This window comes from Equus asinus, chromosome 21, assembly GCF_041296235.1.
Source record: "Equus asinus isolate D_3611 breed Donkey chromosome 21, EquAss-T2T_v2, whole genome shotgun sequence".
NCBI classification, from domain to species: domain Eukaryota; kingdom Metazoa; phylum Chordata; class Mammalia; order Perissodactyla; family Equidae; genus Equus; species Equus asinus.
In genome coordinates this window covers 8,911,276-9,040,849 of record NC_091810.1, presented here as the reverse complement: position 1 = coordinate 9,040,849, position 129,574 = coordinate 8,911,276, and the positions used below count along the sequence as shown (strand labels likewise).

At 46.2% G+C, this 129,574-nt stretch overlaps 2 protein-coding genes and 1 long non-coding RNA gene across 3 annotated transcripts; all 3 read right to left on the bottom strand.

Moving 5' to 3' along the window:
* Nucleotides 1-8,677: 8,677 nt before the first annotated feature.
* LOC123284046 (rho GTPase-activating protein 20-like) lies at nt 8,678-57,130 on the bottom strand (the record flags this gene model as incomplete). Its single annotated transcript, XM_070493508.1, has 22 exons — nt 8,678-9,124; nt 12,729-12,890; nt 15,683-15,771; nt 16,304-16,376; nt 19,280-19,364; nt 20,271-20,376; nt 20,800-21,414; nt 22,279-22,400; nt 24,520-24,720; nt 26,346-27,787; nt 28,685-29,402; nt 30,612-30,801; nt 32,177-32,286; nt 35,055-35,216; nt 36,591-36,760; nt 39,488-39,643; nt 42,069-42,135; nt 44,388-44,465; nt 48,447-48,531; nt 49,160-49,201; nt 50,183-50,332; nt 56,934-57,130. Coding segments are annotated over 13 exons (2,274 nt in total), but the record flags the coding sequence as incomplete, so codon positions are not given.
* Nucleotides 57,131-63,445: 6,315 nt separating this feature from the next.
* Nucleotides 63,446-116,238, bottom strand: LOC123281305 (uncharacterized). Its single transcript, XM_070493506.1, has 7 exons — nt 116,106-116,238; nt 113,042-113,432; nt 105,991-106,465; nt 90,603-90,795; nt 83,584-83,859; nt 72,387-72,503; nt 63,446-72,263 (listed from the first exon to the last, which is right to left on the bottom strand). Exons 1-7 carry the CDS (start codon nt 116,236-116,238, stop codon nt 72,175-72,177), a joined length of 1,674 nt encoding a protein of 557 aa, XP_070349607.1. The 3' UTR covers nt 63,446-72,174.
* A 2,740-nt stretch (nt 116,239-118,978) lies between these two features.
* Nucleotides 118,979-121,599, bottom strand: LOC139041324 (uncharacterized). The gene is made up of 3 exons (XR_011496251.1): nt 121,481-121,599; nt 121,004-121,089; nt 118,979-119,359 (listed from the first exon to the last, which is right to left on the bottom strand). It is a non-coding gene; the product is annotated as an uncharacterized lncRNA (long non-coding RNA).
* Nucleotides 121,600-129,574: the final 7,975 nt, after the last annotated feature.

Sequence of the window (129,574 nt, the reverse complement as noted above, 5' to 3'; positions counted from 1 at the left end):
CTGGAACCACATGCCGGGCACGCTGGAACCACATGTCAGATATGCCAGAACCAGGTGCCAGACGTGCAGAAACCACCTTCAGGATAGACCTGAACCACCTTTTGCACATGCCTGAACAACCTAGTGGGACACACCGCAATCATCTGCTTGACTTGCCAGAACAACCTGCTGGACACGCCAAAATCACCTGCCAGATACGCCGGAACCTGGCCTCTTTTACGCCAGAACAACCCAACAGACATGCCAGAACTACCCACCCGACACACTGGAACCACCACTCAGACATCCAGAACCACCCTCCAGACATGCCGGTACCAACTGCCAGACACTCTGGATGCACCCACTGGACATCCCAGAACCACCTTACAGACGTACCAGAATCACATGCCAGAAACACCTGAACCACCTGCCTGACACACCGGAACCACCTGTTGGATATGCCGGAACGAGGTGCCAAATACACTGAAACCACCTGCCGAAATCACCAGAATCAGGTGCCAGACATGGCAGAAACACCTGCCAGACACGTCCAAATCACCTGTCAGATACACCAAAACCATGTGCAGGACATGCCAGAACCACCTGCTGGATACACCAGAAACAGGTCCAGCACAGGCCAGGACCAGGTGCCAGACAAGCCTGCAGCTGCTGCATGACTAGCCTCAACCATCTGCTAGACCACCCTGAACCACTTTACGGACATTCTGGAACCACATGCTGGGCAAGGTGGAACCAGCTGCCTGACATGCCAGAGCCACCTGCTGGACACGCTTGAATCACCTGCCAGACTTGCATGAACCAACTGCTGGTCACACCAGAATCACCTGCCAGAAATGCCAGAAACAGGAGTCACGCACGCTGGAACCAGGTGCTGGACACGACTGAACCAACTGCCGAACAAGCCTGAAGCACTTGCTGGACAGGACTGAAATACCTATTGGACATGCCGGAATGACCTTCAGGACACGCTGGGACCATGTGGTGGACATGCAGGAACCACCTACTGAAAAGCCAGGTGCTGGACACACTGGAATCGCCCGCTGGACGTCCCAGAACCAAACTCCAGACATTCTAGAAAGAAACACTGGACATGCCGGAATCAATGCTGGACACACCTGGACTGCCTGCCAGATACCACCAAAGCACCTCCTGGACAGTCCTGAATCAGATGCTGGACATGCCCAAACCACCTTTTGGACACGTCAGAACGACGTTTCAGAAATGCCTGGACCACGGGATGGCCATGCCAGGACAATGTCCCAAATGCAGCTGAACCTGCTGACAGACATGCCTGAACAACCTGCTGGACACACCTGAACTACCTGCTGGACATACCGGAACCATCCCCTGGAAACGCCTGAACCACCTGCCTGACATGCTGGAACCAACTGCTGGACACATCGGAGCCACAACCCGGACACTCTGGAACCATGCACTGGAGACGCCAGAATCAGGTCTTGGGCATGTTATAAGCCCCTGCCTCACACGCTGGAACTACCTGAATGACACGCCAGTACCCCTGGCAGGACATGCTGGAACCACCTGCCAGAAAAGACTGAAACACCTGCTGGATATGCCTGAAACACTTGATGGACAATCTGGAATCACATGCTGGGCACGCTGGAACGACATGTCAGATATGCCAGAACCAGGTGCTGGATGCGCCGAAACCACCTTCCGAACAGGCCTGAACCACCTACTGGACACACCTGAACCACCTGCCTGACACGCTGCAACCACCTACTTGACTCACTGGAACCATCTGCCAGACACGCCAAAATCACCTGCTGGACACGCAGGAACCACCACCCAAACATACCAAAACCACCACCCAACTTGATGGATTCAGATCCTGGACACGCCATAGCCACCTGCTGGATGTGGTGAAATCACCCTCTGGACATGTGGGAAGCAGCTGCCGGACACCCCAGAAGCACCCACCGGACACATCAGAACCAGCAAACAGACACGATGGAACCACCAGCCACACATGCTGGAACCAACTGCCAGACACACTGGAATCACCCACCAGACACGCCGGAAGCACCTTCCGAATGTAACAGAACCCCTTCCCAGACACACCTGAACCACCTGCTAGACACACCGGAACCACCTGTTGGATATGCTGGAACCAGGGGCCAGATACACTGAAACCACCTGCAGGATATGCCAGAACCAAGTGCTGGACACAGCGGAACCTGGTGCCCTAAGGCCAGAACCGCCTGCTGGACACACCCAAAACACCTGCCAAACTAGCGTGAACCACCTGCTAGACATGCTGGAATCACCTGCCAGATACGCTAGAAAAAGTTGTTGCACACGCCATAACCAGGTGCAGGAGATGACTGAACCACCCACTGGACATGCTGAAGCCACCTGCCAGATATGCCAGAAACAGGTGACACAAATGCTGGAAGCAGGTGCTGGACACGACGGAACCAAGTGACGGACAAGCCTGAACCACCTGCTGGACACGCCATAACCACCTTCAGGATGCACCGGAACCATCTGGTGGACATGCCAGAACCACCTGCCAAGCATGCCGGAGCCAGGTGCCAGACACACTGGATCTGCCTGCTATACAAACCAGAACCCCAGACCACACATACTCGAATGACGTGCCAGACATGCTGAACCACTGGCCGGAAACACCAGGACCACCTGTGGGACACCCCCAAAGCACCTCTCGGAGAGGACTGAATCAGATGCCAGACACGCCCAAACCATCTTTCGGACATGTCAGAACCATGTTTTAGAAATGCCTGGACCACGGGACGGCCATGCCTGGACCATGTGCCAGATGCACCTGGACCAGCTGACAGACACGCCTGAACCACCTGCCAAACATGCCATAACCACCTGCTTGACTCACCAGAACCACCTGCCGAACACGACAGAACCACCTTCTGGACACGCCACAACCACCGCCAGATATGCTGCAACCCACTGCCAGAACGACTGATCCACCTGCTGGACAGCACTGATCCATCTGCAAAACATGGTGGAATCTCTGGTCTGACACCCCGGAACCACCTGCCAGACATGCTGGAACCAACTTTTGCATATGGGGGAACCAGGTGCCGGATACACTGAAACCACCTACCAAATGCGCCAGAACCAGTTGCCAGACATGGAGGAAACACCTGCCGGCCACTTCCAAATCACCTGCTGAGTACACCAAAACCATCTGCCAGACACACCGGAACCACCTCTTAGACACACCGGCACCATCTGCCAGATATACCAGAAACAGGTCCAGGACAGGCCAGAACCAGGTGCCAGACAAGCCTGAAGCAGCTGCCATACTAGTCTGAACCACTGCTGGACCAGCCAGGACCACATTACAGACATTCCCAAATCACATGCTGGGCATGCTGGAACCAGGTGCCCAACATGCCAGAACCACCTGCTGGACACGCCTGAACCAACTGCCAGACTTGAGTGAAAAACCTGCTGGACATGCCAGAAATACCTGCCTGATATGCCAGAAACAGGTGTCGCACGCACAGAAACATGGTGCTGGACACAACTGAAACACCTGCCGGACTCACTGGAGCCACCTGCTGGATATGCTAGAAACAGCTTTCTCACATGCCAGAAGCAGGTGCTGGACACGACTGAACCACCTGCTGAACAAGACTGAACCACCTGCTGGACATGATTGAACCACCTGCCAGATATGCTATAACCACCTTCAGGATGAGCCAGAACCATCTGGTGGACTTGCCAGAACCACCTGCCAAACATGCCAGAACCAGGTGACGGACACGCCAGAACCACTGGCTGGACATGAGGAATTACAGGCCAGACATACTGGAAGGACACGCCGGACATGCTGGAACCACTCGCCAGACACACCCGGACCACTCGCCAGACACCCCCAAAGCACCTCCCAGAAACGCCTGTACCACCTGCCTGACGCGCTGGAACCAACTGCTGGACACCACCACAAGGACACTCTGGAACCACCCACCGGAGATGGCAGAATCAGGTCCCAGCACACCAAAAGCACCTGCCAGACATGCTGGAACCACCTGCAGGAACTGCCAGAATCGGGTTGGTGGTTTCGGAGTGTGCAGGTGGTGGTTTCGGTGTGTCTGGCAGGTTTTTCCAGGACCTGGTTCCGGTGTATGAGGCAGGTGATTTTGGCGTGTCCGGCAGGTTGTTCCAGCATGTCAGGCAGGTGGTTCCGGCTTGTCCAGCAGGTGGGTCTCTCGTGTCTGGCACCTGGTTCTGGCATATCCGACAGGTGGTTTCATCATGTCCAGCACCTGGTTCCGCCGAATCTGACAAGTGGTTCTGGTGTGTCTGGAAGGTGGTTCCTTCGTATCTGGTGGGTGATTCCAGTGGTTCCAGAAGGTGGTTCCAGAGTGTCCGGCAGGAGCTTCCGGTGTGTCCAGGATCTGATTCTAGTGTCTCCAATGGGTGGTTGCAGATTGTCCGGGTGTTGTTTCCAACATTTCCGGCAGTTGGTTCCAACATATCAGGCAGGTGATTCAGGCGTTTCCAGTGGATGGTTCCGGTATGCCTGGCAGGTAGTTCCGGGGTGTCCAGCTGGTTGTTCAGGCATGTCTGTCAGCTGGTCCAGATGCATCCGGCACATGGTCCAGACATGGCCGTCCTGTGGTACAGGCATTTCTGAAACATGGTCCTGAAGTGTCCAAATGGTGGTTTGGGCATGTCCAGCAGCTGATTCAGGCCTCTCCAGGATGTGCTTTGGTGGTGTCCAGCAAGTGGTCCAGGTGTGTGCAGCAATTGGTTCCTGCATGTCCAGCATGTCCTTCCAGTATGTCTGGGCTGTGGTTCCGGGGTTTCCAGCAGGTGGTGCTGGCGTGTCTGGCACGTGGTTCCGGCATGTTAGTCAGGTGGTTCCCGCATGTTATTCAGGTGGTTCCAGCATGTCCACCAGATGGTTCCAGCGCATCCAGAAGGTGGTTGTGGTGTGTCCACCAGGTGGTTCAGGCATGTCCAGTAGGTGGTTGAGGCCTGTACTGCAGGTGGTTCCAGCGTATCTGGCATGTGGTTCTGGAATGTCCGTCAAGTGGTTCAGGCATGTCCAGCAGGTGGCTCAGTCTTTTCTGGCAGGTGGTTCAGTTTTCTCTGGCAGGTGGTTATGGCATGTCTGGCCAATGGTACTGGCATGTCATTCAGGTGGTTCTGGCATGACAGGCAGGGGGTTCCTGTGTGTCTGGCATGAGTTTCTGGTATGTCAGGAAGGTGGTTCCGATGTGTCCGGTGGTTGATTCTAGCATGTCCAGCAGGTTGTTCTAGCATTTTATGGAAATTGGTTCTGGCATATCCAGGAACTCTTTCTGGCATGTCCGGAAGGTGATTTCGGCATGTCCAGCAGTTTGTTCTGGCATGTTAGGCAGGTGGTTCCGGCTTGTCTGGCAGGTGTTTTTGTCGTGTCCGGCTCCTGGTTCTGACTTATTTGGCAGGTGGTTTCAGTGTATCCGGCACCTGGTTCTGGCATATCCAACAGGTGGTTCTGGTGTGTCCGGTATGTGGTTCTGGTACGTTTGGAAGATGGTTCTGGGGTGTCTGGTGGGTGCTTCTGCTGTGTCCGGAAGTTGGTTCGGTGTGTCTGGTTGGTGGTTCCAGCATGTCTGAGTAGTGGTTCCAGTGTGTCCAGTGGGTGGTTCCAGGTGGTTCCGGCGTGTCTGGGGTGTGTTTCTGGCGGGTCTGGTGGGTGGTTCTGATATATCTGTGTGGTGGTTCCACTGTTTCTGGTGGGTGATTCCGGCATGTCTGGCTGGTTGTTCCGGCATATAAGGGGCCTGGTTCTAGGGTATCTGGCAGGTGATTTCAGCATATCTGGCAGGTGGTTCAGGTATGTCTGGAAGGTGGTTCCGGCGTGTCTGGCACCTGGTTCTGGCATACCTGACAGGTGGTTCTGGCGTGCTCGGCATGTGTTTCTGGAGTGTCTGTCAAGTGGTTCAGGGGTATCTGTCAGGTGGTTCAGTCTTGTCTGGCAGGTGGTTCAGTTTGGTCTGGCACGTGGTTCCAGCATGTCCGGCCAGTGGTACCAGTGTGTCATTCAGGTGGTTCCAACATGTCAGGCAGGGGGTTCCTGTTGTCTGGCATGAGTTTCCAGTATGTCCAGAAGGTGGTTCTGACGTGTCCAGTGGGTGCTTCTGGGGTGTCCGGTAGTTGGTTCCCCCATGTCTGGCAGGTGATTCCCGTGTGTCCAGCAGCTGGCTACGACATGTCCAGGACCTGATCCAGTCAAATTGGGGTGGTGGTTTCGGCGTATCTGACTGGTAGTTCCGATGTGACCGGCAGGTTTTTCCGACCTCTCTGGTTGTCGGTTCTGGTGTAACCGGGACCTGGTTCTGGCATATCCGGCAGGTAATTTTGGTGTGTCCAGCAGGCAGTTCTGGTGTGTCCAGCACCTGGCTCCGGCATGTTCGGCTGGTGCTTCTGGCGTGTCCACCAGATGGATCTGGTGTGTCCTGAAGTTGGTGATGGCGTGTCCTGCAAGTGGTTCAGTCACTTCCAGCAGGTGGTTGAGGCTTGTCCGGCAGGTGGTTCAGTCGTGTTCAGCACCTGGTTCCGGGGTGTGCAACACATGTTTTTAGCATATCCAGCAAGTGGCTCCAGCATGTCTGGCAGGTGGTTCAGTCATGTCCGGCACCTGGTTTCGGCATGTGTGACACCTGTTTCTGGTGTATCCGGCAGGTGGTTCCCACGTGTCGGGCAGGTGGTTCAGGAGTGTTCAGCAGGTGGTTCTTACGTGTTGGGCAGCTGGTTACAGCGTGCCTGGCATGTGGTTCCAGAATGTCCGTAAAGTGGTTCAGGATGGTCCAGCAGGTGGTTCAGGCTCATCCAGGAGGTGGTTTAGGCTAGTCCAGCAGCTGCTTCGGGCTTATCTGGCACCTGGTTCCACCCTAGCTGTACCTGTTTCTGGCGTATCTGGCAGATCGTTCTGGCGTGTCCTGGAGGTACTTTTGGTGTGACCAGCACATGGTTTTGGCATATCTGACAGGTGATTTGGACATGTCTGGCAGTTGGTTCCGCCATGTCTGGCACCTGGTTCTGGGGCATTTGGCAGGTGGTTTCAGTGTATGCAGCACCTGGTTCTGGCATATCCAACAGGTGTCCAGCAGGTGGTTCCGGGGAGTCAAGCAGGTGGTTGAAGCATGTCAGTCAGGTGGTTCAGGCATGTCCAGCAGGTGGTTCAGGCCTGTCCTGAAGGTGGTTTCGGCACCTCCGGAACCTGCTTCTGGCATATCGGACATGTGGTTCCGGCATGCTTGGAATGCGGTTCTGGAGTGTCTGTCAAGTGGTTCAGGTGTATCCAGCAGGTGGTTCAGTCTTGTCTGGCAGGTGTTTCAGTTTTGTCTTGCAGCTGGTTTTGGCATGTCCGACCAGTGGTACTGACATGTCATTCAGGTGGTTCCAGCTTGTCAGGCAGGGGGTTCCTGTTGTCTGGCATGAGTTTCCAGTATGTCCAGAAGGTGGTTCTGACATGTGCGGTGGGTGCTTCCGGGGTGTCCAGCAGTTGGTTCCAGCATGTCCAGCGGTTGATTCCAGCGTGTCTGACATGTGGCTACAACATGCCCAGGACATGATCCCGTCATTTCACTTTCGTGGTTTTGGCCACTCTGAGGGGTGGTTCCGGCGTGTCCGGCAGATTTTTCTGGCTTGCCTGGAAGTTGGTTCTGGCGTATCCGGGACCTGGTTCTGGCATATCTGGCAGGTGATTTCAGTGTGTCTGGCAGGCAGATATGGCGTGTCAAGCACCTGGCTCTGGCATGTTCGGCTGGTGCTTCCGGCATGTTCACTTGATGGTTCTGGCGTTTCCTGAAGGTGATGACGGCGTGTCCGGCAAGTGGGTCCCTTGTGTCTAGCAGGTGGTTGAAGCTTGTCCAGCAGGTGGTTCAGGTGTGTCCAGCACCTGGTTCCAGCATGTGCAACAGCTGTTTTTGGCATATCCGGCAGGTGGCTCCAACGTGTCTGGCAGGTGGTTCAGTCATGTTGGGAACCTGGTTTCAGCATGTGCAACACCTGTGTCTGGTGTATCTGGCAGGTGGTTCTGGCATGTCCGGCACCTGGTTCTGGTGTATCCGGCAGGTGGTTTCACAGTGACCGGTTCAGGTGTGCTCAGCAGGGGATTCTGGCGTGTCAGTCACTCGGTTTTAGCGTGCTGGGCATGTGGTTCTGGAATGTCCATAAAGTGATTCAGGCTGGTCCAGCAAGTGGTTCAGGCTAGTCTGGAAGGGGCTTCACGCTTGTCTGGCACCTGGTTCCGTCCTGTGGTTTTCCTGTTTCTGGAGTATCCAGCAGATGTGTCCACGAGGTGGTTCCGGCATGTGTGGCACATGGTTTTGGCGTATCTGACAGGTGATTTGGACGTGTCTGGCAGGTGTTTCCACCATGTCCGGGACCTGATTCTGGCATATTTGGCAGGTGGTTTCAGCGTATCCAGCAGATGTTTCTGGCATATCCAACAGGTGGTTCCGGTGTGTCTAGCAGCGGCCCAAGATGTGTACAGGATAGTGGCAAAGAGTGTGGGCTTTGACTTGAGTTTTAATCTCTACCCTGCCACTGTTTTAAATCCAAATGTTGAAGGCCATATATGGCCTTGGGCAAGAGACGTAATCCTTCATAAACCTCAGTTTGATAACAGTCTCTTCTCCATGGAGTTTTAAGATAAATTATATTACAGTACCTGGCAAATAGTAGATTTTCAATAAATGGTACTTTAAAATACTGATAATGACAACAACAATAATAACAATATCCTTGGATCTACCATTAGAAATTATGAGCATTTTTAGTTAAAGTATTGAGACATCAAGAGCAAGAGGTATTGCTATAAAAAATTAGTAAGAATGACAAAATGTAACATTAGTTGGCCACAAGTATAAACTGTGGAGTCTTTCTAGAAAACAAATATAGAGCTGTTTCCCAATCAGTCTTACATGTTTAGAGGATGAATAGGCTCTCACTTAATCCGGAACACTGTCAGCCATTGCTCTGGATCAGCATTTTCCCCCTTAAGTGTCCATTTGGAGACTTAAAGAAAGTAGAACTCACTCAGACTTTCCTTTCTCATCCACTGATTGCTGCGTTCTTCCAGCAATCAGTAAAAGCTGTTGATGGTTCTTCCCTCAGAAACTGTCTGAGAAAACATAGCAGAAATACAATAAAGATGTTGATTGGCGTTTTTATTACGTAGATGTTTTATATAAGGTGACAAATATTTTTCTTTTATGCTGCTTTAGAACTCATAAAATATGATTAAAAACACTGTTAAAAAATCTCTGTAAAATTTAAGCACACATCTCCAAAATCATCTCTGAAAATGTATAAATACAGAGTTGACAGACTGCAATTATTTACAAGTCACACACACATATTGACAAAGCTGGGAGGAGCTGGGTGATCTGGCAAGATCACATCAACCTTTCTTGTGTTTTCATTTCCTCCAGCATTGTAATAATGGTTTTTATACAAAAAAATAGTTTAAAAATTCCTGCAAATAGCTCAATCTAATTATGTCCCTGATGATCTAATTAAATGTTAAATTTTCAGTTATTAAAAACCACATCTTTCTTTAAAAGAAAATGTTTTAATTAATTGCTGTATATGTTTTATGTTTTACATATGCTATATATTACAAATTAATCACTCCCTTCGTATTAGCTATTTAAGCTATTTCTAATTTTCCTATTATGCGTAATCCTTCAATTAACATCTTTTAAAAGATCAACTTTTGTTCAAGCTTCTCTTTTATGTCTCAACATTAGATTTTTATTTCCCTGGTCTTTACAATGGAAGACAGGAATGGCACTCTTTTAAAAACTGAAAGAAGTAAAGATGCCTGTCAAACAAGGCAAAATTTATACATTTCCACCCCTTTCTGTCCTTCCCCACCACTGCCATCTCCACATAAGTGTGATCCCTTTCAGTGTGTCCAAGTTTCTGATAATTTCTTAGGATACAATCTGAGACAGGGGAGTTACTGAGTAAATTAGAAATTATAGAAACATTAAAGGAAATTATTGGTGGCAAAATAGAAAAATTCAAATCCTATATATATGGAAATAAGAAACATTTACATCAAAGAAAACAAAGATAAAAAGAAAGTCAATGGAATGGGGTAATGCTTGCCATTAGTACGTCAGAGGGAAGTCTGGTATCTAAAATATAGAGAACTGCTGATAAATTTTTTTGGACAGTAACTAGGATCTGGTGGATGAATAAATATTGGCAGAGGAGAAAAATGAGAGCTGGAGGGAAAGGAACTTGCCCACCTTCTGAAGGAAAGTAGACTGTGAAGAGCGTGCTGAGTCTGTGTGCTTGATTGTGCCGTCTTGCACGCTCTCTTATTCAGGGTGATGAGTATTTTGTACACGAAGTTTAGATCTCATGAGTAAACATAAAGTGTGATGTGCACTGATAGAGAATAGATGCAGGAAATGGGATGGAATGGAGCAGGGTGCTGGAATATGTATATACAGTGTGATGTGCACTGATAGAGAATATATATGGGAAATGGGATGGAATGGAGCAGGGTGCTGGAATATATCTTTAAAGTGGTTTTATTGTACCAGAGGACATGATTGTGTTTGCGACTCTGATAAAGAAATATTTTGAATGATTTCTTCTTTTGAAAGACAGCGTGCTCATTACCATTGCCTTGTCACTCTTGCTAATTTTTGCTAGTGTTTCCTTCTAGTCATTTCCCAAGTATTCCTGAGAAATGAAAAATCCACTTTGTGCCGGATTTTTTTTGCATCGCCTGCTGCATCTGACAGGCGAGCTCTGCATGGAGATGGGGGTGAGGTGGGTGGGGATGTGTGCAAACAGCAGGACGGGGGGGCCTCTCTGCAGGGTCGACAGCTGTCAATGCTGCCCAGGGACATGATGCCCCAGGGTCACGTGGCCTGGGAATAAATACTGAGCCCCTGGAGAAAGGAAAATGGACAGGAAGCGGCTCAGGTTAATAGACCGACTTATAAAAATCAGATGCATCAAACGCCACAAGTGTCCACAGCTGCATAAATGGAGGAACAGCACACAGTCCATTGTGGAGGGAATATTACGCAGCCATGAAAAGGAAGGAGATTTGGACATGGGCTCCTTTTTCATGGCTGCATAATATTCCACTGCACAGATGGACCGTATTTTGCCCATTCGTTTTTGGTCTCATTTATTCCTCCTGCAAACAGCAGCTAGATCACCGTCCCAGGATGCAGGCATCTGTTTTTGTGCTTTCGGCACCGAGGATGGAGCGTCGGTTTTTGCACGGGGAAGGAGACAAGCAAATGTGGGGACCGACTGTGCCCTTTTGATGGTGGTTTTGAGGTTGGGAGGCAATGCTGTCTGGGAGTCGGTTTGTGATGGGTGATTTGGGTCAGTCAGGTCCTGCGCTTCTGAAGGACGGTGGTCGGACCTCAGAGGTGGAAGGAGGCAGTGCCCACCATGCCCTGTGACCTCCCCACCACCAGGCTCATCAAAGGGGGAAGCGGCCTCTGACTCAAGACCCGAGTCATCCTTTGAATCAGAGATCAGTTTTTTCTGAGGAAGAGTGGCCCTGAACTCACATCCATGCCCGTTTTCCTGCATTTTGTATGCAAGATGCTGCCTCACATGGTTTGATGAGCAGAAGAGGCAGGAGGGACCCTCCCTGGAGGACCCGACCCCATGACCCTTCACCCCAACCAGCTCCGGGTCCCTCGCAGAGCACCCCCAGCCCCTGCCTGCCTGGGTCAGTGTGCAAATGAGTGTCACCTGCTGCGTGGCCCGCGAGGCCCTTTGATGTGTGGCTGACACCGCGGGACGCTGCCCGGGAAACGACTCAGGAAACGGCAGCCGGCTTAATTGAGGTGAACATGAAAGCCACTGCTGTGTTAATTGGGGCCGCTTGGCCCCCAACCGAGTCAGGACTCACATCTTTCACGCAGCAAGCTGGGCGTTAATCACCCCCGGACACCGAGCGCTCGGCCGGGGAGCCCTGGGGGGGGCCGGGTGTCATCGGCCTGGATATAAAGGAATGGGGTGCTAGCCGAGGGCGTCTGCGTATCAGATGCCGGAGGGAAGATGGGGTTTAGGGGAATCGTTATTGGGGGGCAGTTGCCTCCGGTCCCCCCACCCAGGTCGTTGGCCTGCCCTGTCGGGGCTGCCTGGGCCGCTCGGGGGCTGGGAATCAGGCTGAGGGGTGGCCAAGTCTGCAAAACGGGATTGGATGGGTGAGGCAGAGTGCAGGTCTGGAGAGTTCCAGGTGAAGGGCCGTTCAGGGGCTTGAACCCCAGGGATCCGTCCTACCCCATCCTGGAGCGCAGAGTCTGAGGTCAAGGGTTGCAGGGCTGTGCTCCCTCTGGAGGCTCCATGGGAGGGTCCCTCCGGCCTCTTCCAGTGTCTGGGGCTCCAGGGACCCTGGGCTGGTGGCCGCCTCCCTCCCGTCTCTGCCTCCGTCCTCACGGGGCTGCTCCTCTGCATCTGTGTCTCCTCTTCTCATAAGGACCCCAGTCCCGTTGCATCAGGACCTCATTTCACCTCCTTAAAGAGCCATCTCCAAATCCTGACATGTGCCAAGGTCCTGTGGTCAGCGCTCCTGCCCTGTTCCAGCCTGCAGTGCCTGGTCCCCTGGGATGTGGAGGAGATGTCCTAGTTAGGTGTCTCAGGAGAGCTGATGAAAATTCATTTCAAGGGCATTGTGGTTTAGAGCGAGTCCCATGAGCAACAGACATTTTCAATATCTCATAGTAGCAATAACTTACTTTGGTTTACCACTTTCAAAGGGGAAATCTGCCTGTCTTTCTTCCTTTCCCCAGATATTCTCCAGCTTTGTAATGCAAACAATGGCTCCCCTGTTGTTCTTACTGAAGCGCGGGTTACAGTGGAAGGCGACATCATGCCCTCTCTTGAAATCTCAAGCAAGCCTGTTTTAAACCAAAGACCAGAGTTAGTAAAATGATTCAAGCTGTGCATTTGCATCAAGTGAAGAACATGCAATTTTCTAAAGAGCAAATCATTGTATAAATACCTGACAATTTTCTAAACAGAAATCACACTGACGGTACACTGGGCCAAGGACTGGATGTAATACATGAGCATCTGATAGGAAGCAAGACAACGTGCTGAGTTTTTTGCCTCGTTGTCTTGGTCACATCATTCTAGTCAGCTGTCATTCCCTCTTTACCACCTCTACCCATGAAAGGTCTTCAAGGTTTTCTCACAGAGGTTTTCGGGCCACTTTGAGGGCACTTTATGCTTTACTTTGCAGAGAATAACGGTTACCTCCTTCCTGCCCTGCCAGCCTGCTTTTAATCCCTATTAATGGCAAATAAGAGCTTTCAAATACTCGGCTTCCTCATAGTTAACCAAAAGCCAAGTCCTGACACAGCAAGAGCTAGACAACATCGTTAAAGTTCAGTATTCCGATGCTAAGTTGTAAAGTCGTGACAATAAATGTGGTAAACATTCCATGATGTCAAGTGGAACTAATGAAAGTGCTGCTTGGCTTTTTTTTTTTCTTCTTCAAAGATTTTATTTTTTCCTTTTTCTCCCCAAAGCCCCCCAGTACATAGCTGTATACTCTTAGCCGTGGGTCCCTCCAGTTGTGGCATGTGGGACACTGCCCCAGCGTGGCTCGATGAGCAGTGCCATGTCCGCGCCCAGAACTCGCTCCAACGAAACACTGGGCCGCATGCAGCGGAGTGCGAGAACCTAACCCCTCGGCCACGGGGCCAACCCCACGAAAGTGCTGCTTGGCTTTTTGACCCCAGTTCCTGCACTTGGATGTCAAGGCAAACACAAGTCCTGGCTGTCGAATCACTAACTCTTTCCCTCAGTGTCTCAGCGAACCCCATAGAGCACTGACAGAATCAGCATGTGCTCTGGTTTTAAAGCAACGTCTGCACTCTAGACCTTTTAACAATGATTCTCTGTATGTTTTGATTCACCCAGTAATGAACACATACACCACACTGTGTCTTCCAATGATTAAATTCACAGGGAAAAGACCAAGATAGCCAATGGCAATAGAATTTGTATTTGACTGAAAATCCAATGCCTATATTTCCTCTGCAGTGAAAAGCAAGATACTGTCATCTCTACTGCCTTCAGTGTTCTTTTTTTCTTGTAATTCCTCACATAGAATTTGCAGGACCAAGCAATAATTTTTTCAGTTTAGACCACCTTAACCACTTCAACCAGAATTAGTTCTGAGTGGCCGCAGTGTCAGTCTGCATCTCTAGTGTTCCTGGAGCTAAAATTTCCAATGCAATAACCCTAAATAAAGCAAAGATATGTATATCAGTGTGGTCCTGCATGAGAGGGGTCATACAGGGAGGAGAGCAGATATTAACAAATCATGAGTGCTGTGTGCACAGGGTAAGGTGTGCTGGGTCCTACCTTATGTTGGGAGGAAAGATGGACGGGGACATAGGCAGAGGGTATATATGTTTTGTACTTTGCTGTGAGGCAAGCTTTATTGTGCAGGGAAGAACTGTGCCATCAGAAGCTGTACAGGCTGTGTGGAAGTAGCAGTTGGCTTAGGGTGGTGACCTTCATGCGGAACCAGAGGAAGCTGGCTGGAGGTTGGAGTGAGTGGGCCATTTGGATGTAAAATGATCAGATCAGAGCTGAGTCTATCTCCTGCTAACAGAGGAGGTGGCTCCCTTTGATTCACCAGGAAAAAGGTGACAGACACTCATGGAGTCTGTTTGCAAATTATTGAATAAACCTGTGTGCATAGCTTGACTTTGTGCCTTTTGTGTCCTGGTCATAAGACCCAGAAACACAGATGAATTAATGGCTGCAGTAGCTTTAGTGGCACCACTGACCTCAGGGATGGGCGTACTGGACAGCTTCAGGATATCCTTAGCCTTCTTGTTTTACACGTAGGTATAACCAGTGGTGATCACCAGGCCCAGGCATCCCAGGGCAGCCATGGATCAGCACGGATTTACCTGTTAGCTCCAATCTTACCCCATCCTAGCTCACCTCAGTCAAACCAGTTCCAATGGCAAAGGTTGATTTATTTTGAGGAAGTCTTGTAACTTGAGGGATCTGTTCAAATCTTCTAAGTATATAGAGTCTGCTCAGAAAACTGGGGTTCTCCATCCTGCCACTTGTCAGCTGTAGACCAGGCTAACACCATAGGAATCTGTGACCCTGCTGTTGCCCCCACTATGAAGATAGAAATGGCAGCTGAGCTCGCAAGGTCCGAGACTGCACTGTGACCTGCACAACTGCGGGGAGGTTTGTATGCACATCAGGACAGAGCGGCATCACTTTCAAGCGCTCAGACCAACTCGGAACAATGTCCAGTGGGGTCTTTTTGTTTTCACACCTTGTTTTTGATGGACATGTAGACATAATGTGCATGCTTGGTTTTTTACACAATGTATGGCTCAGAGGTGGAGAGACGGCCAGGCATCACATTACAAAAGCTCCACGTTTCCTTGAGCTCTAAGGCTTTCACTGCCAGGAAACACCAACAGAATGGGTTTCCTGCTCTTCCTCTTTGTCCTCAGAAAGTAGGACTCTGTTTTATTCTTGATTCTTCTGGTTTAAGATTCAGTGAGGGAAACGTTGTCCCCGTATTGGGAATACATATTGATTTATGGGATAATCCCGTACTGTGGTATAGCCAAGATTCTAAATGTGTAGTTTTAAAAATTCTAAACCAATCAGCAAATACGACAGACTTGCTAATCTTGCTGTTCACCTGTTTGCATTGCGCTTCACTGTGCCCAGAATTGTTATCAGCATGCAAGGTGTGACTCCTCCAGGCAAAGGCAGGTCACAAAGCACAGTCTAGGAATAAAAAAATATATATGTGGTAAATATTCCATTTGCACTTTTGGTATCCTCTTAATATGTTGCCTCTATGAATCATTACTGTGTTGTTTTGGTAGCAAATTTTCATTATGTAAAAAAAAATTTAATTTATGTTTTTATTTTTTATCATTTTAGTTGCAGTAACATTGGATTATAACATTATATAGCTTTCAGATGTACATCATGATATATTTCAAATTCTGTGTAGACTGCATCATGTTCAACACACAAAAATGAATTATAGTCCACCCCCTCACATGTGAACCTAATCACTCCTTTTGCCCTGCTCCAGCCCCGATTCCCCTCTGGGAACCACCAATCCAATCTCTGTTGCTAGGTATTTGTTTGTCGTTATTTTTATCTTCTGAGTGATTTCATACGGTATTTGACTTTCTCCCTCCGACTAATTTCACTCAGCATAATACCCTCAAGGACCACCCATGTTGTCACAAATGGCCGGATTTCATCATTTCTTATGGCTGAGTAGTATTCCATTGTGTATACATACCACATCTTCTTTATCCATTTGTCCCTTGATGGGCACCTAGGTTGCTTCCATGTCTTGGCTATTGTGTATAATGCTGCAATGAACATAGCAGTGCATGTATCTTTATGCCGTTGTGCTTTCAAGTTCTTTGGATAAATACCCAGCAGTGGGATAGTTGGATCATATGGTAGATCTATGCTTAATTTTTGCAAGAGGCAGAGGAAATTCCAGGCCTCAAATGCAAGGGAAATGCATGCATTTCCCACACCAAGGGCCCCCCAACCTGTGCAGGGCTGGCTGCATCCCCAGATCCCTCCCCACGTTCCCTGCTTCTGGAGGACTCTTCCCAGAGAATGGGGGCCATGAACAGCAGCCAAAGCCTGATCAAGTCAGCGGGGACTGAAGGACAGTCTGGCAGCAGAAAAGCCATGCTGGCTTCCAGGAGAGGGGCTGGGTGGATGATGGGAGGAAGCCTGGTCTCTAGGGAAAGTTGCTTCTCTTCTCCAAAGCAGGTATGTGGAAAGTAAGATGCCTCACAGGTCAGGCCAGGGCCACATGGCACTGCTACTGCTCCGCACACTGTCACCACTGTGGCGGAGAGGGATGCTGGAGCTCATGCCGACAGAGACCCTGAGTGCCTGTGCACAAGGAAGGAGTGGAGGCACCAGGTTTTCTATGTCCCTGTGTGGCCAGGACAGCGGCACTGCTCAGGGATGTCAATGCTATAATGAAGTCTGTGCTATTTATCTGGCTACTCAGAAAGGGTTTTCAAAGCAAGAGGAAAGAGGAAATAGGGTAGGAAGGTAGGCCCGGGCCAAGCGGCCTCCATCACCTCCATGGAACCTCTCTGGAAGGGGTTTCATCGACAGCCTTTCTTTCTACTTCCTGGGCACAGAAACTGAGCAGGAACCAAATGAGAAGGAGGGTTCTGGCCTGGAATGGGGTGTAGCAGCTCCCCATTGGTTTGATCTGAAACTCCCAGGCCATGGAGACAGAGGCCAGGTATGGGGTCTTGGGTTCTTGCCTTTACGGGGGCCCCAAAGGCTTTAGACTTCCCCCTCAGCTTCCTCTGGTGCACTAGAAGGACTCCGGCATCAGGCTGAGGAAGGGAGGCTTTCTCAGAGATCAGCAGCTCTCCTCTGGAAAGGCCCCACCTCACCCCATGAGACTGACTCACAGCAGCGTGGCCCTGATGAAAGTTCACAGCTTCCAGAAACCAGCAGCCTCAAGGTGATGCTCTGAGGAGCAAGGGGCAAAGGAAAAGAGACTCTGCCTGGTTGGCTTCTGCTGGGGCTTGGGAGGGGTTGAGTGGAAGAGGCTGGGACCCCAGACTGCCCGGGCTCTAACAGACCCTCAGGGAAGTGGGGGCTCTTCCCACCCTGTGATCACGTGGCTCCTGCTACCAACAGAAAAGGTGAAGCTTGGCCAAGGCCAGCATTATTTGGGGGAGGGGACGTCACAGGGGAGGGAACGGCTAGGGAGCAGGAGCACCATCAAATTCCTTGGTCTGGGCCGAGCGTGTCTTCTGCACGTGTAGTTGCCTTATTTGGAGGCAGGAGGTCTGCTACGGCACTATTTCCAAGGTATTACTATGGAAATGCAGCTTAACCCTGAACTCTGTTATTCTGCCTGGGAGTTTTTTCTCTCAAACCAGCCAGCTTTGGGGGATTTGCATGTGTGTCTGCTGTTCCCCAGCAGGAAGCTGTTCAGTCTCCAGGAACAACTCCCATTTGATTTTGCCAGGGACACTACCTTCCAGAGGATGCTAGCCTAGGACTCCTTGGGGAGGGTAGACAGAGGGCAGACAATGACCATCAGCTGAGAGCAGGCCCAGAGCTGCACTCTACTAGTAGGAGGGTTTGTGCAGCAGCCCAGGGCAGGCAAATCCAGGGGAGACCCGGGGGGCGTAGAGGAGAAGGGGGACCCAGTTCCACCCAGGCTGATCTCTGCCACTCAGTGAAGGAGAGAGCACCAGGAAGGACTGCTGAACCCTGGGGGTAGCCATGTTCTGCTATGCCTGGACCTCTGCCAGGCTCTGGGCCTTGCAAGATGCCCAAGGGACCCCCAATCTCCACTCTGCTCGTTCTCAGGGTTACTGCGAGGCTCGATCAGGCAAGAACACTTGGTAACAGTGAAGCCTGAGCACAGAGGAAAGGAATAACATTTACTGAGCACCCACACTGGGCCCAAGACCTCCTTTCAAGCTCACAAATAATCCTATAACCGGATCAAAACAAGCCCATTTTGCAAATCAGTTCACTGAGGCTCAGAACCTTTCCTGGTGCCCTGAGCCCCTGGACACTGGCTGGGGAAGAGAAGGAAGAGGAGAGGGGTCTTTGGGGAAGGACTGGACCTGGTGGGACCACCCCAGCCACCTCCCACTCTGGTCACATGGGAGTCAGAGCAGGGGCACAAAAATCAAGACCAGCACCAATTTTTTCCATTTATGGTCAAGGCCCCAGAGCAAGAGTGGGGTCCCCGAATTGCCCTTCACTTGGCTCCCCTTTCTCAGCCTGCTCTCTGCAAGAGCATCTCTGTGTAGAAAGTGGAACCGAGCTGAGTCCTTCCTTGGACTGTGGCGCACGAGGAGTGTGTGCAGCCAGCAACCCCTCCTGGCATGCTCTTTGCTTCCCAGCAGCTGGAAGGACAGCCAGGGGAAGAGACACACGCTCTGCTACTGCTTCTCAGCACCTGCCCCCTGGCTGGAAGCCTCCTGGGGCAGCCCCAGACCACACAAGCAGGCCACCCTATCCCTGTAGTGGGTCCTGCCCTGTGGCTTGAAGAGGAGCATGCAGATTGTAGCCCACAGACCACTGGAAGGATGGAGACAACATGCAGGGCTGGTGACCACCTCAGCCCTGACCTGAATCCTTCCCTCACCCCTGATTTTAGGCTGGGTCCTGAAGCCCTTGAATCTTCTGGGGTACTCTCGCTTTGCCCCAGCTCCTCATCTCTGAAACCACAAAGTGGACACCAACTGGCAAACCCACTGCCTACCTGTGGCGTGGGTGGCTCAACTTTCTGCTTCTTCTTCTGGTTCTGTTTGTTGGTCCTGGGATAGAACATGAGCATCTCCAGCCACCTGGGGAGAGAAGAGAGGACCGAATCAGACCCCTGCTCTCAGGAACTAGGATCATTTCTTTTTGGGTGGTCCAGGCACCAGGCTCAACACTTCCGGACTGGAGGCACCCACCCAGTGGCCAGGCCTTTGGACACCCAAGCAGGGCAGAGCACTGCCCAGATTAGAGCCTGCCACTGCTGGGGCAGGAAGTGCCAGCAGCACAGCCTAGGACAAGCACTGTGCCAGGGTGGAAATGTTCACTCTCTTGATTGTGCTGATGTTTTCAAAGGGGTATAAATTGTCAAAAGGTATCAAATTATGCATTTCAAATATGGACCCTTTATTATATGTCCAGTCCGTATTAATTAGAAGAGCTATAAATAAAACAAATAAGGTGTTGGCTTGACTTCTGGCTTCTGGTCCATGATGTTAGGAGCCTGGAAGTCTCCACTCCATCCCCAAACACTAAACAGCTGAACAAACTGAAAAGGCTCCAGCTGTTCTTAGGTTCATAAGAGCAGTGAGGTCATAGGGCAAATTGCCGCCCCCAGATTGGGGAGACTCACAGGTGAACGCAGAGAATCACAACTGAGCCCCCAAGGGGACCAGTGCTGGGGCAGGGAAGCCTAACCTGTAATGGACAATCTGCAGGAGGCCCAGTGTGGACAAGTGTGGACCCTCAGAGAGTTAAAACTCCAGGAGGACCTGGTCACAGGGGCCCAAACTTTTGTGAGTTTTGCCTCCAGCAGCTGGACCTGCTTCTTACAGTGAATGTCTGAGAAAAAAATATTGTGCTTCTCACAGAGGAAAGAAAAAATGAACAATTTTGAAATATGCTAGAGCATTCTGTTCTTAAAAAGTCTGCTCTAAGGAGAAACTATTTTACTAGAACCTGATGTGCTAAGGTTTGATCAGGGACACACCTACCTGTGGGGACTCCAGCCCACTTCAGCCATCCCGCCCTGCCTACGTGGAGGACGCAGAGCACACGTGACGTTCTCTAAGCACATGGATGTGATCTCTTCTGATGCCTCTGGGAAGGAATTGGGTCCAAAGTTACCAGAAATGAAAGGAGAACGAACATTTATTGAGTATCCACTAAACGTCAAGTAGTTTATTAAAATGTCACCCCGTCAGATCCTCTCAACGCTGCATTTATAAACACTGTACATCTTTTTCAGAGAATACATTTAGTGAGATATTAATTCTTTCAATGTCAAACAATTCTAGTTTTCATTTCTTCGAAATTATCTAATTTTGAAGTTTGATATTTCATGTACTACTCCTTCAGTTATATACTCTAAGCATTTTGTGATCACCAGAAATTGCCCAGTTTTTTTTTTTATTGTGGTAAGAACCCTTACCCTATGGTCGGCCCACTTAACCAAGTCATAAGCGCACACTGCAGTACCAGGAACTCTGGGCACAGGGCTGTGAGCAGCTCTCTAGAACTTACTCATCTTGCACGACTGAAACTTTGTGCCTGTCGGACAGCAGCTCCCTCTTTCCTCTTCCCCCAGCTCCTGGCAATCACCATTCTCCTCTGTTTCTGTGAGTTTGACATTTTTTTCTTCTTTTTTGGTTTGGGGGGGAATTTTTCCAGTTTTAATAGGGCATCACTGCCAAATAAACGTGTTATCTCTTTACAATGACATGATTTGATACATTGCAAAAGGATTCCCCTCATCAGGATAAATAACATATCCGTCACCACACAGGTTTCTCTTTTCTTCTCTTTCTTTTTCTTGCGAGCATATTTAAGTTCTCTCTTCTCAAATTTCAATGACACAATGCAGTGTTGTCAACTATAGTGAGTTGAACCGTTTCAGATAGCTCGCATAAGTGGAATCACACAATATTTGTCCTTCTGTGACTGGCTTATTTCACTCAGCACAATCCAGCGATCCCACTTTGGGGTATATATCCACCAGAATTGACATCAGAATCTCAAAGAGACATCTGCATTCTTGTGTTGACTGCAGCCTTGTTCACAAGAGCCAAGATATGGAAACAGCTTAGTGTCCATCGACAGATGAATAGATAAAGATAATGCCAAGAAATATTACTCAGCCTGAAAAGAGAAGGGTATTTTGCATATGCAACAACATAAAGACATTTATTTGACAAGAGACTGCAGACTTCTGTTTGGGCCAAATGGAGTGAGCCCCATGCAGCCTCTCTCTCTCAGATGACAAATGAAACTCTGGCCAGAGAACAAATAATTGCCATCTGATTTTCTAAATTCACCAAGTGAACAATTCCCAGTAACTTGAATCCTGATACTGACCAGGTCTGAGACAGGTTCTGTTGGGGTTTTTACATAAAACAATATTTATATATTACAAATGCTTTAAAAATATACGCAAAATAAATTTGAAAATATGCACCAAAATACGGGCAAAGCTTAATAAATGGTTATAAGGCAGTCCCCCTATTGACCACCACCAAGGTCATTCCCATCCTCTGTGACATTTGTTCAGTCTTAGTTGTACAGGAGACTGCAAATTAGAACTTCCTGTGTCCCTATGTTACTGTCTGTCTAGGCATTTCATTGTGTGGAGTTCGTCAATGTCTCTGGAATGAATCATGAGAAGAATATTATTTATCGTATTATGTAAAGAATGACACTGAAATGAGTCTGACCTAGTTGGTGTGAACGTTATGCAGCATTTTAAACGCCCTTTTCCCTCAGCAGTGCTATCTGGGGCAGAAGGAACGGGCAGAGCAGCTGAGGGGATTTGGAATTAGAGAGGAGCAGGAGGAAGACAAAACTTCTCCAGTAATCTTTGCAATTTAACCACCACATTGGCATTCTCACAGCGTGAAATCAAATATGATTTTATGTTCATTCCAGGATTGCTAGCACATCGTTTCATAAAATGTGCAGGGTTATTGTTTCCTTTCCCGTCATCTGTATTTGAGAGCCCCAACTCACCTCAGACAAAGGTCCATACTGAATTATTCTGTGTCTTCTATTAAACAAAGGATTCTTTGATACAGTCCAGAAAAATATGTACTTTGATGAGCACGAAATTTGAAGAGAAGGAGCATCTAAAACTTAAGAGGAAAAGGAAGAATTAGAAAAAATAATTGAATTATCTGAAAAACACAAATAATATCAGCTTTCATAAGTCACTGTAAAATATAGAAATAAATGACTAATGACATACTACTTATAAATAGCTACTAAAATTAGGACATTTTTAGAGCTAACGCATTTATTATATATTCCATCACGAATAAGTTGGGAGGCCATAGTAATGAGCCAGGACCCCCGACCTCTGCAGGGAGCCCTCACCCAACCCCAGAAACTGTCTCAGACACTCTCAAGGCATCATGGGTCAGAATCATTCCTTCCTATAGGGAAGGTGTGGAGCCAGTGGTGAATGGAGGGATTGGGAAGCTGGATATGGGAGAAGAACCCGGGGCTCAGGGGCCCTTCACAGAGCAGGAAAGTGCAGGGAGGAGCTCCCCCTGGTGGCTGTTGGGTGATGCTGCTTGACCCAGGTCAGAGCTTTCCCTGGGCTGTGCTGTTTACGTCTGAAGGACCACGCTGATGCACACTGCCCACCATGGGCTAGAGGATCAATGAGTCCCATTTCAGTGGGTCCAGTAACTTCATTTTCCTCTCCCGCAGTGTGTCAAGTCTCCACCGCTAGAAGCTCACAAGCTCTGTCTGCGCTTGGGGCGTCTGGCATGTGGCTCAGTGCGTCTTCATATCTGCTGTCCCCCAATTCTGTGTTCACCATCGCCCAGAGATTTCAGTCATCTAGTCTCAGCCCAGATGCCCCCTGGGGTCAAGGTGAATGTTTCTGCATATAACACGGATGGTACTTGCACCTATGCTCTGCTCAAGTGATACCGTTCCTGATGGTTTGGGTTTCATTATTTTCCTAGAATCGGAAAATGAAATTGCCCTACATCCTCTCTTCTTTTTCTCTCTCTCTATATGTAACATATAATATACAACATATATAAGATGCAACATGTAACACATAATATGTAATATGTAGCATTTCATACATTATAATGCATTTTACATACGAAGTTCTCTCCATATAATACATTACATATATTTATGTTTTTATATGTAATTTTATAATACGCATATTAGTTTAAAATAAATATAAATTCCTTACTTTATATGACTGTTTGATGTAGCTAATATATTTTTAATCAAGTTCTGTAGTTTTACTCAGTGTGAGGGCCGATAGAACAGGAACGTTACTACAATGGAACCTCCTCCCTATGTTAGGGCTCTTCTCCCATTGCTGTACTAAAAACTCTCATAGCCTGTGACTGTAAGGTACTGGGCCCTAATCAAGATTTTTTTAAGAGCTCCATGGAATTATTGAGTGTTAGGTGTCTAGGATCTGAATCCAAAAGAACAGATGTTTATCCAGCACTTTCCCAACCAAGGAACCACAGGGAAGAGCAGGAGACGTTGTGGATTGACCTGAGGGAGGTGAGCACTGAATGAGATGGCATTGAATGTGGAGATCACTGTGGGTGGTATTGATGGATACCTGTGCAGTATTGTCATCCAGTCCGTGAACATGGCTGCCCTTTCACTTATTTAAATTCGTTTTTTTCAGTAATGTTTGTATTTTTCAGTTTACAGCCTTTTCTATTTTATTATTTTTGATGCTTTTGGAAATGGAACTGCTTTCCTAATATCCTCTTAATCTTGTTCTTTGTTGTTAATTAGAAAACCAACTGATTTTTGTAGAGTATTACTACCCTTAAGTCCCGTAGGAGACACCAGATAGAACCCATTAGGGTTATGATAGGAGTTGGTTTTCCTATCTTGAAACAGTAGGATAACAAGTATTGAGGCAGGTGGGAATATGAAAATGAAGCACTGCCATCCATGAGCAGTACAATGAGTAACCCTGGATCCACCTCTAAAGGCATTGAGGAAAAGTAGGGATTTTCCTGAAGGTTTAGTGGAGGCCAGAGAATAGCTATCACAAAGTACACCTGAGAGCAAAGCTTCTTCAAAATCCCCTTCGAGTAGCTCTGTCTTCCTAGATTTCCATTCCTTTTGGCAGCTGCCCCAACTCTCTCTTCTCCCTCTCTGCTCATTTTCCCCAGTCAAGCTCATTTCTCTCTGCATCTTTCTTCTCCAAACCCCCTCAGCTTGCATATCCACCCAGTGATAAATACCAAGCCCCACCTTGTGGTCATCCACTCCTCTGCAGCTTCTCAAGGTTGCCCCAGGACTCTGAAGCACCAGCATTCTTTCCATCTAGCATCACTTTGGAACGTGGTTAGTGACATAACTCATCGGTGAACAACATGGGCTCTAAATTCTGACTTCATCTTCACAAACCGGGTGACCTCAAACGATATCCTTCCTCTGGAGCTGTTTTCCAATCTATAAAATAAGGGTAATATAAGTACGTGGCCAGCATGATTGCCGTGAGTATTAAATGCGATGATGCCTGCAAAATACCAGTCTGTAGTGACTGTGCAGTAACTGTTAGCCATCAGTACTATTATTCATCTGCTGGAAAATTCTATGAGGTCATTAGGGCAGTGGTTCCTGTTTTGATATGAACAAAGCAAGGACCCCAGTGGTGAATTGATTTGCTCAAGGTTGTACAAGACAGGCAGCCAAGCCAGAGGTCAAATCCCATCCCTTGAGTCGAGAGCCTTTGGATTTCTGCCCAATTTCTTGAGGTCAAGACCTGACAAGCAAGTGCTGGTGAATGGGGTCCCCCACAGCTTGGATGCTGTTTAAGAATTCTGAGGAGAGGCGATACCCCTTCCTGGCTTCAGTTTTCAGTGCCAACATTAAATTATGATGATGTATGACATGAGATTGTGTCCCCTGCTGGCCCCTGAAAGTTGCATTTCTTCTGAGGGCGACTACAGAGGATCCATTTTGCTGTTCTCAGTAGGTCTGGAGTGACCTACTCTAGTCCCTCTGCTTGGGACACAAAGCTCATTGCCCTCATGAGCCATTTCTCACAGCAGCCACTCAGGGACTTCCTACATACTTCTAGTTTGCCTGGATGGTGCCCTCCATTGGGGTGTCATCACTTCATTAAAATACAGAATTAAAGTTTGTCACTGGACACCCAGCCAGCTGTCAGGATCCCCCCCTCCTCCTGCCAATGTCACACACTTGGTACTTCCCAGTATAGTGTGGTGTTTATGGAATTCTGGAGTCAGACAGATATGAGTTCAAGGTCTAGGTGTGACACTAAATGTGGACTTGGTTCAATTTTTCAGCCTCTCTGAATCTCCATTTCTTCATCAGTAAAATGGGTATTTGGATAATGAAAAGCAGGCAGTTAATACTTCCTCGGACTCTGGCAGTTCATGAGACTGTGTCAGTGAGCTATGACTACACTAATGTCACATAACAGATAACCATAAACCTTAGGGGCACATGACAATCAGCAATCCACAGAAGAACAAATGTAAGTAGCCAACCCAAATGTGGACAGACTTCCCTGCATTAGTAAACAAAGCATCTCCAATTAAAGAAAACCCAAGATACCATTTTTCATCTATACTTAATGGGAACTCTTTAAAAGATAGACTTTACTTTTTAGAACAGTTTTGAGATTGATAGAAAATTTAAGAAAGACAGCACAGAGAGTTCCCATACACCTCTGTTCTGATTTGCTATTACTAGCATCTTACCTCAATCGGGGATATTGGTTACAACAGATGAAATTATACAGGTTCATTGTTATTAACTAGATGTATGACTGTTGATGTTGACCTTGATCGCCTGGCTAAGGTAGTGCTTGTCCGTTTTCTCCACTGCAAAGTTACTGCCCCCTCTTTCCATACTGTGCACTTTAGGAAGGAATTCCATGCACAGGTCTCTCCCTGGTTGATGCCCCCTCAGCTCTCAGGATCAGGGCAGAAAAAGGAAGATGTGCACAGCTGACTCTCTCCCAGTTCAGGCCTCATCCTGATGCAGTACCACGTGACCTATATAGTGAGGGGTATGTCTTCAATAGCAAATATTTACTGAATACCTACCTGGTGTTGAGTCTGGTGGTTGGCAGTGGAATGCCAGGCTGTGCTAGACAGCCTCATCCCTGCTCAGGGAGCTTGCCCTGAAGTAGGAACATTAGGGTGGGAGGCATACTTGGGGCCATCCTTCCCCAACTTCACCACTGGAGACAGGGAGGCCAGAGAGGACACTGCTGCACTCATGGGTCTGTGATGGGATGAGCGTTGGTGGGATGATAGGAGAGCAGGGAATCAGAGGCAACACGAGAGCTGAGGGCACCTGGGAATGACGTGAAGAGTCCTCGGGTTTAGGCGAAGATGTAGAAAAGTCCATGAAACGATATAAACAGAGGAAGATGGAGATAAACAACATGACCTGGGAGAAGTGAACTACCAGGGAAATGAGATTAGAATTCAGGAATTACGAGACCCTGGCAGGGCAAGTGCCTTAGGAATCCCAGAAGATGTGCTTTGGTTTGTCAGGTGGAGGGGCTTGGTCATCGGTTGAATGTGATCTACTGAGGCTGCTGGAAAGGAAGACAGGGAGAGGCCACATGTCAGCAGGGTGAGAAGTGAAGGGTGGGTGAGAGAGTTGACAGAGGGAGGACAGATTCCCCTCCAGGAAACCTTGCATGGGAAGTGTAAGATGGAGGAGTCCAAATCTGGATGTCCTTCACTGTGTGTCATAAAAATAGAATAATGTTAATTTGTAGATTTTTGTCACAGGAGAAGATAAATTCAAAGCTTATAGATTGATTACCCTTTAAAACATTAACTGTTTATGTCCAACAAAGGAAATTTGCTTCTTTGGCCCCAGCTTGGTCCCATAAAAGTACTATACTCAAAAACATTCTTTACCACCTTACTGGTCTCCTCAGTAAGATGAGTTGAATAACATTTGGACTCAAGTTTAGACTCTAGTGTGTGAGATTCATGTGTTTAACTTTGTGAAAATTGGTCTCTGACACGTTGGGAGCTTATTTCCTGAGATGTCTGAGAGGATCCTTCCATCTAATCTACTGACCCTGTGGTGACTGAGGACTGGAATCTTCAAGCTCAGGAATTACTGTTCTTGAGTCCTGAGGTGATTCCCAGGAGCTACGAAAACTTTCCTTTTCTGACCCTGTATTTTTCTAGAAATTCACCACCCCCACACACTTTTTTGTTACAAGGGGCTGAAAATGATTTCAGGGGCATTAGCTGACTGGTGTCTACGTGATGAGAACATAACGGAGGTAGTAGAATTTTGGAGAAAGCGTTCTTGGTGGGATATTACAGGAAGGAAAGGAAAGGAAAGGGTCGAGTATGATTATGGAGACTCTAATCTTCAGTGACTGAAAGCATTGCAGACAGGGAGCTGGGTGGACCCACGCCACGTGGGGCCTCGGCATCATTCTGCAGTTGTGCCTTTATGTAAGTCACTATCACTCTCACTGGCTTGGATTCAACAGGTTGCTTGGTTGACACTCCTGAAATGAAAAACCAACGATTGTCTTAGTATAAGCATATTCTCAGATACTAGACTCATCTCATTGCGATGAAATGGATTTTCCTAAAGACTTCCTCAGAGCATTGAGGTAAATGTCTGAAACCAAGAAATGTCAAAAATAGGAAGGGGCTCATGATACAGGCCCCCAGGTTCTGAATCTAAACTCTACCTTCTAGAATGGACTCCTGCCCGTTAGCTGTGATTAGCGAGGCGCCAATAATACCAGCTCTAGCATCAGGGGCACTTCTACTAGCCTTCTTAAATACTTTTTCACAAATTTATTTTACATCCATTATCTTACTTAATCTTTACACCACTCCTAAGATTTAAACATTATTACCCCCTACAGTTTAGAGATGAAGAAACTGAAAACAAGCTAGAATAATTGGCCAAAGATCAAACAGCCAGGAAATGGTAGCACAGGAGTCTGCAGTACTCTGAAAGGTTGTCTGACATCAAGTCAGCTCCTTTTTTTCTCAATGATGCTGCTCCTCTTAATCTGTTTCAAAGAGCACTGGAATTCCTCGGTGCTTCAGGGACCACTGAGCAGCAGCGCCTCGGGGCCCTCACTCTGGTTTCAACAAGAGGACATCTATTATACACATAATAGATTTGAAGTTTTGTTTGAAAAATTTCCCAGACACTCTATTATCCCATGATGTCTCCTAAAGCTGTTACGAGCTGCACCAGCAACTTCTTGAAGTCAGAGACCTTGACTTCTTTCTTTGGTCTCACAACAGTGTGCAACCCTGCCTGACCTGTGAGCCAGCCTGTGGAAGGAGGAGCAGATGGGAATCACTGCCCTTGGGATGTGCTCTGGGATCCCCCATCTAGGTATCTCCCATGACCCCTGGCGGCCTCGCTGCCTGTTTCTCACCGAAGTCAGTCGAAGGAGCTGCAGCCTTCTTGCTGCCATCACAATGCATGGAGCTCTCCCCCAGGAGGGAAGCAACGTCTTCTCCGAAGTCAGTCGAAGGATCTGCAGCCTTCTCGCTGCCATCACAATGCATGGAGCTCTCCCCCAGGAGGGAAGCAACGTCTTCTCCGAAGTCAGTCGAAGGATCTGCAGCCTTCTCGCTGCCATCACAATGCATGGAGCTCTCCCCCAGGAGGGAAGCAACGTCTTCTCCGAGGTCAGTCGAAGGATCTGCAGCCTTCTCGCTGCCATCACAATGCATGGAGCTCTCCCCCAGGAGGGAAGCAATGTCTTCTCCGAAGTCAGTTGAAGGATCTGCAGCCTTCTCGCTGCCATCACAATGCATGGAGCTCTCCCCCAGGAGGGAAGCAATGTCTTCTCCGAAGTCAGTTGAAGGATCTGCAGCCTTCTCGCTGCCATCACAATGCATGGAGCTCTCCCCCAGGAGGGAAGCAATGTCTTCTCCGAAGTCAGTCGAAGGATCTGCAGCCTTCTCGCTGCCATCACAATGCATGGAGCTCTCCCCCAGGAGGGAAGCAATGTCTTCTCCGAAGTCAGTCGAAGGATCTGCAGCCTTCTCGCTGCCATCACAATGCATGGAGCTCTCCCCCAGGAGGGAAGCAATGTCTTCTCCAAAGATCTGGAGGCAATTCTCAATCAAAAATTGCACAAGAGAAATCTGCAACACAAAAGGGTAAAAACGGGGTGTTCTTTTCAATATGGCATAGTTATAAATCACATTTCATACATGAATCTTGGCTCTAACAAAAATTTTGGAAGAATACTAAGAAAAATTCAGAGAACCAGTTTTCTCTAAGAAGGAACTGTGATACTTTCGTGAGTACTTTGGGCACAGGTTTTAAAATACTTTTCATCAGTGGACTAAAGGCATAATTTGTGGTCTAGTTTAAAAGCTAACATTTTTATATCAATGGTTACATCTTGAAAACAAAGGCAATTTTCAAATGTAACCCACATAGGATGTTTGGGGGAAGATGTATAGTCTCTTATGAAATTTTATCTATTCATTTTCATTAAACATTTTTTCCAGTTTTGTTGAGATATAATAGACATATCGCATCTTAGGAAAATTTATAAAGCACCCAATAGACATGGATACGTGAAATTCATTTGTAAGTTTAGGTGCTGCTTAAACTTGGGCAGCAGAGATTTCTGTGGGTTTTTGTGAGGGAAGAAAGCAGCTGGAGAGACACCATTCAGTTTGTCTGGCTGCAGCCCCTCCTCTTGCATTGCCTGCCTCACCCTTACTTTCTGGGAAACTCTCTTGGGAAACAGCTATGATCTTATTGGGCATGTTGTAGCTCTGATAGGATATTCTGGAATCTTTTACTAGTTTCCTCACCCTATAGCAGAGGCAAAATAGTAGCCAAGTATTTTTCTGAATGAGCCACAGCTGGCAGAGGAAGGCCAAAGTGTGTGGAGCCATGGGTGCTCATATTGCCCAAGCTGCCTAGGATGTGCCAGTAATGACCTGAGGAGCTGGGTGTTGTCGCCATCGTGTGATGAAGAAACCATGGCTTGGAAACTTTGCCCAGGGTTACACATCCCTCAGTGATTAGGTTGAGAGTTGAAACTTGGCTTGTCACACTCCAAAGCCCAGGTTCTTTTCTGTCATATCTGGCCACTTCTCTCTCTGCTGTTCAGTAGGTCCAGAGTTTAGTCTCATGGACAGGAAGGGAGGAGAGACTCAACTGCTCACAGTTCCCCCTTAACAACCCTCCTTCCCATCCCCACAGAGGAGGATAAATGACTCTGCCACTCAACGGATACACTTTCAAAAACTGGTCTGTCAGAGTTAACACCGTCCATTTTGGGTTCCAAGTGGGGACTCTGACCCCTAGGGCACGCAAATGAGAGCTTTCATTACCTTTCTTGTGATGTCACTTTCTAATTCTGCGCTGCAGGCATTGGGCAAACAAAGAATGCTTGGGGCTATGCAGGTGGCTAAGTTGTAAGCTGTCATCTGATTGACGGACGAATGCTGCTGAATGTTGTGCAGCACTCCAAAAAGATAGCGCAGGAGCTCTGCATTGGCTCTGGGCAGCTCATCCAAAAGCCTAAAGACACAAAAATGGACCTTTAAAGACAGCACGTCATTTTGCTCAGGAAGTTGGAAATACAGAGAAAGGGAGCAGAGGACTTCTTTGTAGAGCAGGCACAAAGCCCAGTGAACATGCACGAGAATGCAGAAATGGCCCTCCCAAACATGCTGCCTGAAACATTTCCCTGAAACGCCTAGAACGTGTTCTCATTCGGGCACATCTTATTAACATCGAATTTAATCTAAATATATTTTAAAACTCTGAAACATTGCAGAAACTCTTCAATTAAAGTTCACAAAAGCTCATTGATTAAATTAAACAGCGATGAAATTTCAAAGGCTCCCTTTGTTTTGAAGGTAGCAATATAGGAACACTGTCTCAGGGTAAGAGCCCAGCAAAGTTCCAGGCAAAAATGTTTCATTGAGTTCAGTTCCTGAACCAGATAAGAACTTCTCTGGCTAGTTAAGTGTTTGACAAAGGTAAGACCATATCCCTGGCAGATTGGTCCTTTAGCATCTCTCTTGGACCAAAGGATTTCATCTGCTCTCAGTTTCATATTGTCAAATAAAAATGGCAAGTAATAGGATATATTGGAATATATGAGGAAGCCATTTTGGTGTAAACCTAATTCGGGCCTGACCTTGTCTTTCCAAAAGGGCCTGACCGAGGCCATTGAGCATGCATTGTATATCTGCTTTAGAGATTCCCTATGGCAAGAGCAAAAGGCCCTTGAGATAAAGGTGCAACTTCCCTCCCCCTGCCAACGTTGGTGTCTCCTTAAGGATTAAGCATCTTTCCTTAGGCTAGAAACTGATTACTGCGCTCACCTGTGACCGCCCAGCTTGAGACAATAGACTTGCCTCCTGCTGCGCCCTTGGAGATAGCAGACCCACTACCTGCTGTGTCCATCAAGTGCTGTGCCGACAGGGCACTCTTGTGGCTATTGTGGGAGGGACATTTCAATCATGTGAAACACCCTCTTTGAGGGTATATAACCACCCTATGTACCCCCACTTCTTTGGAGTGCTCTGTTCCTTTGTGGAAAGACCTCCCGGGTTATAATCCTAAAATTTAAGCTCAGAATAAACTCACCCAAATTTTCATTTATTGATTGGTTATGGATTATTTTCGTCGACAACATATTCAGAAGGTATAAAATGGTCAAGGATTCCTTATTAACAAGACTAGGAGAAGAACGAGAACTCAATAAGAGCAGTAAGGCATGCCACTATTTTTGAACTGGCCTCCGTGGGAGTGGTCAAATCAAACTCTTTGGCATTGGTCATTATTTTAGTGGACAAAGCTGTAAAGTATAAGCTAATATTTTCCTAAGAGTATGTTGATTGTACTTTGGAGGTGTGCCCCAGTAGAGTAATCATGGCATCGTTACCTCTGAGTGGCAGCGATTTTCTCCTCCTCGTTCTCTCCATCAGTTATACTGACCCATTTAGCATAGAGGTCAGATGTAAAGACGCTCCCTGGGATGTTTCGAAGAAAATCCTTACACACATCAAAAGAAGAGTATTATTCTTATGGCAAATACATATTGGACAAATTACAGGGAAAACATGGAGTTGAAAAGTTGAGTTTCTGTCCCCACTTCCTTCTCAGGCTCCCCACACTGTGACCAATGCAGCGCTCAGCTCCACCTCTCCACTGACCTGCACACCCTGAAGTGGGTGCTTGGACTTCTAAAACTTAGAAGCATCAAAGCAGAGTGGGCCACAGTGGGAGCGAAGAGAAAGCCCCCTTCTATCACCTGGAACTTCCTCTTGGTGTCCATTTTAGTAAACTAGTAGAAACTGACAAGGTCCGGTGAGACGTCATCCTCAATCCTGCTAGTTTCTTGAGAAGAAATACCCATCCCCGTTTGAGACACAGTGCTTGCTCTTAACTCAAGCAAGAGAAGTTCTGAAACAAACCAAACGCGCACACCCTTGTGCTCTCGCACACATATTAAGAGAGAACTGAGCCTTCTGACTTGAGGTATGTGTGCTCCTTGGGAGAACACTGCGTCACAATAGCCTCATTCATCCTGGTTTTAACTGTATGAACGTTTGATCCTGCAGACTGGGAAGCAGCAGACATTGGAAATATATTAAAATCCCCATTGGGTAACAATGTGTTACCCCTTACAGTCTGTGAGTGGGACATACAGATCCTTCCAAAAGAAGAAACTTACTAAAAACTTAGATACATCGCAACTTCAGGCCTCTGAGTATCAGGGCTACAGACGCACAAATGTCCACTTCCTAAGTGGAGGCCTGGAACATCTGTCACTTTAGAGGGCTGAGGAACAAGTTTAACATCGTAGAATTGGGCCTATTAAAATTTACAAAGCTTTAATGTTTGTGCAAGACTGAGGGGAAGTTGTCACATTGTCTTGCTAGCTTCCAAGCACACCTAGCTTCCATTGTTCTCACTCAGCAGCACATGCCTTCTCTTAGTGGTGGCTTGCTCGAGAAGTGCCTCAGGGCAACAATCCTAATGAGAATCTAATGATGGTTCACTCATGCTAATCCCTATTGAGCTGCTGTTAGTACCAGGCACTATTGTGAGCACTGGGGACAGAGCAGAGAAGCCAACGGACAGAGTCCCAGTCCTCTCACTTTGACTATGTTGATTGGTGTGTGGTACCCATGGTATTGTAGCTAGCCATGGTAGTTAGTGCTTTTCACCGTGTTTCCTATGGAGTGCTTCCAATATATTTGGAGAGAGGAAGCAGTCCAACTCTGGCCGGCTCTTTGAGTCTGGGAGCATGCAGGAGGGCCCTTGCCTCATGCGTACCACACTACATGCACTCGGAGCATGTGTCTCCTCTCTGTTTCCTGAACCCTGTTCTGTGGGAGCCCATTGGTGAGGCTGAGTGTGGTGAAGCCAGAACATGACCCGAGCAGAATATGCCAAGGGTATTCACTGCTGGACCTCTGTTTTTAGACAGCTCAATGGCAAACTCAATGTGGTCCTGATGATGTACTCATTTCTGGTTTAGGTCAACACCCCAGTTCATTGGGCATGGTATTATCAAAGCCAAGTTGCAAAGTCTGATTCCCCACCAAGATCAGTCAACTTTAGGAATGTCTAAGAACTATACCCACGAGTGGCCACCCCCTTGCTAGTGTGTACTTATAACAGAAAGATAGGCAAGACTCTGCTGATGGGCAACTCTAACTCTTGCTGGAAAATCAGTTCCAGGTGGGCACCTCACAGAAGGCAACACTCAACTTGCTATTTGCATGCCTAGAGTATATTTCTAATCATCCCAGTGTCACAGTGGTCGACTCTAAGCCACTTCTGAACTGTCCCTATTTATCACAGAGCTGAACAATCATAGGGAACAAGGAAAGACCAAATGGAATCTCGATTATAAGAGAATTTTAATAACCTATTGTAGTCATTTCTACTTATGACATTCCTCTTTACAGCTGTTAACAAATACCAAGATGGATTGAGTCAATTCTTTCCCTGTTCTATGATTCCCTTCATAGAAACATAACTGGATATTTGTGATTTAGTGGTATCATTTAAAAACCTTTTTTGTATAAATCTATTGAATTTTCAGAATTCCAAACAAATTTTCATTGCTGCACCTACTTTAAAAGTCAGATTTATAAGAAGAAGCATGTGGTAGGAGCTTGTTACTGTGTGACCATAATCGTGGGTGGTGGGTTAAGCTTAACAAACATTAATAAAGGATGCCAAATTTGGTAAGGGTGAAAGAAGGCAAAAAATAGTGAAGTCACCCCTACAATACTTTTAAATTAAAAGAGACAGGCGAAAGAAGGATGAAGAAGTGAACGGAGCTTTTGGTCACTCATTGAGCATTTTTTGATTCATTGAATGACAAATGTTGGCTTACTGACTACGGTCAACCTCTCTATCTATTTTCAAATGTTTCATACGAATTTTCTTTTGTAAACTTTGCTTTCATTAGGACAATGGTGAAGAAGTCATCAAAAACAGGATGTTTGTTCTGGTAAACGTTCTGTACATCTAAGTGTGTGTTTAGGATTTTTATTATTATTGTTCTGGGATAATGTTCAGGAATGAAGAAGGAGAAGGTAGTGTGTGATGAAAAAGGAAAGTATATCTAACATTTGGGGCTTTTAACACCCAAACCAACGCCCTTAAATTTGGACTTCGTGAAGTGTTTTTCAGTTTCTCAATCTATTATGCCTATTATGGTTCCTGGGCAATCACGGTGAAGGAAATTGATCATGTACCTTCAGAGTTACGCTGTGTGTGGATAATGCTAGAAGTTTCCCTACCTTTAAGACACATGCGACCACAAGAACAGATTCACAGTCCAGGTTCACTTTGTCCCCAGCATTTAATGTCTCCTTTAGGGCTCTGCATAATTTCATATTGGCCGATTTTCTGAATATGCCCTCTGTGAGCGGCCCTTTTTGCTTAAGAAAGCAAAGCATATCCTATAGGGAAGAAGAGAAAGAAAAAATCAATGGTACCTCATATCCAGGAGCCAAGAGCACCAGCTCCCCCCTTGTCTGAGCTGGGGTAAGCGAGGTGCAGTGCTGGGGGGGGGGGGCATGCAAGCAAACGTAGAAGTTTTTTTCTCAGTGTCTCTATTTTCTACCCAACCATCCCTTCTACATTCATATGCTGAAACATTTCAAACAGTTTTTAAGTCAGATTTTCCTTTTCAGTGAACTGACACTTTTGAATCAAACTTCCCTGCTTCCAGGCCTTTATGGAATCACCCGCTCCTACTCCACCAATCTTTCCTCATCGTGCCCTAATATAGCTGCTCTTCCCCAGCTATGGAAATCTTCGTGCCATACCCGTGTCCCATTGTTCATTCCCCGTTAAGGGGCTGCGTACCCTATTTCTACTTCCTGGATTGCTTTCCCTCTTTTAAAATCGGGGTCTCCAAACCCCTCTCCTCCTCCTCTAATTACATCCCCTTCTCATCACTCTTTCCTTTCCTTTTGCTGCATCTTCATGTCCTCTGCTTGTGGTGCAGAAAGGCTCTAGGTATTGGAGTCAGGTAATCCAAGGGACCCGAATCCTATAATGCTACATCTTGGCTGTGTGGCCTTGGGCACAGTGTACACTTTAGTGAGGTTACTTTTTTTCTCGTTTGTGAAGTGGGAATGATGATAATCATAGCTACCCCCTAAATTTGCTGTGAAACTTGCAAGGACTGAGGTAGTAGGAGCATGGGACTGGCATGACACATTTCTTCGTCGTTAGCCTAAAGTTCCCTAGATCTGGTAGAGTGCTTGGAGAGATACTGAACACTCAATAAATGTTGACACTGACAATTCCATACACCAATTTGAGTTAACACAGGCCAAATTCTGTGGCTGTCACTTGACACATTCTATTTGGATGAAAGGATCCACATATGCCAGAGGCTGAGTCTGTATGCTTCAGCACTGGAAATACAGGTCAAAGTCACCTGAGAGATTCTGAGGAGTGAGATTGAGTAGACTCAGCTGAAGGAGGCTGAAGACTACTGTGGAGTTCAGAGAAGATGAGACGGGGTGGACTCTCAGAGACTCATCCACATAGAGCCCATTTGCATTGATCTGAGCAGGCATATGTGGGTCTTTGCTTAAACCTATGGAATGGACATGGGTATCTTTTTTTTGTAGTGTTTGCTTTATGACTCAGCAGTACCTAAATCAGATTTTATTCTTTGACGTAATATTAGCAAAGCTTTTCCCCCAAAGCCAGCGGCTGTCTAAAGATTTCTCCATTTAGGGATAGATTTAAACGAGACACTTGACCTCTCAGAGTTCTCCCTCCTCAGGAAAGCCACAGAAGACCAAAATGAGACCCACCAGAAGAGAAGGGGGCAGGCTGTCGCGTTCACACACATCCCCGAGGCTGATGCCAAAGAGCTGCCCTGGCTTTGGGGATGGTGGCGTCACGTGCAGAAGGTCCTGGCAGGTGCTGGAGCCACGCCGGAGGGCCCAGTTGCCCATAAAATTAATTCTCACTGACTTCTTTCCTGAATCCAAAGAAGAAGTGAGATTATCAGTAGTAGTTAGTTTAATTTACTTACGGCACATTCATTGCGATGGCAAGAAGAAAGAGGAACTGAGTCAGCTTTTGCACAGAATTTCCCACGTTTGGAAATTGGCCAACTGCATCCTTGTGGTGTTAACGTGCTCTTCTTCCCCTCATCCTGCAAACCTACAGGCTTGCTCAGACTCGGGGTCACTTCTTCCAGGGGAAATGCTTCCTAGGCAGTGCTCTCTCCTGCCTGTTGCATGAGACACTTCACTTGTACTTGTCCATGTTTTCTGATGTTTAGTATGAACGGTGGATTCAGGTGACAGATCACATTTCGAAAGCTAACCAGGTTTGGTTTTCAAATCAAGCAGAGTTTGGCAATCATCTACTTTCATAGTAAGTCTCCTCCCACTCTTAGATTCCCTGTTTGCTTTCTGAACGCCCAACCATGGTCAACTTTCTTTCAGCAAAAGGATCTGCCTTTCAAGACACAACCTGCCTGAGCCCACTTCTCAGCCCGCCTCTGGCCTCTGCTCTGGGGGCCACAACGTTCAGGCAGCTCCATGATGACTATCAGCAGTCAGGGTCCTTGGGAAGTAGTCATTAAATGCTGGCTATGTGGTAAGATTCCAGGTGGCCGTGTTTCTTCGGACACCCCACAAAGCTACCCAAAGATGATTTTTAACTACCCAACAGCCCCTGTCAAAAGAATGCTTTTCAAAGGAAAGGTGATCAGCAAGGAAAAGCTGAGTTCCAAGTTTCTACTGCTCAGCTATGAATGTTTACCTAAGAAGGTACCTTACCATTTGTTTAAATCACATGTTTATACCAAATACTAAAAATGTCAACAGAGGAGCCAAGTTGTAGAAGGATAAACAGTGAAGCAACATTTCACCAAGTAGCCTTCAACGTCCAACCACTCGGCCTTCCTGGGAAGGAGTGAGTGCATCTCCATGTCCACTCACATGGATGCAGTGCTCCTGGGGCTGGACCAGAGAGAGCAGGATCCGAGAAACAGAAGGCTCCTGGTTCTGCCGCTTAGTCGGATAAGTTTACTGAAAACTCTTTGAGCTTTGGTTTGGTCAACTTTAATGTAAATGATGCTACCTACACCTCTTTGGACTAAATACTAGAAGGTCCCACTCAGCATAAGGCATGGCTCATAGCAGCCTTGATAAATCTCATCTCCCTCACTCAGAGGGCCTAAGGAGGCCTAGACATCTGTCTCCCCCCCCCAAAGCAGACCCCACCCCCATTCTCCATTTGATTTCACTGCCTCCAGAAGGTAGCAGTCAGGAAGGAATGCCACCACTCCCCTAACTAAGGCTTCTTCCTGCCTGGCATTCATACCCCTACCATTTTAGAAAGAGAGAAGCAAGCCAATACATTCTTAACTCCAGGAGAAGATTTCTATATGTCTGCATGTACAAATGTTTGTCTCAGATACACGTTAAAATATAGGTTGAGTTGTTGTATGCAACCTGGTTTTCCTACTCTTAACCTGATTTTATTATTTCTAAAACTATCCAAATGTATTCCATTATTCAGCTTAAACAAGAATGCTCTGAAGAAGAGTGCTCTATCCCTTGATACAAAGCTACACATTCAGCTACTCTATGAGCATAGACAGAAAGTATAGACAGTGAGCTAACATCTGTTGCCAATCTCCTTTCTGCTTGAGGAAGAGTGGCCCTGAGCTGACATCTGTGCCTATCTTCCTATATTTTGTATGTGGGTCACCTCCACCGCTTGGCTTGATGAGTGGTGTAGGTCAGCACCTGGGATCCAAACGCACAAACCCTGGGCCACCGAAGTGGAGCGCACTGAACTTAACCACTACACCACCGGGCTGGCCCCCAAAACCTAGCTAGTTTTAAACAGTCCTGGCAAGATTTAGGTTAGTGTTTCCTCATCCTCCAATTAGGGTGTGTGTATTAAAAAATAAATTTTTTGAAAATTTATCCTTCTAGAATAACAATCATAATAAAAATACTTTGAAGTAGAAATTCTATTCTGGCTCAAATACTTCCCAAATAAATAAAATGTCTTCTTCAGAGAAAGAAATATCAATGGGAGAATATTGGAGTGGTAGGGGAAAAAATGACAAGAAGGAAGATAAAAAAGCCCTGACCATAAACATTCAGTCTAGTTTTGGTCTCGCCCTGGGTCTGAAGCAGACGTGGAAAGCGAGCTTGCTGTGGGAACAGACTTGAGAGTCCAGTTCTCTCTGGCATCCCAAGGCTACTTCAGCCCAAGCCCAGAAGAGAGTCCAGTTCAATTCCATAACTCTTCACTCCACTGGAGTTTTTGATTCCAGGTGTGTCTAAGACATGTGGTCATTTGGTCCCCTCCCGTGACAGACCGAGATACTGGACAAATCCCTGAGATCGGGAAGGCACGTTCTCGGGTTGTAGAAGCACATGCTCTGAGAAGACACATGGATGTGCAGACACAGAACTATATGGCAACAGTGCTCTAGGGATACAGAGAAGGGAGCAACTGTCTACCTAGAAGAATTAAAAAAGAAAAAAAACCTTCCTAGAATTGAGCTGGGTCTTGATTTTAGACCTTTGGAGTTTCTCTAAGCTTGATTCTGGGTGGGTACTGGGTTCCTGTCCACACGGGCTCTCCACCCACACATGGAAAATCAGCTCTGTGTCACGCGTTTGGGAAGTGGAGACATGAGCCAAGAGAAGGCGCTTGCCAGAGGGGAGGGGCTCACCTTTCCTCTGTTGGTTCCTGGCTGGGTGCCTTGGCTTCAGGATGAATTGGCCTTGCGTGTCTGGGGACTCCTGGAAGGTGGAGCCCTCTGGTCCCTGTGGCAGGAGCCCAGTGGCTGGACGATGGCTCATTTTAATTATGTAGGGATGCTCATGTCCTGTACAGAGAAAAACCTAACTATGCATCAGGATTATGGTGATGGATTAGGATCAAACCTCCTTACTGTGAGCATGTGGGCCACACCAGTGTGTGCTGCCATTCTCCCGCAGCTTCTGGATGAAGAAGGCTGTGCTCCTGAGCGAGTGCCACGTGCACCCTCACAGGCGACACCTTGCAAAAAGCAGGTGCCCAAGCAAAAGAGTTTAAAAAGGAAAGAGAAAAAGATTTTTAACCACGTTGCTTTCTTTGGAATGCATAGATCCATAAGTGCATTGCACAATCTTGACTTTTGTTGTGTTTCCCTCCGAGAATATTTAATGCCTTCTAGTTTCTGCCTTGACACTAACTAGATCTGTACATCTGAGGCAAATTACTTGACCTCTCTGAGCCTGACATTCATCCTTTTAAATGCTTACCCTCACACAGACTTATAAGGATCAAGGAAAATATATTAATAAACATTGGTGGTCAATGGTTTTTAAAGAATTGGACCATATATGTTCAGAATTGCTGTGATCACTGTTGTCTCACTTGTAATGTCATTTTAACACAGATTTTATTTCCTTTTGTCAGTTCTAAAGACAAGGGCTCCTCAAGAGCAGCAGGGCTCTGTGCCTTCAGCTGCCCTCCCATGGCTGCCCAACCACCCAGGGCCCTGCCAGGCAGCCATCAGAGGGAAGGCTGCACGGTGTTGGAAACCCAGAAGCAAAGTGCAAAACAGTGTTTACAGAGTGGAAAACTGCCCCCAACATCACCGGGAGTTGCCTGCCATGTGATTTGTTTTGCTCTTCCATGCTTTAAATTGCTTCCTCTCCATAGAGTTCACTGTGGAGAATTGCACTTTTCCCCAACAGTGTGGTGTGGATTTCATTCTTGAAGAATACAGGCATGCCTAGTTTTATTGTGCTTCCCTTAATTGCATTTCACAGATACTGCGCTTTTTACAAATTGAGAACTTCCGGCAACCCTATGTCAAGCAAATCGATCAGCACCGTGTTTCCAACGGTGTTTGCTCGCTTTATGTCGCTGTGTCATATTTTGATAGTTCTTGCAATATTCCAGTCTTTTTCATGATTATTATAGTTGTTATGGTGATCTGTGATCAGTGTCTTTGATGGTACTATTGTAACTGTTTTGGGGCACTATGAACACTGCCCATCTAAGATGGAGACCTTAATGGATAAATGCGTGTGTGTTCTGACCTCTCCACTGACCTGACATTCCCCTCTCTCTCCATATCCTCAGGACTCCCTGTTCCCTGAGACATGACAATATGGAAATTAGGCCAGCTAGTAACCCTACAATGGCCTCTAAGTGTTCAATGAGAGGAAGAGTCACACACCTCTCACCTTAAATGAAAAGTGAGAAATGATTAAGCTTCCTGAGGAAGCCATGTCGAAAGCTGAGGCGGCTGAGAGCTAGTCCTCTGGCACCAGAGAGTTAGCCAAGTCATGAACACAAAAGAAAAATTCTTGAAGGAAATTCAAAGTGCTCCTGCAGTGAACACATGAATGAGAAGAAAGCAAAACAGCCTTATTGCCGACAGGGAGACAGTGTTAGTGGTCTGGATAGAAGATCAAACCAGCCATAACACTCCCTTCAGCCCAAGCTCATCCAGAGCAAGGTCCTCACTCTCTTCAATTCCGTGAAGGCTGAGAAGACCTCCTGCCAGGTCTGCAACAGAGCCTGTCCCTTCCCTTGTCTTAGTCCCTCTATTTTCCACACTGAACAAATTTGGTGATCCAAGAATTATTATTCTTTTAGCTCACTTGCTCTAATAACGATTTTAGGAGAGGTGTAATCGATTTATCAATAACCTCAAGAACAATACTAGAAAACTCGGCCTGAGAAACAGCAAAGTACCGGTGGTTTAGTCAGTGAAGACGTGAGGAGTTAACTGCAATTATCTCATCTTCCTTATGATGCTGAGAAAAGTTTCGGACACAGAGCAAGTATTAAATAAATATTTGTACTTGGATTCAGAGGTATGGCTGGATTTTTTAAGATTCTCACAAAATAGAGGCTACTTAGTAGTTAGGAAATGGAACAGAGGAATTCAAGACTGGAATATAAAAAAATAAATAGATGGGAAAAGAAATTCCGATCCAGGTTGCCATCATACCTGAGGAAGTAAGTATGTATAAGTTTTTCAAGACAGCTCTGCTTGTCAAGTAAAAAAGTAAAGAAGAAAAACTCACATTTCCCACAAACTAGACCATAAGCCGTGGAATGAAGAGATGTTATCAGTGCCTGGGATAGAGTAAGTGCTTAGTAATTATTTAATAAATGTAGGAAGGAATATTGCATAAGATTTTCACTTTTAAGGGTCTTGGAGCTTGAGACTGAGCAACCGTTCCTTGGAGACTTCAGAGTTGCAGTTTTCTACCCAATCAGCCCCCTCTGAGATGTTCCCAGACACTTACCAGTGAGTGGGCATGGGGCCTCTTTCTTGCCGGAACTGACCCACAGCTGGTAATCTTTCTCAGAGCCCTTGGAAACAAAAAGAACTATGTGTCACACTAAATCTTTCACAGCAGGTACCAGTTCCTTAGCATTTCTGCTTCCAAAAAGAAAAAATTGGGGCCAGTATAAATGCTATTTGGTCAATGGGGGTGGCTACAGTTTTTTGGAGTCAATGGCGCCGATTTCAGTAACCCCTTATCCCTCTCACAGCCTCCAATAGACCCTCCCTGATTCTTGTCCCTGTTGATGAAGGCCAAGGATCTATGGAACCACAATGCAGTCAGCCCCTCAATTTGGGCATGGCCGATAGCAAAAGAAATCACAGTTATGCCCCCTTTATTAAGGAGGAAAAGTCTAATCTTGAGAGTCCTGCCTTCTGCTATCTCCAGACTCCTTGGAGAATGTTGGCTTTTGCCTTCAAATGTCCCTGCCCAGACAAGCATGCTGTCCTGAGAGCCACACACCCTGCCATGACTGTTCCATGAAAGTAAAGCTTGAAAGGCCTCGATGGCTCAGCAACCCTGAGCTAAAGGAGGCAGAAGCCCAGGAGGCCTTGAGGAGATGGCCCAGCGAAGTCAGCGCACTGACTCTGGTGCAGACGCGGGAAAGAAGCCACAAGAACTGTAACCGAGAGAACAGGTCAGATGCAGAGCACAGCCACTCCCAGCAGAATCATTGCCAGTAATGCTGTAAAGCCTACTCGGAATGATCAAGTCAAAATTATAAAGACAGCTGAATTATTTTAAAGAGTTCTCCAAGAGAGGATAAAGCAAAAAATGTTTGAAACGGAATTGTTGGTGATTGATAGGTACCGTGCTTGCCCTTGACTCCTGATTAAAAATCAGTCTAGCCCTTCTGAAGGAGAGTCCCAGCTATGGCGGCCATCACACACACACACACAGGCACACACACACGCCTGCACAGCTAAATCTGCTCAAAATTGTGTTGCAAATAGGAAATGAGAGCTAATAAAAACCTTTTCTTTTAAGGTAGGGATTGGAAACACTGTGTTGGAATCTCTTCAATCAGGCATACATATATAGCCAAATAAGCCCAACTCTTCATTAAAATAGAAATTTTTTTGTCTAGTGAGATTGATCACTTTACACTAAGGAAAATTAAAATCATGAAATAAAATGAGCTATATCATTAATCAATCTCCCTAACCTCATCCCTAAAAACACTCACTCTCTTCCAAGGTTTAATTGTTATTCAGAGTGTACACATCTTCTAGGTTAGAAATCAATGCAGAAGTGTGCTTTACTCATGCATATAAATTCCAATTCATTTAAAATGTCTTATTATTAATTCTGTTTGTACAGAAATCATTGGCTCCTTGTGGAAAATTCTGGTTGCCCTTAGCTTTTAAGAGGCTTTATTATACCATTGGGTTAGGCAAATTTTAAATACAAGTCTTGTAATTACGCCCTGTCACTGTAGCAGGGCATTTTTACATTTCCAGAGAATTTTATTTGAGGAGTCGTGCTTTACAAGTGCTTCCTTGTTTTCTGTCCATCTGCATGTCACTCTCCCTCTCTTCTCCCTGACACAACCTCGTCCTCAAACATATGTATCTCTCACCAAAAAGAATTTCAACAGCTCACACCAGCTCCATCAAAGTATCAAAGAGCAGACACTTAAAAGCAGAACAGGATGAAAGTGATGTGGACACAAACACCCCCGGATTCGTGGTCTCATTCAGAACTTGTCTCCTCCTTTACCAATTCACAAAGGGCATCAGCCAACTCATCCTCAGGGTCTGCATCAATGGGGTGGAGCCTGTAGCCAGATGGTCTTTATATCAAAGTTCACAAGAAAACATCTTATTTAGGGTTCATCATACTGAGATTGAGTCCTTGAAATGACAACCAGGGCAAATGGCGATGGGAGGGGAGGAATCAGGAAAGAATATACAGAAGGAACAGTCCAGTGGAGGAGGAAATATTTAGAATCTTATGTGATTGTCCATGTATAAAATACATACAATAAAAATGCATGTTGCCATTAGCACTCTAAAATTATAGCCCAATTTCATTATGCTATTACTTTCCATTTGCACAAAATTTAAAATGGGAATACAAGAATAGCAACCATATATAGGTTAATAATATAGCTTTGCTGCCTTCAATTTCCAAATTTGAAGGGGGACAAAATATGACTTTGAAATCCATAATAATCAGTCGTCATGATGGGTGGTGCATTATGCAAACACACACACACACACAAATCTCAAAAATTAAAGTCGGTTTTTAAGTAAAAATAGTTTGCAGGTAACTTACAGTTATTCCAAGCATTGGTAGTGACATGTTGATAATGTTATTCACTGTATCCGAATTGGTCACTGTTACAGTTACAGACTGTAAAAAATAAATGCGAAAAATTGCTATAATTTAAATTTGAAAAATTTAAATAATTTTTGTCAAATTACTATCCGTTTTCTAAAGGCAAGCTCGTTTTCAGGTAGTGATACAGCACAGCACATGCAGAGCACGAACCCCTAAATACCATTTACTTTCATTCCTTTGTATAACATGAGGCTAGTAGGAAGCATTTCAGTAAATCAAACATTTCTCTGAAAGGATTTGTGGCATAAAAAACATAACAGGTTAAGCAAGAAGGAGAAAGACTGAGAATTCCGGGCAGGCCCGTGGGCTGGTCCTCAGCACCTTGAGGCTATTTCTGTAATGGAGGGGGGGTGGTTTAAGAAGGAGGAGCTGAACCCTTTCTCTTCCTGAGCTGTGCTTTTGTAATATGGCTTTATTTCTTTGCAATTACATACTTGGTATTGGTAAAATCAGAAGAACTGGCTATAAAAGGCATTTTTAAAAGCTATTCTTTAGTGAGTACTTTCTTTGTGTCTGGCATGATGGTCACTAAGTTTTCATTGTCAAGATATGTTGAGAAAATTAAATGAAACCAATGACTCCAGGAAATTAGACTGAAAATTTGAGAAACTCAAGTTCCATTCCAAACTCTGCCAGTGACTAGGGTATTCACAATAGCTCCCTGCCACACCTCACAGTGAGAAACTGCTCCATTAAAATAGGAAGACAGTTTACAGAAAAGTACCCGAAAGCAATTAATAGGATTCTGAGATATCTATTGAACTCTTAACTCCAAAAGACATTTTAAAAGAAGAAAAACGGTAACCAAGAACACTGACTGCGCACGTAGTTTTGGAGTATTATCAGGCAGGAAGGCCCCTGTCCTAAATCAACGGTGCTTAAAGAAGACAGACAGCATAAGGGGACACTCAGAGGCTTGAAGATGACATTAAAAACAAAGGGAATCCTTTCGTAATTCATTCTTTGTCCTTTCATTGTATTTTTCTTCGTATGAATTCAATTGCTTGATATGACAGATGGCCCTGAAACTTGCTTATAATGGGACTTCTATCAATGAAAGCATTCATTGATTTCCAACTACTTGTAGCCCTAAGGATTATGAGAAAGTGCTTCAGAACCCAGTGGTAGAGCTCCGAGGGCCCAGACGCAGGCATGCTGGGAGCTTCCTGTGCTGACGTGTCTGGGGGCATTCATCCATGGGGTTTCCCTCGGGACCTAACCAGAAGTAAGGGTGCTGCTGTTTTTAAGATGTCTGAAGTCCCTTCAATACAATCAAAAACTCTCCCATGAAAGATTTTTTAAAGTAAAAGAATCTCTTTTCAAATGCTAATCATCACTCCCTAATTTATCTGGTCTGTAAGATAACGGTTTTTCCTGGCATAAGGAACATATTATGTTCAAAATAGTCATTCCAGGGATGTGTGTATTTCTTCCTGCATGTTGTCTGTTCTCCAAAACAGATAAATTCCAGTAGACAGAGCTCTTTGCAAACAAACGCCTTAAAAAAATTAACTATTTCATCAAATAATTTGAAAAAAATGGAAATGTGATTTTTTTCATAAGAACTAAAGCGTTACTTGATATATGAAGAACCAGGAAAATGTGATCAATTCTCAAGAGTTGAGGACAACCCTGAGATGATCTAAACGTTCAAATTATTAGCCAAAGACAGCTATTACAATTATGCTCAATTATAGAAATGAAAATATGGTCATAATAAACAAAAATATAGGAATCTCAGCATAGAAATTAAAAATATTGAAAAATAGAAATTTTTTATCTGAAATCTGAAAAAAACATTGAAACTACACAGGCTAAATTGCATAATGAAGATGACAAATGGAAGAGGAAATGATTTTGAAAGTAGATAATACAAATTATCCAATGTGAAGAGTAAAGGGGAAAAAAGAAGATTGAAAAAAATGACAGAACCTGAGGGGCCTGTGGACAACATCAAAGTGTCTGATATACGTGTAACTAGAATCTCAGAAAGAAAGAAGAGAAAAAACGGGGAAAAAAAAAATGAGGAAATAATGACCAAAATTTCCCAAACTTTAGACATAATTTACATTCATAAAGACATAAATTTAAAAACTCAAGAAGTTTAGAAAATGCCAAACAGGATTTTGTTTGGCAAAAAAACATATTCAAGGAAAACCATGCTCTGATACTTACCCACACTGCTAAAAACCAAAAATCAGAAAAAATCTTGAAAGCAGCTGAAGAAAAATGACAGATCATATGCAGATGATTAATGTTTGAATGATCACAGACAACTCATCAGAAGCATAAAGACCAAAAGACAGCGGAACATCTTTAAAGCGCCGAAAGAAAAAAAATTGCAGGCAAAATTCTACATCCAGCAAACACATCTTTCAAGAGTGAAGGTGAAATAAAGACATTTTCAGATAAAAGAAACTAAGAAAATCTGTTGGCACCAGATCTGCATAACAAGAAATGCTAAGGAAAGTTTCTCCATGGTGAAATGAAATAGAATTAGAGGGAAATTTGGATCTTCGGGAATGAATGAAGAACATTAGAAATGTTTGTTTTGTGTAACGTTTATGCAATTAAAGTTCATTTTCAAAAATTTAAAGGTGATTTTCCATGAAAAATTCTGACTGCAACCCCTGCCCTAAGTGAAATGAGAGCAGGCTGTGTGCTTTCCTAGGGAACACTCCAGTCTTATCTCCTCAAGCAGAGCATCTCTCGGATACTCAGAAACAGATCAGAATATTTGCACGGCTTTCCTACTGGCCAGGAAATAACTGTCTTAAACTGCCTCTTTTTCCACCTTCACATACTATCGTGTGTGATCGAGAGCTCCCGTAACAGATAACAGAACAAAGTGATATGAAAAACACCCAGAATATTTGCTCCTCAGGGTCAATGTCTTGGCTCCTGCACTACAGTTTCAGAGATCAAATTCTATAGAAACAACTGAGGTGAATGGTTTTTTTCCCCAGTGGCATCAAAAAAATAAGGTAGAAATATACTGATCTCTTAAAAGTCTCAACCTTTTCAGTTCAATTAGTGCTGACATTCCTCAGAATGAAAGACTTTTCAAAACTTCTCCGCATTTTTAATACCTGACCCTCCAGTAGATTCTCTCCTAGAAGAGGGACATTACTGAGGCCAGCTGGCAAAATGGGAACATGAATGGTAGCTTCAAGTATTACACCAATGTTCAATGTACTAAAGGCGATAACTGTATGGTGTTATAGAAGGGAATACCCTTATGCTTAGGACATACCCAAGTGTTTAAGGATAAAGGACCACGACGTATGTGTGACCCTCAAAAATAGGTATCTTCATACACAATATGGAGAAGGAGAGAGAGACAACAAAATACATGATAAAGCAAATGGAGTAAAATGTTAACCAAATAGGTGAATCTAGCTAAAGGGTATATGGGTGTTCTTTATACCATTTGTATTTTTGCAACTTTTCTGTAACTTTACAATTATTCTAAATAAAACATCCTAGGAAGAAAAAAACTGTGGAAACAACCCAGGCCACTCTGCATGTAGCAACAATTGGAAAAAATGTTTCATTCTAATAGGAAATACCTGGTTGTGAAAATCACTTTATTACAACAAGCCACTATAATTACCATTAGCAGGATACAGAGAAACATTAGGAATGTTTACCATGCAATATTCTTTTCATGCTTAAGCACTGAAGCCATCATAGATTCCTCTTGCTTCATATCACCTGGGATTCACGTTTTATGTCACAGTATGGATACAGGAAAATACAGTTTTCCACTTGGTACCTTCTAAATTCTCTCTTTCTCTTCCCCTCTCTTCCTTTCTCCCTCCCTCCCCCTCATCTCCCCTTCCTGTTTTTCTTTCCTTCTCTCTCCCTTTCTCTCTCTCTCTCTCTCTGTTTCTACCTCCATCTCTCTCTGTCTATGTCTATGCCTTTCTCTTTCATTCTGCCCAAATAAAGAACTTGGAATTTAATTTAATTTTTGCTCTTAAAAATACTCACACAGACACAGTTCTTAATGTCCTCAGTGACGATTTTGAGGGGAATGCTCTCTGGCTGGTCCTTCTCTTTGGCTAGATTGATGCACCTAATCACATTCAATAATAACCCAAAATAGAGTAGGATGGATTAGCTATTAGCTTCTTTTCAAATAATCTATACTGCTAATATTTTCAGTCTACTTGGTTATTTTTGAAAGCATATAAATAGACTCGGCAAAACCAAATTATGAGTTGGAAGAATATGCAAAAATACTTCATGACATGACCCAGAAAATAACGGGTTGCCCCTGTCGTGTGAGATTTGGCAGTAGATCCAGTCCTCAGAGCTTTCCTGCCTGGTTGGAGAGCCCAGCACCTTCCTGGGTTCAAGGGTAGGAAGTAGCAGCTGCTTTGAGAATCACTCAGTAGAGTAACCTGCACTTAGGGAAATTGAACGTGTGTTTTGAGAGTAACATTGGATCCAATCATTAGGTTGGAGAGAAGGGGAAGATGAGAGTGACAAGCAGAACTTCCTCAAAAATAAGCAAAACATGCATGTAAGTGAGAGGACATTTTTGCAGTAGCAGCCGGGTAAATCTAAACAAGGAGTTATTTGAGGATGCTCGGACAGCTTCTACTAGAGAGAGGGAGAATAGTTTGAGGGCGCTGCCATGAAGAGATCTGCAATCTTTTATTGTGGATCAAAGATTTAGAATACGTATACTGAAAAAATACCTTTGAAGGGAAGAGTGCCATTTTTCCTTTAGTTCTGAAGAACTGCAATTTAAAAAAAGGGAGAAAAAATTAACTACATAAAATACTTATACTAAGATATTAGAACTGCCATTGCAGATGAAAATAGCAGCAGCCGTTTACCACTGACGTGGATGTGCGTGTCAGTTGTTCTCTCCTCATCGTTGGGCATTTGATGGGCCCTGCTGTTTTCCAAGCAGTGTTACAGCGATGGGAAATAGATCGTAAAGTGGGAGAGCAGTTGGTGTGGAATCTAAACACGTAATTGCAACTATGTGAGGCAAGCTATGTGATCACGGGCAAATCAATTAACCACTCTGAGTTTCAGTTTCCAGAACAGGAAAAGGGTTAATTATACCTCAGAGCGTTCCTGCAGCTGGCAGTGCTATTCAAATATAAAAAAGAACCCCTGTGAACCCAGAAGTGTAGACTCAGGATGTCCAGGGTCGGGGAGCCACATTCCCCATCCTCGTGCCAGTCTTAGAACATGTCTCGGAACACTAACTTGTACTCTGGGACCATACCTTTGTCTTGAATTGTCACCTCTCTATAGACACCAAATAAGACAATATGTACACAGCAATTCAGGCAACCCAGTATTTGATGACATGATTAATTTTATTTGTATAATTAAATACTATTTTTAAGGGAATGAATTTGAGAGTATAAAAGCAATTTTTCAAACTGACTTGGACTATTTAATAGTACTTGCTCACGGAAGATATTCCAGTGATTTAAAAACACAGCTACTCACTGGGGATTAGGGGCAGGATGTTGAGAGGGGCCTTAAACCTTACTCCATGTACCCTGAACATCCACCTCCCCAAGTAGCTCCTAGAGCCCATTTGAAAAAGCACTCATCCAAAAAGGAAAGGAAATTACTCCAATAGTTCCCATTGTTCATGATCAATTTGCACATAAAAACCTTTTGGGGGAAAGTACATACAAGTGTCATTATGAGAGGTCAGAAAAGGAGTCATTGAATACAAAAGCTGTAGGTCTTACCTGAAGGTGGCCACAAAGTTCACTGTGGGCCAGCCCAAGACAAAGGACCTCTTGGCAGAGGTGTCGGCTTCTCCAAATTTGTCCAAACAGTTGGCAATCCATATGGTGTTCAGGGGTACTTTATTTTTTATTTTAAAGTTTTTTTTGTAACTAGAAAGATAACCAAACAAGACCTCTGTTAGTTTGTTTCTTAAATGTTATGGGAACAGCTGTGCTCATGGTAAGATGCCAATTCTCACTGCCCCAGGGTGCAACGTGCCTCCTTTAGCTCTGTGACCCTCTGAGCTCCGCACAGTCAGGGGTTGGATGGGTCTTTACAAAGTGTGTGCTGAGTGACGCCTGGCCCAGGAAGGCCCTGAAAACACAATGGCAGCAAATAGCCATTTTTCTGCATGTTGAGGATTGAGTACGGACCATACTCTACATTTTAGAGCTTTTTTAGAGAACCATTAATTCATTTATTATTCATTTATTATTGTTATATTTATTATATTCACATATATCATTTTATTTACTTAATGATTTATTATTACTATAATTAATTTATTATTTGTTCATGTCTTGCTTACTTTAAAAAGCCTTTGAGTAGCTGAACAAAGATACATGATACATGATTTATAAAGATAATTATACAACTTTTTTCTTGAGAATCAGACTAAAACAGCAATAAGCTTGGATCAGAGGGATTTAAAATACATTTTCAGCCTTAATTTTTTAAAAGATTTTCTAGCGTTTAAGCATAGGTTATTTTAAATTTCCTTTATTAAGATTTCATTCATACCATTTTCTATCAGGTTCCGGATCAAACTGAAAAACTGTTAGCGTGCGGACTGAGCTCAAAATTCAACCAATCAATCGATTGGTCCCACATCAGTGCCCAGGAGGTCTTACATGTGAGTCATGAAGATATTTCCCATTTATCTCTGAGGAATCGGAAGGTGATGGACTTTGTCAGCAATGAAATGGTTTTCCGACAGTTTCTGCCTAATCTCCTTTGACCTCTGACATGGAAACCACTATATCTCTCGGTTAACTCACAAATTTAACACTCAGGCGAGCCTGAGATTTAGACGGTACAAGTCCTCTGAAGGATGCCTAGGGAACACGGGCACGCCACTTCGGAATTGCCTCCTATTCAGAACCACACGTGGAAACGCTAAAGCTAAAATGAGATCCAAGACACCTCAGGTTCAAAAACCCCTAAGACTCTGCTGACTCATGGAACAGTTAAAGCAAAAAGCCTTCGATGGGATTTATGAAACGAAAATAATTCTGCAGTAAGCCTACCTGAAGGATGACCTAGATTCAAACGTTAGGGTACAGTGGATGCAAATATGCCTTGTGACACAGGTGGCTTCTTAGACATTTATTTCACATTTTTACCCTATGTTGATGTATTTGAAGATTTGTGTGAAACACAATCAATTCTCAGATAAAATAATTGTTCTAGATCGTAACTCTAAAAGCATTACGAAGCTAAAAATCGTCTACTGCCGATAGGAAAGAGAGACACGTGTCTACTTGTTTTTACAGATTTTAAAAGTTTTGACATGTAGATGTCCATGTGTGGAGACACCTAAGGTACTGTGTGGAAAATTCCAAATACGTGCACCTGAAAGAGTCATTTCAATAATTCTCTCCAAAGTTCCATAAATTCCCAAGATTATCCACTTCCTTGAAACCAAACCATGGAGTTGTCAAAAGCCCAGAGTATGGTTTTCAGTCTCCTATAACATTTATTGAGCTCCCACCACATGCCAAGCACTATTCTACATATTTTACAAACATTACTTCACTTAATCCTCAATCCACTATATCTATTAGCTCCATTTTATAGATGAGGAAACTCACAGAGAGATTAAGAAAATTGCCAAAAGCAAGAGATGGGCTTTGAAGCCAGACAGCCTAAGTCATGAGCCTATGCTCACAACCACTCGGCCTCCATGAGTGCTGACCTGTACAGTTCCATGTAGTGCCCTCCTCATCGTTCCTACCTTCAGCCTCCTTTCTCCCCCCAGAGCCATCAGGCTTTCTGACGGTATTGTTCTCTCATTTGAGACTGAGAGGATCAATCTCCTGACATTCTATCAACAAAGCTAAATGGTAGCCTGGAAATACTGAAAATGTATTACATCAAAGGCTTGTACTACAGTGGATTCTCCTGAGATCTCACCGCATTTCTCTGCTCTCAGTGTCTGACTCTTCAGATTATGTCAGTAGAAATGAGAAGGGATGAACCTTATGGAAACTGGCTCAAAGGGAGCAGGAGGAAAAAGGCAGTTTTTATTTCTACCGCATGGGCCCTCGCTATCGGTCTGCTAAGATGATGGTATCCCTCTTGCTTTCTTCTACCTCAACTTGGACACAGGAGCATGAGCCCCGGTGAACTGTGGAAAGTCACAGATTCTAGGGAGATTCCCCTCATTCTAAGGCACAGGTGTTCCCTTAGATGCTGGGAGTAGGGGTCATGGTATCTTCTGCAAGAATCTTTGTAATGCCACTGATAATAAGCTAATAGTCATCTTCATCTTTTGACCTAAACAAAATTGGATTTTGTTGTTTATATATTCTTTAATAACTAAATATGAGGAGAGAGATGTCTGAGGGGGGTGTGAGCTAAGTAAGTACAGTCTCTTCCTTTCTGTACGTTCTCCATGGGCCTCTACGAGTATTAGTATCTTATGAAGTAGATGCTGTTTAAAAAAACAAGTCATAATTTCATTTGAAAAATAACTTCTTATTTAGCATTCTAATGAATATCAAAAATGTTAACAAAGTTCCCATCTGACTTTAATTCTTGAGAACCAAAGTTTCTAATGTAGTATGAAAAAAACGAAAAAAATCTCCAAACAATTTCCACTGACTATTATTAACATCCAGCACAATGGGAGAAATATAATTTCCTCATGAAGAAAGGACATATAAATCCCCTTTATTATTACACACAAACTAAAGTTCATTTAGTCTGACTAATATATACGAAGCAGTCAGTCAACTATTTACTCCCTTTGTGTTGGTTTCTGTAGCATCAACCTGGAGAAGAAAGAGTTTCCAACTGAAGCCTCAAGACACACTGAGGAAAAACGGAACCTAAATCACTCCACCCCCTTCCCTGAGTAGAAAAAGCAGGCACTAAACTCAGGTGATTAACTTGAACAGATCGATCCAGGACATAACACAATCCTCCATCTGAGAGCGAGGCATGACAGAAAGGAAATAAGCGGCTTGTTGCGGGTGGCTATTTCATTGAAGTTGTTATTTCTTGGTAGGAAAAAAATAAATAAATTTTCTCATATGAACAGTAATCATGAATGTCCTCAAATGTTTATTATGGAAATGATCTAGTAGCCAGCTTTCTAAAAGCTGTGGTAAACTCTTGTACAAGGTGGCAGCATTGAGTACTGCTTGCTTCCTGCTATGGACTGAATTGTGTCCCCAACTCCCACCCCACTCCCCACCCTCCAATTCATACCTTGAAGCCCTAATAGCCCATATGTCAGTTTTGGGAGATAAAGCTTATAGGAGGTAATTAAGGTTAGATGAGGTCATAAGAGTGGGGTCCTAATCCAATAGGATTGGGAGGAAGAGAGAGAGCTCTTTCTCCACAGGCACACACTGAGGAGAGGCATGCGAGCCCATGGGGAGAAGGCGGCCATCTGCAAGCCTGGAGGGGAGCTCTCATGAGGACCCGACCCTGCTGACAGCCTCATCTCAGATTTCCAGTCTCCAGAACCATGACAAATTTCTGTAAATAAATAAATTTCTTTTCTGTGTGGTGAGGAAATGACTAACTCTCATCTGCTTGGTACCTGGTGAGAAATGGAACAGAATGCTCAGGGAACTGAAAAACAAATGAGAAGTCTAGCTATCAAAAAAAAATCAGAGGCCAAAATAAAGATAAGAAAATATATTTAAGATGAGTGAAATTGCCTCCAGGTGTAGCCTTGGAGATGGTGATGTCATAAAGAGGACAGAGAGAAAAAGACTCTGTCCAGGGCTTGGCATGAGGTCCACTTGAAGCACTAATAATAAATAAATGAATCTCTGTAAATACATTTCTGTGGTTTAAGCCAAGCAGTCGATGATATTTGGTTTTGGTAGCCTGACCAGATGAAGACAGTTACCTTATCAAAAATCTCTGCTCTCTCTATATCAAGGTCTTCTGAAGCAAATCAAATGCCTTAGATCACCTACACATTCCAAAATTCCCAATGGATGTAGAAAGCATATAAAAGTAATCTTGCAGGAACTGAGTCTCATAAACAAGAATATTATTGAATAAATTGATAGAGATTGTGTCACATTATGAAACCCTTGAGCAGACACAGAGAGCTCTCTGAAAAGCAGTATGTGAAAGATGGTGGGCATCTTCTGTGATAATAGACCAACCAAAGTAAAAATTCAGCTCTGAAATGGATGCAATTTGCTAGGAGAAAAGAACTCTGTATCAATATAAAATGTTTTTAGCAGAGTACTGTAGGTTCTATCAGACCCATTCAGAGGTTAGCAGTATCTGAGACAAGTGGCTTCTGGTAGGAAAACAAAGGTCTCCTACTCTCCTAAATACTGTAACAATTACAAAGGAGAAAAGAAAAGTGAAGGAGAACGGATTCCCCTTAAAAATTGAATGTGAGCGGTCTGCAAAGTCCTGACAAGCAGGAGATGAGTGTTGTGGTTGCTTGCTTTTGTGTGTCTCAGGTTGAGCATGGAGGAATACAACATGGTGTGACAGGAAGAGCATGGCCTTGGGATGAAGGCAGACCTGCAGTGCAGTCTCTCCCACCATTTTCCTGTGTATGACATCAGGCCAGTTCCTGAGCCTTCCTCAGTCTTTGTCTTCCTATCTGAAGCCTGGAGATGATAACAGTACCTGCCTTGGAGGGCTATTGGGGAAACTCCTTGTGTGGTCCCAAGAATGCATCCAAGAAATTTCAGTTTCCTATACTAACCTTGCTTAAATAAAGAGATTGGTAACTAGTCTACACTTTTTAAAATAATGCCTCATTCCCTCTATCAGGAGCAGAGTGCCTTGAATGGACCTCATGCCAAGCCCTGGACAGAATCTTTTTCTCTCTGTCCTCTTTATGACATCGTCATCTCCAAGCCTACATCTGGAGGCAATTTCACTCATCTTAAATATATTTTATCGTCTTTATTTTGGCCTCTGATTTTTTTTTTTGATAGCTAGACTTCTCATTTGTTTCTCATTTCCATTTCTCACCAGGATGTGAGGTAGCCATTTCCTCACCACAAAGGAAAGGTTGATTTCAAGGATGAGAGAGAAACTAGTTGATTGTGGTGTGTTCTGTGAAATCCAGACAAAAGAGAGAATACAGGCAGCAGCACCACAGGTTGGGTAAGAGCCTGTGTGCTGAAATTAACAGACCTAGTTTCAAACGTGGACTCCACTAATTGCTAAGGTGGTGACCTGGGGAAAGGCAGCAGACCTCCGGGCATCAAGGTCCTCCATAAGATAAGGAAAATGAGCCTATCTCACTGGGTAGTTGCAAGGGTCAGACAAGATTCGGTACATAAAGTCCTCAGCATAATTCCTGACAGAAAAAAACTTCTGATAAATCATGCTTCTTATTATTAATGTCGCTCAGATTAAATATAGCATTTTGCAAAGTCAGTACTTGCGTGTCTTACCTATGACATGGCGTAACTAACTGAGAGCTAGCGGTGAGGGCAGCCAAGAAAAGAGTTTTCATTTTCTCTAGTAATGAAAAAGCTTCTTAATAGTTTGTTTGGTGAAATATTCTTTATCTTTTATGGTGTTTCATAAATCATGAAAACAGAGATGAAGAAAGTAAACAGATGACCTTGCATCCACCTACCGTTAGATGTTAATTGAGCAATTACCATGTTCTAGGCTGGATATTGGTTACATTTGTGTCCAGGGTTGGGAAGAAAGTGCATCCATTTGGTTCTGTCTCCAACATATGTTCCAAATCTGTCTGCTGCCTCTTCTCACTGCCACTCCCAACATGGAGTCCCTGTCATATTTCATCAGAACCACTGCCTCCCTAACTAGTCTCCCTGCATCCACTCTTGCTTACCCACCAATCTGCTATCTAGCAATAGGCAGAACAATATGCTAAAAATATAAACCAGATATGGTCACTTGCTTAATTAAATATGCTTCAGCATAATATTTCAACCTTTGTTGTGGCCTGTGGAGACCCTGTGTGGCTGGACCCCGACCACAGTATCTTACCTGATATTGTGCCCCACACTGCAGGCTCCAGTCACATCAGCCTTTCCTGAACCCCTCCCTCCAGAGGGCTGAGTTGCACCCACTGAGTCCTGCTGGTCCCTCACCATAGAAGGCTCAGCCACCTAGTCTAGGAATGCGGCTGCTTCTCACCCCATAGGTTTGGTTTAAAGGCTGCCAACTTGGAGAGACCTTCATAGACAGCCCCTCTCTAGGATGGTCCCATTTTCTTCTCCACATGGTACCCTCTTCTCTCTCTCATGAGAAGCACTAACTTCAATGTGTAATTTCCCTCCTCTTATTTTTATCATCTGTCCGGAAGCTCCAGGCAGGAGAGACCCTGCCTGTCACATTCACAATCGTGTTCTCTACAGGGACACGGCACAGAACAAGACCTCTGTCAGTACTTGTTGACTAAAGGGAGGATCAAAACATTTGCAAAAGCAAAAGAAGAAAACCACTTAATATTTTCCCACAGTAAGGGTTGGTGAAAATGCAATCTGATGGTAATCAGGGGAGCCTGTAGTGTACACGTACTTGGTGTTAGTTATCAGCAACAGATCGCTGAGCAAGAAGAGGTGTCGCTTCTGCCTCCTCCAGCCTCTTTTGAGTTCCACGGGGCCGTGGATCAGCAGAGTGCGACCGGCACTCTCAGATGACGTAGCATTTTCACTGTGGGTGTCCACCTCAACAGAAGAGCTTTCCCTGCAAAGCAACAAACACCACAGGACAACCAGTCACCCATCAAATACCTGATAGAGTTTTGTGCCAAAGGTCAAGGTTAACACGACACTAAAAATTAGCCTCGATCCCCAAAACAGAACTCTATAGCTCAAATTCAAGTCTCCAAATTACAGAAAGCTATTAAAAAAGATGAGGGCACACAGGGAGTTGAGGTAGATGGAGAACGGTTTCCAGGACATGCCCCGGGGCATGCCAACTCTTAGAGGTGGAGAGAAGGGGGCAGCAGCAAAGCAAAGATGGCCACGAGCTGTTGGGAAGGGGAGAACCAAGAGGCCAAAGGTTGAGAATATTACAAGAAGGTAAAAAAAAAAAAAACACCAAAACCCAGGACAATTTGTGGCCTGAGACAGATAAAATAAAGTGACCTAGAGATTTGTGAAAAAGTAATTACAATTTAGTTTCATGTTAACATAAAAATTTAGATAACTGAAGATTCTGGAAAATTGACTCCAATCGTAGCTAAATCAGTATTCAAGTTTTGGGGGGAAATTCTCAAAGATCAGCAAATAATACTGGAAACATCAATAAGTTTCTAAACATAACAGGGTCTTAGATATTATTTTGTTGAGCTATAACTAACCTCTAAGCTATGACTCTTTGGTCATAAAAGGTAAAACAACTAAATTTCACAGGACACAAAAACTCTTTCATGAATAGGGAGATATTGTCATAGGTCTACAGAAAATTCTCTCTCATGGAGCCAAGAAAGAGTCTCCCTTGAGTATGTAAAGCCTGCTTTCTGTACGCAGCAGCACTGAACCTTGTGAACATGAGTAGCTTTTCATGAAAGCAGTGCTGAAGGTAAGAATCAGTTCCCATGTTTTAGGAGAAACAAAACAGAACACTTCCTGTGACTGCTAGTCCCTTTGGACGATCAAGAGTAGTATATTCAAAGACTACCTGCGGAGGTGAAGCCTTGAACGACCGCCTGAAAGCTGAAAGCGCTTTTTGATTGACGAAAACATCCCGTTTTCTTCAATTCTTGGCACTGACTATCGAGCACGTCTACAGCACTTGGCAGAGCACTGTAAACTAGGCCCTGAAGCCTGAGGATTCTGGAGTTGTCAAGGTCACCGGCCGTTATGAAGTCAGGGTTCTAAGGCGCATGCCATAACTGACAAACTGACATATCTGTTTCTCTGGTTTTGCCTGCATCTTTTGAGTTTTTAAAACTAATCTATTTACTTTGAGATAATTGTAGATTCACAGGAAGTTGTAAGAAACAACCCAGAGAAATTACATCAACCTTTTACCTGGTTCCCCGAATGGTACTATCTCCCTAAACTATAGTTCAATACCATAATTAAGATAGTAGCATTGATACAGTCAAGATACAGGACATTTATTTCCATCACCACAGGATCCTTTCTCTGCCCGGTCTCCATGATTTCTTCTGGTACCAGCATATCCAGTAATCGTCAACACTGAAGTGAGAGGTCAGGGTCCAGGAGAGTCTGGCTGTTTTTCCAGGAGATGCAGAGGGAGGGCAGCTGAGTCAGCACAGGCTGGGAGAGGGAACCTGCAGACACAGACAGGCATGGTTGCTTGGCAAGAATCATGGGAAATTTCTCAGAAGTCTAAGCAAGGGAGAAGTGATGTTGGGGGCTTCCCTCTGTCCCCAAAGCCTGTCCCCAACTGTGCAGTGAGAGAGGAGCACAAGGAGGAGGGGAGACCAGGCCATGGTGCACACATCCCCGTGGTCTCCACCCTGTGCCATAGTAGGGGCTGCCCATGAAAATGGGTTTCCATCCAGTGACTGCCCAGCCCCTCCCTGAGCCCTGGTGCTGGAGCTCAGCTCACAGCACACACTGAGGAGGATGGAGGTTGGCCTCACCCCTTGGGAGAGCCCTGGGAGGAAGCACCTACCGAGACAACACAAAGTTCCCTGCTCAGGGGACTCTGCCAGGCCAGAGAGGACAGAGCTGCTCAGCCTCCTTCAGTAAGCACAGGGTCCAGCCCCCAGGCCCAGGCTCCTTTGAGTGAATGGTCCTTGCTGAGCAGCTTTGTAGGGACCAAAGGGCTGTCCTGCACCGCCCCCTCCTGGTCACAGGACATATCCCTCACCAGGGCCAAAGCCCTGAGAGCACAGCTGGTTTCTGAAGCTCACCAGGTCACTGTCTCTATTCACACATCCATGGTCTGATCATCTGTTAATGGCATTCACATACATTGGAGGCAATGTCTCTTGTATCACTCTCTCATAAGGCAGTGCACATGGAAGGTGGAAAAATGTACAGAAATTGGAATTTAAAGTGTTTTAACCATGAGACAAGATGTTGCAAACATCATATCCCTTCATTTTAATGTGGTTTAGGGAGCGCATCCATGTTCAGTGTTCCATCACTTGTGCATAAAGCAATGAATTCCAAATAATCTCACACAACCTTATCTGTGTTTTAAACTCCAATTTTTAGGTAATCTATTGCCTGTACTAGTGAGAAATCAAAGAAGCACAATGAATCCTAATATTTGAGCTGTGCAGCTCCCATCACGCCATCTTGTATTAGAGTAAAGTCCAACCTGGCAGAGAAAGTCTTAGACCCTCATTTGTTGGCTTCTGTCATCCATCTCTCCCTGTTCAGAATCATCTCTTCTATGGACACACAGCTTACCAACCCCATCATCCTCTCTTCACAGGTTTTCCCACTAGGGTCCTTCATAGGATTTTGGGTTAAAAAATTGAGTATTAAAATTTCATTGATCTTGTGCTGGATCATGAGCTCTATATTTAACATCTTGTTAACAAATGTCTATCATTAGGGGCCGGCTTCATGGCCGAGTGGTTAAGTTCGCGTGCTCCACTGCGGCGGCCCAGTGTTCGGATCCTGGGCGCGCACAGCTCGTCGGGCCACGTTGAGGCGACGTCTCACATCCCACAACTAGAAGGACCTGCAACTAAGATATACAACTGTGTACAGGGGGGGTTTGGGAAATAAGGCAGAAAAAAAAAAAGATTGGCAACAGTTGTTAGCCCAGGTGCCAATCCTTAAAAAAAAAAAAAAAGTCTATCATACATGTTCTTAAGTGGAATGTTATTTGACTTCTATCAAGTTCACCCACACTCTGCAGTTTATTTGCTCATGGAACTTGTCTCCTGTGCTCACAGTTTGTTCCCCCATCCGCCTGCTCCCCATGGTTTTTTCCTCAGTCCCTGCAGGCCCAGCGCATCCTTCTCTTTCTCTGCGTGAAGCCTTGGAACCCAGTCCATCTCCCTGGTCACTGTTCCCAGGGTCAAGGGGGAGTTTCTCTTCTGTCCTATAGACAATGAGATCACCATTATTACTTAACCTCTACTCTTAATTCGACTCAGAACTCCAGGCTCAAGCTGTCCAGAAAGCAGAAATCATTATCTTTGCCTCAGATCTGCTCTTCAACAAGGTTTGAAATTCAGGAGAATTCAAATACTCTTTCAGCAAACACTTGCTGAGTTTGTCCTTTGCACCACAGTTTTCTGGGCTTTGTAGATACAGCAGTGACATAAGAGGGGAAAACTCCTATTCACATGGAAGTTAGATCCCAGCAGGAGAAAGAGGCAGTGCATAGACTCGCATAATTCCTCTGGGCATCTGGAGCCTGCTCCTGCTGGCTGAGAGCCCCTCATCTCCCTCAGGACGTGGACACTGAGATTCGCTGTGCTCTGTCCCCAGCCTCCCCTCAGCTGCACATGGCTCTGCCCCATACCAGGTGCCACGTGCAGGAGCCCAGCCCTGCTCCCCCAGCCTTGCAGAGTCCCTCAGTGTGGCCTCATCCCACAGTTTGCCCACCGTATTCCATTCTTTACTCTGTATTTAGAGCGATATTTCAAGCGCATGTATCTGATAAAGGCACCTCCCTGCTTAAATGTTTCACACAATTTCTCTCACTGTCAAGATTATGTAAAGCTGTTGAGTGTCACATTCAAAGTCTCTGTATATGTGACCATCTTTATTTCCGACCTCTTGGCTCACCTCTCCCCTGGAGCCTATGCAAAAGCACAAGTAGGGCCCCTTTGCTAAGAGGATGCTTAACCCTGAAACCCAGTGTCCCCTTCTCCTTTTGGTACTTCTGGTCCTCCTGTCCCACCGCTGTCCCCTTCCATCAGGACCAGGCTCACACATCACCTGCTGGAGATACTGACCACGCTGAGATGAGCAAATACCTGTTTTTATTATAATAATTTACTAGGAAATTTCCACACTTACATCTGATCCCATTGTGCATATTCTCTTAGATAAAATTTAAGCATAGAAATACTGAACAAAGAATGCAGTTATGATTCTTATCATCATTTTGTTTTTCTGATTAGTTTACCCTGTTTACATTCCCTAAAGAAGTGGATGTATATTGTGTTATTACTTTTTATTTAAACATTTCATATTTCCAATTTGGTTGGTGGAGTATTATCCTTGGACTGAGTCAGACATCTAGGATAAAGGGTTGTAAGAAGAGATTTTATAGCATTTGAATTCCAGAACAACTTTACTATGACGATCTGTAAAAATGTGACCCATTAGAGAGCCTGGAGGACTATTCCTCATGATCATTTAATTTAAAAACTGTGACAGACAAGGACGTCCCTGCGTGTGGGGCAGCTCATAATCTAGAACGTCCTCTGCAGGACCAAGGATGCTGCTCTCATAGCAATTCTAACAGATCGCTTCTTCTGATGTGTGACATTTGTTTTATCTCTGTTTTAAATAGAGAAATTCTAACATAAAGTAACTTAGAATAATGATTTTTGATGATTTATTTATTTTCCTGTCTTCCGTCAGGGAATGGGACTTCCCTTTGATTCCAGTTTCCTGAGAGATTGTTTCAAAATCACAAACAAGTTCTGAAATTTTACCAAATTCTTTTCTGTTGAAATAGTCACTGGCTTTTCTTTAATGGATCACAAGCCTGTGGTTTGGAAATAGTGACCACTGACCACTGACTCGCCCCATATGAAAAACTCAATCTGATTTGAATCATAGTCATCAATATAAAAGTTAAAATCATAAGAGTTCTAGAAAAAATACAGTAACATCTTCATGTCCTGGCAATAGACAAATTCTTCCTAGGTTGAACACAAAAATGACTAACCATCCGAGAACAAAATACATTACCTAAAATTTTTAAATATCACTTAACAGGCGAGTGACATCAGCAAGATGATGGAATAGGCAGTCCCCCACTCGTGTCCTCACTCAGCAACCATGATTTGGCAGCCATCAATGGAGAAAAGTGCCTTTGTGGGAGCTTCTGGATCCAGGTAGGAGACTGTGAAATCCTGGCGGAACCCAAGGCTGAGGAATGGTGTTTGAGAAGGCAGGCCCGTGCTCAGGGGGTCCTGACCACAGGCCCAGATCAGTGCCATACCCCTGTGAACATGGCACATCTTTTTTTTGTCTTCTTCTTGCCACCTGCACCATTTGTCAATGGACCCAGCAGGAGTCACTCCCGTCTGTGCCTCAGTTAGCAGGCCTGACAACCGTGTCCCTGGCTGTGAGCCCTGAAGCAGCCCGTGATCCAGTTCCAGCCCCTCTTAGCCACAGTCCAGGAGCAGTCCTGCCCATCCAGGAACTGCACAAGACAAATGCTCATCAGTGCCCCTGGAGGCAGGCCTGCTGACCTCAGTCTGATTGGGAATCTTGAGGCAGCCCTGTGCCCTGGCTCCAGCCCTGTGCAGAGTGGTCTGTGGGCAGGAAATGGGCTGGGGACAGGCCCATTTAAGCCCCAGGAAGCAGGTCTTCAGACTAGTACCAGCTGTGGACCCTGAAGCAGACTTCTGTCTCAGCACAGCCCTTATCAGCTGTGACCCAGGGCCAACCCTGCCCAACAAGGAAACTGTCCAGTGCCCAGGGGGGAGCCACACCCATCCATCCACTATCTTCTCTTGATTTTGGGGTAAAGCATTGCCTAGATCCTCCTTCTCACTGCACTGAGGGGTTGTCTTTCTTGAAATGCATCCATCACACTTTGGTTTCTAGGAGAGTCTTCTTGATTTCTCCTACTAGACTCTGCTTGCCTGGGAAATGATGCCATCCTAACACCTGCTTCCCGGCACAGCCTTTCAGCCCCCACAGGGGATGACTGGGATCAGGATGTGTGGACCATCCTCCTGGACCCTGCCCAGTGGGAGAGCAGGCCCCCTCATATGAGGCCTGAGGTCCCATCTGGAGCCAAGTCTCAGCCTCTTCAGCCTGTCCTGTCTTGTTGGCCAATTTTCTTCCTCAAGAAAATAAGAAGAGAAGCCAAGTAGGCATTAGCAATCTTTTTTGCATAAAATAAACCTCTGGAAGCATTTTAACATGACCCCATTACAGAATCCTGCTCCTGAAGTTCAGATTAATTAATCTGGTAGAAAGGGTCATTTTCTGGCTTTTAAAAAGTGGAACGTTTCTAATATGGGGGCAGCATTGAGAAGGAGGGGGCTGAGTTCATCCTTCGTGTTCTGTTCCTCTAACAAGATGCTGAAATTGAACAGGCACAGGTGAAGTTTTCATCAAATGTAAGAGGAGAGTAAACTAGAGATGCGCATGCCTGGCCTTCCTAATGAGTAGACACATTTGTCAGAGCTGATCATATCTCCTGAAAATGTGAGCTTCAAATAATCCTGTCTCAACTAGATGGAGCCATCATGTTGTCTCAATTGATTGAATCACCCCACACCCGCACTTTTCCCAAGAGCCCAGCCTCAGTTCCTCTTTTTCCCAACACCATCCTTCAATATTCCTTCCTCCAAGACATGGGGAATCCGAACTTATTCCTCTATCCCACCTGCTCCACCGGTTAGCCAGACTCACAGTCTGACATTTGTGTCGTTCACAGTTCCTACCTAGTCCCTACCTACATCCAATCCTCCTACTCCTTCATTTTCTATGCAGCACCTGGGCCTCATAAACAAATCACATACTGTTGATCCCCTGACAACCCCTCTAATGCTCCCATCTCCACCCCACCAAGCTCACCCCTCCTTACTCTCCAAAAACAGCTTTCCTGTACAGTATATTTTGCTTGTTTGTACTCTCTCTTCCCCTAGACAGTGTCACCACTCTGAGCATGGGAACCCTTCCTATCTTGTCCACCTACTATCCTGAGCCCCTACACCCAAGTCTGACCCAAATTAGGTGTTCAGTAAATGGTGTGGATGCACATAATATGGAGAGTCAACTAGCCTGAGTCAAACAGAGCTGGACTTTGTTTCCCTGATTCTGCCCTGACTCCCTGATATGGACTGAACTGTGTCCCTCAAAATCCTAGGTTGAGACCCTAACCCTGATGTGACTGTCCCTGGAGATAAGGCATTGAAGGAGGTAATTAAGGTAAATGAGGTCATGAGGGTGGTGCCCAAACAAGTGGGGATGGTGTGTTTATAAGAAGAAGAAGAGAAGCCAGGGATGAGCACACAGAGAAAGGTCCCTGTGAGGACACAGTGAGAAGGCAGCCACGTGCAAGCCAAGGAGAAACCAAACTGCCGTCACCTTGATCTTGGACTTCCAGCCTGCAGAAATGTGAGAAAACACATCTGTGGTTAATCCACCCCATCTGTGGTGTTATGTTATGGCAGCCCTGGCAGACTCACACACCCCTGGTGGACTCTGTCCCCAGGGAAGCCTGCCCCAGCATCCAGGAATGTCTGCTCGATTAGAGAAAAACAGACAATGGATTGAAACCAAGGACAAGCAGTGGTGGCAGTAATTGAAAGACACAGACTCTTTTCCTCTTATGTGATCTCTTCCTTGTTAGAGATTAAGCAGCGTGTCTCCAACACTCCGAATCTTTGCTTCAGACGTCCTATTCCTGGTGGAATGGAAGTACTTTGATTTTTGCTACGCTCTTCTCTTGGACCAATCCTTACCATTCACTGGTCTCCTCACTAATGTATGAGTTGAATAGAATATTTCACATGGCTCATTCTCTACTTGTATGAGTGAACCGTTCACTTTTCTGAGTCAGGCTAACTCTGATCCAAGCTCCAGGACACAGAAGAGGAACGTAACTGGGACAGAGCCCCTGAGACCTGGGCCCTGTGAGGGGGAGAATCTCAGAAATCAGCCCTCAGTGACCTGAGGAATCACTTGTTTGGGGGAACATGACAGAAGGGCTCTGGACTGGAGTGTGTGTCTAGACATCCATGAGCTGGGCCTCTAGGACAGTTCCTCACCTGAGAGAGGAGGCACTTGCAGGGGAGGAGCCCGGTGATGGCAGGCAATGGCCACTAGTGTGGGTTCTTGAGATGTAATCGCCCTTCTCACTCCCTCTGGGAAGAGGACATCCTCATGAGGGAGTTTTGCCCCTTTCTCCCTCTCCAGAGAGTATTGAATTTCAGCCTGGGGCCTCCCTGATTGGAGTTGGTGTCATTTCACCTGAGACTGACCCTTTGCAGAACATTAGAAAGACCAGGGCACCAGAAGCAGAGTCTTATGAGACAGGTGTGCCTGGCCTGTGTCCCCTGCCCAGCTCCTAGTGTGCACAGTAGTTGACCCAACATGAACTAATGACGAGGGTGGAGAGCAGATGATGCACATGCTGGGACCACTGAGGGAAACCTTCTGTCCTTTCCTCTCCTCTCCGACCCCAAATCTCCCAGTCATGTGGTGAGCCTGTGATTTGCTCCAGCTCCAGCCCCAGGGACAGGCCTTTCATTTTCCAAACCAATCAGACAATCCCCTCCCTGCTCACCATGATGGAGTCAGGGGAGACAGTGTGAGGTATCTCTTCCGGTCCTGTCCTCATGAAGTCTGAGATTCCTGTTCCATGGATCAGGGAGGGCAATCTCTCTCATTCAGGAGAGTTTATTGTGTGGGTGTGATGCCTGGGACTGCAGGGACATTTTTGACCCATGTGGGATATCAGCCTAGGGACATGTGAGATCATGGACATTGGACAACTCAGATAAATCTCAGAGAAGGAGGGAAGTCCATTGAGATGACACACTTGACAACTACAACCTTCCTGTCACCACTGAACAAGGCAAGAAGGCTGTTGTCTATATTTCCATCACAAGGATGAGCTCAGGACCTCAACCCCCCCACGTGTGTCCATAGACCATCATTCAGGAGGTACAGCTCACTCACATCTCACCCAGTCCCCGAGGACCAGCCTCCAAACCTCTTCCCTAAATCCCCTTCCTTCCCTCCAAAAAACATGCGGTGTCTGACCTAGGGAGAAGTGGGCTGGGTGGAGGCCCTGAGGCTCTGGGACCCTGGCATGGAGGTCACTGGACATGGGTCACAGACTCAGGTGGTGGCTGTTTTCCTAGCTGCCATCACCCCATGGAACCTCCAGCGACTGGCCCACAGCACCTCCTGCTGCCCCAGCCCTTATTCCTCTCGGCCTGACATGAGGGGTTAGGAGCCCCTCAGACAGAGATCCCCTGCCTCCACCCCTGGCTCAGCTTCTGCCTCTCACTCCCCACAGGAAGGGGCCACACCCAGGCCTTGCTCAGGCTGCAGCCTCTTGGTCACATTCAGCTCAGAATTCACTGCTGTGGCCTTCTCGCTGAGGACCATCCACAACTGTCTCCACTGTCCCCATACTGATTCCACTGCTGGGCTGAGGTGGGGTGTCATAACCCATCCCCAGTGCAGGGAATAAAAACACAAAGGCACCACAGATCTGACCCTGTGCACTCACAGTTTGGGACCCAAGAAATTTGGTCTCTGTCTCTCTTTCACTCTGTTTTCTCTCCAGCCTCTCCTTCCTGTCAAGCTGAGTCTCAGTCCTTGCTCCCTATGTGCAGAGGCTCCAGAACGACATAAGCAAGGAAGTGCTGAAGGGAGGACGTCATTGTCCCCACAGTGGGTGCTGCTCCAGTGCGGCCCCTCAGATATCAGAGGGAGGGATGGGTTAGCAGCAAATGCCAGTTAGTGGGCAGCACACGGGGTCACTGTGCCTGGTCCATGTCAGGCTCTGCAGTGGTGGCGTGTCACGTGCACCGTGACCTCTGCTTACGCTAACCCACACTTTCTCAAGGGGAAACACGTATGAATAAGTCACAACATAAATAATAAAGGTGCCCATATAACCTGTCTACTCACTGCTGACATTTTTACTCTGTTTTCATGTAAGGAAACATTCCACCATTTGTTCAATTTTTTATTTTATTACGTGCTGAAATTTGTAATTGTTTTTCTACAGATATGGTCAAATTTTTAATTTTTTATACTGGAAACAGAATCATATACATTTTGAACTACATTTTAGATTACATACTTTTAACATGAGATACTATGTTTATTCATTGTGACTCAGATAATTTTTTCATTCATCCTAATTAATTTTCAGTACAATCTCTAGACTTCTAGGTACATACTTATAGCTTTCATAATTAAAATCTAACTCTTCATATTTAAATGTTTTCTCTTTTTTTCTATTCTTGACTTGACACAAATCTCAGGGTAAACCTTTCAGAAGAGCTGTGTCGGTAGTCATCACGTACGGTCCAAGACCGAAATGGAACAATTCTAGTCTTCTCTGTTCTGGGATAATGCTTTTCTCTGGTTTAAAGATACACCATCCTTAAGCCATTGAGGAAGTAGTCCTTATTGCTTTATTTCTATATTTAATTTTACAGGCATGGAGATGAATTTAATTGTCATCTTCTTAAGCGTTTATTGAAAACGTCATCTGTGTTTTTCTACTTAAACCTTTGCAATGAGAAAGGAGCCAAAAAAGGATGGTTTTGAAACAAATCCACTCATTTCACTCTCACGATTGAGTCCCACTTCTGTCTCTCTTGGCTTATGGTAAACCTTTACATCCACTAATTCTGTGTTTGATTTCCAACACCAGCTGTGGAGTCTTCTTTTCCATTTCCAGAATCTTCCAGAGAGCTGACAGACCTAAGGCCTGTGCCTTCATTGAGTGATAAATGATGAACAGTGGTCTCTTCTTTGCCTTGATAAACTCTCACCGATTTCTCCTGATCTGGCTAGAGAAACACATGTTTGCAGTCTTGACACAGTCCTGAGGTCAGGGACACAAACTGTCCCGAGGATGTGGACACACAGGTGTCAAGGTACCCTCTTCCCCTCCACCCAAGTGGGTCCTGTGACTCTCGGAGCAGCCTTGCCCCTGGGTTCCTGTTCATGCAGGAAGGTCAGTCCTCACAAGGGAGCCTGGGGTCTGAGGGCAGGGAGCCCCCAGGGAGCAAGATGCACAGAGCTGAGGGTCAGGCCCAGGGGATCAGGATGGAAGTTACTGCTCCTGGCCTCAAGAGGACAGGAAGAGGGCCACCATCCTGGGATTGGGTAAAACAGGAAAATAGAGGCACATTTTGGGTTTCTGACAAAGATCTGGGATTGGATTACATGGGTTCCTTGTGGTCAGATACTGGCAGGTTCTTAACTCGGCTGGACACATTGGCATCACCCTTCTGTTGACTCTTCCATCAATTATCTAGAGAGAATTTGTGCCCTGAAAATAAAGCTTCTGTCTGTGCAGCAGTGATGAGGGTGTGAACAGGCTGTCAGGAATGGCGCAGCCATCCTCAGAGCCGCAGCTCCCACAAAGTCTCCAGACATTCAGGGATGGCAGCAGATGAACGGCAGAGTCACCCGGATGTAGAGTCAGATGAGGAAGTGACCAGAGAGTGACGGGCTCACAGGGGGAGGGGGAGGGGCTGCATCGTGATTCCTCACAGATCTGGACACTGTGTCAAGATCATCTCATGTCTGGTCCCAGTGGCCAACCCCGTCCTAGGACAGGATCTAAGAGACCCTCAGGAAGCTTTCCTGCCAGACCTGAAGCCAGAGGGTCTGTCTCATGCTGTGAGAAAAGAACACCTGGGTCCACGTTTCTAGGGCTTCTGCCTGGATGCTGTTGTCGCCAGGCCACACTGATCATCTCAAGGTGCTGCTTTCTCTGCTGTGGATGATCCTGTTCCCGAGACCTGACCCGACACCACAGATGGATGTGTGAGCACAGCTTGGAAGCAGGAGCCTGAAACACATAAAAGATGGAGAAGGGGAGGTTTGGGGTCCCTGCTCATGTTGTCCACAGCCTGACTCACTTGAGGATTCACAGCAGACGTTTGGGATTGCCAGAGAGGATGATAAGTGAGGGGGAAATTGCAAAGATAACAGAGTCACCCAGTATGGGAGCCACAAAACCTGAGCGTTGACTGAGAAGAAAGCTCTGGCTGTGGAGACTGTGAGGGGAGGAGCTCCCAACTCGTGTTTCATGTCTTCACTGATCAGGTGAGGAGACACTGCAAATTTAATAATAATGCTACAAAGTCAGCCCCTCGTTAGCACTGAAGGGGTGTGGACTCTTGCTGCCCAAGGAGTGTGACTCTCGGTCCCCAGCCCTCCCACACTGGAAGAGCACTGTGGCATCTGGGTTGTGCTGGTTAGTGATGCTAAGCTTCACCCTCGACTTGGAAACCAGAGCTGTTGGCCGAGGGCCATGTGGAGACCGAGAAGAGAACTGAGGTTGTGAGAGTGTGGCTGTTCCGATGGGTCTGGAGCTTTAACTGGATATCCCAGGGGCTGATGTGTCAAAATCACTCCATTCTATCCAGCGCTTTTTTCCGGGGCAGCAGATCTTGGCTTTCTATCCGGGAATCCCAGTCCCCGCAGGAGGCCGGCTCAGCAGGGAGAGAAGCAGAGTGCTGTGCGCACAGGACACGTCCACGCTGCAGGGAGCAGGGCAGCCCTGGGCAGTGTGCCTACACGTGTGTCAGGGAGCCATTAAAGGTGTGGTGTTCAAGGTCAGTGAGGAACAGGGGGACCCAAGGCATGGTGAGGACAACCTGAACCCTGCCCCTTAAGGCCCCAAAGCTAAGGCACAGCTACCTCACATCTCTCATCCTCCTCCACACCCAGAGGGAAGGGAGGGGCCTGTGGAGGTTCATGTTACATGTCAGCTTATGTATGCCATGATATTCCGTCAGGACCCAGATATTTGGTCGTACATTACTCTAAGAGTTTCTGTGAATGCATGTTTTCAATGAGATTAATAATTAAATCAGTAAACATTGATTGAAATTGATTACTATCCATAATGTGGGTGGGCCTCATCCAATCAGTTGAAGGACTTGACAGAGAGAAGACTGACCTCCCCTAGGAAGAGGGAATTCTGCCAGCTGACTGCCTTCAGAACCCAACTGTAACTTCTACTCTTCCTTCCCTGGGTCTCTAGCCTGCCAGCCTTCTGCACATTTTGGACTTGCCAGTCTCTATTATCATGTGAAACAATTTCTTAAAATAAATTTCCATAGATAGATACACACATACATACACACATAGGTAGATGGATAGACGATAGTCAGATACATACATAGATACATGGATAAAGAGAGAGAGAGACACATCCTACTGATTCTGTGCTCAGGAGAACCATAAGTCGTACACAGCCCTTCATCCAAATCTCTGCCTGCTCTTCGCTCGTTCTGGCCCTTTGCAGGGTCCTGTCCTGTGGAACAATCTGTGATACACGGTGGCACAAGGGCAGCCTGTGCTCTGGGCCCTACACAGACCTCAGGAGGTCGTGGTCACAGGGAAGCAGAGGTCCAGGAATATTCCTGGATGGTTGTGCACTGTACACAACCCCACGAGACCAGGCTGTCGGCGCCCCATTTGTTGAAGGACGGATTCACACTCTTTCTGCGACAGGCCAGGCAGCTATCGCCAGTAATACATGATTTTGTGAGAAGGGCCTTTGGGTTTCCTGTCCAGGATTCATGGATGCAGGTTCCACTTCTGAGCCTTGGAAATGATGTCAGGGACCCTGGGAGCACCTTCTTCCTGAGAGCCGCTGGGTCACAATCCTCATGCACAGGTGACAGATCAGAAGGTGCTCCTTGTGGTGAGGAGACAACAAGAAACCCATCACCCCTGGCGCACATGGTGGGTGTCAGCACGGGCTCAGGGCCCAGTGGCATCCAGCCCTGGCCTGCTGCACCCACCCTCTGCCCGTCAGCCCTCAGAGCAGGTTCCCCACCTGGCCTCTGACTCTTCTGGGACTAACGCTGCTCTCCTTGCCTCACCTTGATCATCGAAAACAACCTCTCTGTTTCTGGAGTTCAAAGGCGATGCTCCACCCCTCCCTTCCCAGATGGATCAGCTCCCCGGGAGGGAGAGAAGGAGCATCCCAGGGCTGTGAGCCATTTATGTCTGCTCTTAGCATTTTCTTTCTTTGCTGAGATCTTCTCCCTCATGGTTCATCGTGATTACATTTTACCTGAAGACCTTGCAGTGAGTCTTTGGATCATTTCGGGAAGAACTGTTATCTTAGTGACAGTCAGTTTTTTGACCCAGAAACTAGGAATATCTATTCATTCATTTATTTTTTAAATTTCTCTTGAAAGGTTTTGTAATTTTCAGTATATAAGATTTGCAATTTTTCTCAGATATATCCACGTTTCATTAAATATTAGTAATGTTGTATGTTATTGTTTTTCTTTTAAAAATTGAAGGTTCATTACTGCTATATAGAATACAATTAATTTCTGCATCTTGGCATTTTATCACAAAATCCAAACTGAAACAGTCAGACCGGAAGCATATCGCAGTCACTCGACCCTGCGCTGGGCATGGGCAGACTCGATCTCTTTTGGCCTCCTCAAATGTCTCCACTGAGAGAATCTTCTCTCTCAACAAGCAATTTTTGTCTATGCAAACATGAGTTGGATAAGAATATATTAGCAATGATATTCTTCATGATATGAAGAAAAGGGTATGACTTTGTCAACTGTTCTGGTTCTAGGAAAATCAGGTCTTGTCTAAGATGTGACAGCAGAAGCCATCTCCTGAGCCACCAGAGGGGCGAGCGCACCAGACCAGGAGAGTGGGGGGGGGCGGTTTGTGTCTCACGTCCTCGGGGGTCTGGAGCACATGTGAGCATTAGTGACACCGGGCCATGTGTTACAGTAATAGTGAGCCTCGTCCTCAGGTCGCAGCCCGGGGACGAGCAGAACACCAGAGTTAGTTGTGTCATCTTTGGATCCAGAGAAGTGGCTGGGGATCCTGGGCCCTGATGCTCATTTGAGTCTGTGTGGCAGAGCAAGAGATACCTGGGGGCTCCCTGGCTTTGGCTGGTCCAGAATATCCTGTATCCACCAACACTGATGTCACTGCTGGCAGTGCAGGTGAGTCTGGCATATGCTCCAGGTGATGCAGAGGCAAGGTGGCTGAGTCAGCACTGGCCGGGAGAGGGAACCTGCAGACACAGACACCCGTGGATGATGAGGCAGAGACTAAGGTTAAGCAGCTAGAGGGTCTCAGCCACAGGGGGCTGACACAGGCTCAGGAGCTGACTCTGGACACTGCAGACTGTCCCTACCTGTGCAGGGAGAGAGAGGCATGAGGAGGAGAGGAGTCCCGGCCGTGGTGCACACAGCCTGCTGGGGCCCCAGATCAGGGCTGGGTGGCCCCCAAATCTTTGATCTTCTCCATTGACCTGAAAGAGAAGGGGCTGCTCACACAAATTTGTTCCCCCTAATGATGATCCCACTTTTATCCTGAGAACCAGCTGAGTCTGAGCTTGATTCCTTAGATGGAGGAGCTGATGGGTGAGTTCAGAGTTTGCCCCATCAGAGGGACCAGGGAGGAAGCAGCTGAGGGACCTTACTCAGACCTGTGAGCAGAGAGGACACAGCTACTGAGACCCCTCAGCAAACACAAGCACCAATGTCCCAGCCCTGGAGGATTTGAGGGATTACACAGCAGGGGGCACCCAAGGTGCAACCTTGGGGAAGACCCACAGAGCCCCCTGCTGCTCACTGTTCTAACTTCAGTCTCAGGTTGGAAATAATGTCAGGGACACTGGCTTGACAGCCTGGTCACTGTGGGTCCACAAACATCCATGCGCCACACCCCGTGCTCTGCCCCCACGTAAGTGATATTGATAAACAACCTAACTGTGGGCTTCCTGGACTACTAGGAGGAAGAGATGTGGAAATCTGACCACAGGACAATGAGACTGAGTCTGCAGTGAGCGAGGAAGCAGAGGGCTCTGGGAGCAAAGACCCGAGCAGCTCCTTCCACAGGGGCCACATGAAGGAGCCACTGGAGCCCTGGGTCTGAATGGAGACCGGGGTTCTGCTGGTGGACAAAGCAATAACTGTTCCTAGGAAATGTGCTTGATTCTTGGAAGATCGGCAGTGTTTGCAAATACTCAGAGACATTAAGTAGACTAGGTTGGTGGTTGGGTGGCAAACCATACAGGGGACCTTTGCAGTGGTCTACGACACTGAAGCTGTGGCTCTGAGGAGAGCTGGAGCCCGATTCGAAAGAACTTTTTCTTTCACCAAGAAGGGATTGAGATGTATTTATGACAGCTTTAGTGAGGTTTAATTTTCAAATAATCAACTGCCATTTTAAAGTGCGTAATTTGGCAAGCTCTCATGAATATATGAACACACTGGTGAATCCATCACCACCGTCAAGGCAATGACTGTATCTGTCATTATGTTGACATCACCAGTTTGAAACCACTCCATCCCGCCATCCCCTCCCCAATCCCTAGGTGATTGCTGATCTGCTTTTGTCTTTATAAATTAATGTCCATTGTGTAGAATTTTATATAATTCAAATCTTTGTTCTGGTTTCCCAGCTTTACTTGTCTGGCTTCCTTCATTGAGCATATGTATTTTGACACCCATCCCTGTTTTCACAGTTATCCACAGGCCATTCCTGGGTGCACAGTATGGACGGGCCGCAGTCTGCTTCTCCATCCGCCTGTTCATGAGCGTTTGGGTCTTTTACACTTTGGGCTATTTATACATAAAGCCGTTATTTATGTTAGAAGTAAATTTATTTGTTTGCATTTATTTAATATGTGAATTTCATATATTAAGTAGTTAAAATAAAATTTAATATGTAACTTTATGTTATAAATGAATAAACCTGCTGAGTATTTGTGTACAAGTCTTTGAATGAGTATGCACTTTATTTTTTCTTGGGTAAACAGAGCAGTTGGGTCTTAAGAAGCTATATATTTAACCCTTTTAGAAACTGCTCAACTGTTTTCCTAACTAGTTTGTCGATTCCGTGCTCCCACCAGCCGTGTGAGAGTAGCTTTGCCACCTCCTCTCAGTATTGTACTTTTGTCCCTTCTCATGTAGGTTTAGTGGCATATAATTTTCATTTTAATTTGCATTTCCATAATATATAATGATGTTGAAAAATTTTTCATGAGCTTATTTGCTATCATGTATCATCTTTGGTGCAGTGTCTGTTGAAATATCTTTCCTAATTTTAAATTGAACTCTCCTGTAATTATTGAATGGAAAGAACTCTGCAACATATTATCCACACAAGTCCTTTATTAGGTAAGTGATTTGCATGCATATTCTCCCAGTCAATGGCTGTCTTGTCCTTCTATTAGCAGTGACTTTCAAAGTGCAGGGTATTTCATTTTTGATGAATTCCAAATTATCAATTTGTTTTTTTGGTTTTTCTTTTTTTGGTTGGAGCTTTTGGTGTTGCAACTAAAAGGTCTTTTCCAGCGTGAGCATTCTTACATATTTCCCTTTATGACATTGTTTTCTTTCTTTCTTTTTTGTTTTGCTTAAATATATAAAACTGGAAAAGCTGAGTCAAACTAAATGTTTAGATTTCAATTTATCAGAAATTGGCAAAAGTTTTCAAAGCATCTCACATTCCAAATGAGTAATATAGGTGAGTTTCTCTGGACCCACATCCCTGTCAACATTTGGTTTGTTAGACTTTCTCATTCCATCAGTTTCTGTAGGTGCATAGTTTCTTTTTCGTTTTTTTTTTTTTTTTTTTGAGGAATATTGACCCTGAGCTAACATCTGCTGCCAATCCTCCTCTTGTTGCTGAGGAAGACTGGCCCTGAGCTAAGACCCGTGCCCATCTTCTGCTACTTTATATGTGGGACCCCTGCCACAGCATGGCTTGCTGAGAGGTGCCATGTCCACACCCAGGATCCAAATCAGCGAACCCAGGGACGTCAAATTGGAAGGTGCAAATTCAACCACTGCCACCACCAGGCCGGCCCCAAGTAGGTGCATAATTTCTGTAGGTGCATATTCCTTCCTCTCCATTAAGCCGAGGCAGCTCTGATTGTGCTAATTGGCTCACTATGGGCCACCTTTTGGTCCAGGTCTCATTATAGTTGGAATTTCCCTTTTGCTGATGACTTATAAGGCCAAGCACTTTTTTAAATTTTTTATTATTTATTTTCCTTTGTGAATTGTTTGTTCAGATCTTTTGCCCATTTTAATGGATTGTTTCTCTTTTTATGTGAAAATAGCGATTATTAATGTACTTTTGATGTAGCCATTTTGGTCACACATGTGTCATATGACATCTGGGCAGTTAGTGTGGAAGGTGAGGAGAAGTGACCAGGCCATGGTGGACACACCCAGGCCTGTTGAGGACTCACAGTGCAGACAGAGCTGTCCCAAGTCTGTGTGTCTTTTGTCACCCAAGCTCCAAGGGAACTAGGGCTCTCTCAGTCCCTTGGGCACCATCTGTCCCCAGGCCCCAGGGGCGGTAGGAAGTCACCCCCTGTGGGTCCCAGTGAGCACTGAGCCGGGCCGTGGATGAGCGAGGGGAGGAAAGGGCAGGCAGGATTCCGGCTGCACCGGCCGCCTCTGAGGCTGGAGTGCGTGCTTTTCAACAGGTCACAGAGTCCTGCCTTTCAGTCTCAGGGGTGTCAAGGTGGCCTTAATGCATCTTTCTCATTTCTCCCTCATTTTTCTGGATTAGCACCTCTTTTCTTCACTGTGATGGGGTCAGTCCCTCCTCCTTCTCTCTCACTCACCAAACCCACGTCCTGGACACCTGAGATAAAATGTCTCAAGATATAAGAAAGAGTCAAGTGCGTTTACTCCCACCATTCTTACTGTTCCTATGTCTCTCTGCCTCTGTCTCTTTCTCTCCTCCTTAAATTAGCATGTGCTTTCGAGTTTATTGCAAGAGTTCTAAAATCCTTGGTCCAGAAGATCAGTGAGATACCTCTAAGGTGGTCACTCCAATGAACTCCAGTGAGGCAGGAGTGAGGGGCGTCATCCTGGGGTTTCCGCCTGGAGAGGAGAGTATTCCTGTTCCCCTAGGGAATGACACCGCACGAGACAGCAGGGTGCACCAGGTTTGCTTTCTACATTTGCACCATTACTGCAGGACCAGGTCACTCTGTAGCAGCTTTCCAGCTGCCTGCTGCCTGGGGAGCTCATGGTAGGAAGCTATATGCCTTGCTCTTCCCTGGAGAAACAAGAAGAAAAAATCCAACACTTTTGATAGTCAGGACACCAGACACTCTTTCTGGGAGCCATGTGACAGTGTCGGTAGCAGGTCAGAAGAAACAGGATCATCCCACTTCCCCATTCATCTGGATCACTGTTGCTTCAACAAATGACACAGCAATGCTGTGAGATGCTCCACAGAATGGCTGGTGGGGATGGTTGAGTAGCGGTCAGCCCCAGAGCTGGAGCCCCAGAAATGATCAGGAATTCCATCCCCCTTGCTGTGGCTTCCTTCACTCTTCAGGCACGTCACATCCTGAGGGGTCTTCCTAGGGTGCTGTTGATTCCATCCCATGTAGAAGGTGCTCTGCTCACTGCTCAGGGTGCAGCTGAGCATGGCCAAAGCTCCCAGGGAGGCAGACGCAGAGAGTAACTGAGTCACACAGGCTGACTGAGTCTGGAAACACAAACAGCCATTATGGTGGAGGGAGGGAAAGAGAGAGGGACATTTCCTCCATGTGGTTGGGAGGTAGTTTAGTGGGCTGGGGAATCAGGACCGTCCTGACCTGAGCAGTGCAGGAGGAAGGGGAGGAGAGTGGAATCCAGGCCGTAGTGCAGACGCCCCGGAGCTCTGCTGAGATGGAAATGCTGCAGGTCTCTCTCATCCTCCTCAATCCCCAGAGAATAGAGCCCTTCATACAAATTTGTTCCTCTTCTCCTGGCCAACCAAACACCTCCTCGGTTCATGTTTGCCTCTCCCACCACACACACAATGTCCTGAGATCATTATTTCTGGGAGGGATAGACCTGGGCTGAGACTGGGCTGAGAATCACCAGGAACCCCGAGAAATCCAGCTCCTGGGCCCAGGGGGCAGTGAGCAGAGACCAGGGTACAGGTGTCTGGTTTCGCAGCTCTCAAAGATCCCTTGGCAGCAAGCCTACAGCACCCCTGCTGCCCCAGGCCCAGGTCCACCATATCTGTGACCAGAGGACAGGTGACCCTGCCAGAGGCTCCTGCCTCCCCCACTGCTTTGATCACTGCCATTCCCTGAGGGCAGAGCGAGGCCCTCCTCAGGGGCAGCCTCCCACCTCATTTCAGTCTGTCGTTGTCTGCTTGGGCCTCCTCAGCAGGAATCAGAGACAGAATTCACCCACTTTGCAAGGAGTCCTCAGGGGAAGGGGCCTCATATGCAAACCCTACATGAAGGAAAACATTCATTAGCTGAGAACAGGGACAGGTCAGCCATGAAGTCACTTCCCAGGCTGCTCAGGAATCCAGGTCCCTTTCCTCCTGCCTGACCCCTCACTAGATGTGCACAGAGGACACACGGGGGTGAGAGTTTTGAGGATGAAGGCACACACTGGGTAGCTCCCTGGGGAATGAGGAGAAGCCCAGGGAGGAAAAGGGGAAGGGACTCCTGTGGCTGGAAGAGTCAGGAAACTCGAGGGTCCTTAGGAACTAAGGGACCAGAGAGGTCGGGAAAGGAGAAGGGATGTGAGGAGCACTCCTGAGGAAAGATCTGGGAAAAAGTCCATGTCTTTTCTTCAGGAAGTCATCACAAATGACATTCTTTGAAGCATTTTCCTCAAACCTCTGAATCATTGTGAACAGAGCCTGGGCCCAGGGGAATGTGACATGTGTAGCTATTAGGATCAATCTTTCCTATTAGAGAGTTTTGAAAAGAATGTGGTTCATACTCAAGAACCAATGCTCTGGGCAGGGGTGGGGAGGTTAAAAACGAGAACGATTTATATGCTTTTATCTGGCAAAATGTCCACTCTACATGATTTTGCCAGAAAGATCACCTCCAGCCAAAAATAAAACAAAAAAAACAAAAACTTTTACCAAAATAAAATAAAACAAAATAAGCAGATAATAAGATCAAATAAGATTTCTATAGCCAGAAAACTTTGAGAATTCTATGCACCAGACTCTTAGCCCACTTGAGTCTGGGGAGTTGTTAGGGGCAGTTTGGTGCGCTCTCTGTGTGTTACAGTGGGGTTGCGTTATCTTGAGATATTAATACACCAAAATGTTTAAATGGATTAGTGAAAATCTAAAGTCATTATTTAATCAAGAGTAGTCAATGAATTTTCCTGGGGGAAAAAAGCTCTATTTTAATTTTGCATTTACAATGATAACCACCTCTTGAAATATTATTTTCTCTGTAAGTTTTGTTATTTTTAAACAATTTTGATTAAATCACACAACAGGGACTTTATTAAATTTTCTTCATTATTGAGCAGAAATTAATTTTTACAAAATATTTGCACCTTGAGTTTTTTTGGCACTGCTTCCTTTCTGATGATGCAGAAATCTTCATTGTGAATTTTATTTTGCTTTTCCTTCCACTTCAATAAACAAGGATTTGCAGGTCTGCCTAGTCTCTCACACACAGGATGAGGCTGCCTGTGTCCCCTCTCCCCATGGATGCTCTCTCCCTGGTGGGGCCCCCTCAGCTCTCAGGCTCAGGGCAGAGAGAGGAGCATGGGCACAGCTGACTCTCTCCCAGTTCAGGCCCCATCCTGATCCAGTACTACTCGGCCTGTGTAGTGAGGAGCATGTCTTCAATAGCAAATGTTTACTGAACACCGATCTGGTGTTGAGTCTGGGGGTTGGCAGTGGAATTCTAGGCTGTGCTAGACAGCCTCATCCCTGCTCATAGAGCTGAACCTGAAGAAGAGACACGACGGTGGGAGGCATACAGGGGGTCTCCCTTCCTCACTTTCACCACTGGAGGCAGGAGACCAGAGCAGACACTGCTGCACTCATGGGTCTGTGGGGGATTGAAGGTTTGTGGGATCACAGGGGAGCAGGGAGTCAGAGACAACACGAGAGCTGAGAGGACATGGGCAGGACTTGAAGATTCCCTGGGTTTAGGTGAAGATGTAGAGAAGTCCAAAAAGTGGACACAAACAGAGGAAGACAGAGATAAATAACATGACCCCGGAGATATGGGCTACTAGGAAAAATCGGATTAGTTAGCACGGCAAGTGCCTTAGGAATCCCAGATGTGGTTTGGTTTATCAGGTGAAGGGTCTTGCTCACTAGTTGAGCGTGACCTACTGGGAGTGCTGGAAAGGAAGACAGGGAGAGGCCATATGTCAGGAAGGTGAGAAGTGAAGAGTGGGTGAGAGAGTCAACAGAGAGAGGACAGATTCCCCTTTAGGAAAGATCGGACGGGAAGTGTAAGATGGAGGAATCTAAAGTCTAGCTGCCCTTCTCCATATTTTTCTTGTAAATGGAATCACGTTAATTTGTAGACTTTTACACAGAAGAGAAATCCAAAGCTCATAGATTTATTACCCTTGAAGACATTAACCAGTTTATTTCCAACGTAGAAAACTGGCTTCCTTGGCCCAGTCTTGGTAGAATAAATGTACTGTATTTAGAAAATACTCTTTAAAATCTATTACTGTCTCACTAGTCTCCTCAATGAAATATAAGTTGAATAAATTTTTGACACATGTTCTTACTCCATATGCTTAACTTTTGGAAAATTTTCCCTGACAATTTAGGTTACTTACTGAGATCTCTGAGAGGATCCTTCTATCTAATCTATTGACACTGTGGTGACTGAGGACTGGAATCTTTAAGGTCAGGAATCGCTTCTCTCGAGTCCTGAAGTGATTCCCAGGAACAACTAAAACTTTGATTTTCTGATGCTATATTTTTCTAAAACTCCACCCCCGACACACATGTTTGTGACAATGGGCTGAAGATGCTTGGTTGGGGTCATTAGCTGACTGGTGGAAAGGAAATGAGAACATAAGAGAGATGGTAGAATTTGGGAAAAATCAATGATTCTAGGTCTGAGGACATTACATGATATGATTGGATAGACAAAGGACATTCCAGAAGGACCTTGACATGTAGAGTCCAGGTGGAGGAAAAACCAGGACAGTTCAACTGCAGCTCTTAATAGTTTTCTCTATGTCCTCGATGGGCAGAGTCACAGCAGAGGTAGCATCAGGCTGAGTGCTCTCATTCCCTTGGAACTTTACTCTGTGATGTGGACACTCCCAGAAATGACACAGTGGTGGCCAAGGGAGCAGTTGCTGCGGTTTGGGAGCAAAAGGAACTTCCATGTGGAGCATGTGGACAGAGGTATTGGTTCATGTGATGGTCCCTGAGTCTGGTCCACATTGGAGAGAGTGAAGGCAGGGAGAGGTGTCCGGTGAGCTTTGGAAGATGCCACCATGGAGGTTTCTTGAGCCTTCTTTACCTTCTTACTAAACCTGGGAAGAAGAGGTCATCAAGAGAAAGCTTTTTTTTTTCTTCTTTCTTCCTCTCATGAGACTACCTAAATTTCAGATCAACACGTTGTGGATGGGAATGAATCTGTCTTGTCCCGGAATTGATCTCTTGTAGGAATATCGGAAAGGCCAGGGAGCCAAGCTGTGGCTTTATGATACGGGAACAGTCTGGCCTGTGTCCCCTTCCCAGATCCGAGTGTCCACAGTACATGCCCCAACCTGAACTGACGATGAGGGTGCAGGGAAGAGTGAGGAAATGTTAGAGACCTATTTGGTAAAACTTCTATCATTTTCTTCTCCTATTTGGACTCCAAGTCTCCCAGACATGCAGTTGGCCTAGGATTGACCACACGTGCTCCTGGATAGCCCTTGTGTTACCTAAACCAGTCAGACAATCCCCTCCCTGCTCACCATGGTGGAGCTGGGTGATGGTGTAAGTGAGCTCGTCCAGCCCTCCTGAAAGCTGATTTCCTGATCAGTGGAACAGGGAGGGCAAGTCTCTCTCCTTATGGACTGATTGTTGTGTGGATATGATGCCTGGGACTGCAGAGGCAAGTTTGGTCCATGTGGGAAAACAGCCTGGAGACTCTCTATATACTCATGGAGGACGTAGAGACAATCACAGAGAATCCAGCAGCGTTCATCAGCCCTGCTTACAGTTGGTCCTTGTGAAATTTTGCCATTTGTCTTCCTGATACCACAATCCAAACTTTGTAGCCCACCCTGAATTTCTGGTTCTAAACAGACTAAAGTATCCCTCTGTCCCTCCTTCCTCGGAGAGAATTCTCCAGACCAAAGAATGTTAAGCAGCCAGGTTGAAAGCCCCTGCAAGATGAGGTTCTCTCCTACATGACGGGGGTCTCTGTGCCTGGCTCAGGGCCACTTTAAACTCACTTTAGCTCATATGTGTTTAACAATTGAAGGGACTGATTGAACTTCTGGAAAATCATATCTTCTGAATGAACGTATTAACCTAGTGATAGCATGACATACATATCTTAGAAAAATCCTCTCACCATTTTCATTTGGTTCTAATGTAAAGCATTGCCTAAGCCCTGCCTCCCTCCTCATCCCTGCAGTGAAGGGCTGTCTTTCTCTAGGTGCATCCATCACATTTTGATTTCTAGTAGAGTTTTCTATATTTCTCCTACTAGACTGTGTTCATCCTGTGACCTAATGAGCCCATCCTAACACCTGCTTCCCAGCACATCCTTCCCCGTCCCCCAGGGGATGACTGGGATCAGGATGTGTGGACACGTCTGACTTGACCCTGCCCAGTGGGGGAGCAGACCCCCTGCTCTGAGGCCTGGGGTTGCATCTGCAAATGAGTCGTCTCAGGGTCATCAGCCTGTCCATTCCTCTTGGCTCATTTTTCTCATCAACAGAATGACAGATGTAGCCAATTAGGGGTTATCTATTCATGATACATAAAAGAACTTTCTGGAAGCATGTAAACACAAACCTATTACAGAATCCCACTTATTGAGTTTAAAATTAAGTAATCTGGTGGAAATTGTGGTTTTCATCTTTTCCAAAGTGGAAGATTTCTAATATGGGGGCAGCATTGCGAAGGAGGGGACTGAGTTCATCCTTCACATTCTATTCCTCCAACAACATGATAAAGTTTAACAGGCACAGGTGTAGTTTACATCAAATGTGAGATGAAAGTAAACCGAGACGTGCATTCCTAGGACTTCTTGTGAACAGTCCCATTTGTCAGGAGCTGATCATGTCTCCTGAAAATATAAGGTTTAAATAATCCTGTCATAAATATATGGGGTCATCATGTTGTCTCAAGTAATCGACTCACTTACGTCCCGCACTGTTCCCAAGAGCCCAGCCTCGGTTCCTCTCTTTCCCATTTTCATTCTTCAGTCCCTCCTACCTTCAAGACATGGGGACCCTGACCTTTCTTCTCCATCCCACCTGCTCCTCCCCTCCTCCAGGGCTCCTAGTCTGACATCGTATAATCCACACCCCCACCTGGTCCCTGCCTTCACTCTCCCCTCCTCCTAGTTCACCTTCTATGCAGCACCTGGATTAAATACACTTAAATCACATTCTGCTGTTTCCTTGTTCACCCCCCCTAATTCTCCCATCTCCACCAACCGCCATGCCTCTCCCCACTCTCCCAGGACATCTTTCTTTCAAAGCATGTTTTGTTTGTTTGTTCTCTCTCTTCCCCTGAGAGTGTCAGCTTCCTGAGCATGGGGACTTTCCCATATTTTCCACCTACTATCCTAAGCTCCTAACCAAAGTCTGACACATAATAGGTGTTCAATAAATTGTGTGGATGCACATCATCTGGACAGTTATCCTGAGTCAAACATAGCTGGACTCTGTGTCCTTGGTTCTTTTCTGACCCCTTGATATGGACTGAACTCTGTCCTTCAAAATCCTATGTTGAGACTCTAACCCCCAGTGTGACTGTCTTTGGATATAAGGCATTAAAGGAGGTAATTAAGGTAAAAGAGTTCATGGGGGGTTCTCCTAAGCAAGTAGGGCTGGTGTCTTTCTAAAAAGAGGAAGAGAAACCAGGGGTAAGTACACAGAGAAAAAGCCATGTGAGGAGACAGTAAGAATGTACACATCTGTGGGCCAAGGAGGGTGGCCTCAGGAAAAAACAAACCTGCCAGCACCTTGATCTTGGACTTCCAGCCCGTAGAACTGTGAGAAAATACCTTTCTTTGGGTTAAGCCAACTCATCTGTGTTTTTTCGCTGTGGCAGCCCTGCCGGACTAACACACTGCATGGATGCTGTGGCCAGCACTGCCTGCCTCCACATCCAGGAATGTCTGCTCGATTTGAGAAAATCAATAATGTGTTCAAACCAGACACAGGCAGTGGGGGAAGAATGGGAGAGGACGAGGACACAGTCTCTAAACAAAGCACCCTGGATTGAGTCATAGAAAGTTTGGGGCCAAAGAAACCAAGGAAGCAGCTGACATGGCCAAGGAGTGGGGGCTGCACAGGGAAGCCCCATGGCTGGGGGGGAAGCAGGTTTCTGTCTCACTTCCCCACAGGCCTGGAGCACTGTGTGAGCACTCAGGCTGTCATCATAGCACTCACAGTAATAATCAGCGTCGTCCTCAGACTTGAGCCCAGTGATGGTCAGGGTGGCTGAGTTGCCAGACTTGGAGCCAGAGAATCCTTCTGGGACCCCAGATGGCTGTTTGCTGTTATCATAGATGATGAGTTTGGGGGCCATTCCCGGGAGCTGTTGGTACCAGTGCACATCATAATCACTGATGTCGGAGCTGCTTCCAGTGCAGGAGATGGTGACCCTCTGGCCCAGATTCCCAGACACTGAGGCCTGCTGAGTCAGCACAGACTGGGCCCAGGATCCTAGAAGAGGGAAAGACACAGAGATGGTGATGCTGGGGTCTAGAAACAAGATGAGAAAGCAGGGTGACATGTATCTTCCCAGGGCCCCTTGTCCCCATTACTAGTCACCTGTGCAGAGAACAATGAGGGTGAGGAGAGGGGTCCAGGCCATGGTGGAGGTCATCACCGATTCCCACCGTCTGTGGCCCCACAACTGAAGCAGAGCTTCTCCCAGATCTCTCCCTTCCCCTCTTCATACTCTAACAGAGGGAGGGCCCACACATGCACATCAGACCCTCCCAGCTTTCTGATCTCTCACTGGGCCTTGGTTCAGGTCTCACTGCCTAACGATGGCCAGGGAGTGGGGAGTTCACAGCTGTGATCCCTGAACAGAGGGCACCAGGCAGTGCCAGGGGGCTGGTCCCAGCTGTGATGAGCCACAAAAACCTCAGGAACGAGCACTGAGCACCCCCCGGTGTCCAGGCCATGATTCATCAGGTGTGACACAGTGACTAAAGCCAATTAGAAACAGCTCTAGTCCCCACTGCTCTGTCCACTCTCCCCTTGCCTTAGGGTCAGGCCAGGTGGCCCCTCATGTTGCCTCCCCACCACCCAAAGGCAGTCTTTATGCTCCGCTCAGCCTCCTCAGGGGTGAGCATGTTCGTGTGGCCATTGGCTGTTCAGCGGTCAGGACTGAGGGGGTGTCTCTTATCAAACTCCTCTTAGATCAGGATCAAGAACAGAGCAGTGACCGGCCCCATGGAGGCAGGTCCCCTTCTGTGCAGGACCCAGATTCTTTCCTCGTATGTGATCCCTCTCTTGTTAGAGATTAAGCAGTGCATCTCCAACACTCAAAAACTTTGCTCCAAAGCTTCTATTCCTGCCGAAATATAAGGACTTTGATTTTTGCTATGCTCTGTGACCAATCCTTACCATTTACTGGTCTCCTCACTAATGTATGAGTTGAATAAAATATTTTACACTGGTTCATTCTATACTTGTATGAGAGTCAGGTGTTTACCTTTTTGATTCAGGGTCACTCTGATCCCAATGCCCGAACATAGAAGTGGTAGGTGACTTCGATAGAGCACCTGTGACCTGGACCCCATGAGGTGGAGAATCTCAGCAATGACCCCTCACTGACCTCGTGGAGCATGTGCTTGGGGATGGGGGTAGAAGGGGCCAGGAATGGAGCATGCATCCAGAGATTCATGAGCTGACCCTCTGGGACTGGTCCTCACTTGAGGGACAGGGTAGATGGTGGAGAGGAGCGCATGTGATGATTGGCACCAGCCACTACTGTGGTTTCTTGAACCTTAATCATCCTCTCACTCCCTCTAGAGAGAGGATGTCCTCATGAGGGATTTTTGCTTCTTTCTACTTTTCCTGAGAATATTGAATTTCAGATTGATGCCTCACTGATGGAAGTGGGTGTGATTTCAACTGAGATCGATCCTTTGCAGACCATTAGAAAGGTCTGGGAGCCAGAAGCAGAGTTCTGTGAGACAGGAACCTGTGGCCTGTGTCCCCGGTTCAGCTCCCAGTGTCCACAGTGCTAGGATCAACATGAACTAATGATGGCGATGGAGGACAGAGTGATGTGCTGGGTGGGGACCACTTAGGCAAACATTTTGCCTTTTCTTGTCCTCTCTAGACCCCTAATTTCCTAACCATGTGGTGAGCATGTGAAAAACCCCACTGCAGCTCCAGAAATAGGCCTTTAATTTCCCAAACCGATCAGAAAATCCCCTCCTTGGATGCCATGACGGAATCAGGGGAAATGGTCTAAGTGCTCTGGTCTGGACCTCATGACAACCAGGATTCCTGTTCAATGGATCAGGGAGGGAAGTCTCTCTCATTCAAGAGGATTTGTTGTGTGGATGCGATACCTAGGACTGCAGGGACATTTTTGATCCATGTGATAAATCAGCCTGTGGACACAAGAGATAATGGAGAGAGAACATCTCAAGTGAATCTCAGAGAAGAAGGAGTGAAGCTTATTGAGATTCCACACTTGACAACTAAAGAGAAAACTTTCCTGTGTCACCACTGAACACGGCATCCAGGACGCCAGTCTAATATTTGTAGCAAATCCACAACCCCAGAAAGGTCTCTGCCTTCACTCTCACCACCTACCCACTCATCTTCTTTGCAGCATCAGGACTTCATAAACTTAATCAGATTTCATATATTCCATGTCAAATCCTCTAATGCTTCCTATTCCCCATCTAGCCCAGCCAATTGTTGGTGCTTCCTAAATGGCGTGGATGGATGTACCCATGAACATTCGGCTACCCTGCATCAAACACAGCTAGACTATGTGTCTCTGGTTTTTCCCTGACCCATCGTGGACTCTGGCCTCATGGCAGCCTGACCTTGACATTGAGGAATATCTGATGAATGTGAGACGATCAGATAATTTGTTGCTGCCAAGGATGGGCTTTGGGAGCATAAACTGAGAAGATGGGGCTACAAGCTGTACACCATGTTCCCTAGACTGGGTATGAGAACCTAGTTTTAGGCCAAACAAACAAACTAAGGTATCAAAAAGCCTCACTTCAATGAGAAAACTCAATGCCGAAGTCTGCAAGAGCCAGTAGAGCATTCTCTGTGCCTGCTTTGCCCAGAACACTGCCCTCTCAGGACCTGTCCAATAGCACTTCTGCTGGTCTCAGATCCAGGGGCCAGTGCCTCTGACTCCACTCAACTCTCCTGGAGGATGTCCTGATTTTGCTCACAGATCATTGTGATGTCACTACCCAGAATAGCAAAACAAGTAGGCCGTTTCATGGGATTTGAGTCTGAGACATTAATTGCCTGTAGATAACCAATGACCTCCAGATGGATAAATACGGGATGCATCGCACAGTCCTCAGGGCGCCAGATATTTCAGGTTTACCCAACATTTTACTTTGCTTCTGCCATATGTCTGGAGCATCTTAAACCAAGTTCAAGGCCTAAGACTCTACAGTGTACTCTGTTGGTTCATACTGGTGAGAAATCTGTCTGGGATACCCTGACAGGCTAATTTATGTTGTTGTTGTCACCATTATTGTTGCTGTTGTTGTTGTGGGGGACTCCTGTTAGACCCCCCCAACCCCACTGCACAAGTGCTGGTCATGCCTTCTCCAGTGGCCACTGGAACACGGCGCTGTTGGAGAAAGGCGCCCTCCCTCCTGCTGATCACTCTGGGCTCATTTGCCCTTAATGGCTGTTCTGGAGATTTATTCTTTCTTCTTTTGAATCTGTGATAGATTTCTGGTAGTTTTCCCTATTTTAGTCAAGTTTTGTCAATGTTATTAGTCTGAAGATTGATAAGTAAACCATTACTATGTGCATCTCTCTTTTTTGAGGTCCGCCCTCCCTCCTTGACTTAGTGGCATCCAAGATCTGTTACACAACTCACACTGGGCCCTGACCAGGTTTACTTGGTAGCTGCTCCATATGCTGATGTGATTAATGAACAGGGCTGTCTGTGAATTGTTTTGTAATCTCAGGGCTCTCTGTGATAAGGAGGGTTGGGTCATAGGCTCTAGATCCCAATGACCTGAGATGCTTTCAAACATCTCCCCCTCCAAAATAAAATAAACACACAAAAAATCTGTAGCTGTAAAACCGGTAAGATTTGTGGGATTAAACTGGGGAAAGTGAGGAGGTGATGGGTGTGAGAACTCAGGGCATGATCAGCAAAGCCTGGGCCAGGCTCATGGGACATGTAGGGGACTGAGCAGAGGGGGACCTGGGTCTCCTGGCTCTCGCTGGCTGACTTCTCTTCTCCATGCATGCATGAGGCAGGGAGGTGCTTGTATAGGTTCTGGTGACAAAATGATTTGCTTGCATTGGAAAACCAGTAATAAAATGGGTTTTTTTTTTTTTGCATCCATACAGGTGGACTGACTAGAAAACATCAGTCCCTCTGGTTTTAGTAGCACAAGTGACAGCAGAAGCCAAAACCTGGGCTGGTGTTGCCTCCAGGCAGGGACAGAGGAGAGTTAGGTCAGACCGGGGAGTGGATCTCACTCCCCACGGACTAGGATTGGCATCGAGGTTGCATGCAGCTGTTTGACAGTGACAATCAGCCTCATCCTCTGGCTGGAGCCTGCAGTAGTCAAGGAGGTTATCTTTACAGACCTGGATCTGGAGATTGGTCTGGAACCCCTGCTGTCCTAGGACACACACTTAGGAGCTCTTTCTGGGAATCCTTGATGCTGATTTCCATTGTAACCTATGTTTCTGTTGATTCCCTTAAAGGAGACGGTTTGGGACCTTCTAAAGAGCTTCCTGGGTTGGATTGACTTCATGCACATATCAGGGAGTTTCTGCTCGCTCATATTCCACTGTCATTCTCTTACACTTTGTCTAATTGGAAAGGTCCACTGAGATACAAGAGGAGAGAAGAACTCAAGTGTGTACCTGTAGGCTCCAGATCACACACCGGAGGGAGTCCCATGTGCCCTGAGGGGGATCGGTGGTAGGAAAGTCACAACTGCGGGACATACTTCACCCAGCTTCCATGCTGCAGGCTCACCATTTTAGTCTCCCCTTCTTGCTGACATCACAACCGTAGGTCCAGGCACCGAGCAAGTGTGTCAGGCCAGCTCTGTGCCTGGAATTCCTCCTGGGATGTTTCTCACAACATCTTACATCTTAATCTTTTGTGCTTGAACACAGTGAGCCTCAGCCAGATCTGAGCACAAGAGCCTGGGAGGGAGGGAAGGTCTCCGCTCTGACCCCTCACAGAGCAGAGTCCCTGCTGTGGAGGACTGTGTATCTGCTGGATGGACCCTGGGTTCCCACCAAGAAGAAATCTAGCAAAGGCTAATTTCCCATCTTTCAAGACAAACAGCCCAGCTACAAAGGCTCTCATTTTATCACACATGGGTCACCAGGCAAAGATTCAGTGTCATCATGAGATTTGTATTTTGTTTGGTTTGGTTTTCATTTTGGTGTTTGTTTACCTGAGATTGCAGGTATATTGACTGGAAAATTGGGAAGACAGCCGATGTGAACCAGAAACTACTTCCAGGCACAGCTACTGCGTCTACAAGTTACCGTAGAATTGCAGAAGCGTCTATTCCAAGTGCCTGAGTGGGCTGAGGTATTTGTCCCAATTTCCCATCTGCCTGTGTCACTGTGAGAAGCCCTATTGTGCACAATCACACAGTAATAATCAGCCTCATCCTCTGGCTGCTGCCCAGAGATGAGCAGAATCCTTGCGTAGGCCGAGGCATCTTTGGATCCAGAGAAGCAGCTGGGGACCTGGAGCCTGGTGCTTCTCTGAATCCGTGTGGTAGTAGAGGAGATGCTGGGAAGGGGACCGTGCATTGTGCTGGTACCCACGCTGCTTTGAGTAAAAATCCTCCCTGAGCCGCTCTGTAGGGACCACAGGCCAGTCCCACATCACCCCCTGCTGGTCATATGTGGAAAAATGAAAAATGCCGAAAATGCAAGAGATAATGTCTGTGAAAAATAGGTAAAATACGTGCTTTTCTAGGAAGGATCAAAATTGGCTCTACTGGAAATATAACAAGTAAGCTCACCTATTTTAATACAGAAATACAAAATGTTATGGATCCACTCCACAGAATGACTGAACAGACAGATATTCTCACATGGAAGCTCTAAAAACATCAGAGACCAGAGGGTTCCAATCTACTTGCTCTATTTTTAAATAACACTTAAAAGGATGGAAAACTTACCAGTTCTTTTAGAGATCAGTTATATCATTTATAATGCATGTTACAGTTAAATTACAGAAAAATAAAAATGGCAGATGAACAACATTAGATATTATGCAAATGTTCTAAATAGAATATTAATGAAGAGATCTCAATACTAGATTAATGAATTGATGAATTATTACCAAGTGTCATTGATTCCAATGATGCAAGTTGTATGCAATAGTAAGAAATATTTTAATATAACACACAATATAAATATAGATAGATATGATCATACGGTCTCAAATGATACTGGAAGGGATTTTGACCAAATTTAGCATCAATTCCTAATAAAAGCCACATAAAACTAAAAGCCACAAACAGAAACATTTATAATACGGCCAGACACACTCTCTCACACACGTATAATGAAATCCTAGTGGCAGCATCTTAGTCAATGGAGTGGTAAAGGGCAGCATTTCCAAAAAGATCAGCAATAGGCAAAGGTGATTCCCTTTGCCCATGTACCTCCATTAATATTCCACAGTATTCTGCAAGCATGAGAAAATCCAATTAAAGTAATGATATCAATGGTTTGGATATAGAATTCATGGGAACAAAGAAGTAGACATTCTTAATGATCCAAATGAACGTTGTGGCCTTAGATACTCTGGTCCCGGTGCAGAAGTGACAGCAGAGATCACCCCAGTGAGTGACTAGTCACTAACACTCACTAGTACTGGTAACAGGTAGTGACAGAGGCATGTGAGTGGAACAGGGGGAGCAAAGGGGAGGTCTTGGTCCACCTGCCCAGCAGTGAAGAGCATCTTATAAGATATTAGGCAGTCACCTGAGGTTTGGGGTAATCATCTGCATCCCACTCACACTGCATCCCAAGTAACATCAGTCATCACACTTATGGGGCTTCTGTCTCAGAGCCAGAATAAGCCACATGCAGACTTCCAGGGCAGAAAGTGTGGACTTTCTGCCCAAGTGACCAACACACTGAGACAGGCGTTGTGAGTCTGGTGTCACAGCACCTGCTCCATGTGGAACCAAGGAGAAGGCAGGTCCTGTGCGTAAAATCTTGTAAAGGTCCCCTACCAGAAGCTGGAAGAACAAGACTTCCGGGTTTGGTTGAGGCGCCACTGAGCTCTGTCTCCTGAGGGTCCACTGTGCGGACTCCGCCCACAAGCTGTGTCTTGTCTTCTGCACAGTCTTCCCAGGAGCCCACTTCCTCCTTGGAAGTGCATTGGGGCTCGTAATGGTCTGTCAGCCCCACCTTGTTCAAGACTCCCTGAGGAAAAAGGAGGCAATCACCTACATGGGAAACCATCAGTTAGGAAGCCAAAACCAGGAGCTCACAGGGTCACAGGAAGCCTCATGGGTGAAGGCAAGTCCCACATCAGTGAGGACACAGGTTGCCCAACTGCCCTGGAGCCCACTGAGTGGTTGAACATCTGTCTGACCCAACACCTGCCTCTCCTAAGTCTGAGGACACTCCATTGCTGCCCCTGCTGGTGACTGCCCATCCCGCAGCCGCTGTGACATCCCTAAGCACACCACGCAGAGTGTTCGATTTTACAGCAGTCTTCCCCAACGTTACTCCCAAGAGAGTGGAATGAGAAAGGCCTTCTAGGATTACATGGGGACAGTGATGCTCTCACACCTGCACTTCTATTTTCATGAAAAACTATAATTATTTTCAAACTGTCAGTCTCTGTCCATTCCACCCTAGAGCTCCAACCTTGCCTGCTGTGGCAGACACTGACCTCGGTGTGTGAGAGGACAGTGAAAGGGCGCAACAGGAACACACCTATGCTGACACGGCCCTGTGTGCATGTGGGTTGTGCACATGGCTCTGTGTTTTCTTGTGGGTTGTGCACATGGCTCTGTGTGCATGTGGGGTGTGCAGATGGCACATTGTGCATGTGGGGTGTGCCCTGGGATATTGGGACAAAGGAGCCTGGACGAAGCTGTGATATGTAAGCTGGGATCTGTGGGATGAGTCAAGTGATCACCCTGGGAAAGACTGGAAGAGCCTTCAAATCAGAGGTCAGGTCATGTACCGAGGTCAGGAAAAGAGGGGAGGCTGGTTGCTGGTGACGCTGGTAGATGGCCACTTGAGGTCGGAGAGATGGACCCTCTAAGCAGGGGAACCCAGCACCTCCAAATGGAATAGAAAAGAAAAATCTCGAAAAATTAATATTCTCTTACTTAAACCTTGAAATCCTTTATTACACATTTTTAAGGTGTAGAATGTGCATCTTCATATAGCCACAAATGCATTCACAATGATGTTGCCTATATATTTGTTAATCATGCAGATGAAGAAATTTTCACTTATTGTATTATTTTTAATACTCCTGAATAGGCCACACAATTGTCAGCTGGAACCCAGTCCCTGTCCTTTCCTTGGCAGTGAATGCTGCTCTGGGAGGTCCCCATGCGCTGGGTGAGCCTGGGGAGCTCAGGGTTTGTGTCTCCTTCCCCACTGGCCTGGGGCCCCATGTGCGCACTGAGGCTGCTGTCCCACACGGAGCAGTAATAATCAGCCTCGTTCCAGGCTGGAGCCCAGAGATGCTCAGGGTGCCACACTGCCTCACCTGGAGCCAGAGAATCTCTTGGAGACCCCAGAGGCCCAGATGTTATTCCTGCTGGTCAGGAGTGTGGGGACACGGCCTTGGGGTTGCTGCTGCAGCCACGCTGCCCCCTCATGGCTGACATTTTTGCTCTTTCCAGTGCAGGTGAGTGTGGCCGTCTGTCCTGGGGACTTGGTCACTGAGGGCGGCTGAGTCAGCCCTGCCTGGGCCACAGACACTGTAGGGCACAGAGAGGAGTGTGAGGGCAGGATCCCAGCTCACTGTGAAGGAGGGTGGGGGCGTGGGGCAGAGCTGGGGGTGGATCTCCATCCCGAGGGTAAGTCACTCTCACCTGTGTGGGGAGTGAGGAGGTGAGGAGGAGAGGAGCCCAGGGCACGGGAGAGACCCAGACTCTGAGCCCTAGAGCTGTGCTGTGGAGACGGAGCTGCCCTAAGTCTCTCTGGATCTCCTGAAACTTTCATCGGGGGTGGAGTGGATACACTCAAATCAGCCCTTGCTCTCTGTCTGCCTCTGGCCTCCCTGCCCTGGTCCTCACAGGGAGATGGAGGTAGAGGAGGGATGAGCTGACCCAGGGGGTGGAGGCCCTGGCTCTTGATGACCCTGGGTCCTGGAGGTCAGCACAGCCCAGTGAGCACACTGATGGCTGAACCCCTGGAGCCCTGGGTGGCTTCCCAGCTGGGAGGGGCCATCTCAGGATTGTCCCACACTGTCCCACATGCCCTCAGACCCCACCCCACCCGGCCTCTCTGACACACCTGGGCCCTCCGGTTAGAGGAGGACTGTTGTCCCGATGCTCTTCATGAAGCTGCTCCTGGTGTCAGAGAGGGACCTGGGCAGCTGGGATTCTAGACACCAGGGGTGTAGGTTGAGGGATGTCCCCGTCACTACAAAGAGGCCACAGCAGCTTGCCTTTCAGCTGCATCAGCAGAGTATGCACAGAATTTTATTAGATCATCGATTATAAGTCCAAAAATGGAGAATGTTTTCTTTCAGTTTTTCATGAGAATTAGATCCCAACAATTTAATACACTTATTTTCCTAACACTGTCGTCACCAGGAGCTTGGGATCGTGTGAGATCCGTGTTGGCTCCAGCGCAGTCTCTAGGTCCTTCTTGTTTCTGACATGACTGGAGTCAGCCTCCCTCTGTCCCCATCACTGTCTCTCTGGAGAGACTGGGTGCCCTGGAAAAGGAGCTCCTGCCTGTGTGGACATGAGCAGGCAGAGGGTGCATCGATGGGAATGGCTCAGTCTACAGGGGATCAGAGGAACGGACATGCTCAGATCGACAGACCCATGTAGGGGGCTCAGACCCTCAGATGCTGGTGACAGAGGTGACGTCAATCACAGAGGAGTGAAGGTGTGATCAGGGGCCCCAGGGGGGTGGTTTATGTCTCACTTCCTCGTGGGCACACAGCACTGAGTACACTGAGGTCTCTGTCATATGTGTGACAGTAACAATCACCTCGTCCTCAGGCTGGAGCCCACAGATGGTCAAAGAGACCACGTTGCCTGACTTGGAGACAGAGAATCATCTGGAATCTCTCAGGGCCTGGTACTTCCAAGAGTCAGAGTTTTGGGGCAGCACCACTGACAGCTGGAACCAACACACACTATGGGATCCAATGTTGCTGTTCCCGGAGCAGGAGATGGTGACCTCCTGGTCCAGGGTCCCTGACACCGAGGATGGCTGGGTCAGCAAAGACCGTGCCCAGGACCCTGAAATGAGGGACACAGAGTCACAGAGGTGGAGAGTCAGGGCCCTTCCCACACCCCAGGCTGGACACCAAGGGGAAGGAAACGTCCCTGTATCCTTCTAGGGACCCGACCTGACCCCAGAGTCCAGTCACCTTTGAGTGAGTGAGGAGGGTGAGGAGAGGGGTCTGGACCATGACGGAGACACCCCAGAGCTCTCTCTCCCTCCCCCAGATGACACAGGGCTGCCCAATTATCTATCCCTCATCCCTTCCCTCACTCTGATGGGAGCAAGAGCCCTTCATCCAAATTGTTTCCCCTTCTCCTCCCCTCACCTCTCCCAGCCTGTCTGTGAACCAAGATTCAATCCGCTTTGCCTTGGAGTTTATCATTGGATGACATGGAGCTGGTAACTTATGATATGGGCTCTTCTGGGACCTTGGGAGGAAGGATCTGCTGGGGCCCAGGGGTCACTGAGCAGAGGGCACCAGCTAAGCAGCCAGGTGCTTGGGTCACAGCTCTATCTCATCACATGTGGTTCAGACACATGCCCACCGCGCCCCCTGCTGGCCATGGTGCGCTTTGCACCATGTCAGAATACACTGTCAGCATCCCACCTGCGGGAGGGCAGGGCCTCCGTAAGCATTGCCTTTTCCACAGTCCCCTCCTCATAAAGGGGTGGGGCCCTCACCCAGGCCTTCACTGGGCTGCAACCTCCTCCCCACGCTGACCCCTCAGTGTCATAGAGAGGCCTCCTCACATGGTGGGCTCTCTGATGCCCCTTCAGTTGTTACACAGTGGAGCGCAGGGCCCTGAGAACTGGACCCAGAGGGACAATTTGTGCTGCTTTCTCACAGCAGAAGGACAAAGGCCCTGAGACCAGCCACGTCTCACTGTTTGGGAAGGTGGAGGTGCTCCCCCTCTCTCTGACCCCACTTTCCACTGAGGCAGGTGCAGGCCCCTCGACCCTCCCCCTTCATGCCTCTCATGTACCCCCTGGTGGGGATGGGGGTCCATCAACAGGAACAAGGCAGGGAGGTATTGAGAAGAGGCTGTTCTTCATCCTCAGAAAGACAGAGGTCGGCTGCTCTGGGACCCACCTCTCAGCACAGCTGTCCAGGATGACACTGGGGCTGCAGCCCTGGGACCTAAGGGGATGGGGCTCCACGAAGAGGGCAGCGTCCCCAGGGTGAAACCGAGACCCTTGTAGGAGGGAGAGACTGAGGAGTGAAGGGGGCTTAAGGATTGAGACCACAGGAGACAAGGAAAGCAGACTTTGAGTGACTGAGCCATGGCTGAGTGACAGGAGAAGGGAGGTTTCACACCATCCTCTGGCCCACAGGGACCCTCACATCAGAAGATGAGAATGACCACACAGTAGAGCGGATGGAGCTGAGGTGATGGGCTACTTTGAGCAGGGGTCATGCTAGAGGTCCGGGGACCTGCACAGCTGCCTCTATTTATCCCCACCAGGCACCTTCTTAAGGAAACATTCAGAAAGGTGTATTTTGCCTACTCTTTTCCTTTTATTTCTTTCTCTCTCCCTTACACACACACACACACACACACACACACACACAAATATAGGTAGAAATGTGTCGTGAATCAGCCATGATGGGCATTCGTACTGAAGAATTTCGTACCATGAAAGAGACCAACTTTGCTTTAAACTTGGCTACTCTCTCACTTTTGTCCTGAAATTTTTACCTGTTCTGTGTATTTTGTGTATCATCACTTCTCTTCCTATGTATAGTTTTCGTGAAAAAATAATAAACGTGTGTGATTGAGCATCAATTTATTAACTAGAACACAGCTTTAATCTTACTCTTTTTTGTATCTAAAATACTCCATTTACAAAATAATTATGTAATTTTTTACCCAACCTGTTCACTCTAACAGAACTGTACTAGTGAAAATATTGTGATATTTCTTTACTAATTTCTCAGTGAATAATTTAGCCTTTCACAGTGACAATGAACACAAATTTCTCAGTGAATTCATAGAGATAGGAAGTCCACTAAATACATAGTCTCCGTTGCATAGAGAGAAAAAGTAGGTAATATATAGAGATGACTAGAGAAGAATTTACATAATTTGATAACTCAGATAAATATGGCTTTTCAAATGGAATTTCCAATGATTCTATTTCCAAATGTGTGGAGGTATAATTAACAAGTAAATATTGTATTATATTTAAGGTGTGAAATGTGGTGATTTAATACATATGTACACACACATTTTCAAATGATTACCACAATAAGTTAATTAACACATCCATCACCTTTTTGTATTTGGTGAGAATACTTAAGATCTACTCTCTTAACAAGTTTAAAGTGTTCAACAATGTATTATTAACTATAGTCACCATGCTATATATTAGAGCCTCAGAAATTATTCATCTTTTTTTTTTTTGAGGAAGATTATCCCTGAGCTAACATCTGCTGCCAATCCTCCTCTTTTTGCGGAGGAAGATTGGCCCTGAGCTAACATCCGTGCCCATCTTCCTCTACTTTATATGTAGAAGGCCTGCCATAGCACGGCTTGACAAGTGATGCATAGGTCCGTGCCTGGGATCCGAAACAGCAAACCCTGGGACACTGAAGCGGAGTGCACGAACTTAAATGCTGTGCCACTGGGCCAGCCCCAGCAATTATTCATATTAATACTGAAAATGTATACCATTTGCTACTTTTCATTTAAATAGGAACAAATTTTATGTTCTTTGTCCTAGAAATGTCAGGTGACATCTCAGAAATGGTAGAAATGGGTGGGTTGGTATTTCAAATAAAAAAAATGTACTGTATTTATTTCCATCACGTCAGCTTTTAGGCCTCTCACTCTGCAATTTTCACTCTCCACTATAGTTGGGGTGCAGGTCTTTTTCCTACATATAGCTCGTTTCCAGAAACAGAGAACAATTATTGTGACACTCTATTCAATTTTTCAAACAAACTATTTACTCTTCAATGATGCACTACAAGATATAAAAACACACTTATATAGAGAACACCAGGTGGGCGCCACAGTGTGGGGCATATGTTCACTCTGATAATCCTATGATGACCCATCTCAGTGGTTCTGTGCTGATGGACACCTTGTCCTCCATTTTGTCACTCTGTCAGTGGGGAGGTCAGATTTGATGGCAGGTGAACAGTTCTTAGCTTTATACCAAGAGTCCTCCAAGATGGGAAACCAGCACTGCTGCTCTAGAAGTATGTTCACAAGGATTCTGTGAATGTGGTGACAACAAATGGGCTGTCTAACTCTTCTCAGAATATTTGACACTACTTTTCATGTCCCCTTCTCCAATACATTATGCAGAGTTATAAATGCGTCTTATAATTTTCTTTTATTCCTCAGTTTATATTTTTGAAACTTCATTCAAATTGGTTGTGTTAAGTTGTGTATCCATTTAGAAAAATGTACACTTTCCTAATTCCAATCTTGAACACTCTCCTCCAGAGAATATAAACAGTGAGAACACACCCAGCCCAAAATCCCTGAATTCAACACACAGAGGAGCTGGAGCCAAGAATCAGGTGCTGTATTTCCTGGGGAAGAGTGACAGGCAGTGTTCCCACTGTAGGGGAGGATGACAATTCCTCTACCCTCTATGTCCTTCTGGTTAGTCTAAGAATTAAGTTGACATGAGACAGGATAACAGGAGAAAAATCAAAGTAAAATAACATGTACACATGAAATAAATGCAGGAAAACCGAGTAACTCACCAAAATGGCCAAAGCCAGCACCTTAAATACCATCTTCAATGAAATAAGATGTAGATAAAGAAAACACAAACCAATAAACAAAACAACACAAAAATATCCCTAATATTTACACAAAAGTCCAACCTCCCCCCAAAAAAACATACCAGCAAACCAAATTCAACTGTACCTTAAAAAATTTATACATTATGGACAAGTAAGATATTTGCTAGAATGCAAGGATGGTTTAACATATGAAAATCAATCAGTGTAATATAGTACATTAACAGTATGAAGGACAAAAAACACATGATCCTCTCAATTGATGTATAAGAAGCATTCAACAAGTTTCAACACTCTTTCATGATAAAAACAAGACCAAAAAATTCAACCAACTCAAAATAGAAGGGCCCTACCTCAAGATAATAAAGGTCATATATGGCAGAATCACAGCTAACATTGTACCAGATGATGAAAAGCTGAAAGTTTTTCCTCTAAGATCAGAAAGAACACAAGGATGCCCACTCTCACCACTTCTATTGACTATACCACTGGAAGTCCTGGCTAGAGCAATTAGGCAAGAAGAAGAAATAAAAGACATCCAAATCAGAAAGGAACAGTTAAAACTGTCTCTGCAGATGATAGGATATTATATATAGATAACTCTAAAGACTCCACCAAAACCTGTTAGAATAAACAAACAAATTTAGAACATTTTCAGAATACAAAAACAAAATACAAAAGTCAGTTGTGCTTGCACACACTAACAACACACTACCTGCAAAAGAAATTTGGAAAACAATCCCATTTACAATGACATCAAAATGAATAAAACTCTTAGAAATAAATTTAACCAAGGAACTGAAACATCTGCACAGTGACAACTAAAGAACATTGATGAAATAAATTGAAAAAGACACAAATCAACAGAAAGATATCCAATGTCCATTGGAAAAATTAGTATTGGTAAAACATCTATACTACCTAAGGTGTTATATAGACTCAGTGCAATTACTTTCAAAATCCAAATGCTATCTGATACAGAAAGAAAAATATTTGACCATAAACTTTACATGGAACCACGAAATACCTCAAACAGAAAAAAACAATGTTGAGAAAGAACAAAGCTGGAGGTCTCATAATTCCTGATTTCAAAACATATTGCAAAGCTACAATAGTCAATGAAGTATTACACTGGAAGAAAGACAGACATCTATACAAATGAAACAGAATAGAGAGCCCAGAAATAAAGTCACGCATAGATGGTCAACTGATCTTCAACAAGGTTGCCAAGAATACACAATGGAGAAACGATAGCTCTCCAAAAAAGGTTTGCAGAAAACTGAATATGCATATTCAAAAGAATAAAACTGAGGAGTCTGATCTAACACCATACACAGAAATGATTTCCAAGTGGATTAGAATTAAACATAATAGTGGAGACTGTAAAAGTGTTAGAAGAAAACAGAATAAAAGGATAATGACATTGGTGTTGGCAATGATTTCTTGGGCATGACATCAAATCACAGGACACAAAAACAAAAATTAGAAAAGGGAGGTCACAATTATCTGAAAATATACACAGCAAAGGAAACAGCAAGTGAAAAGACAACTTATAGAATGGGAAAAGAATATTTGTAAGCTATATATCTGATATGAGGTTATTATAAAAAATACATAAAAGAACACCTATGACATAACAGAAAAAGTCAAATAACCTGATTGAAAAATGGGTAAATGTTTGATGTAAAGTGATGCAGCCACTGTGGAAAATAGTACTGGGTTTCCTCAAAAACCAAAAGTACAACTACTATATGATGCCGCTCTCCCACTTCTGGGTACTTATCTAAAAAATTGAAATCAGGATCATAAAGAGAAAATTTCACTCCTGTGTTCATTGCAGCATTACGCACAATATTCATGAGGTAGAAACAACGTAAATGTCCTCTGACAAATGAAACAGTAAGGAAAAATTAACATATACATGCAATGGAATATAATTCAGTGAGGAACCAAAAAAACAAAAAGGAAATCCTGCCATATGCTACAACATGAATGAACCTCAAGGGGCATTATGCTAAGTGAAATAAGCCAGACACAGAAGGACAAATACTGTAATATGGCACAGTTCCAGTTATACGAGATTTCTAAAATAGTCAAACTCATCCAAATGCTGCAGGAGCAGCAACGGTACTCATGTCTTAGCCCTTGCCCTTTCTCCAGCAGTGGCAAATGGCACCTGAGACCCGAGGCTTCAGGAGCCACAGCAGAGCCCACGACCCAGCCCCCAGTGGTGGCACTCCTGACACACACTCTACCAGCAGCAGGGAATGTCTACAAGACCCTGGTCACCCAGCAGTGACAGTGACACCTGTGAACCTACTGATCCTGGCAGCAATGCTGCCATAAAACCTGGGAGCAGCAGCACAAGTGAAGCACAGGGCAGCCTCACCCAAGCCCATGGAGAGCCAGTGGGAAAATATGACACTCAGGAGACTCCAAATGCAGAGGAAGTGTTTGCAGGCTGGTCACCCTGATGGTGACACCTGAGAATGCAGGAACATCATAAACATCAAGGCACCAACAACCTTGGAATCACAAGCAGCACAGGGACGGTACTGACAATGCCTCTGCAGTGGCAGTGGATGGTGAAGTGTGCAGGCTCTCAAAAACATGCAGAAGCAGCCTAGAATCAAAGTACCCAAAGTCTTACCCAAATAAGAAAGGTGTTTACTGCCACAAATGCACTGGCAGAGGATCAACTCATCAAACACCATGGAGAACTACAGTAACAAGGCAGAATAAAAAGGAAATGAGAAGTCTCTAGAAATCAAACTGGAAGTCATGGAAGACTGCCATCTGACTGACAGGGAACTCAAATAGCTGTCATGAAGACACTCAGTGAGCTACAAGAAAACTCAGAAAATTCAATGAGCTCAGAAATAAAATTAATGAAGAGAAGGAGTACGTCATCAAAGAGACTGAAACTTTAAAGAAACAAACAGAAATTCAGGAGAAGAACACGATAAATGAGATGAAAAATAAAGTAGAAAGCACTGGAAATACAGCAGCCCATATCAAAGAGAGAAGTAGCAAACTCAAAGATAGAGACATAGAAATGATTCAGGTAGAAGAGGAGAGAGAACTAACATTTTTTAAAAAATAAAGAAATTCTATGAGGAATATATGAGTCTATTAGGAAAAGCAACATAAGGATAACAGGTATCCCAGAAGGAGAAGAGAGTGAGAAAGGAGCAGAGAGCTTAGTCAAAGAAACAATAGCTGAGAATTTCCCAACCCTGAGGAAAGAACTGGATATACCAGTACTTGAAAGAAATAGATCTCCTAAGTATCTCAATGCAAAAAGACCTCTCCAAGGCATGTAACATTAAAACTGTCAAAAGTCAATGATGAGAAAGAATATTGAGGGTGGCCAGAGAGATGAAAATAATTTACAAAGGGAACCCCCATGAAGCTATCAACAAATTCTTCAGCAGAAACTCTACAGGCTAGGAGAGAGTGGAATGATATATTCAAAATATTGAAAGACAAACACTATCAGCCAAAAATACTCTATCCAGCAAAGTTCTCCTTCAGATATAAAGGAGAAACAAAGGCTTTCACAAACAAATCTGAGAGAGTTTATCACCAGTAGACCTCCCTTACAAGAAAAGTTCAAAGGAGCATCGTACCTGAAACTAAAAGGAAAAGGTTGACAAGATTTCAGCTTGGTGATAAAGACACAGACAGAATCAGAAAATTGCAACTCTATATCATACTAAGTAAACAGTTATACCATAAAGGCTAAATGGGAAAAAAACAGAACAAAAATAACTATAACCACTTTAATATAACAAACTCACCACACATAAAGGATAATTTGTGACAATAAAAACATAGAACAGGATGAAGAAAAGGATAGTATCTTCATAGGCTAATGGAGATAAAGTGCTATCAGGAGAAAAAGGACCTCTCATCTAGGAGATCTTTTATACAAACCTTATGTTAACCACAAAACTGGAAAATCAGAGCAGAGTCATAAATCATAAATAAAAAGGAAAATGAGAAAAACATCACAAAAACCCAGCTGACTGAAACTGCAGACAGAATTACAAGGAAAAAGAAACAAGGAAACACAGAACGACCAGATAACAATAGATAAAATAGCAGTATTAAACCCTCGCATATCAATAATCACTCTAAATGGGAATAGATTGAATTCATCAATCAAAAGACACAGAGTGGCTGGATAGATTAAAAGACAAGACCCAATAATATGCTGCCTCCAAGAGAGCTAAGTCAGGTCTAAAGACACACAAAGGCTCAGAATGAATGGATGGAAGATAATACTCCAAGCAAATAGTAACTGAAGGACAGTAGGTGTCACCACACTTATATTAGATGAAATAGACTTCAAGCCAAAAAAGATAGCAAGAGACAAAGGTGAGCATTCTATAATGATAAAAGGGACATTCCACCCAGAAGACATGACATATTCATATGTATGCATCAAACACAGGAGCACCAAACGATATAAAGGAACTATTAACAGAAGTAAAGAGAGAAATTGACAGCAACAGAATAATAGTAGGGAAATTTAACACCCTACTTACAATAATGGGTAGATCATCCAGACAGAAAGTCAACAAGGAAACATTGGCATTAAAGCAAACACTAGACCAGATGGACTTTCTCTCTCTCTATATATAATATTCTACTGTAAAGTACCAGCATAGATATTCTAAACATTCTTCTCAAGTGCACATGGAACATTCTCAAAGATAGACCATATGTTGGAAAAGAAAATAAGCATCAATAAATTTAAGAAGATTGAAATCATATCAAGCATCTTTTCTGACTACAGTGGTGTGAAATTAGAAATCAACTAGGAGCAGAAAACTAGAAAACTCACAAATACATGGAGACTAAACTACATGCTACTGAACAACTATTGGATCAATGAAGAAATCAAAGGAGAAATCAAAAGAACACCTGGAGACAAATGAAATTGAAAATACAACATACAAAAACTTACAGGATGCAGTAAAAGCAGTATGGAGAAAAAACAGGAAAAATCTCAAATAAATAATCTAACTCTACCTAAAGAAGTAGGAGAAAAAAGACAAATAAGCCCAAAGTCAGCAGAAGGAAGGAAATAATAAAAATCAGATCAGACATAAATGAAATATAGACTAAAAAAAGAAAAGAAAGGATCCACGAAAATAAGAGCTGCTTCTTCAAAAAGAAAAACAAAATTGACAAACCCTTAGCAAGACTCACAAATAAAAAAAGAATGTTCAAATAAAATGAGAAATGAAAGAAGAGAAATTACAACAGATACTACAGAAATAGAAAAGATTATTTGAAAATACTAAGAAAAGCCATATGCCAATATATTGAATAACCCAGAAGAATAAGATAAATTCTTAGAATCATATAACCTCCTGCAGCTGAATCAAGAAGAAATAAAGAGCCTGAATAGATCAGTCACTAGTAAGAAAGCTAAAACAGTAATACACACCTCCCAGAAAACAAAAGTCCAGGACCAAATGGCTTCTCTGGTGAATTCTACCAAACTTTCAAAGACTTAATATTTATCCTTATGAAATTCTTCCAAAAAGTTGAAGAGGATGGGACACTCCCTAACTCAGTTTATGAGGCCAACATTACCCTAAAACTAAAGCCAGATAAGGACAATGCGAAAAAGGAAAGTTACAGACTGATATTGCTGATGAACACAGATGCAAAAATCCCTAACAAAATATTAGCAAATCAAATACAACAATACATTAAAAGAATCGTACACCATGATGAATTGGGATTTATTCCAGGGATGCAGGGATGGTTCAACATCATCCACAAAACAATCAATGTGAGACACCACATTAACAAAATGAAGAATAAAAAACTCATGAACATCTCAATAGATGCAGAGAAAGTACTTGTCAAGATCCAATATCCAATTATGATAATGACTCTCAATAAAGTAGGAATAGAAGGAAAGTACCTGAATGTAAAAAAGGCCATATACCACAAACCCTCAGCCAACATCACACTCAATGGTGAAAAAGTGAAAGCTATTCCTCTAAAGACAGGAACGAGACAAGGATGTACACTCTCACCATTATATTCCACATAGTATTAGAAGTCCTAGCCAGAGAATTTAGGCAATAAAAAGAAATAAAAAGGATCTGAATTGGAAAGGAAGAAGTTAAACTGTCACTAGTTTTGGATGGCATGATTTTCTATGTAGAAAACCCTAAAGAATTAACCAAAAACTACTAGAAATAATTAATGAATACAGTAAAGTTTCAGGGTACAAAATCAACATATGAAAATCAGTTGTATTTCTATACACTAACAAGGAACTAGCAGAGAGAGAAATCAAAAATAAAAATCCATTTACAGTCTCAAAAAAGTGAATAAAATACCTACGAATAAATTTAACCAAGGAGGTCAAAGACCCATACACTGAAAAATATGACATTATTGGAAGAAATTGAAGAAGACATAAAGAAATGGAAAGCTATTCCACGTACATGGACTGGAAGAATAAACAGAGTTCAAATGTCTTTATTACATAAAGCAATCTGCAGAATCAATGCACTGTGAATGAGAATCTCAACAACATTTTTCATGGAAATACAATGATGAATCCTAAAATTTATATGGAACAACACAAAACTCTGAATAGCCAAAGGAATCCTGAGAGAAAAGAACAAAGCTGGAGGTATCACACTTCCTGAATTCAAAATAGACTACAAAGCTACAGTAATCAAAACAGCATGGTAGTGGCAGAAAAACACACACTCAGATCAATGGAACAGAATTGAGAGCCCAGAAATAAACCACGCATCCATGGGCAGCTAATTTCCGACAAAGGAACCAAGAACGTACAAGAGAGAAAGGAAAGTCTTCAAAAAATGGTGTTGTGAAAATTGGACAGTCACATGGAAAAGAATGAAAGTAGACCATTATCTTACACCATACACCTAAATTAACTCAAAATGGATTAAAGACTTGAATGTAAGATCTGAAATCATAAAAGTCCTACAAGAAAACACAAGCAATATACTCTTAAATGTCAGCTTTAGTATCTTTTTGAATATCATGCACCCTTAGGCAAGAGTAACAAAAGGAAAAATAAACACATGGGACTACATCAAACTAAAAAGCTTCTGCATAGCAAAGGAAACCATCAACAAAATGCAAAGACAAACTAAGTTAGGAGAAGATGTTTGCATTAATATTTGGATTAGTATCCAAAATACATAAAGAATTCATACAACTCAACATCAACAGTAAAACCAAATTAAATATTGGGCAGAGGATCTGAACAGACATTTTTCCAAAGAAGATATACAGATGAACAACAGGCACTTGAAAAGATTAGGGAAATGCAAATCAAAGCTACAGTGAGATACCCCCTCACACCCAAGCAGAATGGCTATTCAAACAGACAAGAAATAGCAAGTGTGTTTTAGGACGTGGAGAAAGGAGAACCTCATATACTGCTGGTGGGATGTTAACTGTTGTAGCCACTTTGGAAAACAGGATGGAGATTCCTCAAAAACTGATACTTGAACTACCATATGAAAGAAAGAAAGATGGAATCTTTTCTCCCCCAATCCTAACTCCCTATGGCTTTTCACCCCAGATAGCCAATTTCTTTGCAAACTTATTAAGACTTAAAAGAAATTACACTGTTTAAATCTCCACGATAAACTTCCTGGGAGGCATAATGGATCTAGAAAGGAGATCCTCTCTGCTCCAAATGATCGCAGGAAAGCGGGAAGGAGCATTTTGAGGACAAGCTGGCACAAAAAGCACGGCTCTCCACTCCTAATCATCTGTTTTCATTATGGTAAAATATGTATAACCCAAAATTGACCGTTCCGACCGTCTTTACGTGTGCACGCAGCGGCATTAAGTCCATCCGCAATGCTGTGCAGCCATGACCACTACCCTTTTCCAGAACACTCCCCATCTCATACAAACCCTGTTCCCATTGAACATGAACGCCCAGCCCCCTCTCTCAGGCCCTGGGACCCGCGGGTCCGCTCTCTGACCGTTGATCCGCCTGCTCCAGCTTCTCACGTCAGTGACATCCGCCCTTCAGTTCCACCCTCTCAACCACCACATCTAAAGTTTGTAGTTTTCTCTCAAAACAGCCCCAAATGACACCGACAGGAAATGCAACTGCAAAACAGTGATTTTCCGTGATCGCTATCACATCAATCGATGATAAAGCCGTTGACAAACTACTTTCTGCAGTTTTTGAAATTTCAATATTACCCAAAAGACCTAAATGACGAGGCTGTTTAGAGTTGAAATCCTGCACAATTCGCCCTATTTTACCCTCGTACTTCCCAAAGCCTCAAGTTAAATGAGCCAAACCCACTGACTCCGCGCTCAGGAGCCACTCGGACGCCCTGAGCCCCGCCCTGTGCCCCCTCGGCCGGGCCTGGAGCCCTCGGTCCCTGAGGACAAACCTGCACATCCTCCTCAGGGGGCACGCGGGGCGGCGACACCTTCCAGTCAGTCAGCGCGTTCAGGACGAGGAGCGCGAGCGGAGTCTGGTCCCTGCTCAGCGCCCGCGACTGTCGCCTGCCACACACGACCGGGGTCGGCGCCCTCACCAGGGTCCAGGCTCTGAGGGGCCGCTGCCGCCAACGTCCCCGCTGCCAAGTCCGCTGACGCCCAACTGCCGCCGCCGCCGGCTCTGAGGGCCCTGGGGGAGGGGCTGGCCGCTGCGGCCCCGCCTCCAAGCGCCGACCACGCCCCCTGACACGCCCACCGCGGACTTCCGGCTGGCGGGGGAATCCGCTTCTCTCCTCAGGGCCAGTTCCTTTCGCGCCCTCTCTGGTCGCGGTGAGTAATGCAGGAGGGCTGTGCGGGGCTGCGTGATGGACATCCAAAATGCCGCCAACCACGCCTACCGTGTGCTCTTGATCTGCGTCTATCCTTCTACCAAAACCATTCAGCTCTAAACGCTGTAACTTTGACTTTTACAAGCTTGTGGCCTTATTTCTCCCACTTTATTCTCTTATTTAAGTGTTTTAGCTATGCGTGCTCCTTAGCTTTTCCATACACATTTTCGCATAATTTTTTCTGTATCTACAAAATGTCTTGTTGAGATTTTGATGGGAATTATATTAAATACATGTATCAATTTAAAAGAAAATTGACTTCTTTACAATACTAAATTTTCCGACTCACGAATGTACTGCGTCTCTCCATTTATTTAGATCGACTTTTTTTGATTAATTTCATCTGCATTTGAAAGTTCTCAGAATCCAAGATCTGTACAAGACTTCTACAAATTTTTTGTGTATTTCTTAGAATTACACTTAAGTTTTTCATCTCTGAAGAATAGTAACTGATTATATACTTTAAATTTCTGCCAATGCGTCATTGCTAGTATACTGAAATCCAAATGATTTTTGTATACTAATTTTGTGACCTCCAAATTTGGTGAAGCCACTTATTACTTATAGAAATTTTCATTTGTAGATTCCATGGAAATTTCTATGGAAGCAGTCATGTCCTTTGCAAAAAAGGCATGGTTGCATTTCTTCTTTTTCTATATGCATGTCTTTTCTTTCCTTGTCTCATTGCACTCACTGGAACTTCCAGTATGATATTAAATAAGAGTAGTGAGGATGGGCCTCCTTGCCTTGTTCTCAGTGATAGCAGGAAAATGTTAAATATTTCCTCCTTAGGGATAGTGATAGCTGTAGGTTTCTGTGGATCAATTTTATCAGGGTGAGGCTGTTCTTTATGCCTAACATACTGAGATTTTTTTAATCATGTGTTAAATTTTGTCAAATTGTTTTATACATTGATTGATATGATCATGTGAGTTTTCTTCTTTAATCTTTTCATACAGTTAATTACGTTGATTGATTTTTCATATTGAGCTAGGCTTGCATCCCTGCAGTAATCCACAGTTGGACATGCTATATATATTTTATATACCGCAAAATATAATTTGATAATATATTAAGGAATTTTATGTCTATAATTGTGAGGGATATTGGTCTATATATTTTTGTGCATTTTAAATTAATACGTCTTCTATGTTGTTGGATTTAGTGTCTATGAATGTTGCTTGGATCTTATCAGTTCATCACGTTGAGTTCTCTTATATTCTTGCTGACTTTCTGTTGAGGTTTTTATCAGATGTTAAGAAGGCTTTATTGAAGTCATAAGGTGTATTTGTGGATCTACTTCTCTTTTCACTGATATCAGTTTTGCTTCACATATTTTGCATCTCCTTGCTGAGACTTTCAATTATTCCATTTATTTCAAGTTTATTCATATGTGTGTTAATTTATTTTGCTAATAGTTGCTTTTAATCATTGTCAGATAGGTAATTCTAACATTTTTGTCATGTCTGTGTTGGCATCTATTGTTTGTCTTTCTTCACTGTGTGATGTTTTCCTGATTCTTAGTGTGAAGAATTATTTTCGATTGAAAGCTGAACATTTTGGGTATTGTATTATGAGACTTTGGGTAGTACTTAAACTTTTTGTCTTAGCTGGCTTTCTGTTACATCACTCCAGCAGGGGAGAAGAGGTGAGCAACACCTCATTCCTTCCAGGTGTGGGGAAATGTTCAGACTCCCCATTGCAGGTGGAGATCTTTTCCCTGCTGGGAGGGGGTAGGAGTGCAGACTTCCCACCAAGCCTCCACAGATACTCCCTGGATGGGAGAGGTAGGAGTGTCTCCTTATTGATGCAAATATGCCTACACTGACTCCAGGAGAGCAGGGCAGCTCATTACCACATGGCAGTGATAAAGGTCCCCACTCTGCTCTTGGCCTGCTCTGTGTCTACCTCTGTGGGTATGTGGAGGAGCACCCACCCCTTCACTGCTGGGTGGAGAGTGGAAATCCAGCACCCACAAGCTCTCTACTGATGCCACAGGGAGAGGGCTGCATTACCACCTGACATTCCTCCCACTGAAAGCTGGGGTCTAGGTACCTCCCTCTACCCAGAGCTGACTCTAGTGCTCCTTGTCACTGCCCAATAGCTTGGAAATGACATTGTGTCATGCTTAAAGTTTTGTTTGAAATGACCATGAGACTCTGTCTGGTCACTCAGGTCACTCCCCTGTGGAACCCTCATCTGAATGCCCTAGGACTGCCCTGTTGTGAGGAAGCCCAGGTCACTTGGGGAGGTCTCACGTAGGTCCTCTAGCCAAATCCGGCATCAACTACACACATGGGAGTGAAGTCACCTCCCCTGGATTCCAACCCCTAGTTTTCCAGTCAGGCCCAGCCAGGGGGTCTTCTCTGCTGAGGCCCCAACATGATAGAGTAGAAAGAAGCTGTCCCCACTACATCTTGTCTGAATTCCTATCTTGTGTCCATGAGCAAAATTAAGTGGTGTTTTTATGCCAATATTTTTGGGAAATTTAAAAATTTTTTCCTTGTTGATTTGTTTCGTACAGTAATAGCAATAAGAATAATGCTCTCATAGAAAACTCAAAATGTACAAAAGTGTGTGTATTAAAATCTGAGTTTCCTCCTTCCTTCCTGACAGCTTTCCAGTTTCTGCCACTGGAAGAAACATGGTTAAATTTCCAATTTACTTCTGGATTTATTAATTGAACAATCATTAGCACCGACTCTGTAACAGGCATTTTTCTAAGGGCTTCACAACACTGCCACCATGGTCATCCCCACAGGAGGTGACCTAGTGTGGACTGGGCCCTGACAGGGCGGAGGAGGGGAGGACCAGAGAAGGGATTGGAGGGTACACATTTATTCCTCTCTGACCTCACCTGATTGTAGTTACCTGGAAATCAGCCTGTCTCCTTGGTGGATGGGCTGCCATTTAGGGGACTTCTTCAGGGGTCAGCAGACAGCTCTAGGTCTGAGACATTTCTGTCCCTGTCCCTTTGGAGCCTCATGTTCTCACTCCCAGTGAGTCTGGCTGTGGCCACCTCACAGCGATGCTGTCGTAGAGGAGCTTGCACAGGTGGAGTGCTGGGCTGCGGGCCTGGCACCAGTCACTGTGAGATGCTGCGTCTGATGCTGCGCTCGGTTAGTGCTGTACCTGGAACCCCCACCCCCAGCATGGCCAGGGTTTGCAGACATCCCATCACAGGCTCCTTAGTTTCCAAAGTGACGTCACAGCTGCCCCAAATCTCTTACAGGACTCCAGCCCCAGAGCAAAGGTGGGGGCCCTTCACCCACATCTGCATCCTCTGATCTTTCTGTGCCTTTCCTGAGTCAGGGTGGGGGAAATCCCTCTTCTACCCTTCTTGTGTTCTTATGGCCGGACTAACAGTAAAATTGACACAAGACCAGACTAACAAGAGAAATCCCAGTTTAATATGTACATATTGGAGATCACAGAGAAATGATGCTCAGAGAGTGAACAAAGCAGGCAGTAGGTATATATTTTATACAGTGAAGCAATACATTTGTGAGGAATGACAGGACAAAGAAACTTAGATTTGGGCCTGTAATTGTGAGGTGTTTCAGCAGAGTTCAGCCTTTGGGGGGGCATCAGCAGGTCTATGTTGCTTCTCAGCCCGAATCCACAGCTCTGGAGCTCAGGACGCGGGGAGCGCACCCTCTACCTGGGGATGTGTGCCCTGGTTTCAGGGGAAACAGAACAGGAGGGCCAGGATGCCCTTTGTGCTTCTCAGGTAACTTTCATTCAAAGGAATGAATATGCTTGTGGGGTGTTCAGGGGCAGCCTGTTCTGGGCCCTGAGACCTGGATTCTGTTTACAGAACAATCTGAGATGAGCACTGAAAGAGGATGCAGCCTGAACCCTGAGTCCCCACAAAGACCCTGAGAGCTCAGAGTCTCAAGGAAGCACAGGGCAGAGATGCAAGGTTCCCCAAAGCGTAGGACCGCCACGGTGCACCACCCCAGGGCCAGGCCAGCACACCGTGTGCTGCGGGGACACTCTGTCACTTTCTGAGGCAGTTAGAACAGAAGCGGAGTGATCTACGATTTAATGAAAGGTTCTGGATTCTTTCCCCTGGAACTATGAACTTGGGTCCCAGTGATGAGCCTTGGAGACACAGTCAGGGATCCTGAAATCATATGTCATCTTCTGTAAAGAGCCCTCTGGGCCTTGATTCTCCTATGATGGGATACAGGTCACAGGGTCCTTCACTTGGGGGAGGTGATGCTCAGAAAAAATCACTCAGGTGCACATTGCAGGTGTCGGCACAGGCCCAGCTGCAGAAGCACCAGCCCCAGGCCTGCTGTGCCCACGCTCTGCCACAAGGAGATATAGCTGCAAATTCTTTAGGTTTTCTTTAATTTCTTGCAGGAACGTTTCCTAGTTTCCAGTGTACAACACTTTCTATTTGTTCTCATATTTTCCCTCATTAATATGTATTTTTATGCTGTCATAAATGGTACTGATTTTTATTTTCAATGTTGAGTGGCTGATTGCTAGTATGTAGAACACAGTTCCATTCTGCGTGCTGTACTGTTTCCAGAAGCCCAGACTGAAACACTCAGACCAGAAGCACCTCTGAGTGTCTCCTAGATGCTGAGCTTGGTGTGACCAGATTCGCCCTACCCTCGTCTCCTCCACTGTCTCCACTGAGAGACTGTGTCTCTGATCAAGGGCTTTCTGCCTGTGAAACACGAACCAGGTGAGACACTAGCGGATCCACTCATCTGAGGAAGTCAGGTGCTGGCTGAGGAAGTGGCAACAGCAGTCACCCCCTGAGCTAGACGTGGGGGAGCCAGTGCATGGTGGCTGCTCCAGGCCAGGAGGGTGGAGGGAGCTTTGTGTCTCACTCTCCATGGGGCTGTGACCTGAGTCAGTATTGGAGTAGCTGAGGCATGTGTCACAGTAATGTCACCCTCTTCAGGCTGCAGCCCAGAGAAATAAAATATCTGAGTCAGTGGAGGCAACTTTGGATCCAGAGAGGTGGCTGGGGAGCCTGGAACCCTGATTCTTACCTGAGTCTGACTTGAAACTCAGGAGATACTGGGGAGGGCTCCCTCCTTCTGCTGCTATGAGCTCATCCAGAAGCCCCCACCACTGAGAACACTGCTCAGGATGCAGATGAGTCTGGCTGATGTTCCCAGAGGTGCAGAGAGGGAGGACACTGAGTCAGCAAAGGCGGGGAGATGGGACCTGGAGACAGACAGACAGGAGTGATGGGGAGGGAACAGGGAGAAGATGCTGGGGTTCTGAGTCCAAGGGGCTGACATCTAGTCAGAGCTGGCTGGGTCGCTGAGGTCTGTCCCTGTTTGTGCAGTGAGAGAGGAGCAGAGGAGGAGAGAGGTCGAGGCCATGGGGACACAGCCATCCTGAGTGCCAAGCTGGGGCTGGATGGCCCAGACCTCTTCTATCTTCTCCAGAGGCCTGAAAGATGAGAAGCTGCTCACATAGACTTTCCCTTACTGGAGAATCTGCTCCATCCTGAGCATTAACTGAAGTCTGAGCTGGGCTCTGTAGACAGACTAGAGTCTGAGGGTGAGACCCAGAGTTTGCTGTGGAAGGGACCAGGCAGGAAGCAGCTGCTGGAACCCTACACAGCCCTGTGAGCAGGAGACTCTGCCCAGCCCAGACAGGACACAGCTGCAGGGTCCCCATCAGCACAGGAGGCTCCAACGCCCCAGCCCTGGGGAGTTTGTGGGATTACACAGCAGGGGGCACCCACTGTGCAGAGCCTGGGGAGATCAACAGTGCCCCCTTCTGTTCCCTAGTCAAACTTCAGTCTCTCAGCGGAAGTGATGTTGGGGGAGACTCGCCTGAAACCTGGTCACTGTCACCACAAACATTCCTGGGGCTTGCTGTGAGCGAAGTAATGGATATTATCTGATTGTCCAATTTATCAGAGAGCAAACACCTTCCCAAGTCAATAAATGATTTTAAAATCTACCACAGTCAATATTGAAGTTTAGAGAAGACTTTAAATTACACTATTAAAAAGGTAACACTTTTTCATGGTTAAGTAAGTGATACTCAAAATCACAAGGACTGAAATGCTTGAGAAATAGATATCAGGGAGCATGAACTATCTCTGGCAGCATTAAAAAATGAACTTTCCCAAGTGCATTTTGCCTTCATGATCTTCATTGTGCAATGATGATGAGCATCTGGCCTGTGAAACAGAACAGCAAATGTGCTGTGGATTCAGCTTATGTATATGAAGAAATGTTGAACATTAATTTGGTCTCTAACATCAAACTAATGCATGAGAGTAGGCCTGTTAACGCTCTGTGAGTCAGAAGAGTCTCACAGTCATGGTTGGGTCTCCGAGTCTCACTGTCGGTTGATGTATTTTGGAGCTGAACCTCCCTCCATCATCACAGGCAGAAAGGGAGAGAGGAAGGAAAGTCTTGGAGGAGTCACCCTAGAGGGATGGACACAGCCTGGGAGAACCTGGAAGGGGCACATGGAGATGAACCTCTGGATAGGAGGATAGGGGCATGGGCCTCCCTCCCAATGATGGTGTTACCGTCTCCACCTTCTCACTTGCTCTCCTGCCTCCGAGGGCTGAGCCGTTCTGAGCATAGGAGGAGGTTTTGGTTGCACTTCCCCATGGGTTTACATCACTGTGGAAACACCACGATCCACATACAGATCACAGTAATAGTTGGCATGTTTTGGTCTCGGTTCCCCATGGGTCCGGAGCACTGTGTTATTGCTGATGCTATCGTCCCATGCTGAACAGTAATAATCAGCCTCATCCTCAGGCTGGAGCCCAGAGATGGTCAGATAGGCCGTGTTGCCGGACTTGGAGCCAGAGAACCGAGCTGGGATCCCTGAGGGACGAGAACTTCTGAGCGTCACAGTTTTGGGGGCACCGTGAGAAATTTGGTACCAGCCCACATCAAATATTCCAACGTTGTTGCTATTTCCAGCACAGGAGAGGGTGACTTTCTGTCCCACAGACCCAGACACTGAGGCTTCCTGTGTCAGCCCAGACTGCGCCCAGGACCCTGGAACAGAGGAGGTAGAGACACGGAGAGTTGAGACTGGGGTTATTGCCCGCAGCATGTGCACAAAATTATGGTTAAAGAGCAGCCAAATTGTCCCCCATAATCACTTCTCCTGCTTTCCAAAGCCAGTCACCTGAGCAGTGAGTGAGGAGGGCGAGGAGGAGAGGGGTCCAGGCCACGGTGGAGACACCCAGGCTCTGCTTCGGAGCCTCAGGAGTGAGGGAACTGCAGAGTCCTCTTATCTCTTCCCTCAGGAGAGCAGAGAGGGCCCCTTCATGCAAACCACCCCCTTCCCCTGGAGTGCCTGGGCCCACATTTGGTGGAAGCTGAGTATGGGTGGGGCTGGGGAGCCTCTCCTAGGGCCCTGGGAGCTCCCAGCTGCTGGACCCCAGTGAGCACAGAGCAGATGCACAAGGCAGGGCTCCAGGCTCTGGGTTCCCAGCTGAGATCACCCCACAGACCCTCCGGACAGGCCCACAGCACCCCCTGCTGTCTCAGAGCCCAGATTCACCTGTGACTGGGATGGATACCCCAGGGCTGAGCAAGGAGAGAGAGAGACTCTGGACTCAGCCCTGCCTCGCACCCCACCCATCCTCACACAGGGGCCGGGGCTTCTCGTCCCCAGGGGGCTCCTTGCTGTGCTGCAGGTGTCACCGCATCTTTTCCTTACTTCAAAAATATGGCCTCTTCAGTATAAAGTCACCCTTCTGCCCCTTCCACCGTTAGTTAATTATGTGTTGGGGCCATGGGTGACTGACCCCTCAGAGAGACCATGTCCTGCAGCCAGTGAGCAGAGGGCAGAGGGCAGAGGGCTTTAACCCTCCTCCACACCCTCTCTGTGGGGGGCCTGAGGTGACCAGTTCCTCTCTCCCTCATCACAGGTCACTTCCAGCCATGGCAGGCCAGTCTCCATAACCTTCTTTACTTGTCCCCACCTTTACCCTCAGTGGGGCAGGGGTCCATTAATAACTACACTCAAGGAATTCTTCCAGAAGAACCTTTATTATTTAGGAGAGAGACCTGCTTCTCCTGTTGCTCGTCCACCCTGGGGAAGATGATCAGGGACATCAGTCCCCCCAGGAAGCAGCCAGGAACCCACAGCCCTGAGGGTGGACAGCAGGGTGAATGGGTCTCCCACACACGATGCGGGCTGTGCATTAGGACAGGGCTGGACCTCCGGGGAAGTGCAGAAGGGCTGAACCTGCAAGCAAACGGGTGAGGAAGGTGGCACAGATGTCCCCAGATTTCTTGTCTAAATCCTCTACTCTCAGCCCATGCATCATTTATTCCTACTCTACAGATCCTTCTGTGGCACTGCCATGTGTTAGATATTACCCTACATGCTTTATGAACATTAACAAAGTTATTTCTCCCAGTGAGCAGATCCACAAGTGTAGCTACAATGGCTTTAATAAACTTCAGTCGATTACATACATATATTTCTAGCCAAGCGCTTGCTTCTTGACCTCAGTCCTCTACACTCTATTCCTGCAAGGACTTACTGTGTCCGACTGACTGAGTCACAGAAAACATCTGCTCAACTTCTCCACCGCTGAGTCAGACTAAAAGCCAAAGGATGCCCGTGGCCTTAACAGTGTTGTTTCACTACTGTGGCACTCAAACCCGGGAGAGTGCTGAGACTTAGTAGTAGCCAGTCCAAAAGTAATTTTGAATGAAAACGTAAATGAGTCAACAAAAAAGACAAAAATGCCTCTCCCCTCCCCCACACAGGGTGAAGCATGGATAGAGACACTATGCCGGACCTCTTTTATCTGTGCTCTAATCGACTGTCCACATCCCCAGCTGTGTACATGAGTCATCCTAGAGACATCCACGCACCTCTCTCATGCATCCCAGCAACCCCCCAGCCTGCGGATCCTTCAACACAAAGACCCCCAGGGTCAGGCCCCTAGCCGAGTGGTTAAGTTTGTGCCCTCCACTTCAGCAGCACAGGGTTTCACGGGTTCAGATCCTGGGTGTGTAAATGGCTCCGCTCATCAGGCAATGCTGAGGCAGCGTCCTACATAGCACAACCAGAGGCACTCACAACTAGAATGTACAACTATGGACTGGGGGCACTTTGGTGAGAAGGAGAAAAAAAAAGTCAATATTGGCAACAGATGTTAGCTCAGGCGCCAATCTTTAAAAAAAACAGCTCTAAATTCTGATGAATCTTCTTTGCCGGTGGAGGCAGCCTCTCCAACCCCTGTGGAAACAGCCTCGTGAGGAGTCCCCTGTGATCAGCTTGGGAAGCAGGAGAAGCCTTGGGCCAGATTTCCAGAGCACTCTGTGATACGCAGGTCCCACCCAAAGGTGCACAGCAGCATCCCTGTGCCCCTTTCTGGGGCATCCACGAAGGTCAGTGATGAGGGTAAATCTTTCCAGTGAGCAGGACTTCCAGCAGCACTCCTGGCTGCTCACTTTGCTTGGAATAGGAAATGTGATCCGTGAGTGGGATCACGCACTGACACATGGGCTGTGGACAACTGCTTGGCCTGATGGTCAGGTCCCTGGAAGCAATACCGTTGGAAAACTGCTGACCAAGAAAATGCAGACAGGTCTCTCTGAATGGGCAAAAAATGCACAGAGATTTGTATCACATGTGAATGCTCCCCAAAGGGTGACCTTGGCACAGGAGGATTTTAATCAAATGGATGGCCTGTTTGTGGATACCAATCAGCCTCTTCCCCAGCAGCCCTGGCATCACCCAATGAGCTACGAGCAAAGGGGTCCTGGTGGCAGGGATGGACGCGGTGGCAGGGAAGGACGTGGTGGCAGGGATGAACGCGGTGCCAGGGATGGACATTTTGCATGGGCTCAGCATCATGGACTTCCACTCACAGAGACTGATTTGGCTCCGGCCACTGCTGGGCACCCACTCTGCTGGCAGCGGAGACCCACACTGAGTGACTCACACAGCAAGCATCGCCACAGCCATCAGTCAGCTGCCTGGGGTCAGGGTAATGACACTGGACTGCATCCAACATGGAAGAGGTAGTGTGCTGTTCTACCTGAACAGACACTCACTGTGAATATGGACTTGGCTTCCCTGAATACAACATTTCTGCGAAAACTACCATTAGTGAGCTCAGAATCTCTTTCCCACAGTTATGGTTTCCACATAGCCTTGCTTCTGATCAAGGAACTCAGTTCATAGCAAATGATGTGAGACAATGGGCCCATGCTCATGGAATTCACTTGGCTTATCATTTTTAACTGTCTATTCACTTGTCCATTCACTTGTCCATCCTGAAGCAGCTGGCTTGGCAGAATGGTGCAGTGGCCTTTTGAATTCCCAGTACAGTGTTTGCGAGGGGACGATCCCTTGTAGGGCTGGGGCATGGCTTTTCAGGAGGCTTTAAATGCACTGAATCGTTAATTGACATGTGATGCCCTCTCTCCCACATCCGGTATTCAGAGTTCCAGGAATCAAGGAGTGGAAATGGCAATGACATAACTATTACCCCTAGTGACCCACTAGCCAAGTGTTTAACCTCTGTCCCCTTGACCTTATGTTCTGTTGGCCTAAAGCTCTTAGTTCCAAAGGGATATATGCTGCCACCAGGAGACACAACGATGATCTCATTGAACTGGAAGTTAAGACTGACAACTAGCCACTGTGGGCTCCTCGTGCCTCTAAATCAACAGGATAAGAAGGAAATCACTGTGCTGGATGGGGTGACTTCTCCTGACTGCCTTACCAAGGAGAAATTAGACCATTATTTCACAGTGAGGTAAGGAAGAGGGTGTCTATAACACAGAAGACCCCTTAGGGTGTCTCCTACAATTGCCATGCCCTGGGATTAATGTCACTGGAAAATGACAACAACTCAATTCAGGCAGGTCTACTGATTGTCCGTACCTTTCAGGAATGAAGGATTGGGCCATCGCAGTGACATCTAGGAGGTCACACTGTCTGACCTGGAGCCAGAGAATCTCTCAGAGACCCCTGACAGCAAGCTGTTACTCCTGTGGATCAGGAGTTTGGGGACATGGCCCAGGAGCTGCTGCAGCCATGCTGCTCTCTGTTGGCCAACACTGTTGCTGTTTACCATGCAGGTGAGTGTGCCTGTCTATCCCAGGGACTTGGGCCCTGAGGGTGGCTGAGTCAGTCCCATCTGGACCCAGAATCAATAGCGGGAGACAGAGAACAGTGAGCTGAGTGAGTGAGGGGGAAGCAGAGGTGAGCTGAGGCTCCCCAGAGTCTTGCACTCAGGAGAGGCCCCCAGCACCTGTGCAAAGTGAGGAGGCAGATGGGGAAAGGGGCCCAATGCACCATGCAGGTGCTCAAGAGCTCCCCTCCCAAGACCCCTTCAGGGACTCTTGGGTCCCCCATATCTCTTTCATTATCTAAAAGACCCAACAGGGGAGGAGTTCCTACATTCAAATGTGTGTGGGTCCCTGACCCCCTGTAGCACCCCTCAGCTCTAGGCACAGTCTCTGTTGCCTGGAGGAAGAGGAGGAGGAAGAGAATTGCACCCTCCCAGGCCCCAGGTGGTGAGAGAGCCTGGCCCTTCATGGCCCAGGGTCCCGGAGGTCCTGACTGCTGCAGTCTCATCACAGCACAGCTCAGTGAACTCACTGCTCACTTCCCTCTGGCCTGCGAGACTTTCCCAGGTGGCAGGGCCAGGCAGACTCACCTCTGAGATAGCCCCACGGTGCCCCCTGCTGGCCACATGTCCTTGCAACCTGAGTGTCCTGCAGGTCTGCACTCGATGGTGCAGTTGCTTCGGGAAAATTCCTTGCAGGTATTCAAACAGTGACACCAAGAGTTACCATGTGACCCAGCAATTCCACTCCTGGGTACAGACCCAAAAGAAATGAAAGCAGATCTCCACACAAAACCTTGTACGTGAATGCTCATAGCAGACAAATACATAATAGCCAAAAAGTGGACACAACCCAAATGTCCATCAGCTGAGGAATAAACAGACTGTGCTGCAGCCACACGATGGAATGCCATTCAGCATCGAAAAGAAATGGAGGGCTCACACATGCAGCAACATGGGTGGACCCTGAAGCCGTCATGCTGAGTGAAAGAAGCCAGACTCAAAAGGCCACACATCGTATGATTCCATTTATAGGCAATGTTCAAAATAGGCCAATCCACAGAAACAGAATATGAATTTCTGTTTGCCTAGGCCTGAGGGCTTAGCAGAAATGGGACTGTCTCCAAACGAGTAGAGTGTTTCTTCTGGAGCAGTGATGGAAAGCTTCCAAAATCGATTGTGGTGACATTGCACAATTCTGTGAGAATATTAAAAACACTGATTTACACACCTTAAAGTGTGACTCGTATTACATGTGAACTATATCTCACTGACGCTGTAATGATGACTAAAGACTGCACGGTGAATCAGCAACACAGAAAACATCCCCCAGAAGGGAGGACAGAGTCTCGTTCACTCACTTTAAAGGGTCCCAACCAGGGCAATGAAAACACAGAGGAATTCCAGTAGCGAATGTTCTAGGTACTAGGACATCCTGAAACATCCATGAGGATTTCTATGTTTTAATTTTTTTAAAAAAGGCACCTAAAGTTTAAAAAAACATATTCACAAGTGTCATAAAAGAATCATTGTAGCTCAGGGGGAGGAGAACACAGGGAACCATCAAATGGAAAAGAAGTGGAAGAGTTCGGATCATGTGGATCTGCACCCCGAACATGAATGTGGACCCGCGTTTATTACTGCTCCACCCCAGAGAGATGTCAAACAGCCCAATTAATGAGATCTCTTTCAAAAGCATCAGTTTATGACAAAACAAAATATTAGGAAATAAATATTTTGCAATCATGAATTGAATCTTCCAGATTCCAAGATTTATAACTAAAAACTCCTGAAGGTTCCATTTCATAGGCATTGAAGTGACTTTCCTCCTCGTCGTTGTAGTGGATTCCAGAAGTGACAGATGCCTTCAGGATCAAACTGAAAAGAGTCCAACAGTGTGTGTAAAAGGCTGTTCTCGAAGCTGAGTCTGACCCTAAACTCTATATAAGATCAGAGACATGAACAAAGAGCAGCACAACCAGCAGGCAGAGCAACAAGGAACTGTAGAAAATTCAGCTCTGTGTGCCGGGATATTTCAGGGCACGTGTCTATTAAAATTCATCAGGCTTTAACGCACCTTTCACGGTTAAACAAAAACAAATACAAAGACATTCTGGATTTGTCCAGGCGTGTGCCTGTTCCTGATACCAGCCTTTGGTGTCCCTTCAGTTCACATGACTATCACCGATCACAGTATGCACCCCTGGGTGAAGACACCGCTCACCAGGGCCAAGGTGACTGAGGCACTGGTGCCATGGAAGTCTGGGCTACTTAGCCAGGGGACACCTCCTACCTCCGCCTCCTCCACTTCTGTCCTGGGCAGTCAGGAGAACCCCACCCCACCCTAGGGGCTCTCAGATGGCTGTCATGACGTGGTCAAGGTTTTAATGACATTGTGGGCATAGGGTTGCCAGGTAATGAATGCACAATGAAGCTGCCCTCTATCTGTATTATGATCATATCAAGGGACATTACTCACACTAAAAAGGAAAGACATTGTTTATAGAATAAAGGACAGACTATCCTAGGACAGACCATTTGCCAAGCTTCCCCTGACGTGTGTGTACATAACACATAAATCGCATTCACCCACCTTTCTAAGGGGTTTCCTCATCTCTAAATGCAGATGATGATAAACCTCCCTCCCAGGGGTGTGGCGAGAAGGAAGCACAGGGAAAGTGTGGATCCAGCCCCAGAACAGAGTGAGAGGGAAGACATGTCAGCTGCTGGATTCTCACACACGCCTCCTCCTGGCCTTGATCTGCTCACTGCCCTCCATCAGGGAAGACTGCACAGGCCAGCCTGGAGAACCAGACCCAGGTGAGAACACCAGGTCACAAGGAAGAGGCCTGGCCCTGAGTCTGCCACCAGGGGCCCCACAGCTTCATTTGTACAAGACAGCTCTGGTCCACTCTGCACACCTACCTGAGCGCTGACCTGCTTTATACCAAGCACAGCACTGGGGGCCACGGTCGGGAGCAAGACAGCTCCTGCCCCCCAGGAACGTCAGACCCAGGGAAAGGAGAACCAATGACGGCCTCGGGTAACCAGTGGTCACTGATCTAGTGCTTCTCGTGGAGGTTTAAACAGAAACATAAAGAAGCAAGCCATTTGAAAGACAGTCTACAGAAATTGGAAAAAAAATGAAATCATCTAGCTAAATGAGCATGGAGGTATTATCCGCTTGTCAAAATCTTGGCAGGATGCTCATGAGCTGTGCAGGCTGCTGGCTGAGAGGGTAGTAGAGGCAGCGGAACAAACCACCCTGTGCGGGAACCAAGCGCACTGGCGGGAAATCTCCACCAAGAGCAGGGTTGTCATCACCGCTCCCCCAGATTACCTGTTGCACAATCTGACCCTCACCCAACATCCCCCCTGAGGGTCATTTTCATTGATGGAGACTCACGCGAGCACCATGTGCTTCCAGCTCTGGAAAGCAAGGGGTCAACTGACCCACACATATCAGGACCTGGCCTTGGTCCTGCTACCCTGCAGGTGCCCCAGTGCCAACAGTGAGCCTACCTGGATCTGCCTGAAGTCCACGGTGATGGTAGCAGCAGAGGTGAAACCTTTAATGATGGCACAGGAGACGAAGTCCAGCAGGAACCCTGGCAGCCAAGAGGGAATACTGTGTTGGTCAGAGCTCTGCCTGGTCCCAGAGGACATGGGTGGACATGGTGGGGAAAGGCAGTGTGGATGAGACTGAGGCTGAGGACTGGAATGACATGCCCTGTTTGGGCTGGTTGGAGAGCAGGAAAGGGAGGCTGGGGTCTGAGGCTCTGGGAGCTTCTCCAAGTGTCCTGGCCTCTCAGCAGAATAGGGGAGGGCTGAGAGGTGAGGGTCCCCCTGCCCCTACTACACGCCCACAGGGATAGCCCTTGGAATGCAAAGAAGGAAATGCTGAGGGCAGGGCCATCCTCAGGAGGCAGGGGCCTCGGTACTCTGGGAAGAGCAGAACCACACCTCCCCCACCATGGAATGAAGGCCTGAGAGTCTTACCCAAGCGCAGGGACCCCATGGCTAACTGCATGCAGCCCACAGGAAAGCCAGCAGCACAGCACAGGTGGGCTCAGGGTAACATGCCAGAAGGTGACCAGGAAGAACTACACGAAGCACCCATGAAGGCAGAGTAGAAGCCACACTGTTGGGGAGAGAGTGATGAGCACCCAGGAGGCACTCGGCACACCCATGGTGCCCCTGGTGTAGACATCTGAGCACAGGGGTCTGCGGTGTCCACTGTGTACTTGGGGCACACGAGCGCACACAGGCAGGGTAACCACTCACCCTCGATCATCCATGAGTGTGACCTGCTGTGATGAGGGGACCTCTTTTCTACCTGCACCCAAGTGGGGCCACAGGTACCACCTGTGGGAGCACAAAGACCTGCGTGTTTCTGTGTGAGTCTGCGAGTCTGAGAAATAATGCTTAAAGCTACAGTGAGTCATCCTGCTGGCCCCATCACACAACCCAGAACTGCCCTGATACCTGTGTGTGACAAGTGTGACAAGAGAAGTTATAAGGGTGCGCGTCTCCCCAAAGGCAGTCACATGCTCTAGACTGTAAACCAAGGCTTCTTGGTTCCCATGGGGCTGGAGCCCTGGGTGCCCTGCTGTCTGGAGGGGATACTGTGCATTTCTACTCTGCTTCTGGGCAGGTGATGAGGCCTAGTGTGGGGTCAGGGCGGGGATGTGGCCAGCAGCAGGGGCAGACATCTCACCTGGGGCAGGAGTCAGGTCACCTCAGCACAGGCCAGCGCGTGGGAAATGACCTTGAGCCCCACTGAAAGTCCAGTGATGAAGTCCATCTTCAGAGTCCAACAGCCAGGCCAGGATGGGCAGCCTCCTCTGCATGGCCGCAGGGGGGCAGCAGTGGTCTTGCAGGGCCATGCTGGAGCCTGAGGGCCTGGCCTCACTCAGCGTGGGATGGAGCAGGGGCAACACAGACCAGCAGTGTCTGGGCCTCAGAGGACCCAGCAATAGGGCGGGGATCCAGGGCATCAGGGGAGGCACAATCTGTCTCTCCTCCAGGGGGTCTGAGCTAGATGGCCTACATCCCACCTCCTTGCTGGTCTGAGACAGGAAGCCAGAAACCTGTGCAGAGGGGGCCTCCACCAAAGATGGAGTGTCCCCACACCCCTGCCCCGAATCCCAGAACCCCACTTGCCCAAACCCTAGCTGGTGAACAGTTTCTCAATAAGAATCCTAAACACTCAGTTTTTCCTCCAAGGAAAATCTGCTTGCTGCTTTTTTTTTCCTCCCCAGGGAATTTAAGGAGGCACAGTGCAGAGAGAAGCAGGGTCCAGGGGGCTCCCTCCTCTGGCTGGTGTGGGTGGGAGGACTGGAGGCCCTGAGGGCCCGAGGCTTTGCAAAGGCCAGCCATGGAGACTTCCACCCACTAAGGGGACTGCAGCGCTGGAGGGGCTGTCTTCCATTGAGGCCTTGCCTTACCCCCGCCCCCACCTGTGGCATTGGCATCCTAGGGGGCCCCAGGGGTTCTAGTTGGTTCTGGGAAGCTCAAGGCCCCTTGATTAACTCAGAGTGCACAGCATCCATAGGATCCTGGCACCACCTGCCCAGAGTTGGCCCCAGACTGCCCCTCATCCCCGCCCCTGTGAGGCTGCTCTGGGCACAACATGGCCCCCACCCCGAAGCCACTTACGGCGAGTCTAAGGGTGGGACACCACGCTGCCTAAGTGTCTATGGCCTGCGGGCTCCACCAAGTTCGGGGGAGGCGGCAACCTGGGTTGGGACGCAGTGGGTGGGGAGCGGGGTCCACGTGCAAGGCGCCCGCATCCTTGGCCCCTGCGCCGGGCCCCGCATAGGCCTCCCCACGCGGACCCGCTTTTCTCCCGGGAGCTCACCTACCCTTCCCTGGGCCCAACGCCACCCACTGCCGCCGCGGACTCACCAGGAACCGCAGCAGCTGAGGGTCTCCTAACATCACCACATCAGGGTCCACGGGAAGCGCAGTGGTTGAGCGAGGGGCGGGGCCAGGGCGCCTGGGGGCGGGGCCTGACGCGCACGTGTACTCGGGAGGGGCCAGAGCCCCGGGTGCGGGCCTGCGAGGCGCTGTCGGACCCTGAGCTCTGCCGTGCGCATCGGGCGCCTAGCCGGAAAGTGCTGCTGGTCCTCGGTGAGTGCGTCCCCCGCAGGCCCGCTGACGGCCTGAGCGCTGCCTTCCACCGCCGCCTGTTGTTCCGCCAGAAGTGGCCACTCGTCCCTTTACACCAGCGGTTAGTGCTGACCCGAGCGTGCCCTGCAGCCCCACTGCCTTTCCCTCCCCATCTCCCCTCTCTGCTTCTCGGACTTCGTGGTCGGCTCCTTGGAGAGGGAGGCAGGGGCGGCCTCGCCCACCGCGGGGTGTGCAGGGGTGGGCACCAGCATTCAGCCCCCAACTCCTGCCCTCTGCTCTGACCCTGCTCTCCCACAAGTGCCAAGAGCAACCAGAGCTAACCCTGCGGGCCCCCAGCTCAGAAGGCTGGGCGGCTTTCCACAACTCAGGGACCCACAGATCCTGAAGGAGATGCCATAGGAGGGGCTAGTGCCCTAGTCCCCAGAGACCAGCCGGGGTGCCCTGGGGCTCTCATCTGCTCCCCAGTCCTTTTTTCAGACTCCGGAGCGCTGTACTTCAGCTCTCCTTCTCCTGGCTGAAAGGTGCAGCCCCTGACAATGCATCCCCTGGCGGAAACCCCTGGGATGTTTCCAGAGCCCTGCCGTTCAGGAGATTGGCTGCTGATGGGGATGTTTCCAGGGGCAGCAGGGCCCCAAGTGGTGGTGGTAGCAGAGGCAGCGGCAGGTTCAGCCTTAGGAGAAAGGAGGGCCACTGCACGGGGGTGTGCCAGGACCCGCGGTTGCAGGCTGTCTGGTCTGTCTGTCCCAGGAGCCTGTCCCCGTGGCATCTGCACAAATACAATTGTCAAGCCCGAATGCAAGGACACGAACTGTGGTACTCAGGCAGAAAACTCGAACCAAGAAATTCCTGCAAAATAAAAGTGGATACTGGGCATTGCAATAAATCATATCGGGGAGAATTGAAGAGTGTTAGAATTATTCAAAAGATTTAATATCTCTGGTTTCACAACTGCTGCAATGTTGCAAAGTAAATATCCACAAACAGAAATAGTAAAGAAAATTAAAAGATCATTGCAGTCAGCAGAAAACACTTTTTTCACATGAACCTTCAGAAGAACCACGTGTTAATAAGAAAGACAAGTATAAAATTAATATTCCATGTAACCAAAGACACAATGGTAGATGAATAAAAAGGCATTTTGAATTATATGCAAATGCAGAGCACGCTTTCAGTTATTTATACACCCTCCATAAGTTATGGGAAATGTCAGAGGAAACATTGAAATGCCAAAGTATAAATTTACATTTAAAATTAAATTCAGATGGCATGAAATTGATTTGTTTGAAGGGTTAAATCTTCTTAGAAAAATTTTTCCACAAGGATCATCAGCTCTAGGTGTAATAAAATTTGTATTTTGAAATAATTTATCAGAAATCCCTTCAATGTTGTCATAGCCTATAAAACACTCTTCATGGCTCCACGAGTGTTTATACCAACACAGACTCTTCTCCTCAGCATAAGTGAACGTGATCTGCAATCTTGCATCTGCCAAAAATAACAGATACCTCTTTCAACTGTATCAATTTAAAATAAAAGTTACTAACTTTATATATTTTCATGACATAATAAAGGAATTTGCATAAGTGAGACAAAAATCTTATGATCTGTTTCAACATATTGAGAAAGTGTCATGTACTGTATATGTTATATAAAGTAAGACTGATAAGATTGCCTTGTAATGTGTAAATTTATGTTATTCATGTCTTTTTCAGTCCTGTTATGTTTTATAAGTAATAAGATATTTTAAAGGAAAATGCTTCCTATTTTGGTACCTTTAACTGCGTATTTCCCCCTGCTTCCTGCATAAGGGGTTCTGAATGTTCATTTCCAATGGGCCCCACAAAATATGCAGTCAGCCCTACAGCTGTGTGAAAGGTTTCCAGCCCCCCTGCATGACAGCTCTAGTGAGGGGACAAGGCATGTAGCCAGCAGAGGGGCCTTGGGTCCAGCTACACACAGCGACACAGGTTGAGACTGTTCACACTATTTAGAAGGACTTTAATCAGAGTAGGATTCAAACTGAGTCTCTTGGCCAGTACAAAGTTGTGTTTTGGGCCATGATTTTAAAGCATAAATACTAACTAAAAGCTGAACATTGTCTTCTTAAGAGCTCAGAATCATAGTCCTTGTGATGAGGATTTTTAGGCTGCTTAATTTTAAAACAGTTTATGTTCAGGATTTTTAGGCTGGTTACTTTTAAAACTACAGATAAGAAGCAGGCTCCGAGGAGTGGAATTTGTTTGCCCTTTGATCAGAGACAATTGCATTTGTGAAGGAAATCTCCATGCCTCCCTCTCTGCGCCAGGAGGAAGGGGGGATGGCTTTATCTCTGGAAACTCTTAATGGGGAAGGCAAGAACTTAAGTTGTTTACTGTCTGGCAACCTCATGTAACTAACCCCCCACCCCAAAATCCTCCTTTGTCTTTAGCTGAAGATAATATTTGAGCGGTGACTTCTGCCATTTACTCAATCCGGTTTGATTCTTATCTAAAAGTTGTGGGACCGCCCCATGGCCGGACCCTACCGGCACTGGTACCATTTTAACTTTTTTTCCTTTGTCTTGTAAAGAGATGACTCACATACCTATGCCTTAAATTTAGCCCTAACCCTCAACTCCGGGCAGCAGCAGGAGCTCTGACTGCCCGTGGGTCCTGTCCCCACGCACCAGCTCTGCCTGCCCATGGGTCCTGTCCCCATGCCAGCGGGGGCAGCAGCAGCGGCTCTGCCTGCCCATGGGCTCTGTCCCCATGCCAGCGGGGGCAGCAGAAGCGGCGGCAGCAGAAGCTCTGACTGCCCATGGGTCCTGTCCCCAGGCTATTCCACACTATTCTCTAAATAAAAGAGCACTACTGCCAGATCTTGAGAGTCTAAGAAATCTTTCTTTCGACTCCTCGGGTCACCAACCCCGCATCATTTTGTTTACAACTAGGGCTGCCTGATAAAATAGAAGACCTCTAGTCAAACTTAATTTCAGATGAACAACAAATAATTTTTAGTATAACTAGGTCCTAAATGTTACATGGGACGTATTTTTTATTTCCTATATCTGGCAACCCAATTAATAGCACTATCATCATTAGTCCATACATTGCCTTAATTAACTTAATAATTAATCTGATATTCGTGTTTTAGCTGCAGGAATTTTTAGTAACTATCCTCTTAAGAAACCTTGTGGCAACTCTGAGGCACTGAGAACTTATTTTAGATACTGAGAAGTGACTGATTCTCGATCCTGTTAATCAAATTGTGATTGACCCAGGGTATCAGCATCAACCTCGTGCTTGTTAGAAAAGAATCTCAGGTCCCACCTAGACCTACTGAATTCAGAATCTGCATTTTAACAAAATCCCTATGTGATTCATATGCACATTAATATTTTAGGAGCACTGATTTAGAAAGCTGTGCTTTGGGAAAATTCCCAGGGCATATGCAGGGTGGACTGAAGGGGAACTGACTGCAAGTATAGAAACCCCTTACAAGAATATTTTAAAAGTTCAGGCATTGCTTCAAGATCTGAATTCTGGTGCAGGCGGCAGGAATGAAAAGAAAGAAACTGAAATGAGAAACACTCTAATGGAAAAAAAATCAATGGGACTTGGTAACAGACCAGATGGAGGAGAGAAAGGAAAGATGTCAGAATCCGAATGTAAATCAAGTAGAAGCATCAAAGTGTTTCTAGTCTTCTTGGCAGGGGTTCTCAACCTTAGCTGCATTGTGATCACCATGAGCTTTAAAATACTCATGCCTGGGTCCCAACCCCAGAGACTCTGATTTAAGGTGAAGCCTGGGCATTAGAATTTCAGACTACTTCCCATGTGATTCTACTGTGCAGCCAAGGTAAAGAAACACCTGACAAATAAAAATGGCAAGCAATAGGATATATTGGAGTATATGAGGAAGCCATTTGGTATAAACCTAATTCGGCCTGACTTTTTTTTTTTTTCAAAAGGGCCTGACTGTGGCTATTGAGCACGCATTGCATATCTACTTAGACATTTCCTATGGCCAGAACAAAGGCCCTTGAGATAAAGGTGCAACTTTCCCCCACATTAGCATTTCCTTAGGGATAAGCATTTTTCCTTAGGCTAGGAACTGATTGCTGCACTCACCTCCCAGCTCACCTGTGACCACCCAGCTGGAGACAACAGACTGCCACCCTGCTGTGTTCACAGAGACAGAAGACCTACCTGCTATTTCCATCAATCGCTGTGGCGACAGAGCAGTCTCGCGACTATTGTAAAAGGGACATTTCAATCCTATGTGAAACATCCTCTTTGAGGGTGTATAACCACCCTTATACCCCCACTTCTTTGGAGTGCTCTGTTCCTTTGTGGAAAGACTCTCCCGGGTTATAATCCTCAGATTTAAGCTCAGAATAAACTCACCCAAATTTTCATTTATAGATTGGTTATGGATTATTTTCGTCGACAGTTCTTGGCGTAGTCGCGGCAGGATTTCAGAGAAACCCACCGGAGGCCACCTGGAATCTACACTGAACCGGCATTCGGTACCAATAAGGGCCCATTGAGCCCCCCGGATCACTGCATTCTTCAGGTGACCTTGGTGAGTTCTCCTGAAACCCGGACCTCCTTATTTTAAGTCGATGGTCCAAGAGTTTATATGAGCTGGTTAAGGTCTTAAGACTAGAGGTTTTGAGGGGTACCGGTACAGTTCCTAGGTGGAGAAAAACCTAGAGAGAATTCCTAAGCCTCAGGGGCTTAGAGGAGCTTGGAGTGAGCTGGGTTGGTTGTCCTTTTAATTTGGCTTTGAATTGGAAAGAATTGTATTTATAAAGTCTGAACAAACTGCTTGATAGAGAAATGAGAGACTGAATGTCTTCAGCTCCGAAGAAAAGGGACACTTGCTCCTCCCGGCCTTTACCAAAAGGCGCCCTTAGGTGACTAAGGACCTCAGCGGGAGTGTCAGAGGATCAATCCTCGTGACGTGCAGCGGTCCCATAGGGAACTCCACTCTCATTCACGGTAATTAATTACAGGCTTGTCCGGGGACGCGCACATAAGGGCTGGTCACCTGCGCTCCGAGCTCCCACGGCAGTATTAGGCGGCCGGAGGGAAAAACCGAGGCACTTAAGAGTGTTTATGACCTTTCTATGGGGAGTAACACTCACAAGCAGCACACTTCTGACCCACTACACTGTCCTTAGAAGTTGTTCAGACTTTATTAAAAAAAAAAAACAGACAAGCAAAAAGAAAATGGGAAAACCGTGCTTTTTAAAGCCGGCCAGCTCCCGGATGGGCGACCTCCCAATGGAACTCCAGCTGGTTTGCTGTGTGGAAACAATGCTTGCAAGTATCTAACAAAATGGGAAGGATTAACTAAGAATGACTTAAGTGGCCAAAGTGGGGAACGTTCGATATCTCAAAGCTACTGTATTTGTGCGCACAAGTAGAAAGAGCCAGCTCTAAAACTAAAGCAAAAGAATGGGAAGCTTATTATGATTGGCATTTAGAGGCTTCAAAACGTAATAATGATAAAGTGAATTCTTTACAGGAGACTAACCGTAAATTGGCAGAGACTGTAACTGAATTAAAAAAGGATAAGAATTCAGAAACTGTCCCACCCTGTTTATCCCTTCCATCTCCTCTGCAGCTGCCTTTGGAATCTCAGAGCTCATCTTCTTTTCTAAAGAGCTCTATTCCTTCTATTAAAGTAAGCGCTTACAAAAAGTTTTTCTGAATAGAATTAACCCAAATGTCTTCATCTCTCTTAGAGTTACAATGGCCATTTTCGCCTCCTTTTTAGCTTTGCAACCAGGAAACAAAGAAATCTTTAAGGAGTAAAAGGCTCCACCCCTGGGAGCCCCAACTTTGGGTTTCTGGGCCTGATCACCCCAGCAACCCTAAGTGGGGTGCCCTCTCTTGACAGTTGACTCATTGAGTATTTTAATCACCTACTGAGTCAGTTATAAGGGTGGGAGACCTGTGATTTATTCTGTGAACT

Coding starts and splice junctions, on each gene's coding strand:
- LOC123281305 (XM_070493506.1), bottom strand. CDS start 116,238: ATGTCCATCCCTGGCACCGCGTTCATCCCTGCCACCACGTCCTTCCCT. Junction 90,796..105,990: donor CCCCTGAGGAGGATGTGCAG/GTTTGTCCTCAG, acceptor CTTTTTCCTCAG/GGAGTCTTGAACAAGGTGGG. Junction 83,860..90,602: donor TCTTGTTCTTCCAGCTTCTG/GTAGGGGACCTT, acceptor TCCCTCTTCTAG/GATCCTGGGCCCAGTCTGTG.